Source organism: Electrophorus electricus, chromosome 7 (genome assembly GCF_041902795.1).
Source record: "Electrophorus electricus isolate QZ-2024a chromosome 7, ASM4190279v1, whole genome shotgun sequence".
Taxonomy (NCBI): Eukaryota; Metazoa; Chordata; class Actinopteri; order Gymnotiformes; family Gymnotidae; genus Electrophorus; species Electrophorus electricus.
This window is the reverse complement of record NC_137503.1, coordinates 29,855,956-29,972,500: the sequence shown is the minus strand read 5'-3', so window position 1 is coordinate 29,972,500 and position 116,545 is coordinate 29,855,956. Positions and strand designations below refer to the sequence as shown.

Below are 116,545 nucleotides of genomic sequence, written 5' to 3'. Positions count from 1 at the left end.
GCCAGCAAGGTGGAGGTGGGGTACTGCTATGGGATGGTATTATTAAAGATGAGTTAGTTGGATCCTTTCAGGTTGAAGATGGAATCAAAATCAACTCCCAAACCTACTGCCAGTTTTCAGAAGACACTTTCTTCAAGCAGTGGTACAGGAAAAAGTCTGCAACTTTCAAGAAAACCATGACTTTTATGCAGGACAATGCTCCATCTCATGCATCAAACTACTCCACTGCGTGGCTAGCCAGTGAAGGCCTTAAAGATGAAAGAATAATAGCATGGCCCCCTTCCTCACCTGACCTAAACTCTACTGAGAACTTGTGGGCCCTTCTTAAATGGGAGATGTACAGGTGAAGGAAAACAGTGCAGCTCTCTGAACAGTGTCTGGGAGGCTGTGGTTGCTGCTGCACAAAAACTTGATCATCAACAGATTAAGAAACTGACAGACTCCATGAATTGAAGACTTATGACTGTTATTGAAAAGAAGGGGGGCTATACTGGTCACTGATTTCTTTCTTTTTTTTTTTTTTTTTTGTCAGAAATGTTTATTTGTAAATTTTGAGTTGTTTGTTTATTATTCTCACTTTAACAGATGAAAATAAACAAGTGAGATAGGAAAATGTTTGTTTTTCAATTAGTTGCATAATAATTCTGCACACTAATAGTTGACCAATAATAATGCACACATAGATATTCTGCTAAGAAAGCCAAAACCTCACTTTTAAGTATATATATAAATATATGGGTTTGAGGTTTATTAACATTTTGGATTGATCGAGTGCACTGTAGTTGTAATAAAATGAATGCTCAAAAATACAACTTGAAAAATAATTGTGTACACAGTGTATGTCACTTCTGAATAAATTTTTTGGGTCTTCAGGAAAAAAGCTCACAGGACTCTGTAAAGGGTACAGGACTCTCAGCATGTAATAACTAGAAAGGTCCAGTGTAACTATAACGTACCATAGTTTAAATAAGCCCTGATGGGATATGCCAGACAAACAGACCTCCAGACATCAGTCAATAAAGGTAGCAGTGAAGTGTTTAAAGGTAACGCTCAACATTCACACAGGCCAAATGCTGATCGACTGTGAGTTGATATTCTCTAGCTTTTGCAGCTGTGGCTATAGCATGGCTCGGAGAGGATAAGAGCCCAGATAAATTAGCATTAAGCAGGTAAAAGTAAAAGTGCTGCTGTTCCTTGTGGAACAGGGCAAAGTAAACCCACAAGGTTATCATGCATCCTCTTAAATGGCTACTGTGAGGGCATTGAGATCACACTCTAACCCTGAGCAAATGCAGACCTTTCTTTAACTGGGAGCACTGAATGCAGTGACATGAGAATACCTATCTTCTCATGTGCTCTAAGTCCAGTGCCAGCTTGTCTGCTTTCTCTATTTATCTCAACAGTTGACCATATATTATGTTTTGGTTATGACTTGTTTCTGAAGGGTTTGACTAACACATAACACAGTATGAGGTAACATGAGTTAAGGGTAACATCACTATTTGGTGTTAGCTTTTCTGCATGGGTAATCTTTTATAAAAACCAATCACTTTTATTTAATTGAGCCAAGACAAAACATGAAAGGATAATCCTTCAGGTGCTACCCCTCACAAACTTCATCCAGAAGCAGAGAGAGAGTAGTGCAACACCAAAGCAGTACAAAAACTACATTGCTGGCAACCAAACTAGAGTCAGCAGTATTTCTTACGAACAGAGAATGCAGTCCCTCTGAGAGATTCCCTTAAAGAGACAACTTTTGTGTGGGGTCACTGTGTGTTTGCTTCACTACAAAGCATGTTAAACATGCATTCTTGTCACATAAATACACATTCATACACATATAAGTGCACCTTGGCTCTGCAGTTAGACTCACATGCTGTCTCCAGATGTGTTTTAATTTAAGTGTAACCTTAATCTTTGTGAGCCCCTGCGCCCCCAACTGGTTCTGCAATGGCGGTGCTGGGTCAGTAAGGCATAGTCAGCTGGTTAATCTACACCTAGGGAGGTGTTGATCATAATAGGAATGTCCAGCACACCTATTAAAGATTTTTATTACAGATCAGAGGACAAATGTCTCTTTGGGCTGATACCCATTCACATTTATACCACCCCTATCACCATTTCACCCCTTAGTGAAGTACTTTATCTGTAAATGTAATACACCTCTTAAACTTTGTACTTTACAACTTCACCCATGGAAACTAGCTGCTCCCTTACGTTGCTTTGAATGGCTCATGACAACGCTAATGTAACTTTATTCCACAGTTGTCTCCAGTCTCCCGAAGGTTATTGTTGCTTATTGTGAATACAGCCCAGTGAAGGAGACTGAGACTGTCCATTCTGTTCCAGAAAAGGTCTGCTCTAATATCCCTGAGTACAGTAATTACAACACAGCCTGCAGGCATTTATGGCTCAGTTTCTCTTCTCTCTACTGGCATGGGATTCTTTGCACATGTCCTTCTGTGCCTTTTTTCCTGTGCTCATCTCCCCCTGGACCCAGTCTCACTTTTAAGTAACAACACTTTATTGGCAGAAAGACAAAAAAGGAGACAGTCCATTGTACAATTGGCTGGGGTTGAGAAGTTTGCTTTTTTTTCACTTCAATAAAATCAGTATATGACCGGTGCTGATGCTTATAATCTGTCAGAAAGCTATTGTTTGTATGATAATGAAAATAATACTGAAACAGTAAATATTTCAAATGAGCAGCTAAGTTAATACCTTGTATGTACAGTGTAAACAAAACCCAAGAATAGAGCAACAACAAAATATAGTACAAAGCTTGGTTTGTTATTGTTGTTGTATAGTGGTTTAAAGATGCTGGGATCAATTTACAGACTACATTGTCTCTATGTAGTTAGTCAGAGATGTTGTCATGTGTCAATGGATTATGAGTCATTGTAATGCACTTAAGTGGGAGAAGCATGGTCATTAGAGTTAATCACACGGCTCTGTTTCGACCTTTGAACATAGATTAGGCTATACAACCTCTGAAAGAACCATTCTACTAGATCAATCAACCTAACAGCAAAGCAATGGGAGAAATACTAAAGCTTCTTCAGTCAGGCTTTTGTACCTGTGTAAGCTTGAGCTCACTGGGCTGCTCTGATTGTGCTTTTGGGAAGTTTGCACAGAGAAAATTAAGTCACATTGCTCTATGTAGTGTATATGCTTGCAAAAAATATTTAGTTGGGTATGAATTAGTATTATGATATTAGATATTACAATATTCAAGGTACAGAAAAGCTCCTGATGTGAGGCTATAATTTAAATAGACTCCTGTTATAATGGAGCAATGAGCTGTATCATTTATTTATACCAAGTCCCCTGTGGAGCCGAGAGCACACTGAGCAGTGCTTTGCACTCTCTCTCCCTTTCCTTTTTGCTCTAGTAAGATTCAGGCTTCATCCCCCTCTCCGTAATTCCCCAATCAAACCTCCTCTCTTCAGAAAGCCCATGAAGTGTCACTCCGCAGCACAGTGCAGATCGATGCAAGAGCCTCAGTGCAGCACATGGCCCTCGAGGCTAAGGATCCCCTGACCCAGCATCTCTGGAGCCTTCTGTCCCCCAGAGAACTTCTCCTGGTTGCTACTGGCTGATTTGCACTCCTGCAGTCCAGTGACCCTGGCCTCTGTGGACACAGCAGGGAGCCGCTCCAGAGGAAACAGGAGCAAAGGGGAAATCGAAGCACAGCAATTTTTCCCAGACAGCAGGCAAATGTGTATGTCAGGTTAGATAATAGGCTGCAACGTCCCAACGGATGCAAAGTCAAGAGAGTCAAATCACTCCCAGCTAAGATAGTGATCCTATTGATTCCCAGCTAAAGAGTGATCCCACATACTGGCTGATAAAATAGTGATCCCAGTCACTCCCAGCTAAGATAGTGATCCCATTGATTCCCAGCTAAAGAGTGATCCCACATACTGGCTGATAAAATAGTGATCCCAGTCACTCCCAGCTAAAGAGTGATTCCATGTACTCCCAGCTAAAAGAGTGACTCTATTCACCCCAGAAAAGAATGCTGGACTCTGTTTGAACAATGCCAGAATTGTATTACAGTACATTTAAAAATGTCTTTGGACACAGAGTCAAAGTCTTCAACTGTCCACTGACAGATGTGAGATTTGCTTGGAATAGTGAAAAACAGACCAAAACATGACACGCTTGCAGAGTACTGAAAACTGCATAATAAAGTAGGGAAGATAAGAACAAATCCACCAAAGACCCAATCACACTTTTACACAGTCTATCAGTGCAATGTGCCTATACTGTAGATACAAATTTGTCAGTTCCCTACTGTTTCTTCAAGTGTAGAAAGTACTTCTGTAATTGAAATTTGTAATTGTAATTGTAAAAACTTGGATCTGAATAATTATTGAGGGTAAACATGCCTGTCAAATACAGAAATGATCCTACTATAAAGCAAAAGACTTGAGAACTTATTTACACACCAAGTGTCACGCAATGCTCCCCTTGCCACTGGTCACGTGGTACAGCCCACCACGTGCAGTGGAATTCACGTTGTCTTGTTTATAACCTTCCTTGATAGCACACACCTGCACAGGGTTTAGTGTTGTGTGTCTGTATGGATTTAAATCCCTGTTGGTGTGTGCATCATTGTTGGTCATTGTTTATGTGTATTCATGTTCGTCGTTCATGTTATGTGTGAGTGCCATCGTTGTCTGCGTTGTAAGTCAATAAACATCCTGCTCTGCGCCCTGCAGCACTTGGGCTGTTACACCAAGCTACTTGAAATCATCAAACTGACCTTGCACAGATCTCTCTAGTTTACTCAAAGACACTCTCAGTCAAGAGGCATACTGGAACACTCATTGTGCATGTACATGGATTTATACAAAAATAATTTTTGTTAACATTTGACATTAAACCACCTCTGTTGGAGTATAATTATATAATTACTTACAATGTAAATATTGAGTAGCAGTGTATAATTACTCTATGCACACTGATGCAATGTTTTCTATTATATAAGGAAAGAGCATTGTTACATATCCTACTAGCTATATTACATTTTAATTAATGGCCCAAGTATACTGTAACAGTACTGCACTAATGTAAAATCTTATTGCTTTGTTCATTTTTTAGGTTTAACTGAATGCCTTTTGCAACAACAAGTGCTGAGATCAACAGAAGCACTAAAAGCTTAAAAAGTAACACCTGCAAAGAGTAAAAAACTGAGTAAAGAATATATGTGAGTAGGGGTCTATCACTGGGTTCAATGTGCATTATCTTAGGTTCTGCAATTTGTCCTACAGCATTAGACTTTATCTAGCCAATGCATGAAATTAGATTTTAATTTTCAGTTCATGAGCCAAAATATGGCTGTGTAAGGTAGGCAAAATATCACACATGCATGCTTTCCTAATCTAAAAATATGACCATATTGGCGGTAGGTATGAAACTTGACTATTTTTAATGTCTCTGTTTCAAATTTAGACTTGAGGGTTGATCTGCCCATCACTTATAACCAGTGTGCATGTCCTAGTTATACTACTATATACATGGGATCAGTAGACTCCCTGGTTCTTAATCCTCTGACAGTCAAATTCTACCACCCACTTGAAGTCGGGGAATATAATGATACATTGCATAATATGTGCCATCTACTTTCCACACCTGGCCTGAGATAAAATGGGAATTTTTTTTACTGCTGATGACAGCAACATTGTGGCCAGATAAGGTTTTAGTGTAGGTGTAAACCCCAAATTCCTTGGCAGGTAAGAACATATGATCATCAAATGTGAAGAATAGGAAGAACACTTGGGTAATTATGCAGCAAGAGGTGTGATTATGCTGTATTGTTATCTAAATGTTCTTATTTCTGTGTTCTAGAAAGGCTTTGTCTACCTGTAAGAACAGCACATGAGCGTTTATGCTTTTTTTAGATCTGTTTGATCCCAGGTCTGGTCCATCTGGAGCTACAGGATTCCGGCCTGACATGAAGGTGAGACAAAATGTCCTCCTGGAGGCTTAAGCCTACATCACATGGCCTAATCTAAATGCAGTGGTAGTGATGTTAACAAGCTCATCTGGAGAGGTGGAGCGAGGTCTGTAATTAGTCAAATATGCCCTGCTCCTCTCAGCAGATCAATCCCTGGACAAACAGGGACTGCATCACCGTACTGCACCAAATTAACAAGCCCCTTCTCCCTGTTATTTATGAACACCACCAAGTTATTGACTGAGAGGGGCAAACAGCAAAAGACATCACATGCGCTCCAAAGCAACTGCTTGGATAATAAAAATTCACTCTGACACATAAAATAAAGTATCATTCCACTCATTACTCCAATAACTTTTAGCTCTCCAGTTTTAAACAACCCATCCTTTTTTTCTACCTAACTCTTAAGCACAACTACAGTGTCCAATTATGGTAATCAGAAGTGTAGCTCATAGCCAATCACATCCCCTGTTGCTGGCCATTGGTCAGCCTGCAGGGCACTCTTGTAGGAAGCAGTAGAAACAGAGAGACAGTGGGGATGGCTTGATGGGCACTTTCAACACTACAGTTACGGTCCAGGCTGTAGCGGCGAGGCCCAATCAGTAGGAATACAGCTTAACTCGGTGGAATAGGAAAGGGAGGGAGGAGAATAGGATTGAGATGGGGGATGGTGCATAAAAAGTCGGTTCTGACTGAGGGAGGGTCACCCAGAGAGAACATAAAGGTAAATAAGAATGAAAAGGGATGAAAAGAATCTAAAGAAAGATGGAAGGTTAAAAAAAACAAAAAAACAAAAAAAAAACAGAACAACAGCAAGAATCTGCATAAGGACTTGCACAATGTTCCACCATGTGGATCAGTGATGTGAAATATACTTAACAAATTTCCAAGACTGTGGAGGGGGGAGGGGGTTTGAGTAACAGAACACATGTATTTTCAGGTAACGGCACCTGACACCATCTTACACCCACAGAAGCGATATCAGACAAACCATCTAGCCATGAATGGTTACTGACTGCACTAAAAAGATAGCTTGGCTTTTGAACTAATATATGCAGATGAGCATTCCCCAATATTAGCTATATTATTTGGCCAAGCTAATAGCATACAGCTAATAGCATAACTATTCCTGCATATAGCTTCCTTTATGGGGGGGGAGTGGTATCTTTTAAAGATATCAGCCAAAGCACTTTGTGAAACCAAAGAGAGATGAGCAGCTGCATGTGTTCTGTTGTTGACACGCTGAGGTTGTACTGGTATATGTGTCTGTAACGGGTTGTGATACCAGTATGTGATGTGCTTCTTCAAAACATGGACCTCTACTTCCTGTTAATTATAGGTTCATTGTAGCCAAGTGAATGTCTTCTCTTACAACCTCATCTCCAGAGAGAGGACTGAATCATAGCTAGAGGCAGGTTCTGTGAAAAGAACCTGTGGCAGAAGGCATTGACTGCACAGTAGTCAGCCTAAAAGACTATCCTAATGGCACCTAAACAACTCTTGGTCTTCACTGGCAGCTCTGGTGCTGTGGACCAGGGCAGGGATGTGTACAACAGTGGTTGGAGCAGAAAGGAAGTGGTCACTCAAAAGTAGCCCCTCAGAGAACCAGAGCACAGCTTTCCATATTCAAGACACGCCATCCTCCTGATTCACTGGCTAGCATTAAAATATAATTCAGTTCTGGTCTGCCATTGTGCTGTAAGGGAGTTCTGCCCCCCCCCCAAGGGACATGCTGGGTCCTGCCTGAGGGTCCTCCTATGGTTAATATGTTCCACACACCTTGACTATGCAGTGTGTGTGGTCACAGTAAGATGTGGACTTGGTTCTGTAATGTATGTGCATGGTTTATTAATTACCTTAAGAAGGGTCTCATTGAACCCAGTAGCACTTCTATTTAAACACAGGCACGTTTGCATGTGTACACACACTGAACCCTGCAGACCTCACACTTATGGAATAAAAAGCACTTTCAAGGAAAACAGACTCAGAGAAAAAGACAGATAGAGGGCAGAGAGCTATCATAGCCCTATTACAGAAAAGCAGGGCAGAGATTAGTGCAATGTCTTACCTTTGTGATGAATTCAACTCCAATTTTTCACCTCTTTTCAATCACAATGGTACCAGTCATTGACTTACAAATCCCCCATATAGTGTGCACAGATTTACGATTAACACAAATAGGTTCATCTTATGGCTCATCAATGATGAGTGGTTGGATTGACAGCCAATCCAAACACTTTACACTAAACCTGAAGTAAATCATGATCTGATCTTCCACATAAGAGCATGGTTCTACCTGATTAAGCATGTCAAATTATCATAATCTCCTGGCATACCTCCATTCAACTATTTCAATCAAATCACTCCTAACAATGTACACTGCCAAAGTTTAAACCAGCACAGGTTATATAAGGCTTTATTTCCAACTAAGGTTGGTCTAATTAATAAAAATTAATAAATAGAATAATAGGTTTTCTTATTTTCTTATTATGCATTACTTATTGAAAAAAGTAATAGCACTACTCATTGTTTCTCTTCAAAGTCACGCTAATAAACCTTAAACCTTTAACATAAAAAAACCAACCCGCAGAGATAACCAACAGTCCTTTCTGTACTCGAACTCCGTAGAACTAGCCAAACATAAAAATCATAGAAAAGGCATGTTTGTTTAGCCATGATTTTTAAAAAATGCTGGCTAATGCTCTGACAAATTGATTACAACTGTATTTAAAATAATACTTTGAATATTTGAATTTATATGAATAAAATTAATAATAATATAAATAATGTGAATAATATGAATTCAGCCTGGTCTAAGGCCTCTTCAACAACAAGAGTTGTTGGATCCTGCCCTACCTCACTCCAGCCACTACACTCTGCTTCTTCTGAAATCAGCACTCAACCAAAGCAGTGTTAGCCAGCCTGAGCCCAGCCTATCTGAAGGTAACCTTATCAGCCACCAGCTTTGCCCTGTTTTAGCCCTGTTTTAGCCCTGTTTCAGCCATGTGGGCTCCAATGAGTTCCCCACTCCCTCACTCAGCCAACCAGGTGTGAGCCCGCTGGAGCTGCTGTCTCTTACCATTCCAACCTAAACACTTCTTGCACAATTTAGTCATGGCCTGTTGGACAGTTATAGCCAGTGTGGCTTAAGGACTGTGCAGGGATCAGAAGGGCTGATGTTACAGAAAACCCTGAAGCCGAGGCAGAACTATTTCAAGGCCCTTAGACTGCTCAGACCCTCCAAGAAGATATACTGGGGAGCTGGAACTAGGATGCTGAGAGCTAGGATTGGTGTTACAGTGTGAGCTGTAAAAACTGCACATGCCTTTACACTTTATGGGACTTTGACTTTGCTGTACCATTGCGAATATTTACTGTTTTTGAAGAACCATTCACTCACCCATGAATTCTCTACTTTTACCAGTATTGTCTTCCTAAGTCTGGACAGAGCATAAAAGCAGTAAAACAAAGTACTGAAGAACACTTACAGCCCACCATCATCATGGCCACAGAGAAGATCTTCTCCCCATCCGTGGTAGGGGCGATGTTGCCGAAGCCGATGGTGGTGAGGCTGGTCATGGTGAAGTAGAGTGAGGAGATGTAGAGTGTGTCCTTGCTGGGACCCCCTTCCCATTGGCCTGAACCACTGGCATTGTACCGGTATGGTCTGCCGATGCTGGTAGCCAGCTGGTAGAGCCAGCTGTCTGTCTTGATGGTGTTGGTGGCTTCATCAATGACCTCGTAATCGCCGATGCTGTACCAGATGCAGGCCAGCCAATGAGCCACCAAGCCAAAGACACAGACGAGCAGGACGAGGACGGCAGCTCCATACTCCAAATAGTGGTCCAGTTTGCGAGCCACGCGGCCCAGACGTAGCAGGCGCACCACCTTCAGCGAGCTGAACAGGCTGCTGAGGCCCTGGTAAACAGAGAAACAGCCAGTATGGCGGATAAAGAGCTGCTGAGTCTCCTGACATAAAACACAAAAGTACACATCATAGAGTCTCTGTAAGATCGGAATGATACAATAATTTGCGAGAGACTATAAGATAAATGGCCCTTCATTCATATCCACACAGAATCTAAAACAGACTTCATATTGTGAGAAGCAGAATGGGTGTAGACTAGTGCATTTAAGAAGCTATCTTCTTGAGAGTGTTCTCCTATGAATAATTCTAGTTTGAGGAATGCTATAGCTCCACATGCCTATAGTCACTTTGATCTAACTGCTTTCATGTCAGAGAAGGAGAGGACAAGAAGCTATGGGTATCTGGAGTTGCTCTTGTCATCACAAATCGTCCCTTGCCAAATATGAGGAAATACAGATCTTCTGAAAAGGAGAACACAGCCAGTTGGTGGGTCAAACACATTCCTCATACAAGTGGTTTTAGAGGACTTGCCACGTACACCAACTTGCCTGTATACAGAATTTTCCATTAGGCACAAACGAAATTCACTGGTAGTCAAGACCTTTCACACAAGTTATGAACAGCTTTTCCCCTAAGAAAAAAACAATCCAAAGCAAAAAATAATTAATTTGAATATAAAAATGAACATTATATATGTTTGTGATTATATTCAGCATTCTGCCATGTCAATCTACATCTCAGTATTAGCCATCCATCTGATCGGCTAAGGCCTCAGAGGCTACAGTGAGACCATGCTCACAATGCCCACTGACTTTATAGATAGTGACAAATTAGCCTTTTTCAATTTTCTTACATCATGTAACTCTCAACACTGACAGTCACTGTCCAGGGACATCGTCTGTTAAAATGGCTAAAAGTGCAACTTCACCTGTCATGACAAATATTCTCTTGTGTGTCTTTCTTCCTGACCTCCTCCTATTTTAGTCACAACCACCTTGTTTGGAAAGCCTTTTTTTTTTTAATCTGATTTCATATGAAAGCATATTTTATTTATGAACGTTAAGGTACAGCATTAATAACTTGAGTAATGTTGCTCATTGCTTGGTTTTGCCAGCTCTTAATTCATCTAATGATGTGATACATTTTTGTTTACTGATCTTTGGAAACAAGTTTATTATATTATTATCTGTAAATACCAATTTTTTTCAGACAAATATGGTAGGGCACTTAGCCTTTAATGCATTTAAATATCCAGATTCATAATTCTATTTAATGTATGCTCTTGTACAAACAGCCATTTTAAGATTCATTAACAACAATTTGGTGAATCTGATGATCACAGTTGTACAAATTGATTTTATGACACTAAGAAATTTAAGAAAAGAATGTGAAAAGTGTTCTTGCAAGAGGACCATTGTGTAAGATACAGATATGATAGGATAGAAGTTACCAAAGTCTAAATATAAGCTCTAAAGCAACCATCGGAAATGTCTGGACCATTGTGAGTGAGGGTGGTGTGAGGGGAAAGATATTTTAGTGTTCCTGGCTTATGGTGAGAGAAAAACAGAATGCTCTTTTTCAGGTACACCCACACACTAGAACAATGGCTCCTCAAACAAAACAAAAACATCACTTTACAGCCTCTGCACCATGAAAACAGGTTTTTTTTTTTTTAAGATTCCGAACTCTTTAAACAAAACCCTGCAACAGTATTTTATTTACAGATCCCAAGACCCTGTTCTGTATTTATTGATGAAGTCAAAGCTTTGTTTAAGATGAAGGCAGAGGGCAGCTTTAAAAAAAAAAAAAAGTAGTTTTCCAAATTAATAAATGGAGGCTTCTAACTAATGAAATCCCTAAATTCCTCCAAACAGAACTGTATATGATCTCACTGATAAAATGGAATAGCAGAGTTCATGTACACACATTCAGTCTTTTCAGAGAAGCATATTTGAAGGCTCTACTCTACTGAAGGCTAATTTTTGCATCTTCAACAACATTAGCGAGTAGCAGACTGGCAGTCTAGAGCTGTGTATAAATACTGCAGCAATGTGCACCTCATATTGCTAATTTGCATGTCCTCAGCTTTTTTCTTCAGCCATCACATAATCATGAGGGTTATTTCTCAAACATGCTTTATATTCTTGAAAGGAGCAATTTCCCCAAGACACCAACACAGAAGAAGGGAAAGTAAAAATAGATGTGTTCGTAGTGCTCAGACACAATAACCCAAGGGGCTTTTTATGCTAGCACAGGATTGCCATTAACTCTGCAAGTCAGTCACTGTATGGCCAACAGAGACATGATGTGCCTCTCCAGCCTTGGCATCTTCTAATGGAAATCTTTTGCTAGTAATTTATCATTTAAGGGTCTAATTTGTATTTGTATTTGTATTTAGCAATCTAACTGGCATGTGAAAGATCTAGGGATCTAGGGATCTAGGGGAAACTCATACATGGGCTGGGTGGCAGTGTTGTTCAGAACAATTTAGAATGATGTGAGAAGTACAATTTGCTTCTAAATAATGTCTTACTCATTGTGCTAGTAAAATTCAGAAGTGTAGCGCACAGCATATGTGGGTATGCCTGCGTCAGACATGGCAAAGTTTATGCAGCAGACTGATTTATATTGACTCACATCTAAAATCGCTTTAGACAAACAAACACATGGGTGAAGAATTCAAAAGATCATTAGCATTAAACTACAACACCATTAGTGTCTATGCCCCACCACGCCCCACTCGGCAAACCAGAACAAGGGGTTGATGCCTCACGCTAATGATGAGTGTGTGTGGAGTGAGGACTCACACAGCAGGGAAGAGAAAGAATGGTGAGAAAACAAGAAAGAGGAAGAGCAAATTACCGGCAGCACTGAGTCTTCAGCACGCGTAGCATTCCGTGGGGAGCTGGCAGCGGCCGGCACGTGGCCGACTGCAGAAGACTCGGAGATGGGGTCCTGAAACAATGGAAACAATGGAAACAATGGAACGCACAGACAGGTTACTCGAATGAATGCGAGAAATGTCTCATGTGATGCAAAGCTTAATAGGCTCAGTAGTGCAACAGAACAAACCGGTGAACATGAAATAAGTTAAACAACGCAGGAAATGATTAAAAGATCACCAAAGTGACCAACAGCAGCTCAACACAGCAGCCTGAGGACAGATGTGGCTGTACAGATGAGAGAGGGATCTAGGGCACAATGATAGCATGCAGTTCCCTAGGGGTGTATCTGGCAGCTCCATGTCAAGAGGATGACAGACACCTGTGCTCTGGGCTACTGCCTCCGACATAAAATACACTTTAGCGCTTTAATGTGTTGACATGCTGTGTTCACATGTTCATGCCGTGACCTTAAGCAGCTATAGATGTCCTTCTGCCAAAGTCCAGGTGGTTTGGGAGCATGGAACTACTGAGACATGAGCATAGTGAGGCCTTGTCATAGCACATAGCATAACGGTAGATGACACCTGTCAGCATAAAAAGTGTGCTGATGAGGCAGGCAGCACACTGGGACTGAGAGGGAAAATGGAAGCTGCTGGAACGGAGTCTGACATTTTAACAGCAGGTGTGTTGGTGACACCTGGCCTCTGTCATTGGATTAAAACCATCACTGCAGAAAAATCATTCACACATGCATGAGTGTATGTGGAGCGAAACACACGCGCGAACCCACTCAGGCTCTCACATACGCACGCGCGCATACGTTCCTGATTTCACTTTTCATACACAAAAAAAAAAAATCCTATGAAGTCTTTATCGTCATCTCCACTTCTCCTCAGCCCTCTTTGTTTTCCCTAATGCGTCCAGTTCGTTTGGAAAACATTGCTCATTTTTCACCAGCTTCCAAAGGCCTTCCCCCCATACACTCTCTTCAATTATCTTAGCCTGGCCATGCTCTGGGCTTGATCTTCTCTCACAGAACCGGATTGGATTGAAAAGAAGGGTGTCCGGGGCAGAGATGTAACGCATGTACCATACATTACCCAAGGGCCTGAGCAGCATGCTTCATTCTAGCAACTTTTATATGCCTTTGAAAAGTAAAGGCTTTGCAATAGCTACATTTCTTTTACAACATATTAATTAAACATGTTACTTTGAAAGACAGAATAAGTTTTTAAATGCACCATAAGGCACATGTTAAATACAAATGAGCTGACAAGTTATTTCCCACAGCATAAAGTAACTCATAAAAAGAAATATGAAAGAAAATACGTAAAAAAAAATTCCATATTCATAATAGTACCTAGCTGACCAGAATTTCCATATGAAAGCAAGAGGCATGACAAATATATTTTTATCCCTGCATTTTGCTCACATGTATTTTGTGGTGAATAGGGAACAAAACACCAAGCTCTTAAACTGACTAATAAACTTAATGGCTGGAAAATTACAAAAAAATAAATATCATTCATCTCCACTCAAGAGATCAAAAACAGACGAGCGACTGTGCAATTATTTTTCTCTGGAGTATAATTCATGTTTCTCTGCTTCATTTACAGTCTGTGCCAAAAAAACCCCAAAAACATGTTAAATCTAGTGGGGAAAGCGTGGCAATGTTTAAATGCCCAGGAGACAGCCACTACCCCTCTTCCTTTCCCTCTTGCCTACAGGATACTGACAGCTACGTTAGATATGGATAATGATCACTGATAAGATGCAGTTAAATAATGAGGGTGAGGGATTTAAATGCATCATATTTGTATGGCCTTTTGCTGCACTTGTAGCCTAAGCCTGATAGTTCCTGAGCCAGGTTTAGCTAAGCACTGTCTTGGCCTGCCAGTGTCATAGTCTATGGTGCTTTAAGCAGATTGGTAAAGGCATGGAGGCAGATCCCCATATGCCACACTAGAGCTCTGTATTGACATTCTGGCTGCACTGCAATTTCAGGGGACTTTATTGCATTCGTCCTGTTGCCATGCTGTACATGCACTAGTAAAGGTACCGCCTTGATGGGAGAAGACGCCTGTTGCCTTGGCAACTGTAAAACCAATGCCGACTGGAAGGAAGGAAGCAAACTGTGGAGGCATTTCGTTACCTAAGTATACCGCTGCACACATTTACAGCCTCACAGAGGGAAGACTAATAATGAGAAATTAAAAGATGGCACACTTTCATTGGAAAACACGCAGGTAGTCGATACGGTTTGCAGCCGAGTGACCCACTGCACCAAGTGACCTGCTACACCAGGTGTCCCACTGCAGTCAAGTAACCTGCTGAAGTCAGATGACCTGCTGATGTCAGGTAACCTGCTGCACCAGGTGATCCACTGAAGTCAGGTGAAAGCTGCAGTCAGGTGACTCACAGCACCAGGTGACCAATGCATGGTTTGAGAACTGGCAGGAAAAATAATGAGCACGCTTAAAATCCGGGACAATGTCCCAGCATGCCCAGCGCTAATGAAAAAAAAAAAAAAACACTTCTTCTTGCTGCTTTCAGGCCATCACACTGCTTTCAAGCCAAGCCTGCCACTCTGCTGAAGGCCTGCTCTAGACCTGAGAAGTAAAAATGATTCTCAGGCCCATCACTAATGATACACTCTGCACTACTATTTTAAGTCACAAAAGTGGACGACAATAAAACTAACACCCAAACTACACAGGATTATGTTCCCTCTGTCTCCTCCCATTTTGCACACATGGCAACTTCTCGACATTGCATCGCAGAGCCAGCCATCACTTTGAGACCAGTGTGGAGGCCACTGCAGGCCTGTTCACTGATGAGGTAAGCCGGTCTGTACTGGCCAACAAATGCATGCCGTTAGGCTGTGAGATGCCTGTCCAAACGGCTGAGCAGGTCACTGGCGATGTGGAAGAGCATGGGAATAATCAAGAGAACATATGCATGGATTTTGGATTTGAGCCCGTGGAACAGAGGGAGTTTCAGATCCTCTGGCACATGTGGTTGACTGTAAGGTCATGTGTATTCACACTCAGTCTCCCATACAGAGACCCCTCATGTCTGACATGCATGTGCCACATAAAAATGCCCACACATGCATTTCTGTTCTCTTCAGCAAGAGAAGCAGCTCTATGCTAAGGACGTACTGTATAAATAGCTATCATCACAAGCATGATCCATACATGAATAATTAATAGCTTTCTAATGAAAGACAAAGGATCAATTTTTATGCAAGAGTTGAGTGAAGCAAAGATTTTTTTTTTATCTCCATAGGACATAATATCTTCAACATCTTGGCAGTAAGAGTCCAAAAAGATGCTCCTGGCAACCATTCTAGTCAACTAAATGCAAATTACTCAGAAAAGTGGCTTTTAGCAGAGTAATAATCAGAATGGGGTTTCTAATGTATCCTAGCAAAGCACTTTTACTGGAAAAGAGAGTGACCAAAATAGGCAGACCAGAGTAAGCTACAGTTCAGCATAATTCAGTAAAGACAGAAATATATGTTATTCACTGCAAAGATCTGCTTGACATTCTGAATCACTACCTGACACAAGTAAGATAATATAAGGTTTCTCTATACTAGACTTTGCCACTCTCTGACACCTTTTGACTTTGCCAATACATATTAATACTACAACAAATACCTCTTTAAGTTTTTAATACCATTGCTAGATTATTTAAAAAATTGTTGTGCATGAAGTGTTTTCAATTGTCTATTTGATACAAAACTCTTTAAAGTTTCTTTAAAGTTTCTACTGCATGTAAATATGTATATATGTATTACCTCATCCACATTCTCAAAGGCATTGATGATGTCGTAGGGCAGGCAGGAGAGGAGGTCTATGACAAACCAGGTCTTCAGGTAGTTCATACGTATGAGCTTGGGGTCTGATATGACCTCGCCTCCTGGGCCCACAAATGTGGTGTGGAAGTTGAGCACGATATCCACCAGGAAGATGACATCCACCACACTGTCCACCACCAGCCAGGCCAGGTTGTTCTGCTTGGTCTTGAAGGAGACATTGTAGGGCACCATGATGGCTGTGTAGAAGGTGAGGATGAGAATAACCCAGTCCCACGTGGTTTTGAATGTGCAGTAGTGCAGGATGATGTGTGGAGGGGTTTTAGGAGCCTCCTGCTTGTACTGTGGAAGGATGTCCGAACCCAGCTGCAGAGCCTAGGCAGTGGGAGAGAAAGAACCATAAGAAATGGTATGGATGTGTGTGCGTGTGTGTGTGCGTGTGTGTGTGTGTGTGTGTGTGTGTGTGTGTGTGTGTGTGTGTGTGTGTGTGTGTGTGTGTGTGTGTGTGTGTGTAAGAGGATTCAAGAGCTCACCTCTTTACCTGATCAGTGACATACTGAAATGCCTCCATTATCTAGCCGTGTTATGATGTTTGTGATGTTAAACCACAGAATATGAGGTCTGCTCTCAAATCATGACTTCTCTTTGTGGTATTATTTACTGTATGACAGTAAGCCTTTCACTTGGTGCTCTGGGTGTGCTGTGGGAAATAACACGCTAGCTGGATTGAGTCATAAGTGCTCTCTGTGGCACTCTACACCAGCAATTAGTTGGCAATGAAGTCAACCTTCTCCTGTCTGAGATTGGCAGCTACCTGAATGTGTGTGTGGAAAAGGCATAGACCTTTAAAGAGCATGACTCACTGATGATTTTGCTGGCTAACCTTTGTGGCGTCGATGTGTTTGTGTGAGTGAGATGGGGTGGGGGGGGGGTGGGGGTGGGGGATGGGGGTTGGGGGGTGTTGAGCGGGCAAAAGTGAAACTCACCTCAGCCAGTCTTGAGTGTTTATGGCTGACCTCATTCTTGTTGAGGGGTGCGAGCTGTTGCAGTGTACCGCGGCTGTTGGTGAGAGCTCTGGTGAGCCTCGCAAACTTGGTCCATCCTGCCACAGAGAAATATAGTGAAAAACACCTCAACAACTAGTAGAGCTCCACGTTTCATGTAATCCAGCCTTCCATTCACAGAGCCTCTGCCAAAAGACTTGCACCAAAATTCATTGCCATAATTCTCCTTTCTTTGTTTTTTTTTTTTTTTCTGGAGCTTCCCTGCTTCTGTCAGTGAAAGTTTAAGGAGGTTCTATAACTCTCTCTTACAATCCTCCCACCTTCTCCTTTACATTCCCATATCTCTTTCCTCTTGCATCTTCCTTGCTGAATAGCCATCTTTTTCACTCCTGTTCATGCTCCAGTTAACAAAATCTTTTATATGTTCTCTCCCAGTCTTCTCAAACAGTTTCAAAGAAACAACATGAGTTATGTGCCCATTTGCTGTCATTATCCCTACCATGTTCCTGTCTTCACTCTACAAAGTTAACCATCTCACCTCGTCGGCGTCTTTGAAATGAGAAAGACACCTGCAGCCACCGGGGTCAGTGAAGAGGCCTTAAGGCCTCTTTATGATTTCAGAATTAAAAGCACTGCAATACAGTGGCACATGAAGGGAAGGGGAGGAAGGGATGGGGGGGGGGGGTGTTAGTGGACCAAAGCCGACACCTCTTCATTAACCGCCGGTGAGAACTTACGTTTTGCTGAAGATTAATCAGAGCCAATTGGGTGAGGCCAAGTGGGTGGCATGCAGAAAATAACACCCACGCATCCGCTCCCTTTTTAACACCCACACAGCCAGAAAGCCAGCACTTCCTAATGGGCGGCATTCTGATAGATTGTGGCTACTGGCGCTGGAAGGGGGAGGATCAAAACCGCTCACGCGGCCGCCACCCCTCCACCCAGCGCTTCTTTTGTTCGAGAACAATTGCACTGGTCTAAGTTCGATCTGTTTAGAATCTGCAGAAGCGAAGATTTATAGCACCAAGCCTCTAAAAGCAGACTCAAGGAAAGTTAAAGAAAGAGAGGCAGGAAGCAAGATGCACTGCACTTCCAATTTGAGGCGCATCTCGTCCAAACTCTGCGGTGCAGGGGCAAGGCACTGTGGGTGTGAGCTGAGTGGGTCGCTTGTGGCCATTATGCTTTTTTGCATTTTGCTTCCTCAGCATGCAGGAGCTCTCCCAGCGCACAGCCCCGCCAGCTCCCACGTGCACCAGCTGGCGGGCTGGACTAAAATAGCACACCGGCTTGATGGAGCCCGTTCAAGGTTCAGGGGGAGCACGCAGCAATAAAGCACAGTCTTATGGGACAGAGAAGAGAACAGCTGTACCTCCACTGAGGACAGTAACAGTGCTGTGCAGGCCATTACAGCTGAGTAATCTGACTGAGATGAATCAGTGTGGCAGAATTATCACAAGAACTTCAAATATGAGACAACTGATGAAATGAACTAACTTAAGAGGAGGAGACATGTAAGTAATTAAGGGAAGGAAATTTAGAAGAGAGGAGACAGATCAGATGAGACCACTGATGAAAGAGAGAGCTGAAGGGAGGGAGAGAAAGAAAGAAACAATTGTCCAAGCTGGCTGTCAGCCTCAGATGGTGGCGTGACAGCACTGTGTGAGACCTTGGGCCAGAGAGGGCTCATGCAGGATGGGCTTCAGCTCTGGGGGCAGGACATTCCCCACAGAGCTCCCCCAGGCTGGCCTTAGCTCCAGGGGAATGGAGTCGGCCCACTTTGGCTTCCTGTTTTATGCAGCATCCTCAAGCCTGGCCTCCATCCACCTACTTGTCTGCCTAGAAAACTCACAACCGTTTTGGCAAGGCCAAGCTGGATAATGACCAAGTTAGACACAGCAGAGGATATGTAAAGAAAGAGCAAAAGAGCGAGATATGTGGTGGAGATGATACTGTCTAATGGCCAACCTTTTCCCTCTGCGTCTCTGATTCAGTTTCCCTCCACCTCACTCATTAAGTGGTAAAGTGAAGTCACACAGTATATGCTTGATAGATAAAATGAAGTTACAGTGCATATAACTTCTGCACAGGGACAGTGGGAGAAATCCCCAAGATTCAGTGGAATCCACCTTATTTCCTCATCATTCTTCCTGCTAGGCTATTTGGAGCTTGCATGTTTCTCAATAGCCAAGGTCAAATAGCACCACAATGGCAAGTCAAAGTGCTCCAGACAGTCAAAAACACACACATACATTATATTCATACAGTCACAGATATCAGATAATGTATAAAATGGGTAAGAAAAGCACACAGACCAATACATACACTCATGCACATTAAACGCCAGGCCAAGATTGTATGCACTGATGAGAAACCTTTCTTTTTGTTGAGAAACCTTGTGCATATTTTATGGTTTTCATGAAGGCTTACTAAAACATGGCAGTGCAAATGCACACACACACACACACACACACACACACACATACACAAAAATACAAATATACAGACACACAAACACGCACGCACACGCAAATTGCCACACACAACTACTTGTGCAATATCAGATGGATTGTGCAATAACTGCAAGTTTGTATGGGAGACTGTTGACTGTGCAGACTGTGGAGCTGTACACACACACACACACACACACACACACACACAGTATCTGCCCAGAGGTCTATGTGACCTGAGGCTGGTGAAGGGAACTACACAGTGACATGGAATAAAGCTCTAAAGCCCCACAATAAGCTCTAAAGTTCTACTGTACTAATTATAAGCCTGGCTCTGCCAGGCATAGAAACAGCATGTAACAGAAGCAGCATGCAAGAGCATGTAATCGAAGTAGTGAGGTATTTTGCACAACACGAGCACCTCTTTAATATAAAAGTACCAGTGAATATGCAGGCTAGCTTTTCCACCACAGAGCATCTATTACAGCACCTTAGTGAACTACCTGAGTCTTGATGACACTTTATATAGTGAAAAAAGGGCAAAGTGAAATCTTATTCACAAGGAGCTGCCTTTTAAGTGGCCTCCACATTGACCCTTTGTATGTTTAGCTCATAAGAGTCTCTTGACCTCAGGAGGGGGTGATCAGGCTCAATACAATGCCAAAAATGACATTTTACACGCTAATTTTGTTGGTTTTGTATTTACTCTATGTTTATTTTAGCTGATGTAGTTTTACTGGGGATTATTAAGAATGAGGCCTTAGTTTGGGTGGGTTGTTCCCTTAATAAGTAAAAGTGCAAGGAATGGTGAGAATTTCATCTTAAATTTGCCCTATGGCTTGAACAAAACAAGTGGCTGCTTGGTGTTCATCTGATGTGATATCATTAGGACAGTGAATTTCTTGCTTTGATCTCTCTATCCAAGGTCTCTCTCTCTATATATGATGATAACCAGTGTATAATTCAGCTTCTACTATGTTATGAAGAGGCTCTATGTCTTACATGTTCTAATATCCACCACTGAACTAAAAAGGTCATGTTCACCTTAGATTACTATTTCAGTGTGGACAAATTATTCTTGATTTGTAAATCACTTCACAGATCTGTTCACACTATGCTGTGCACTGAGCACATTTAAAGTGCTTGACTCCAAGCATTTAACTAAGATCTTGTTCAAATCTGTACAAACAGATTCACTGATGCCATAGAGGTATGGACCTGGACCTTCTCCAGGTTCGGTCGCTTAGGCACAAGCCCTAATCTAGAAAAGAGCTACTGGAATCATCTGGGGAAGATGCTTCAATCCTCATCCTCTTTAGCCTTGGCTGCATGTGTGGGAATGGTGGAGAGGCCATTTTGCCCAACTCCACTGGCTATACCTTGTACCTGCCTGTCTTTCTGTTACTCCAATAGACACAAGAACAGTGACAGCAGCTACCAGTCTACTTTTCAGATGCAAAATGTGGTTGTATATATATGCTTCAAACAAGTTGATAAAGAAAATAGCCACACACGCAACACACAGATAAACACACACACACACACACACCTACATAAACACACACAAACACAAAGAGGGAGAAAGTGAGATGTATGGACAGATACACTGAGGGAAAAAGGCAGAAAGAGAGAGAAAGAGGGAGTGACAGAGAATAGAAAAATATAGAGATCTGACACTGGCCATCAATCACACACAGAAGAGGAGTTGGAAAGCTTCAACTCCAGGGCTGCCAGCAGCGAGGGCACTCTCAAATGCAAAGTGACAGCTCAACTGTCTTGCGATTTGGCCCTGTGCTATTCTGCTACTACAGACTTCAGCTTGCAGCACACACAGATCAGCTCGGAAGCAACGGCTCTAATTGACCTTGTAATGGCCATTTCACATAGTCTCATTTTAAAGTGTCACTTTCTAATTATTAAGGCAGTTGTAGATTTGAATGGGAGTTGCAATGTATGCTCTGTGGAAAAAACAAATACTTTGTCAAGTTTACTGTCCTTATCTCAATGAATACTAAAGAATACTAGATAAAACTTTCACTAAAAATACAATATTCAAGTCAATATGTAATGTACTGTGGAAATGAATATGTTTTTTCACAGTCTACAGATGACACTGGGGTTACCAAGATGGTTTGACATATGACTAGGAAGTAGCCAGTGATATGAAACTCACAAATTCTTACTTAAGAGATTGATGTTTCTTCCTGACCATTACACAAGTATATTGCTTCTTGAGCCTTTAACCCCTGCAGGTTTAATCATAGATAATTCTGTCCTTTTTAACTCATCTGCAGCAGAGGAAGCTGAGGTGCAGTCTCACCTTTAGTGGTCTCATCTTCGATGGGCTGCTTGAAGACAGTTATGTCCTTGAATGTGCAGAGGAACAGAACCACTTTATCGTTCTCATTCCTGATGGGGGCCACCTGCATGTACAGCCACACAGGGCTCCCTGGCAGGACAGAGGAGCAGAGATGTGGAAAGCGAGGGATAAGATGGGCCCAAAGTTTGGGCCAGAGAGGGATGCATGGAGAGCAGAGAGATTGCCGGAGGGAAATGAGAAGAGAGGGAAGTTGGAGGAATAAAATGGGATCAAGGGTTGGATACAGACAATAAAGCCATGAGGAAGGGAGCAGGAAAGGGTGGGAAGAGAGAACTGGAACTTCACCAGCTGGTTCATTAGAACAGGAAATCTGCTGCATAGCTGCCTAATGGATCATTAAACCCAAGATTACTCACACAGGCCCATCTTAAAGAAGCGGTTTAGGACTATTGATTTTAAGTGCCTACACGCACAAAGTCTGGAATATAGACTTTAGGCCTTAGAGGCTACATTATGTAAGTTTGACCTACAATGTACCTTATTTTAAGGAGACTACAGTGCTCTGAGGTATAGCACCAATTACCAGCCAACAAAGAGAGATTATTCATGAAGTAAATCAGAAATAAATTATCCTAATAATTTAAGAATGACAGAAATCTATAGGTACACAGGAAAAGGTATATGAAATACTGGGCCAAAAACCTAAGAAATAAGGGTCTGTAAAAACTAATGTTAAGTATATGTATACTACAAATTATATTTTAAGATAACAAAGTCCCAAGAACCCCTTTCCTACAATTCAGTTTGTTTGCTGTATGCAGTGGTAGCTCAGTGGTTAAGGTACTTTACTTGTAATTAGAAGGTTGCTGGGTCAAACCCCACTACTACCAAGTTGCTACTATTGGGCCCCTGAGCAAGGCCCTTAACCCTCAAGTTGTACTCAGTTATAATTGTAAGTCACTTTGGATAAAAGTGTCAGACAAATGGAAATTGTGGGTATTGTGTTATGTCAGTATGTTCTGTTGCACATGTTCAGTGTTAACCTTGAACCCAGCACATCAGATCTTTCATTATATTGTTCACACTGTATTCAGTATCAATAAAATTAGGTCAAATCAGTTATAGTGTTACACTCATAATGTAGAAAGGTCTTCATGAAGCAGCTGAAGTGCAACTATCTGAAATGTTCCAGAAGCTTAAATGTTCATTAAAAAGATGTGAACACATTAGCAAGCCCTCTTAAGAGTGTCAGAAAAGCTTCTGGGCATTCTCCTCTTGATACAGGTCCAGATAAAAGCCTTACGCATGCAATGATTGCCTAAGACCCAGCCTGTGATACTCACTGTTCTTCTTATAGAGAAGCACTTCAAAGCAATTGGACTCATAGTTATCAAAGGTCTGTCTGACTTTTTCTATTGTCTTCTTGTCTGTCAGTTCGCCATACATGAAACTGCCGGGGTGGGAAGAAAAGAATGAGAGTGTAGAGGGATTGTGAAAGAGGAAAGAGGAAATATGGGCAGATGGGAAATGAGAGAGAGAGAGAGAGAGAGAGAGTGAGAGAGAGAGAGAGAGAGAGAGAGAGAGAGAGAGAGAGAGAGAGAGAGAGAGAGAGACAGTTGAGTGCACACACCTGTGTCGCATAAACATCCACTAAACAAGCTCCTTGTCTGTCAGTATCAATTAATTCTGTGTGTGTGTGTGTGTGTGTGTGTGTGTGTGTGTGCTGAGTGGTTGAGTGGGGTGAGTGATGATGTTGGCTGTCAGATCCTGCAGTTTCACCACTGGGTAAACACAGAGTCATCTTGACAGCTTAGAGAACTGATCTCACTCTTATTGCCTGTAATGCCACTTAACGCGCCTGTTCTCCAGACACAGATTAAATCCAGTCTTGGTCTAAATTACATGGTCAAAGCAGATTCTGAACTAAAACCCTTTTAAGTCCTAGAACCTAGAAAAAACAGAATACAATAAACAAATCAAAACAAATCAAACATGTTCACACAGATAGGCTACTTTAAAAACATGATAGTATCAAAATGCAAGCTCAATCATCAAATCATGCAGGTGATTGCAATGTAATGTTTGCCTATTTATCAAGTGTGTATATTACTTAATAAGTGCATAATTTTTAAAAAAGTAATGATGTCAGCATGCACTTGACCATGAATGGTCATGTGGGCTGGCCTCCAGTACCTGTCTGTAGGTGTCAGACCCATTTCAGTAATGTTCCTGAACATAGCTTACCTTTACTTATATGGTATACATTACTTACATTTATGGTATAAAAATTGTTCTTCCTCTATACTCATATAACAATCACTGAGTTTAAAGAGCCCATGAAGCATAACTATGAGATTAAAATGCTAATCTACATTCAAATCTACATTAATTTGAGGATATTTCACATCTATATTGAGTGAACCATAATAGAATTACAGCGCATTTTATACTTAGCCTTCCAATTTTGAGTTATAATATGAGATATAATATAAGATATAAGCAATTAACAATATCTTAAATACAGATGTTTAGTACTTGCTCAGTGACTGAAGTCTGTGACTCATAGATGTTACCAGACACCAGGCATACCAGTTAAAGGAACACTACAGCAAAAAAAAACAAAATTATAAAATTTCCTCTTTTCCCCAAAGATATTACATAGGCCAAGACATGTCTGGTGCTCCAGTGCTGCTTCTTTAGTTTTGTGCTGCACTAGGCCTTCAAGGCTAACAGAGCTAACATAGCAAATACAGCTAACATAGTTAGTAAAGGACGTCTATACCCACCAATGAGCAAAACTGCATGCTGAAATAATCACAAACTGCCTTCCAAACAATTCATTTTTATAGATAACAGTGTCCCATACAGTATGAGAAACTAAAGTTTGTACTAACTGAGGATTCTTCTGTGAGTAGACAGCACTTTGTACGTTGCTCTGGGTAACAGTGTCTGATAAATCCTATAGATTTAAATGTAAGTGTAAATCCACAGCAAATCTGGAGATTTTTGGCAACTCACTGTGGTTTATTGCATGTGTCAGATTATTTCAGCATGCAGTTTGTACAATACAATACAATACTGAGTGGTGGGTATGAGTTTTCCTTAGAACTTAGCTAAATTTGCATCCTAGCTTGAGTGCAATGCTAAAGAACCAAAATGTGGGCTCAACTACACTTTTGACAAAAGGAAAACTATGTCGATTTCATTTTTCTGCCAACTCTTTAAAGAACAGAGAAACTCCATAGTTGCTTATTCAAATCGAATGTGTACCTGAGTGCAGGACCAAAGCAAGCAAATGAAAGAAGCATCACTTCCATTTATTTGTAGACTGCTCTGCATATATGATCTGTTATAGAATCACAGAATGCTCTAAACCAAGTTCTGCAAGTCTCTGTCTGTCAGCATGATTATGGTCAGGCAGATAATCGGTTACAAGAAACGCCCACAAGGCTCATCAGAACCATTTAGTGCACTCTTGGGCACAAACCAAATCTCTCCAAACTCCTCTCTGTCACAGTTTGTGCTGGTTTCTGTTCTATCCATCATATTGGGTTAAGAACAGAAATACAAGCATAATGACTTCTTTGGGGGGGTGTAACTGGTGGGTGCCTTCACAGGATACAGTATCAAATCTTCGGGCCTTTTATGGCTATAGCTCACAAAGTCTCTGCCACCTCCGCCACTAAGAAAGGCTATCGTTTTCAGTGGGTGGTGTTTCCATTTCCACAAAGGTGACTGGCAGCTACTGGCCCTCCTGTGCAATAACCACATGCCTGGAGATGAGCATTAGGGAACAGGAGGGAATTTAGCACGGAAGTGGCCAGTCGGAATAAAATAGAACATGGTAGGCGAGTGAATGGCTCCAAACACCACAAGCCTGAAATGAGCTGGGTCAATTTAAAGGACAGAAAATTAGACCTGCTAATTAGTGGAGACACAGTAACACTGGTCATGTGGATGCAGTGCAACAGCCTGTGCAGATGCCTGTGAACACCCTGCTTCCATCTTATCTAAGGCAAACCCTGCATTGCACCTTTATTGATGCTGCAGGTTCACCAACAATTATGTCAACTAGATGAATTTTAAACTTCTGCATCCCTTATAATTGGTTTTTAAACTTAACACCAGCTTTAGCTTCAACAGGAATACAAAAAAAGCATGTATTTAACAGGCACTGAATTATTTACGAACAAGTCTTGATGACCAAACAAGTATTTGTTCTCATGTTGATACTTTGTCTAACTAGCTCTGTTTTTGGTTAATTGGCAAAGTGATAAGATGACAGAGAGTGAAGGAAGCCACTTACCTGCAGGTACTGCTCTTCTGCATGACCTCAGCCCTGTGGTAGCCAGACAACTTACAGAATCCGTCATTACTATAGACTATAGGCCATTCCACGATTTGGGCATTACCCAAGAGGAAACTGGTCTCTGCAGAAAAATGGAAGACGAATGTCTCTGTAAAACCATAAACATCAGCGAGCCACAACAGACACACTGGTTTGATAATGCACACGTGTTCACGGGCATGATCTGGAAAAAAAAAAATTTCAACAAAGACAGAAAAAAAAAACTTTCCAGTGTTTCAAAAATGATGCTGCAGACTGGATACCTGGCAAAGAAAGGTTGTTAGAATAAAAAAAAAACCTTCCCAAAACCTACCAAAAGAGCAATTACCCATAAGGAAAACAAAATCAAGCTGTGATCTGGTCTAAATCGTTCACTCATTTTTCTATAGTGTTTAAACTTCCAAACCCTACTGCCACCCACTGTTATGTGATGAAAATGTACTCAAATGTTCATTGCGAGGAAAAAAAGACTGCATGCATGCACACACACGCACGCGCACACACACACACACACACACACACACACACACACACACACACACACACACACACACACACACAATCTGTCAAACAAACAATGTGCTATTACTCTAAATCCTAAATTCAAGAGGTCTGAAAATGGACTTTTGAAGAAAACGCTTTCATTATGACCCACTTTAAAGAATGAGTTAACTCTTCAGATAAATAAACTCAATGTGAATTAATTCATGCACAAAGTGGACATAATTAATTGCAGTTTTGGTATGATGACTGAATTCTTCCAGTGGTAAAAGCAAGCAGCTATATACGTTTACAGAGTTTTAGAGGTGCCTTAAGAAAAGCTTAACTCAGCCCAGATACACAGCCTCCTCACACACTGACCATAGCAAACAATGAGGACATTGCAGTAGAAGAGACAAACAAGGGCACAGTTTCGGCTATATCTGCTTAAAAAACACAAATAGTCTCAATGCACCACGTCCACAGGTGCCTGTACACAGTGTTCAGGAGTCATCAGGAAAGAAAGGTGGAGACCGAAACTTATGTATTAAAGTGTAGATAAGATGAAAGAAAGGGTGGATGGTTAAATGACAAGAGCAATCTGGATACTTGACAGCCATTAGAGGAGGTGGCTACTTCTTTCCTTGGTCGAATAAACAGCTGAATATTTTCTCCATCCTCCTCCACCCTTCATCTCTTGAGGCCTCACTGGAGACAAGACAAGCTCAAAGGAGTAAAGTGCAGTGATGGGCCCTCAATGGACATGTGCAGGGGGCTCATTACAGAAATCTCCACACCCAAGCCTTACCCATCAGGGGCTAACAGGAAGGAGTCCTCCCCAATGATCCGGGTGACCCATATCCTGCAGAGCTATGTTCAATGCTTAGACAACTGTGAGACTTCCTGTCACCGATGATATACTTCTATCTCTGAAAGGACAGTCCATTCTGACTAATGAAGCCACTGCCAGGCGAAAAAAACAACCCAGCAAGGGCCAGGCCAGTGAAGCTGGAATGAGCAAAGCTGTTTCGAAAGCAGGAGTGGAGCCAGCTCATCACTGGAAAGGGTCCAGTCTATGGACCAAGTGCTGCTACATTGCTGAGTTCCGATAGTATTTTAGAAGCACAATAAAAGCAATGAAGTCCCATGTTATGAACCATTCAGGACTGGTAAAACCATTTTACCAGTGTCAAGAACTGCCTGAACACAGACAGTAGAGATGGATTTCACTGGATCCAAAAACTTCCAGCACAGCATTGTCTAATGCGTACATTTAATGTTCAGTTGCATGTCTTACACAGCTTCATAATTTATTGCTATTTACTTACAGAGCTACAATGCTTGGACTTACTGGTCTCACATGTGGCTAATAATCTCCGCCTGTGTCTGTATTTAATTATTCTGATCTTAATTCTCAAGATGCCAGGCTCTTCTCATGCCAGATGATGCCTATTTAAAAATGCCTTTGACATGTGCAGGGCTGGTTCCACACTCAGGGCCTACAGGCAAAGCTTTGTGCCTACTGATGAGATGCTGGCAGAAGCTTATCAGACCAGCGGTGAATGTAGAGAGGGATGAAAGACAACAGGCCCCGCCCACCATCTCCATGTGGGAAGTTGACAGGCACCTGCCAAGCCATTCTCTAGTTATCCCACTACATGCTGTTCACTTGAGAGACAGTTTGCACACAGTCACACACTCAAACACACACGCAAACATTCACCCACACACCTATACACAGACCAGTTGCCGACACTCAAACACACACAGAAAAAAGAAAACACAACATATGCCCACACACACACAGTTCAAAATGTCAAAAGGAAAGGTAGGACGCTAGGCAGTGTCCACTTGTTTGAGCAAATGTATCCCTGATCAAGGAGATGAATAAGGAAAGAAATCAGCTTTGATGACAGTATTAAAAAATTATCCAACTATTCACCAAAGGAGGCACCTAAGAACTGCTCCAGAAAAGACAAAGATGATGAAAAAAAAAAAAATCCAAATGCCAAATGTATGTGCTCCTCATTTTCTTTCTTCTTCCCCATCTGCAATTACACAGCCACGCTTTCTTTGTGTCAGCATTTGACTTGTTCAAGACGAGTGGTCTGTGTGACCGTGCGCATTAAAAAAAAGTCAATGCCAATCTCCTTCATTAAGACTTTGGCAGACAGAGGCAGAGAGGGCTGGTGAATCAGCTGTAATGACTTCAATTTTTCAATCATCTCTAGTGTGGCCTGCAATGGAAAACCCTAATATTTCTTTGGGAAAACTATCCCTTCTGTAACTGATCTCAAACCTTCAAACTGATCATATTCATAAGGTGATCCTGAGTTCAGTCAGTATTTTTAACCCAAACACTGGGTTTTTATAGTCCTACATTAATTTTAAATGGTAAATCAAATTATTTCCGTTATCAAATACCATTATTTCTAAAAACAAACCTAGGAGTTCAGATTACCAAGAATTTCCAGAGCAAATGCTAATCATTAACTAACATGTTACTCTGGTACTGTGTAAATTTTCCAGTCTTCTGATCTGATCAGCTCCACTTGCAGATATTTGAAATGTGACATTACAATATAATAATAGTACAGTGATGCGGGTGTTATTAAAATCACGTTGGCGAGATGTTTATCCTGCTTTATCAACAGCAATAGCTGCTACAGCAAAGGCCTGACCTTTAACCTGATGATCTGCCTCCTTCCACACAGTTATGGGCATGGCTAATTCTTTAGGCATGTGTGGTACAAACGGTGAAGAACTTTATAAACTGACTGGAAGATAGTCCGAAGCAAGCGCTCCTCCTGCCACTGGGACATTTCACCATAACACGCAGCAGGTTCTGTGAAAAGCACATCTTAACCAGTGACACTGCATCTGGTGTCCTATTCTCAGGGGAAAAGGGATGGCTGTTAGGGGGAACAAAATAAACCTGTAATTACAGGAAGTGCCATGTGTACACAATGTGTAGACGCACTGTCATTTTTACCCCCTCTCTGCCGCCGTTTACGGAACTGTATGCATGCATGGAGTTTGGAAGAAGTTTGGGAATGTATTCAAGAATAACAGGTGGTGGCAAAACAAGCCCTCTCCCACCGCGAGACAAAAAGGTGATGTGATGGCAAAAAGACCTCAAGTGGACTTTTGTTACCTTACAGCTGTGCAGCTCTTTTCTCTCAGAGTCACCAGAAACATGTTGCACGGTGGCCTCCACAAAGGAATAATGGAGACTGTTTTTAGTAAAGGCTAAATAAGAGGACATGCAAGCAAAGCCGTAATAACACCTACACTTGGGTGACAAAGCCACCACCATGCCAACATTTCTAACTCCAAAAGGGAATATGCTAGATGCAAGGCTCTGAGCTGTAAACAATATGGCATAAATAAGTACTTAATAACTTAATTTCAATTATATTTTAGAACACTGTGAATGTTTTGAAGGGTGTGAATGGGTTATAATTCATTAAATACAGCTCTGCCTCAAATGAAATGTACAAACATTTTTGAGTAGTGTGAAATTTGAGAAATGCAGTTTAAGATGCTAAAAAGCTCTTTGTGTAATAAGTCTTTTTAAAGACCAGTAAAAGTAGCTGTTGCCCAGAATGAACATTTCCTGGGTTTATTCCCTCCTAAAGCAACCAGCTCATCTGTCATGGAACGCTCCCCTCCAGCGAGGCACGTGGTTTGGCCAGCTACGTGCAGTGGGAGGACCCTCATTTGTGGCCACGCCTGCACACACCTGTACGTCGTTTGCCTATTTATGTGTGTATTTAAACCCACGTCAGGGAGTGCAGTGTCGTTGGTCATTGTTGACGTAGCATGTGGATGTAACGTGTTGATGGTTCATGGTAATGTTACAAGTTTTGGATATTGTTAACTGTGTTTGTTTACTGTCAACCGTTTCATGTTCGCATTGACGTTAGCGATGCTTGTAAGTGCCGTTATCGTTCCGTGTGTATCTGTAAATAAATGTACGTCCCAGTCGCTGGAGTCTGTGCGTCCTGCCCCTCGCCCTGCGGCACTCGGGCCATCTCGCGTTACATCCTCACATTACTTCTACAAATTCCTAGAAACACTAATTAACTGTTGCCAGTCCCACATCAAACCAGCCACAATAGAGACAAGTTTAAATTAGTTTAATTTTATGCTAACTAAATTAATAGTTGACTTTCACAACTGATTTTCACAGTGTCAACACCTCTATATAAGAGTGATATATTTTTAAAAAAGTAAATTCTATGACCAATAGACTTAAAATGAGTTTGGACCTAATTTAACTATTAATTCTTCAGTGGAAATCATGACATTACATGACACTGATTAATCCATGCCTGACACAACTAGTTTTTGAGATACAGTTTAAGCACATTACTGCAGTGTACATTTATACAGAATAATTAGTGCTGAATGAGGAATTCAATCGAAGAACAGACTTTAAAAAAACACACATGCAACTGTATTCTATAGCCCTTCTGTTGCCATGTACTATTTGCATTAGCCATGATAAAACTCTTCAAAAATGGTGAGTTCTGTCTGCTGCTGGATTAATATTTTTTGGTACTGACACGGTCATATAAAATCCCCTGCAATGCTGCTTTGCCTCATAAACCTGTAGCAGCAAAACACCTACAGCCGTGCCACTATCATGTCAGGGTCGTTGCTATGCTGAGAATGAGCTGCCAACCAAATACTATTCAATTAGCAGTGGTCCTGTGGTCAGAAACTGATCCGTGATGAATGGGGTGTCTGGTAAGCCAGGGGCAAGAGATATGGCACTGTGCCTGCAGTGTGCGTGCGTGTGTGTGTGTGTGTGTGTGTGTGTGTGTGTGTGTGTGCACGCACGCATGAGGAAGATACTGTGTAGTGGGCCAGGAGCAGCATCGGTCAAAGACCACCTGCTAAGAAGGAAATGTCATTTCCATGAGGTTTGTCTTTTTACAAGCCCTCATTGGAGAAGTTATGGAGCAACAGAGAAACAGAGAGTGGGTAAACCCACAAACAATGCTTATCACACTACCCACAACTATGCATGGCTAGGAAACTACTTTGCATAAGTGTTTTAGCTCTGAGTGAAAAACCTCTACTAAATGCTTGCAGCATTTGGGAAAATGAAGTATGTAGAGCTATCCCATAGAACTGAGTACAGAAACGTCAGTGGGGTAAGTCTACATGTTATGCACACAGATCACATGAAGCATTGGAAGGGTTTGGATGTGATAACTTAGTCAGTGTGTGTGTGAGAGAGAAGGAGAGAGAGAGAGAGAGAGAGAGAGAGAGAGAGAGAGAGAGAGAGAGAGAGAGAGAGAGAGAGAGAGAGAGAGAGAGAGAATAAACCAAAGGGTGAAAAGAACAACTGCTTTTATTGCTGAAAACAGAGTATGACATCTGCTGGTGAGAAGCTCTCCGGAAGCGCACACGAGCATAACCAAATTCGTTACAAAGTGGGAAACTCAAGCCCGACAGCATTACATTTCCGACTCTACCCTTCCACAGTTGCCAGTGCTCCCAAGAAATCGGTCATCTGCAGCACAAAAGCCAGCACAAAACGTTGGTTACGCAGGTTGTAACGCAGACTACTTTACCAGAATAAAATAATTCAGTTCACTTTTTAAAGGGGAGAGAGAGAGAGAGAGAGAGAGAGAGAGAGAGAGAGAGAGAGAGAGAGGTATATTTACATTATTTATGTTTGATGTACTGGAAATACCTGAAAACAGCTGTCTTCAACAGCTTTCTTCCATTTGAAATGAACAGTCGAACTGGTATCATTTTCTCGCATGTGTAATTATTATTATTGTTGTTGTTGTTGTTGTTGTTGTTATGTGAAATTATTTAAAAATGTTTTTCTTTGAAAGGGCCAAATGTAATGTAAATGGGATAAACCTGTGAAGCTCACCCAACGATAGGGAACCTATTAAAACGGGGTTGCAGGATAAGTATTGGCGATATCTTGTCAAAAAACACAAGTAGACTCTTTCATATTTCCACTGACAAAGGAGTGCTCTCTGCAAGGTATGGTGCGTAACGTGACAATAAAAATAATTTTGTTAACTTGTGACAGCGTGTTGGCTATGCAATTTTCAATAATGCGTGTTTGTACAACTGTAAGTTTAAATGCAGTGGACAAATCTTTAATACAAATATAAATAAACAACTTAAAAGCTGGACTAAACGCGCAGCCAATAAAAGGTATTAAATTATTCTTTAAGTGTGGCAACTTACGCCTTAAAGGTCAGCATTCTGGTAAGCATGTGCACGAATGCCAGCCAAAAAAGTTTGTCATTGCTTTCGGCTATACGTTATAAATACGAAAATGTTTAAGGTGAATATTATGAACAAAGAAAAAAACTTATCCTAATTCAGTCCCATAAAGTGGCTTTTGAAAACGACTCAACATTTGACAGAAACATTTTAAAAACCCACACGCGACTGTTTCAAACCTAATCAGGATTATGCACACCAAGAAAAAGAAGTCATAATGTTTTAAAGAAGCTTAGTATCAGAAGGAAACGTGGGACCTCTGATTAATGAGTTATCAAATGCATCTCTTTGTCAAACACGGAGATGTGGAGGGGAAAAAGGCGATGCGCTTACCACTTGAGCGTCGGACAATATTTTCCAAAAAAGTGTTCTGCGGTGCCACCAACCCTCTCCTTCCCCCGTGCATTCTGCGCTCGAGAAGCGTCGGTCAGACTCGCAGACTTCGCCGATCGTGAAAGTAAAACAAGCCGGATGGGTATCTATAGGTGGGATGGAGAAGAACATGGTAACGCTGCGCCTTGCCTGGCCAGTCGAGGTCCTCTGTACCACGGAGCTCTGGCAGCACCGCAAGCTCCGCGCTCCGCTGTACGAATGCGCTTGCGCACTCGCGCGCTGGACCGCTGAAAACCTACTGGCAATGGAATCGCCAACGCGTCGCGTGGTGCCATGGAGATGGCAGCGCGCAACAGATGGAACCTGTCGCACAAGACTTCGAGACATGGGAAACGTGACTGGTGCTGTACATCTGTCTATGATAAGCCTCTGTTGCAAAACATGGAACAGATGTTTCCTAAAAATAAACGTTTATTAGCCATAAAACTACCATTTATTGTTTATGCACAATATATGGACGAACTCGCAGGTATTTATTCAAGTTCCTTTATTTTAAAAAAATAATGTTTTTAACTCAGAATAAAATGTAAAAAGTTTTTGTATACGCATATTTAAAATTAATACCTACATACACACATACATGATTTACTGATGTAACTGTAAGTATGTGTACTGATTACTGTTATTTCATCAATGTCCATTACTCCACTTTAATGAGTCATAATGATCTTAGCCAGTTTGTCGGCGAAATGCGGGAAAGTCATCAGCCTATATTTGTCACGGGGCGCCCTCGCCCCCCAGTCAGGTGGTACGGCCTGTTGAGTGCAGGGGGGGGTTCACCTTATTTGTAACCACGCCCTTTGTAACTGTACGCACCTGCACGGGGTTTAATGTCTTGTGTTTGTTTTTTCTTTTTTGTCTATTTAGATCTCGGCGTTAGACTAGCGTTACAATATTTCTGCTCCAGTGCTTGTTAAAATTAGGCTATTTAGTGTGATCACAAGAGACCTGTCTGTAAACCAACAGGGGGCGAAAAAACTTTGGGGGCATTAAGACTGTTTTGCCCAAGAACCTACACGTAAACTGAGGAAGTCTATAATAAAACACGTGATAAATTAAGAAACTATGCAGGTCAAGTGGATAAATGAATGAAAACGAGAAAGATGAGTCATCGCTTCTCGGATTATTTTAAGATTGCACTGAAGATTTAGCTGGCCAACTCGAACTGTGGATCTTGAGTTACGTCGCCTCCTCTCTCCGGTCTGTAGCTGCCATGTTGCTGCCTAGATTCGCTTGTTGAGTATGCGGATAGAGCCCCCATTGTTCCCACCCCACTCCTGCCTAATATGGAATTCGCAAGGAAACCCATGATTTCCTGACACCAGCGGTGTGAAGCCGCGTAGAGCATAATGGTGAAGGCTGACAGAGGTAGTGTGGGAAGAAATTAAGGACCAAGACGCTTCCCAAAACATTTTCACTGTTGGGCAACGAGACTGTTCATGACGGGATGAAAGTTAACGGGCTGATTCAGAGTTTTTGTGAATCCGTAGCCCATGGCGCCGGATTGTTTTGGAACTACGAGCTAAGGGGTCTCCAACTTGACGGAATAGTGTTGTTTTATTACGAGGCGCGAGAAACCTGTCTAAGTGTTTGAATGTGTTTAAAGTAAGGCCAAGCAACCCTCGACATCTCAAAGAATCCCTAAGAAATCGGATAAAAGTTTTTCGTGTGTTTTGTACCGACTATCATGCCTGCGCGCAATTCCAGAAGAAGGCAAAAGGCAATGGCAATGGTTGAGCATGGAAGCAGTAGCTCCGAGCCTTTCGGTACTTCACACAAAAAGATGCTGAAATGTGTTGTGGTCGGCGATGGAGCGGTCGGAAAGACCTGTTTACTGATGAGTTACGCAAACGATGCTTTCCCTGAGGAATATGTACCAACAGTGTTCGATCACTACGCAGGTGGGCTAAATATTTTTGTCTTGCTATGATCACTCTGTTGATAAAGCAGAAATCGGGACAGGTTTCCTTGATGGTACTTTATTTTGCTAGATTGTCTCCACTTTTCGTGGTCGGTCTTGTGGTGGGTCTGTCCCCCCCCCCCCCCCCCCAGCCGCGGCGTGGTCCCAATAATAGCCGTCTAAATGAGGAGGTGTGTGTTACCGCAAGACCGGGGACTATGGCCTGACAGAAACTATAAAGAAAAAACCTTTAACGAACTGCTGCTTTGACCCTGTATATAACACTGTGCTAAGATATAGTACCAATAGTAATTTGTAGGGCCGCATAACTGACGCATCAAAAAGACCATCGATATACTGTGCAGTTTTAGCTGCTGATTTCATGTACTTTAAATCTCAAACGTATAATAGAAACGCAGTTAAATTCTGAGGTGAACATTGGTAAATAAGTGTGCTCATATACTATAATAATGTATATCAAGCATAAACTCTCACATACAAAAGCACAAGGCGCTGGTTTCCACTGAAGGGGAAATGCCCATCCGTGGGTGATATCACATGAATGTTCTGAGAATTCTCTGAGGGGTCAGTTCCTAATTACACAATCGAACTGAGGTCAGCTCTGACATCCTCTCTAAAGAAACACAACAAACATACAAGGAGCCTTTTAAAACACAATAGTATAAAACTCAGGAGAGTGGATTTATATGTTCGGTTGCCTATTCTTTGCAGCAACATATAAGTGACACACCAACCAGGAACGCCACAGTACTATAACATGATTAGGTCACATGCTCAGCTGATATCTAATTTTGCTTAGCTGTTGAAGCTAATCATATTTCTTTGGAGATTGGTAAAATACAGTTGCCTGGTGTGTGAAAGCTATTCAGTACTTCATGTTTTTTCTCTTTGTTGGTGGCTACACTGGGGAAAGTGACTACTTTTGAAAAAGTTCTGTTGGTGAAAAAGGTGTAGTGATTTGACTAGATTCCAGTTTTCAAAGTTTACTCTACAAAGCAGAACTTTGCCAAAACAAAATAAAGACTTCCCTCTATAATATCAGCCTCAAATAAATTAAGTTATTTCTTATTACCCATCCCAGTCACCTTGAGGCATTTGATTATAGGTGTGGTTTAGCAATTTGCCTTAGTGGTAGTAGTTTGAGTTAGCAAGCATGACAGCAGCCAACATCATTCATTTTTAATAATCTCAATTTATGCCAGGAACTGGGCAGCCTTTCACATCTAAAACCGGACTTAAATTGTTTTTGCAAAGCATTTTTATTTGTAATGTGCAATACTGATCCAGAAGGCTTTCCTTAGTGTAGAGTGGTAGAAGATAGGAAATGCAATAGTGCAGTACCTTTTGAAGTAAGTTGCAGTCATGCGCCCTGCTCAAGAAAATAGCATTGATGCTATTGATGCTAGAGCTCCCTCTCATGTGAGGTGATAACACCATATGTGTGTTTGTTATAACTGACAAGTATCTAATAAAATTGTTACATTTATTAAAAGAATTATGCTCCTTGGAATAGAACATTTCTGTTAGTAAGAACTGAACCACTTTGAATAAGAAAGGAGCTGTTTTGTGATAGAAATACATTAGATGAATAACTTATGTAATAATGCGAACAGAATTGAGCTTTAAGACTGACCTGTTTTTGTTGTTATCATTAATAATAACAGTGGTGGTGGACTGGCAAACACCAAAGATCTTGCCCATATCCTTATATTCAGTGCATGTAGTCCACAGAGCCTACTAGACAGTAGTAGTGTTTTTTATTTAATTGGAACTGGAAGCCAGGAGACCAACATGTTTGGAATCATTAAAGGTCCAGTTATGTTGCACAGTATTTCAAAAGTGACTTGGACATTCTGAAATATTGCACCCAATTGCCATGTCTATATCATGTCCAGGTAATTGGCCAATTTTCCTTCAACCATGGACTCTGAGAAATGTGGCAAGTATCAGATACAAAATAGCAAATGAGAATTAGAATTTGGCCAATACTGTGAACTTGTTGATACATTGTGGCTATTATTTCCTGTGGTAAAAGTGTATTAAATGAGACACAATTATTTGAATAAACAGTTAATGGTAACACAACGTATTTGTTTTTCCCAAAAAAAAGTTTTTTGCTTAAATTTAATTTGATGTTTGGTTTGAAACATGCATTCAGCCAGACAGATAAAATAAGTAATGATAAGCAGCTGATTCACCTAGTTCTCACTGGAATGTAAGTGCAGTAGAATAATATTTATGTAAGCAATTTCTTGTTTGTTTAGTTTTTTTAAGAGGCAGAACAGTGCACTGTAGGAGAGATTGTGATCATTGATTCTTCTGTATGGCTGTAGGGAGAGGGTGACATGGAAGTACTTAAGAATGGAGGCCCCATGAGGTTCTTTTAATTGGTTCCTCTATAGTGCACTGGCAAACAGATGTGACCTCACCACAAACATTTATCAACTCGGTTTAAAAAAAGTTATGGGTCCCTAAAACCTCATTGGTGGATAAGTACTAGAATCAAGATATATGAAACATGTCATGCAAGTTAGCTCATGCATTTTCTCATTGTTCTGATATGTCATACAATAGCAAAGCATGTGGTATGTGTGGATTTGCCATTGGTGAAGACAAGTATAAGCCTGTTTATGTGTACAACAAGTTACAGTCCTTACCGGGTACATTTACACAAACAGCGTTGGAGGAGCACAGCAGTATGCAAAAGGGACAGAGCTAGAGAGAGTGTGAGAGTTAAGAAAGAAGAGAAGAGAAGGAACACTCTTCCATCTCACGCAGCAAGACCAAGTGAAAACACGGGGCCAATCAGTCCTTCCCGTTTAGGTCTGGCCCTACAAGTCTCTCCACATGGAGAGGGTCTTGACCCAGCATCATAATAAAATGGGTGAATTGTCACACAGTGCCTTCATGTCTAGGCAAAAGAGCACAGAGCTTTCATTGTATGTTACTGAATGGCCCCCACTGTTTTACAACGGCTGTATTAGTGTTAAAATGAAAGATGATCAATTATTGTACTTGCAGTAGAACAGTAACAAGAAATGCAACAGGCAACATTCTTAAACATATGGTGTCTATGGCTCACATAAATCATATAAAATAGTCTAATTGTTGTCACTTTGCAAACACCAGTGAGTGCCATTTCAGGATTCACAGGGTAAACATGTGAGTAACTTCATATATAGTGGCTTGGCTTTTTTTTTGTTGTTGTTCAAGACTGTTCAGTTTTGCAGAGTCATTACCAGTACATAAACTTCTGTCACAGCACCCTTGGGTCTCTTCACTCATGTCACAAACTGCAGAAGATGTAGGCTTAAAGCTCCACCCATACCCGAGGCCGCAGTTTCCAGTCACATATCCCTTTGAATCAAAATTCCCTTGTCCAAAACAAACAGATCACAGATGAGTCATCGTCGCTCACGGTTCCCTTCAGACTCAAATCACATAATCTACCATTGATATTGCCTCATCGAGCGATGGGTCTCACCACAGGGCACCAGGGAGGTGAATATTAAAATTCTAATTAAAATATCCATCTTAGCTGAAGAGGTCCATTGCGATGCTGTCACGCGGGGTAAAAAAAAAAAAAAAACACAATTGTTTCAGTACTAAATATTATTCTTCAGACTGCAGCGTTGTTCTCTGAGGAGACGTTGCCCACATTTGTGGAGGTGAGGCTCTGACGTTTGTACAACATGAGAGCTATAAGCTTTCATGGAAGGTAGTTGGCTGCTGCCAGTGCTCAGTTTTACAGTACAGACAGGAGCCATGCAGAATGTCAGTTCACGAGGCTGCTTAGCCCTAATTCCTGCATATTGGACATTACAACCAAAAGTCAATGTATAAATCAAAGATCAGTATGAGGAAGTTATACCTGAGAGGTTTTCTTGCTACTCTTTATGAAATACAGTCAATCCTGGGCTGGGATGCACCTATAAAAGAGCTCCTGTTTGCAGTATGCTACAGGCCACTGTGAAGAATAGGTATGCTGACCTATGTATGGTGTTGAAATAAACAGTGTCTGCAGCATAACCCAGATTTATCGTATCCATAACGCATCTAAACAATTTTTGTTTAACACTGACTCAATGTTGTCATTTTGTTTGTGGTAACTGCTCTCATTGGGCAAATCCCAGCCAAGAACATCTAACAACGTGGTCTAAATTAGTGGAAGGAGTGCTGTAAACAGCACACCGGGTAACTGTAGTATATAGTAGATGAGCGTAATTCGCACAAATACAGCTGCCTCATTCATGAAGTGTGAGGTGGTGGGGTTCACTGTTTTAGCAGTTTTATTGTGCATATAAAATATCAATTGTGAATACATTTATACATGCAAGATGATGAAAGAGATGGCTCCAATATATTAGCAAGGAAGGGGGCGGGGGCAGGGTCTATATGTAAACAAAACCCTACACTGAGGTTATGTATAGCAACTCTGGGTGACGCGAGGATGAAATAGAATGCAAATCAGATTGGAGCCCACATCTAATCACTCCTCTAATCACACTGCTGTGTATCTACATGCAGTTTTAATATGCGTGGGTCATCCAACGAGCATGTGTACAGGAACAGCACTTCTACCTGGCACAGAGTTCACATCCATTTCTAATTCCGAAAACATCCCATACAGTTTACTGCTGCAGTCCCTTGTTCATATTCATAAAGAATGTTTAGTAAACAAAGGAATGCTGGGCCAATCAAGAACAGCCCCTTGTTAGCCTCTGAGCAGGGCTCCTAATACATGATTTGATTAATTTCCATAATTAGTAAAGTCTGGGCTCTCAGCTGACCTGGGTTCTGGCTGGTTTAATCAGTTGTAGTACCATACTGAGCAGGCACCTAAGTTAAGACAAAGCCCTAGTCCTGCTGCACTGTGCCAGGCCTCTGAAGATTCTGGTTTTATTATATGCAAAAGCAACCATATTAATTACATTTTTATAATATGCAAAAATCTGCAAATCGCATGCTCTGTAATTAGATACGCTGGTAAGGACAGGGTAGCGTATTAGGACTACATCAGGATAAAATTCAGAGGCAAAGTTTGTTCTTTCGCTGTGGAGAGCGTCTGGAACCCTAAGTGGCCCAGGCTATTACCTCAGAAATGGCTAAGAATGCCAAGTGTGATATCTGAGGAATAAACCTATTAACATTAGCATATTCTGATTCCATTCAACTATGTCATAGAAGTGATCAATTAGATGGGGTAAAATGTTTTATTTTCAGTACAGTTAGAAAGCGCAATAGCACAATAGTGCAAGTGGAGCTTATGTAGCACAAGTAGCACTTCTGTATTTTGCACTTCTAGGCATCAGCATTGATCCCTGTATTTCACCAGCATTCTAGTTCATTGGTATCTTGGACTCTAACCTACTGTACTGGCTAGGATATATTCTATGAGTAAATGACAAAGCACTTTTGTAAGTCGCCCTGGATAAGAGCATCTGCCAAATTCCATAAATATAAATGTAATTGTAAGTACAACAAATATTGTCCCTCCACCCATGTGTATTGCATGTCTACTGAATACCAGTGATGACTAAGTGGTGACTTTGTGGTCTGTCTATACAGCAGGAATGACTGGAATTCATAGCAGTATGTGGATGTTGCTGTAATCAATGGTCAGTATTTGAATTACACACATTGCACTGGTTAATACTGCACAGGGCTGTTGTTTTATCATTTCCACAGATTTGTTGCTGCACTTTGAGCTGGTCGGCCGAAGGAGCCATGGTGGTTATTTAAGCATACTCCTATTACACAGAGACACATTGTACAGTAAGGCTGAAGGAGTGAGGAGAGCCTGGAACCCTGGGGGTTTATCCACACCCCAAATCACATTGCACAACAGGGGTGTGCGGAGAAAGACGGGGGTGGGGAAACTGTAACGACATCCCATTTCTGTGTATTAGTGTATAGAGCAAAGACAGACTCTGGCTACAATGAGGAGAGGCAGCTGGCCGGCTGGAACAGCTGAGGGCCTAACACACGGCCAGCACCACTCCCTCCACCACAGGCCATGTCCTCGCACACATCCCCCACCCCCGCTAACGGCAATACTTTCTGTTTTTGCTCTCCTCCCACTGCGTAGGCCCCCTTGTTGACAGGTGAGGTGGGGAGGGGAGTGAGAGAATGGTTGAATGGGGGAAAACGCAGGAGGAAAAGACAGAGAGGGTGTTTGCTCATGCTCCTTATTTAGCCAGGCCCCAGGAGGAGAGGGCAGTGCTGCTCATAAAAGGACCTGGCAGGAACAGCTGATGTGCTGCAACAGACACTCTGGCTCATCCTTGGCTCCGAAGGGATGGTCTGCTGAGAAGCACATCCAATCCAAACACTGCCTCTTTCCCTGCTCGTCCCCTACACCTGCAGCCCTCCGGCCCCTTTCCAAGATGGCGAGAAGTGACCCAGGAGGCACCTCTCTGCTCCATCGCAGCTTTATAGCAGCTTCATCGCAGCATCAAATAGCATAGCATGCAGTCATTAAAGACCCAGCTCCTCTGAGTTTGCAGTATTTTCTACATTGCACAGGATGCTAAATTTAGCGGGCAGCTCAGTGGTTGCCCCAAGGAGTGTGAGGCATGATTGAACATTTGATTTAAATGTCCAAAGTGCTCTGCAGCCTTGCTGGGTGGAAAGGCACTCCTCGATTATATCTATAGTTTTTCAAAGCCAACACTATATGCTGGCGAGTGAAACAATAAAGCACAGCATAACGACAGGGTCTGTTGGTGTCTCATTTACTTGCTTCTCAGCAGTCTAGAGGAGATTCTCAGTGCTGGTTTATGCTCATCATAGAACAGGGAAAAACCATCCAGGCTGCACTCCTGCGTTTCCATTATGACCTCAAAGTTTCAAATATCCCATTGCGGTCACCACGTGCAGTAGCAGTCCAGGGAAAAGAGGAGAGGTCATTTTGTGCGCTGGCCACTATTGTACGTTGTTAAAAAGGCAGGAAAGTGCTTGGCTTACATACACTTGTTTATTTATTGGGATGACGACAAAAAAAAAAAAAAAAAATGTCATCAGCTTTTTCCTCTTAGCTGTGTCAACACAGCCGTCCTTTCCCTCTCATCACCCGCAACACAGGATGTAGGATGTGCATGAAAGCACACACACGCACAAACGTCTTCCTTGTCCCACATTCAAAACTAGCCACCCCCTGCTGTAAACAGCCGTTCAAACCAAGGTCCTTCCTCAGCCTCTGTCCTCCAGCTGATTAAAGTTAACATCAACAAGTGCAGACTTCAGATAGCCAAGATCACAGGAATATGTGGTGACCCTCAAGATGTTTTCATTTCAAGATGTTTTCATTTCAATCATCTATATGTTCTTGCCTTTTTTTTTGCAGTAAATATAACAGTATCTGGCAGACAGCACTTGTTGGGATTGTACGACACTGCTGGACAGGTATGTCACTGGAGCAATAAACAGTTCTGTCATACTAATCACATGTCGTTTATACATTTTTCCCACAGCTGGAATCTCTGTGCTTACACACGTTGATTCACTGAAAAGGTCTGCAGTGATTTCACACTTGAGCAAAGGGAAACACCCCCATGTCAGTGCTTTTGCTGTTAAACCTAAAACATTTTCATACAAAAAAACAAGACACAAACAAATTTACCTGTTTCTCTACCTCCCTCTGGTCTAGTGGCAATTATCAACTAACATCTACTGATTTAATGGTAATGTATAAAACTCTGTGACATAAATAAGCTGCTTTTGATGAGGGATGACTGGGATAAGGCACTTGGACAAGGTATCATTTAACCTAATCAATCTGGAAGGGAGGGAGCCATCAGTTACTGTTGACTGAGGCCACTTTGTGCTTGTTGGCTACACTCCATTCTATTTGTAGTACTTTTAGTATGCTATTGGCAGACAATTCAAGGGGTGACCCAATGCAACAATCATGGCTACTGGCTGACTTTGCCAGAAAGTACAAATTGATTGCTTGCTTGCAGTTATCCCAGTCAAGCTCGAATTGGAACCCTCATATTTTAACCATCTGCTATAGCTGCAAACTAGCTGTTCTAATAGCCTAGTCAGCTCTTTGCTCTGTTTACCAAAAGGTGAAGTCATGAGACCAGTTAGCATCTTTCTGAAGGAATGCTTCTGAACCTTAATCACCAAATTAAACTACAGTTATACTGAAGCATCTACAGTCACAATGAAGCAACTAGAGGAGCATTACACAATCAAACCAGTATCAGGATTTACAAAACTTTGTGATCCATTTCTATCTACAGAAGTGTGTAGTAATTGTTTTTCATGGGTCAGATATATGCAGTGAACAATGCAATCTGGGCCTTTTCCAATCCAAAACACTTACTAAGGGTCTTTAAATTGGAAACTCTTGTGTTTAGAGGGCACAGTAGGATGGAACAGCTGGATTATTCAGTGATACAAACCAAAGTATACACAGAGTAGAGCCACGGTTTAGGCAATGCATTACTCAGTGCAATACTCAGGCAGGCCGTTTCTGAAAACAGGGTGCAGTCAGTCAGGCTCTGGACTAGTGAAGGGTTGCTGTTGGTTTTAAACTGAGGCAGGCTGATTTATTCCCCATGCTGCGCTGCATAAATGAATGTCACGCACTTCACTAATCCATCTATAGCATGTTGGGGTCTGCTTTGATATTGATCACTTGCCAGAAGATTGATTACACCTGAATGGTGGAGCATCTGGCTTCTGACATTAGGTTGGCATTAGTTCAGAGTTCCTGTGCTGGCCCTCAGAAAAAAAAAAAAGACATAATGCAAAAAATATATATATTTTTTTTGTTTTAAATACAATTTTTATATATATATATAGTACTGTATAAAAGTCATAGGCACCCAAAAATATTGTGTTAAAAGCTTTTCATCAGGGCAGTTTTTGTTTAAATTAAAAATCACTAGTCAAAAGGGTACTGCTGTAGGTTGAATAGGCCTAAATGCCTGTCAAGATGCATTCCACTTTAAAAACACACACACACACGCACACACACAAAATCATGCTATGCTTTGTTTTATTCATTCTTATTTCCATAATGTTTTATTGTAGTAGTGTAATAGGTTATTTAGGTGTTATTTTGTGTTTAATGTGCGAATGAATATTTATTGCCCAGATAAATAGCTTTAAATCATTTCTTTCATGCCTAAGACTTTTGCTCAGTACTGTATGTATCCTGTCTACATTGCAATAGCTCAAAAACATTTCAGCTCTTCTAAATGTTCAGTCATTTTTATAGTTTTTAGATTGTAGGCCAAGGAAAACAAATCAATTTTAAGAGTTATATGTAAATTACTGTTTGATCATTATGATGTTACCCAAGATATCACATTACACATTTCAAATTCATTACACAACACACTTGCATTTCATCCTGCCTACAACTACTCCGGTTTTCCTTCGGAAGTCTTCTTCAACAGTAGATGTAGAGAACACAAGAACAGTGCTTGATGACCAAGAATAGCTCTTACTTCATTAGTTACATCAGTTATTTGCATCATCTTCTGCTATATACTCTGCTGTCTCATGACACAGGAAGACTACAACCAACTGCGGCCCCTCTCCTACCCCAACACAGATGTTTTTCTCATCTGCTTCTCTGTGGTGAATCCGGCCTCCTACCATAACGTCCAGGAAGAGTGGGTCCCAGAGCTCAAGTCCTGCATGCCTCATGTCCCATACATCCTGATAGGCACTCAGGTGAGTACTACAAATCTGGCAAATGCTGGAGAGGGACAACAACAGAAGCCCAAGTCAGAGAGTAAAGGATTTGTAAAGATATTGGGGAGGGAGCTTTTCTCTAGACTGACAATTGTTGTATGTCATTGAGACATGCAAGCAAACGCTGCATCTTGAGCTATCTTGAGCTTTAGAATATATCTGTTTATGACGAAGTCCTGTCTATGAAGTCAAGGAGGGAATCGTTCTTTTAGCTACCTTTATGGATAGAATCATTTATTGGTGGTCCTGTGACTTTGTTACTCTAAAATTCCTGCTTGTGGAATTGCTAGATATGCTACAGAATCGGTTTTGAGTTTCCCAATATGGAGCAGGAGAAAAGTACTATGTTATCCAAAAAATCTGCATGACTTTAGAGAATCAGCTTGGGTTTTACAGAAAAAAAAAATCTCTCTCAAATAATTTTAGAGACATAGAATTTAGAATGAGACATGTTTTATTGCCAGAGATGACAGAGCAGCTGATATGCTGCAACAGAGACTTAGTCGCAATGATGACTGCTCTCACTGTAGTGTGTGGTGCATCTTTATTTGGTGGGCAATTTCAGGTCATATTCTTATGTTAGGCTCTTCTTCTGTCTTGTACAGATTGACTTGCGAGATGATCCAAAGACCTTAGCCCGCCTGCTTCAAATGAAGGAGAAACCACTGACTTATGAGCAAGGCCTGAAGCTGGCCAGACTGGTAGGAAAATCTGTGTTATGGGATCTATTAGACATATTCTGAAAGTAACATACAGTTTAACATGTATTCGTCATCCTGTCTGTGTGTGTGTGTGTGTGTGTGTGTGTGTGTGTGTGTGTGTGTGTGTGTGTGTGTGTGTGTGTGTGTGTGTGTGTGTGTGTGTGTATGTGTGTGTATGTGTGTGTATGTGTGTGTATGTGTGTGTATGTGTGTGTATGTGTGTGTATGTGTGTGTATGTGTGTGTGTGTGTGTGTGTGTGTGTGTGTGTGTGTGTGTGTGTGTGTGTACAGATTGGGGCACAGTGCTACCTCGAATGTTCAGCGCTGACCCAGAAGGGACTAAAGACAGTATTTGATGAGGCCATCCTGACAATCTTCAGCCCCAAGAAAAAGAAGAGGGGCTGTGCACCATGTAGGAGCTGCTGCATTATTGTATGAGCACAGACAGAAGTCATGAGACACATCCTACTGTGAAGACCACACCTCCAGATCTCAGTCTACCTGACATGAGAGTGACACAAATCCAGGCCCGTTAAACACCTACCTTTGCTGCCTGTCCTGCCACTAGCCTGTATGGTGATCTGCCAAGAAAGTGACAAACACTGTACTTCAGGACTGCTTTTAGCTTCATACCAGTGCCATATAAATCATCATCATCTCCCCTCCAGGCTTGAGGACTTGTAGCACTTGAATGGTGATCTTGCATATTCTGTAAATTTCTTGGGCTCATGGGGAAAACAAACAACACCACACACATGCAGACTTTCATGTAAACAACAAGAAAAGTTGTTTCTTTCATGACAAACCTACTTGCGCACAAATCTGCTCTGCTTACACTTCATTTCTGAGATGCAGAAAGTGTGAAATAGGGTTTCCCTTCTGTTTTTAGGAAACCACCAGCAGTTGTCTCTTAGATGACTATCCTGAGCTTTTTGCAAGCTCAGTACAAGTGCCTTATTCACCCACCAATGCCCAGCACATTTTTATACTGCCGTTCATCTATTAGTTTTCATGCCAAAGACAGTTTGCTTTCCCATTTTACAAAAGGACATCCCAGTCCTGTGAATTGACACTGCCCAATCGCCAGTCCAACAAACCATCTTGTTTTCAACTGTGGGCTATTGAATTTTTGGCCCCATGCATTACAGACTTTCTCAGGGCCCACGAAAAATGTTGAAAATCCATTCCTCCGTAAAGGGTGGCTTCTTGCCGTCGCCTCAGATCAATATTGTGCTGTCTTTCCACACTCAATGCATTAGTGGTCTGAGATAGTTAATAAGGGAAATTCTCAGGAGGCTGGATATATCATCAATAAAGAATGAGAAGGTACAGATCTTGGAGAAGGAAAGACAGAGAGAATCAAAGGGGAACATTCTTAACACAATTTAGTGTTTAAGTGAGCCATTTAAAATGAGCAGTTTCAGTAATATAACCACAGGCTACAAAGGTGCATGCTCACAAATGTGAACTATGCATTCTGCAACACATGAAGACTCAAGCATGTCAAATTTGTTGCAGGATTATAAAGCAGTAAAAAATACTGTTTTTCACTGTGATGTTTTACAGCCCTTAATCCCATATTCTTCTGATAAAGAAGTGCACTAGTTATGTTTTCGTATGTGCCTAAATTCCCTGCAACCTATTGGTTGGAATTAAGAGAATATAAACTCTACTGAAATTAATTTTTACATTTTCAGTTGTGTAGCTTTATCCACCTTAACAAAAACCCAACAGCTTTTCTCTCCACAAAAGTCAATTTCAGACATTATCCATGTTTTTGATGGCAATGCTGGGCAAACCCTTAGGGCATGCAGCAGACGGTTTAAGAGTGTGTTTTTCAATAATTTACACTTCAGTGAAATCCTCGTTCAAAACAAAGCAAAACTCTACCAAAGGTTCCATTTATAACCTTTCAGTCTGCTCTTCAGTCTCTATGAGAAGCATTTATGCATTTTTTTTACTGTTCCCTTTGACCTCCTCATTTCATTCATGAATACCACACAAAGCTTTGCTCTCAATCCCTGTCTTTGTCCATAGACCTTAAACAGCCAAGAGCCTGACTCCAAATTTTGATGCATTTCCTCTCGTAAAATGTGATCTTGTGAATTTCATGAAATTTCAGTCTGTTCACTCACTTGGGTGAATTATGACAAATGCAACTGTGAATTTCAAGTTAAATTTCTTTTCAGTGCCCCATGCTAATTACAAATTCACAGTTTTCAAGGGACAGAATAGACAGTTAAGCTACTGCAATACGCCAATTATGTCAATCGAATCTTCTGTATACTGCCATAAGTTTAAGGTCTTAAATCAGCAAAGTAACATCTAATTCATTTTAACTGCCAATGCAATAACACAGAAGTTTCGGTACCTTCTCACATCCTTAAGTGTCTGAAATAAGCATGAACGAACACAAACTGATCTCCAAATTCTGAATGCATCCCTGGCCTGGTACTGAAATTCTTCCCATTTTAGCTCTTTGTCTGTTTGTAAATACACTGGTTGCCTTATAGTGTGACCTCAGGGACTTCCTCCAGAGCCCACAGGGTGCTAGTCACCTTCCACGCGACGGTAAGAAGGCTGGCCCGTGCCACAATGGGGAAGCGACAGCCGCAAATCTTGTGCCTTTGATGTAGCATACAATTTGTTTCTTCACTTGTCTTACGACACTGTGCCTTTGGTATTCCTATGCAACTGTAATCATACAAAGATGACCAGAGGTAGAATTGGCCATGCCAGCAGTAACTTGAACTCAGCGTGTAACTGTAAGTTGTTTTTTTTAATGTAATAATATCATTCTTTTTTACTCTATGTATTAGTTCGTACTCTTTGACCGCTTTCTTTGCCAACTATAGAATGGTTTGTATATAGATCTATTGTGATTAAAGCTTGCAAACAAACTTTATGCAGACCTTTTGAATTTAAAACCTTTATTAAGAGGTCTTCGAAATTACTTTTTGAAAAGGTTACTCCATGTCACGTTTTATTTAACATTTTTTATATTCGTTCTTTGCCTATTAACTATACTAATTTTAGCTAGCTAGGTAGCTAATTTTCACTCACTTGCGTAGTATTAATAACTGCTCAGCAATGTGCTTTTTTTCAATTGCCCACAAATAAACTATTTGTTTAAATTGTGTGGATATATAACCTGTGTCCTTTCACTGCAGTTAACTAGCTAGCAGGGATATCTAAATTAGTAAGATAGCTATCTACTGGGGGGGGGGGTAGTACTATCGCGTTTATTTTTCGCCTGTTACAGCTTGGACGTTGATATGCTCTCGAGTATCATCACTTTAACTATAACGTATCTTATGTATATAGTTAAACCTCAAAACACATTTTATTCGCCATCCGAGTAGTTGGAAATGGTTTTAGGATGTTTTGGTCAAATGCTGGAGGTTACAAACAGCACATTTTTGTGACATGCTATTGATGCAGCAACGTAACAAATATTAACTTTATGTTGATAACTGATAAAGAACAGGGCATACTTAGTATTATCGTACTGCTCCTTTCTTTACTAGCTAACGTGCGTAATGTTTTAGAGACGATCATTATGTTTTAAAATGATTACACTTTGAGAGGACAACGGTGCTATGAACGTACAGCTAATCAAGTTAAATTGCAAAAAACTGCTTTCACACAAAACTTGAAAACATGCTACAAAAAAAAACTCTGCTTTCATTCAACACTTAAAAATTTGCTCAAAACTCATATATGCTCACTAGCCATATTTATGCTCAATTCCACAACTCTCTCAAGATTTACATCCGCTGGCTGTAAAACGATTCAGCCAATGGATTAATGGTACTGTAAAGTACTGTAAGACGGTCCTGGGACCGAGGGCAAGGAATGCTGGGAACAACCATTCCTTCCTCCACAGTTTTGGGCCTTCTGACTCCATGACAACTTGCTGAAGCTGTAAAGATATATCGAGGACAAAGCAGGATAGCTAAAAGTAATATATTTCAAAGTATGACATAAATCAATTACTTTATTAATTACTTTTTTTTCTATAACATGGCAACAGTGTAGAACTCAACTCACATATTCACAATTTATGTTGTGAGCAAGAGTAGAGTTATGCTAACCCAAAAGTAACGTTTTTGTCATTTCTTTCTCTCGCTATTCTGAAAATGTTTGTGTACAAGTCTATATTTTAAAGCAACGTTTTCATGGTAACATACACAGGACAGTTCTTTCACATTAACACAAATATTTAAAAGTAGTTAATTAATTACTTTTTAATGAATTACACAAATTTTTATATGTAAATAATTATTTTGGCTCAACCCTCACAGTACCAGACAGAGATGCTTTATTTATTAGTGTATTTTTTAAATACAGCAATGTTTTAAAAATATTTTTCATTAAATGTCTAAGTGACCTATATGAAAGGTTTTCAGAGACTTTTCACCATGTATAGGCTAAGGGTTACATAGCCTAGTCATTTTATGGACTAGTCGACTAATACAGCCACTACTCACATACATAAATAAAATAGTAATAAACAACAGTTTCATAGATAGTGGAGTTCCAATCTAATTAGAGCACAAACTACAAGTGGAAACAATGTTTTTTAATCTGGTTCAGCTGTAGTCTCTTTACACAAACACACTTGCTCTGTCACAATAACTTATTAACCACCTACTACAAGGATCTACGGTAAGCTTTTTAAAATTTAAAAAAATATAGGTGCACACAAACATTTACAACTACCTACTTGACAAACATTTTTATTCCCAATGAAAACACTGGTTTATTCAGACTATAATGAAAAACCGAATCAATTAATTCACTAATACAGTAATTAATCAACATTCGTTTAGAGCACAAAAATGAGTCGAATATAATTTTAACACTGGGGTCCATGGTTACTGCGCACGTACACGTCATTTGAATAGGTAGTATACTTTTTGTAACATTTATTGTGTTTTTATATTATTTGAGCCTTATATCCAGTAGCGAACTATTATCCCTCGTTTTGACCAAGTTTTGAATAAAAGCAATGTGTTTTGAACAGGTTTTCAAGTTTAAGTGAAAGCAAATTGTTATAGCATATCAAGTTTATTAGCTGTACGCTCAGATCACCGTTGACCTCTCAATGTAATATTCCTTTTTTAAATATAATGATCAGATTTCAAACATTTTGGCATAAAATTAACACCATGTTTTTGCACGTCATCGCTTCCACTGCAGTTGAATACTGTCAGAAACTCTCCTAATTATTTTAAAGGAAAAGAGGAAAACTTGAAAACAGCAATTTTTCACTTTTATTTGCTACGTTGCGACAACGCAATATCTTTTTATTTCTTTCCATCTCTAAATACTCTACATGTACAGAAACGCATCACCTCCACAACATTTAGTATAGCGTAGAGCAGTAATGTGAAGTGAACTATGAAAAGTTTTGTTTTGTTCCTGGTTCCAGATGCTTGACGACCACCCATCCCCGCACAAAAAGACCATAGAAGGCACATCATTGGACGCGTCCTGAAGATTTATTTATTTTATTAATTTGTTTGGTACAAATTTGGTGAGAGCTTCCGCTCCTGTGGTTTAAATTCTTCACACTCTCTCTCTCTCATATATATATATATATATATATATATGTGTGTGTGTGTGTGTGTGTGTGTGTCTAATCGCCTCAGAACTAACACTGAAAAAAACCTGAACATGTTGCTATTATAGTATCTTCCATTTTCGTTCCACAGGAATTCTGATTAGCTTGCCATTCTTTAGTACTCCAATTTACTGTTGAAATTTACCATATCACATGTAAGCTCACTGCCCTCTGCTGGTGAAAGATGTATGACGAGCAAGTAAATACAACAAAAAGTGATATACACAAATGGCTGGAGTACAAGGATGCGTTTTCAGAATCAGTTATTAGCAGAGAATATAGGACTCCTTGTGCAGACTTCACCCCCATTCAGAAATCCTGTGAACACTGTGTTCATCCCCACAACCTTTACAGTGCACATAATTCAATTTGGAGCCCTCGACAGCCTATAAACAGCCCACAGCCCATCATTGGGTGCTTCAAAATCCTGTAAGGAAAAAAAAACATTTTTCTGAACCCAATTTGTACTCTGAATTATAATCCACACTGTTTCTGTAAGTGGTGAATTTACAGATAAAATTACAGATGAAGTTGGTCATCCCTAAAAATCCATTCAAACATCCCAGAAAAGCAAACACTCATACTAAACATGAGATTATGTTTGTAAATAAACAGTCAGTCATTTGTATAAATGTGACACCATGATGTAATAACTCATCATTTGAAAATACAGGTGGGAAAAAAAGCAGGTAACCATAAAAAAGACCATCTACACCAGCACGACCTTTAAAAAGTAACAAAAATGAAGCAATACGCAATTTTATCACAAAAGAGGTTTATTTAATATCTCTGTCCTTTTTAAAATAATTAGATTTATTCTATTCATCAAACCTTTTTCTTTCGAATTTTTAACATTGAACTTAGTTGGGCCATCATAAAACACACAATATGTATGTAAGCGAAGGAAGGAACAGGGGCCCATAGAGGGGGAAAATGCAAGACAGCCAGAGAGATTTTCAAAGCATCCTTACATGTAAAATCCACACCCATGGTATGGAACTGAAATAAAACAAAATAAAGAGAATATTGATTCCTGTGAATACAATAAAAGATCTAACTCCAAGTGCTTTAGTCCTAACCCACCGCATTGGCTGGCATTTCTGTTGAGGAGCAAGACTTATTGAATCAGTATTTTCCCCAAAAGGGCCTTGAAACTACCCCACATATGCAGGTTTGTGTTACAAACACTCCTTTAACGCCCTTACTTTTTTTTTTTAGCGCTACTGAATTATTTAAAGGGCATCCAACCATCCTGAACCACAAAGCTGACCGAAATGAAAAGCAGTAGACATCAGAGTGACCCATGGCTAAAAGTCCAGGATAAGAGTTTAAAACAAAATCACTTAACTTTTAAAAAACACTGAATAATTTCTAAACACTGTGACAAGAAAAGAACAGACTTCTTGATATGGAGTGAAAAACTCATGTCTGAGGCCATACTTAAACTGCAATGTCCTTCTTGGTAAACGCTGAATTGCCAGTCTGACATTCCCAAGAGGTCTCTGAAGCAGAGCTCTTACAGAGAGCAGGTTATTACCCTTTTCAAACATAAAAAAATACTTCAAGGATATAATGTCTTGGCAACTCTTGTAGCCTACTGCTGCCTATACTTTTATGAAGCAATTCCTGGTCAGTGGTACCAGTGCCAGACTGGCACATGTCCTTACAAACAAAAGAACCTGGGATGATCACATTTGTGGCAGCATGTAAAAAAAGTGATGTAGGCAATAAAAAGGAGCTTCTAAGGTTGAACTCATTGTCATTTTCATTGTTCTTGACTGCGTGAGGTTTGGGGACTCTTGTACAGTAGCCGCACATTTCTTGGACAGGAATACAAATGTTATGTGCAATCAAGTCTTTCCTTGAGGAGAAAAGGGGGGGGGGGGGGGACTGGGAGGACTCAGGGTGGAAGAGGGGCCCCACAAGACGGTATGATGTAATGAATGCAGACCCCCACTGCATTAGGAGGGATCTGTAGGACCATACTCTTTAGAAACAAGTTGAAATGAGACTCCTGTTCTCAGGCATAGGGTTGTCAAAATATATCCCTTCATCAGTTGATTAGCGCATTTTTTTCTGCCTTTTTTTTTTTTGTTAAACAACGAGAGTATATGAAGTCTTTTCTTCCCTAAGGTACACACCTCCTTTTCTCTCTGGTTTTTTTTCTCCTTTTTTATTGTCTGTTCTTTCAGAGTAGTATCATTGTAAAGGAAATAGAAGAAGGAATTTTTTTTTTTTACAGTGCTGTTGAAAAAAAAAATGGGATAAACAAAACGTAGGAGTGTACAGTAAAGTGTGTAGCACAAGAAGCATGGGAGGGGGGGTGGAGTCCCTGTGGTAGAAGGAGGTGACTGGGTGGAGCCAGACATAACGGTGGAGTCGTGTTAGGTGGGAATGATGCCGTCGCTGTTCTGGAGCCCCCGCCTCAGCTCTAGCTCTTCCAGCCTCTGCCACAGGTCCTCCCGCTCCTTTTCTTTCTTCTTTTCCCTGAGACAAAGCAAGACGTGGGGGGGGGGACGGGACAAAACCCTTAAAAGCACAGGCGATATTCCAATTCAGTTCTGATGAAATTTGAGATGTCAGGCGCCTTACCTCTGACGGTCCGATTTGTAGTTTGCGGCCAGTTCGTCAAACAGTGCACTGTTCATCTCCATAAATGCTTTAAGCACATTGTAGATTAAAGCGGATATCGATCTAAATGAATGAGACGAGAGAGGGCCAAAAGAGTTCAGTAAGTTTAAAAACAACAACAACAACAACAACAACAAGCCCTGAATCAAGGTACATGAGCATGCATGAAGATGTACAAGAAAGTAATCCACAAACATTCCAGTGCATTGCATTAACACAAACGACTCATTCAGACAGAAACCGCGCTATGGCCAGTGCGTACTTCCAGTGTCTGTGCACTCTACTTACGGGTTCCAGTGCTCCTTGGAGATCCTGTAAAGACTGGCAAACATGATAGGCAGGATGACGCTGGAGTTCTCCTCTATTAGACTCATAATGTACTCATTGTTCCAGTAGTAAAGAGCTCGTTCAGCCACCTGCCACACAGACACATCAACAGGACAACTATTCTTAACAGTGACATCATTACTCCAGTTTCAAACAAGGGGAGCAGAATGCCTGTGTGTATCATGAAAGGGTCTGGATGGACAGTGCTTTCTGGAGTTTCCATCTGTGAATATGTATTGCAGACCTGAAAGTGTGGACTAGACACGCATCTGGATATTTGCTTGAACAGTGGCTCCTGGATCTTGACGAACTGTGTGGGTTCAATCACATCCACGATCTCTTCCAGCTCCCCGAGGAACATAACCTACAGACCATCAAAAATGTTGGGGAAAAATCTAAATCAGCATTCAATATAAACATTGGCCAGTATGAGAGTTTCCAAAAACACTCAGAGTTCATCAAGTTTCACCAAATACAAATACACATCAATAATATTCTCAGTTCAGTACGCAAAGAACAGAACAACATTCATAGCATCTCATTTGCAAAGTCTCCATAAATACATACCTATTTATTTTAGATAGATCTTTAAAGCTCAACTAATTAATATTACAAAAAAAGAAGCAGCTTCAAATCAGCAAATTACAACATGAATAATTGAATACATGAATCAATTTTAAAAATGTAAATCACAAAAACATACCTCTTTCTGACTGCAGGTTTTTGGCCAGAACTTCAACAAGCCTCTTATCACCTGATAATTATCAATAATAGTGCAAATTAGAAAAAGGACAACAAAGAGCATTCAAAAGTAGAGTGGTAAGGCAGAGGTCACTTACAGGTTCTGTTAGCGTTGGGTCTTTCTCTAGGAATTGTACAATACAGTAGGCCAACTGGAAAAGTCAGAGATGAGGACAAGTCTGTGCACTGTCTTGATAACTATAGCAGAACTAAACTGCTGCATATCAGTTTCATCCCCACTGATGGAATCTGTTCAAGAACAGAGCCCAAACAAACTCTCTCCCAGAGAGAAATAACTTACAGTACTTTATTATATTGTCAGGCCAATTCATTCTCTCCATCCATCTTTCTAGTATGACCTCCAAATGTCACTCACATTACATAAAGTGAGCATAGTTAGAAATACAGCTTCAAGAGTCTAACTAAAGCTGACCTCACTAACAAGTATAAACATGCACACAGAAGCAAAACCCAAATGTAAAAGGAGCAAAGGGCAGGATTGTAGTCTGAAATACCTGAGCATGGAACAGGGACAGACTCCTGGCTGAGTGCAGAGGCAGTAACACCTTCACCAGGAACTGCTTGTGTTCAGCCTTCAGTGGAAGTGCAAAACCATTGATGATACTGTGGAAATGATGAAAGGCAGTGCAAATAAGTACCAAAATAAAGTAGCAAATATGAAGCATTTTGCACTAAACATATTAAACAAAAGGTTAGTCAGCCACATACCTTCCCAAAATCTCCAGCAGCTCAGCCACTCCATTGAAGTGCTCAGTTTCATATACAAACCTTTTCACAAGATAGGACACCACACCACAAGACAGGACAAGTTTGGAAATAAGGGTACAAAACAATGTCAGCAATGTAATTCTAAACACCATCTGATCTGGCTTTGAGCCCACCTTCTATTTACTAAAAGGAGGTCATTCTCCACTTTCTTACCCTAGAAAAATGTTGTTGATCTGTTTGCGGATAAATGCCCTGAGGCCCAGGAATTTGCCGTAAATTCTGTGCAGGACAGTCTTTAGGCAGTCTCTCTCACGAGGGTCCTCGCTGTCAAACAGCTCCAGAAGCTAAGAACAAACAGGATAAGAATAAGACACAGACACTGGGCCAGCAGGATGGTTTTCTTTAGCAAATAAGCATGCATCTGCATGTGGCCAACATACTTAAGCTCAGTGTCAACAAATACAATTACATAACTCACATTCAAATATATTATCCACTGCCTTTGTAGTTGTAATACTTATGCCATTTTTATACAACACCTGCTACAAATCACTGTTCCTATTCAACAGATAAATATCACATTTCACAAATAAAAACTAACAGCACAAATGTACCTGTAGTACAAATTTCTGGTCAATGTATTTTTTGGCAATGCTGGGCTGAAATTCCTGACTCTCCAGGAAGCGAATGAAGAACTCATAGACAAGCTGAAGAGAAAGATACAGATCAGTTAACTTCTCGCTGCTACAGATGACTCTATGGTAGTTTGACCCCAATAAAAAAAAATATTTAAAAAAAATCAAATCATAAAATGACAGAAGCATTGGTGAGCTGAGAGGTCATGTGATTGCTGGGTTCCGAGAAGTGTGTAAAAAGTGGTAGGGTGTTGGCCACTGTTAGCCCTTGCCTCATCACCTGTAAGTGTGGCCATGAGGCCTCCAACGTGGGCTCATCCTCCTCTGGGTCAAACTCATTACTGTCACTAGGTGGAAGAGTCCGGAATATGTTACAGGAGACCTGAAAGAGACATACAGAGAAAAAAAACCTTTAAAAAAAAAAAGAGAGGCGAGGACATGACAGTATGTCTCAACAACAGGCCGGCAAGTCTGATGCAACTGCCATATTAATGAGCGATAAGTGAAAGTCATTAAATCATGCATCCATCAACTATGACGAGCCTAAACAACCAGACTACAGCACTGACCATTTTGACGACCTCTGGATAGGTCTGTTCAGTCAGGTAGCCACGGCTGACTGTGACATAGTCCACCAGCTCATTGAGGGTGGAGCGCTTGTACTCCTTCATCTTGAGGTCTGAAAGTGTGTCCATGAAGTCAAACAGTGTGCAACACTGTTGCAGTTTCTTAAGGAACAGCTCCGGCTGCTCATGAGCAGAGACATCTGTAGGTACAGGGAGAGTGAAGGCAACAGAAAGAGTACCAAAGAAAAGACCACACACAAAGGCATAAGACACCGATGTATATAATGTCTGGTTCATTCCCTTGCGATTTGGACTTCGTTTTACAGTTTTCAGTCTAAAAAATGAAAAGCCTTAAATTATCCCCTGGCCTATTCAGCATAAGCTCATACTTCTACATGAAAGTAATTTCCTATGTTCACACACCAACAACAGACTTTCAAAATTGGGGTGGCAACTTTTGTTTTATACTGGAAAAAAATCAAAGACCCTTTGACAAAATTAGCAGGATTATGTGTCTGAAGAGTTTGCCTATGATCAGTAGAGACCAATTCTTAAACACTGAAAACAATATTACTGACACTTTAGCTGCACCAAATTAGCAATTATTTTGTTGTTTCTGCTTTACTATGTTTGAGAAAAGCAATGTTGACAGACTTTGCTGTGTGATAAAATTTTCAACAGCCCTGCTAACTGTTCAGTGCATCGCTGATGTCAGCAGATGGCAGGTGTTTGAACATGGTCTACCTTTCATCAGCGGAAGCTGCACCAGCTCAATGGGTTTGTCCTGAGATCTGAACTGAGACGAGCTCTGCGCACGCCTCTGCTTAGCTTTTCGGACCGACTTTCTGGAGAAGCCGTCCATCTTATCTACAGACGGGGGTGAGGTGGCTGCCGAAGACATAGTCCTGAAACAGACGCAGGAAGAAAGGGAGAGAGTGAAATTGAGTGCCATTATAAACATGTGCATGTCAAGCGATCAAAGACACTGATGCAAGATGACGTTCCCACTAGAAAAGCCTACTGTTCTAGCAAGCCGCTAATAGCCACCAACTCAAACAGTAAGTAAGAGGGTAGACTTAAAAGGGCCTGTGTTACAGATGCCAAAACATCACCCGTGGTTCTACGGTTTTTGTCAGAGTTGCAAAAACAGATACAGAGAGATACCTCTGTTGAAGGAACTATCAAACAATCACAGAAATTAAAGGAATGTATTCCACATAATGCATGTTCTACATAAAAGACAACTCAAATTTAGAACAAAAACCAGTGTTCAAAATATTGGTGTTTCATACACCAATAAATCTGGTAAGTCTATTGCAAAAATTCAGGTTAATACAATCATAAAACTCACTGATTCTTCCACAAGGAGCTAATTTGTATATTACATCTATTTTTCCCTGCTGAGAAAATAAAGCCCTTTAGTACACAAACACAAAAATATGTGCTCTCTTCTCATAGATAGGCCTGCAACTGTGCGAAAACGCCTTGACACCTCATGTGATGGCCACGTGCAAGGCAGTAACTTGTGCTACACATCTCTGTGAAACAACACCTACTGCAGGTTAAGAGCCAGATGGCAGTCATAGCCTGCTGGTCTTCATTCAGACTTATGTAAGAGCTCAGTGTGTACCCCTGAAGGCTGCTGGCCCAGAGGAGATTAGAGAGGTTCTGGACTAGCATGAAGTTATTGGACCTTAGCTCATTCCTCATGGCTGCAGGCACAGGCATAAGGGGAAAGAACTCTGTACTGCTACACACTACTGGCTATAACAGTGTGCTGATAGCATGCTTATAATACCAACACTGACTCTCACTCAAACTAAAAACTTGCCACAATATTCAGAAACTGGGTTAACATGCTCTAAGGCATCTGATAAACTTTACTGAACCTGAAAGGCCTAATGAAAGTTAACCGTCATCCATATTTTTATTTTCTTAAATACTTTCACAGGGTGTTGGCAAACAGAAAAGCCCACCAACAATTATTTAACACACAGGGCAAATGTTATGAATGTACAAACTAGTTTACAAGCAAAATGTCTCTGTAAAACATCTGTACTGCAGCTACAAAAGCATCTGAAATTTTGGTAGAATAGCTATGCTTATGCTCAGTGAACCAAACAGGAATAGCAAAAGGCCCAGCTGACCTCAAGAAAAGTGGCTAAATGGAAAACTTCAAGAAACAGCATATTAAAGCCTCTCTGTAAGACATTTACTGACGAAGAAACAGTGGTCCATCACTTAACATGAATGGTTTACTGAGTTCCTGTCAATGCCAATCGCATCACTGCTGACACAGCAAACCAGCCGTGTCCCATTATGTTTATCGGTTTACTTTTTTGAACTTTACCACAATGCATTTTCTGTCAAACACTGTAATCATAAAAACTCAAATTTTCTAGGCTATATTTTTTGATAGCACTTCATTCGCTGCACTGCATCCACAACCTGCTATTAGAGTGCAGGCCATGAAAATAAACACTTAAAAACTAAAAACAATTTACAGCGTCAAGGTCCAGATGATAAGGATATTTTTCACCGCAAGTAGGAATTCATGCTTCCAAATCCTTGAGAAACATAATTCAAACGATAAGCTTCCTCTAGAGGTGTTATAGCTCAAAATGTTCATGGTATGATAATCTAGTCTAAAATGATGGCGGTTTTCTTGTATCACAGTATTAACTGACAATTTAAAAACACATAAGCCTACAATTAAATAATTATAGATTATAGAAAGATTATAGAATAATTTACTACAAAACCTTTTTACAAAAGTCTTCTTGTATACATTTTGTTATTTTGTGCAATGTTTGGCCAAACAGTCAGTTTTTGATAAATTATGTCATGTCACATGACTGGCATCAAAGTGTCTCTACGCAAAACATTTAGTTTGAATGAACTTAAAAGAACCAAGCCTTTAAACTACTTACAGCACAATAACAGATTTTAATTATTTAGCGCTTTTCTGAGAAATCAAATATTTTTCAAAATTCTGCTTACATTGACAGCATTTATAACATTGGCATTATAAACTGAAACAAAGTGACTGTGAGGAAAAGTGCATGTTTGAGGGTTAAAAAAAAAATGTAGCTCAGCAAATGCAGTGCATTAAACAGCCATCATGTATGCCAGTGTAGCAGTGTAACTTGGATCACCAAAGGTTTCCCATGTAGTCTGTGTCCCTGTGTGGAACAACAGCGCACTACCGTACGACTAGGAGGAATCCACAGGGAGGTGGTCATGACCTTCTCACACCATGACTAATGTAGACACTGTAACAAGCCTAGTCTACTCTCTATTAAGCAATGACTCAAGCAGCCAAAAACAACTGTAGGTTCACTCTACAAAGTATTTGCCCATTTCAGGCACCGTTGCTGGGGATCCCTTTATTTTCCATAAGATGGAAAGTGAGGCATGCACTCTGATAAGGTCAGCAGAGTGAGAAGGTATTTCAATGGAACACTAAAACAAAATGACACAGAACCTGCGGTCATAGTGCAGTGCATTGGACCTCAGATTCAGAAAGATCTGTTACTAAAAGTATATGTTTAACCTTGACTATAAAAATTATATTAAACCCACTGGTTTGGAAACAGACTAAAATATATATATAGCTAAATTCATAATGGGAAGTGCTGTAATTTAAAAAAAAAAAAAAAAAAAAAAAAAAAAAAAAAAAAAAAAAAAAAAAATCACTACATTTCTCCAGCACCCTTCAAACTCCAGTTCCCCATTTATTCCTATGCAAGGTCTGATAAACCACTGTCATTGAGAATAAATTTCTATACAAAATGAGGGTTGTTGACAGTGAGTGACAGGCTGCTAAAACTAGTGCTGTCATAAATTCAGCCATAAACCTAGTGGACTTCGAGCGCAAGAACAACCCCACCTAGGGAAGTTTTATAACCAGCAATTATATACAAGGCAATTAGATCTAACTTATGGTTGGTTCTTAAAAATGATTAATTTAATACTAAACATTATATTCCTATATATTAGAACATTATTATAGTATTATAACATTAACTAATAGCACTTATCCAGGCATATATAAGAAATTAAATTTCTTCACATATCACAACATGAAACTACTTCGATGTAGGACAAGTAAGATCCAGATTAAGCCTACAACCAGACTAAAAAAAAAAGATGGTAAATCATTATAGGGAATGCAATTCAGTCCAATGATGGGCTTAATCCATGCCTGGGAAACTAGAGTACAGAGCCCTAGTTAGGATCAATGGTTTGACATTGAAGATCCATTTGTGAAAACATGAACAGTTCAAAATAGGGCCCAAATGTATAAAACTTAGACAAACATGGACATAAAATGACAGAACAGAGTAGGACACAGAGCCTTTCACATTATTTACACTTCACTTCCATGTTAAATTTTACAGAATCCTATTTTTTCATAATCATTTGTTGTAGCATTTATTTATAGAACTTATAAAGTTATAAAAAAAACTGGCAATCAAATTAAACTTGCTTGAACTACACCATTCTAAATATTTTTGGCATGACAGAATAGTCAAAGCCATGTACTACCCGTATTTAAGAAAATTAACATTCATTAATCCAGATCAACATTTAGTTAAACAGATTTTATTCAAGCACTATGTTTCTTGTGCTGTGCCAAAAATGCTGCCCTAAAGTAATAAATTAGGCTGGAGCCTGAAGCAGAAGGAAATCAAAGGATGTTACCAGGCTTAGGCTATATATCCTGTATAACAAAGCATATTTAATATGTAGTATGTAATATGTTTGCAAAGACAATGTTCTGTTTATCTACTAAAAATCTACTAAAAATGAGTCATTTAAGAAGTGAGCAAGATATCTATGTATATATCTAACAAAAACCCAGATGAGCATAATGAGAGTGCTGTCTTTTGCCCAAGAGCTCACCCATGAACCATCCATTCTACTTTTTAACAAAATGTTTAAACAAGAACACAGCCCTCCCTGGAATGCCAGCATTAACATACTATTTGACAAAGACTTGGGTTGTTGCTGTGCAGCACAACAGCTAGACCTGTAAATAATACATTTTGTTACATTGTCTGGACATATATGCTTTGGATTTAATCATTTTTACATTTTCAAGAAAGGTAAACAGGTAGGTTTTGTGACGATGCTACCACTGGCAGCAAGCATGCAAAACACAAACACAATCATACAAACAAACAACTACTTTAAAAATAAACAGTCATAGAGCTTTCTGACTAACACAACTGACTTATTTATCAAGTAAGTACTCCATTTCCCACAGTCCTGCAACTATTTTAATTTCCCATGGCTTGTCAAGTTTGACATTTATAACAGTCTAACCAGGATCTGAAAGCTCCTCTGAAGTTTAATATGAATATGATCTCATTAGGTCTTTGTGTAGTCTAATGCTGCCTGTTATAAATACAAATGCATTTCCTACAAAGGGAGGTCTGACAATCAACAAATGCTGCGCCAGGAAACAGGGGTCGATGAATATGCTTGAATAGTCTCAACAGTCCATGTAACACATGACCAACTGCAGAACAAAAACAGGTGTGGAGACTACATTCCCCAGGAGCCTGTAAGACAAGGCTTATAAAGAGGTCTACTGCTTTGCTGATACATTTAATAGTGGACACAAAGCCACGCACGCAAGTTTTTTTTTTTTTTAAAGGCCAGAAATAAAGACTAATCTGTAACATGTTATTTTCTACTGTGCACATCAGTTTTTGAAATTGGAAGCTGGTAAAAGGGTGCCTCAATATCTTCTCAGCATCAATGCTAACAGAACCTGCCAAATGTTAAATCTAAGTATACGAGTCTACAAACCCTCCCTACATGTGGATGTGGAGGGCTACACATAATCCTTGTCTACCAAAAATGACGATGCTGAAGATATTCACAGCTGAACTCTTAAAACTGTCCCATCTCCTTTTATGATATTGCACAATGTATATATATATTTGAATCTGACCTCTGTCCATAATGTCCTGTTTCTCTGGAAACCTTGTGTACTTCACTCAAATTCTGACATTCTGTCTCTCTTTCACACACACAAAAACAGCTCACACATTATATATATTTATATATTTGAGAGCGCGAGAGCAGTGAAGTACAAAAGGGTTCCAGACAAACGGGATGTTACAGACAGAGGTCCTTCATCAACAATTTTATAAAACCTACTACGAAAAAAAAGATTTAGAAAACCAATACTAGCCATTATCAAGTGGTATAACAATGTGTTAGTAACTGTAGGAGAATGATATTTGCTTTGTGATATTTATTACTTCCCAAGAGTAGTCAGGCGATGTTTTCCCTCTATTGATGCACACTTCAGATCTTTTGTACAACACAGCATCTGTGGCATATGCTGCTGTACTGAATCTCACTCTCTGACATTAGATAAGGGTGCCATTACATCCTATTTTGGGTGAAAGCGTGCATTAGGGCAGTGGCTCACAATGGTAGCCCTAGGGAGCCCAGAGCATGTTTGCTTTCCCTAACACAACTCACAGAAGTAAATTCAGCTCTCCAACACCTTAGGAGTCAGGTGTGTTGGAAAAAATAAGGAAAATGTAGAACCGAGACTGAAATTTACCGCTTTACACTCAGTGTAGAGAGATTTCTTAAATGAGGCCGGTCAGATTAAAGATGCAGCTAAGAGAACCTCCGTTACACTCCATTACGGAGATCCAGCTAGCGCTGCCTCTGTTAAATAGTTCGGTCGAATCATGCAAGAAAAAGAAAACAAAACGTGAACTCGAAAATTACGCTATGAATTTAAGCAGCTAGGTAGCTGACCATCAGATGAGTTCGGATAATTTACATGTGATTTCGCTAGTTAATTTTATCACCGCTTCTTACTGAAGTGCATACTGTGTGCAACTCGCTAGTCCTTGCGATTGACAATTGAGTGGGAGTTAGCTAGCTAGCGCCGTGTAGTTTAACTAACATCCCAATTAGCTACATAGCTAATGCACAAAACGCAAATCCTTAACAAGTTGTGTGAAAGATGTTCAAATGTAGATTTACCTCAACCGTTCGCTGTCCAATCCAGCTGGCTGGATACCAAAAAATGTGTAGGACAAGGGTGTAGCTAGCGTTACCGTTTACGTTAGCTAGCACGCTAAATCGTGAAGCTATCACACTAGCTAACCTTGCTATCTAACAAATATCTGGAGTTACTGGTCCTATCACAACAACTGTCTTCAAATGGGACAGATATCTGAATTTCTACAGAGCACAAAAGGTCCCAGATATTCTCGCTAGGCTAACTAGCTAGTTAGCTACCAGGTAAACCGATGGTGTGTCACCATAGCGAGCAGATTAGCCAGACCGACTCGCTTGTATCTTAATCTCAGAGCAAGCATATGTGAACGGGATAAACTGACCGGCTACATCCCCCGGTTCTTTGACGGTAAAGTCAGATTACACTTCTTATCTATTTTACACTCGCGGATTTCTGCGTAATATCTATCTGTTCTCATAAATAAACCTTTGCTAGTTGTACTGCCAAGTTTTTTTTTCCCTGTCTCAAAACAGAACACTACAGCTACCTAACTTGATGGAAAACTGCTTAGTGGATGAGTAGATAACGATTGGGTGCTTCGAACATTTTAAGAGCAACGGTTTGGCAAAATTTCTGTCAATCTATTTTTGACTGTGGGCACACCCAAAAAGTCAAACACCGATGACGTCTAACAGTGTCAGGATAGGTTGAGAGTTGCATGTCTGGGACGAAGCGAAGTGGAATGGAAATGCCCGCATGGCAAGGAATGTCACTTGTGCACGTGTCCTATCAGTGGTTATTGGAGCTCTAGTTTCAGGTTTGTAAACATTCATCGAGCTGTAGAAAATTATAGCAGTAAAATAGCATTAAACAATTGCTTCCCATTCTTGAAAAGGATTGGAGGGATTTAAAAAAAAAAAATCTCCGTTCAATTACTAAACTGGATCTTGATACACGTTACATAACATGCTTGACACTAACCACCGATATTTCGCTTCAGTCATGTCTTAAGTCGGTGTAATGTTTCACCGTTGATTTTCAGTTGTTATCGTGTTAATGATCAATATACTATGCAAACAATAAATTCAGAGTAAGTTGATTCAATTATGCCGCGGTTTATTTGCTTGTTTAAACCACTGAGTACAACGTAGTTGCGTTGAATGCCTCTGAGTCAGTCTACGTTTACAAATTCGTGGTATTTGGGTGAGATTCCTATGGACCTTCACCGAAGCGTAATATACGGTTTTTCAATTACTGGAATTAAATACTTATACTGATCTGTGTATTCTGTATTATGTATTCTGGTAGTGAAATTCACATCCGTGTATTAAAAAGTTATAAAACTACAGGAAGAAACAATAAAGGGTTGGATCAATAAATGCCTTTATACGCACCACCACTAGATGGCACTAGTGTTTATCACTGCACTCTCTGAGATATTAAATTTATTTATTTTAATGGTTCCTTCAGGTCCTCCTCAGAAATTTCTACTTACTGGTTTGGAGGTCGTAATTACGACATGGTATGCGTTCAAGTGCTTTTGGTCGGGGGAAAATGGACGCCATGAGAAAACTCATTTTTAAAAATATATTATTTCTGTGCACAAAATGTATACCAGCTTGAACTGCACGGATAACATGCAAAACTACTGCTAATGAGCTTAAAACTTTTACAGTATACGGCAGGCGCCATGACGTTCTGTTACAGAAACGCCTCCATGTCCAATCTGAGTTTCTCACTAGTAAATACGACGTGTGTCGTTCATGCGCGCTCATCTCTTAAATACGATATTTCCGGAACGATTAATGTTACATTTGTTTGCAGGCCGATCACAAGGCTACAGTCATTTTGTTTACTTTGTTCTGGAATCGGCAATCTGTATCCAAATTCTAATGTAAAGAATGCATGTCACCAAATTTTATTCCGGATCTCAGTGTAAGCGAAAACCTGCTATTGTTTGGTAATACATTTTTCCAAGCCTGTTTAATATGTAGAAGGAACAAAATTAATCACGTAAAAAGAATCAAACCCAGTGAAAAATCATGTAGGAAACAGGACGTGGAGACAAGATAAATACAATTTACACATATAGCGCTGAATAGTCATGAGATTATTCCTTACATAAACTGCAGTAAATTGATCATTGAATAACGCTCTAATTTTATCTACAAAAGAGCATGATTCGAGTACCTCCTTTGCTAAAGACAAAAAATTCTAAATACAAAAAAAGAAAAAAAAAAACGTTTGGTAATGGAAGCCTTTTCTGACTGCTGTTTTATTGTCATATTCTAAATAGTAGATTTACTATAAAGAGCACAAACACAAGCAAAGTAAAGTGAGGTTTTTAATTAGCATTGCTTCATAAACACCACAAGCTGAATGAATAGAATCAGAGATCAATTCACAAAAACAGAATGATACTTCTAATTCAAAATGGATTCGTTTTTCTCACCCACCACATTCTGCACATATGGGGGAGACAACATATTCTTGTTTGACACTGCCTTGACACTGCACTGTGCGAGGTTCTGCACAACACATTTATAAGGTGGGTGTACTATATCCAGACTAATGTATACACTTATGTGTTACATGACAAAATGATAAGAGAAATATATGACTTAGGAACTGGTTAAGACCTTAATCTTGCACCCACTTGGTGCAAGGATGTTTTTCCGATGTACTGGTCCACTCCTTGTCCATATCTGAGTCCTGTTTCCCAAAATCATTGCAGTGTTGGGATCATGAGATTGGGAGTGTTCAGTGTAATATGTGATCTACAATTTAAATATGATCTTTGTTTTGTTATGCTTTTGGAAAACCCAGCCCTGATCAGTCAAGCCAAGACACAGAAACAAGTTCAATCAGAGCCCCCAGATACTCGCCTGAGGTGAGTTGTGAATGAAAAAGCAGATAACACACAGATGGAATCTAACATTTGTGTGTGTGTGTGTGTGTTGGACTGGCTTATGATATCCAGTAACCAAATTAAAACTATGGACAGGAAGAAAATTAAATGGCGACAAGAGTCAGATACAGTATGGGGCGTGGGAGACCACTTTAAAACCATTAAAGAGAGCTGGTGCATATTTAACCATTTAGAGGACAGCTATTCGTGCAAATACTTTATCCAAGCAGTAAATGATTTAAATTTAGTCAGTGTGTCACATGAAGATACTACAGTGCAATAAAATATACACATCAAACCTACATTTTATCTATAATGTTCTTAATATATAAAAGAACCAAATCAAAAATAAACAAATTAATTGTACATTCAAATACTTATCATTTATAATACTTATAATTTTACATTTACATTGTGTCAATTTCATGAATTTATTTTATTTATGAAATAGCTTTCACTCATGACAGAGTTAAAGAACCTAGTCATGGCACTGGTTTTCAGACATAGATACACAATTGACCATAGGGGAAAAAGGTTAGCTTCTTTGCCTCACATGACTGGTCAGTACTTAGAACTCAGCTGTTAAATGGCTAGCCAGCCACTACAGACAGTTGTACAATTACTAATGAGACCGCACCCAGGAGTACACAGGTCACACACACAAATACAAGCTTTATTTTGGCCCTGTTTACATAGTCGTTAATGTATTCAGTGTACACTGCGCCTGTAGATTCATATAAGAAGGTTAAGATTTAATCTGTTACTTTAATCTATTACTTAGCTCTGTATGCTGCATAGAGCATGTGTAACAGCCAATTGTGTTGGATCAACCTGGGGGTCTTTTTTTGTTGTTGAGATTGAGATTGAGATAGATAGATTGAGATTGAGATATATATATATATATATATATATATATATATATATATATATATATATATATATATATATATATATAGAGAGAGAGAGAGAGAGAGAGAGAGAGAGAGAGAGAGAGAGAGAGAGAGAGAGAGAGAGAGAGAGAGAGAGAGAGAGAGAGAGAGAGAATTTCCATCCTTAACAGCAGTGCAAATTAAAAGCAGCATGTCTCTTAACCACCAAAGATCAGGTATGGCTTAGTTGTAGAAAAAGCTTATACTGATGCAATCCATCCAAAAGAACTGAACCTACAGAGAGGAATGAGTAAAGTTATATAGAAGTGGCATAAAGTATAATGATGATTATTAAAATTAAAAAAAAAAAAAAAAAAAAAAAAAAAAAAAAATCTCAAGTCCAGAAAGTCAGTGATCTAAATGGAGACTTACTGAGACCTGTACTGACCGTGATAACATAGAAAAACATTTAACAAGCTATTCATAGTCCATAAAGATTTCAAACACATACGTACACATAGACTGAGTATGCAAGGTGTCTTCCACATCTTAAAAGTATTTTACTCTAACACATTAATACTTCAGCACAAACAATGGCACTGGTCTAAGTGCCTGAACATATATCTTCCTCGACCAAGTCCAGATTCCTTTCCTCAGTGCAAATAGGTTTATAAATAGGTTTATTTCATTGAACCAAAAATCTTTAAATGCCCTCCTGGTCTACTTATGAAAGCAATGTATAATTCACAACATAAAAAGCTCTCTGTTGACACTGACTGCTTTAGCCTGTATTAAAAAACAATACATAATCAAGTATAGTGTTCATTGTTGTATCTTTGGAGCAACATATGATTCTATATCTGCCCTGGCAAAATGGGTGGCAGTCCATACGAAGTCATGTATGCGGCACTCAGTCCAACAGAAGGACCTCCTCCCCACGTTCCTATAGCACGCCATGCAAACTACTGGATGGCAATAACACTGCAGTCGAGGAAGCACTGCACCAACTCTTTTTGAAGAACCAACCAGTATATAGCCACACAGGTAGTCTGGAATACTAAATCATCACCTCCACTGCTCTGAGAGGAAAACAAAGATCAGGAAAGATTAGGAGATTATGTGAGTAGGGCCTGGAGGGAAAACCATAAACACTGGATTTGTACACTTGAGCTCACCATGGGAAGACAGAGCCAGCAATGTGCTTATGCTGGATATAATGGGAAAGGGGCCAATGTGTAAAAGAGAGAAAGAACACAATGGTGCAGGATGGGTGTAGGTATGGCCATTGAGAAGAAGGGGTGGAGATCAAGCAAACAGGATCCCCACACGGCAGGATCTGTACAAGCTGAATGCTGAGAACAGAGCAGGTCTGCAATGTTCAAAAACATTATGGCATTCAGTTTTGTCCTTTCACAGTTCATATCCGGGACATAGATTGCCTTATAGGTCAACTAATGGATTTGTACACACCTCATTTGAAAGTCAGGACGCCTTTGAAAGATATGGAGTGACCGTGCCATCTTATGCTGATGAAAGCCCATCAGTCTTGTTTTAGAGTAGTGCAAAACAGATGCCTGGCCTAATACTAATGTCATGTTTTTGGTAAAACCAACTCTCAAAATTTGGTAATTTTGAGAATAAATCAATTACTAAAAACAAACAACCAAGAAAAATGTAATGTAAAATAGAATACTAGAGTGCTAATAATTTATATAAATACATTAACATAATTGAAATGCTTTAGTGGTCTCTTATACGTCTGATACTATATTGGCAATTAGATTTTTCCAAAAATATTTTTAATCAAACTGGAAAAGTACAGTCCATATTTGGGTGTAGAGAGCATTGGCAGCGAGAAACAAAAAAAACTGACAGCGTTTTTACTGGCTAATCCAGAAGCTGATCAGTCTCTTCAGGACAGGTCCAGAAAATTGAACAGGAGGGGCACAAGGAAGACACAGCAGAAAGCCACCATTCCATAGACGAGGAAACGGTAGGTGAGCTCAACACAAGCGTTCTGTCGAGCTTTACGCACATCGTCAGCAGGTACACTGAACAAGCGGCATGCCAATGGGATTGCTAATGCCTTCATGACTGCCCGCACGGCCAGCAGCACGGCCACGCCCACCAGGAGGCGCAGGACCGAGCGTCCCAGCAGGGCTCCGCTGAGGGGCGGAGGCTTCAGCGGCAGGGACGACACAGGCAGGTCTGGCTGCAGCCCCAGCCAGTGGTTGAGACGGCCAGCCAGCGCACCCCCGGCACCGGTGGCCAGCGCCTGAGCCGTGTCCCCACGCGATGTACTCCAGGAGTCCAGAGAGAAGGCAATGAGGGCTAAGCCAATGTGTAGCAGGAGGATGATGAGAGGTGCGAAGCTACCAGATAGGTAGAAGGTGTCAATGTCTTCCAGTACAGGGTAGAAGGCGGCCAGGATCAACAAACTGTAGAGGAATCCTGTGATCACCTCCTGAAAAGTACAAGAGTCAGAAAAGAAGTGTAGAAATACGTTCACATGCATGCACTCACACCCATAGGAAAATGTGGGAAGACTAGCACCATTATTAAAATACATGAGACACATAAGTTGTTGAAGCTTTTGAAGATTTTTATCAGCTGAAACAAGGACAAACAAGATCAATGCAGGAGTACACTGACTCTATTAAGGACTGTAACACTATCCTTACCATGGCATTAATGCATTAATGTGATGACACACAAATTCAGACTGCTACAACCATGCTGACTACTACAGCTGTCTCCACTTAATTGAACTCGCTTGGCCAGTGGGCTGATTGAATAGATGTTATAGTGTTCCCACTATTAACTATTCACTATTTACAGGAAAATAGACCTGTGAGGCAAAAGGTGTCAGACAGCAGGGGAATGACATTCACATTAGGCCTGGCTGTTGGAAGCCCCATAGTCTGAGGCTGCTGTAGCTATGACAACAGTAAAGGGTTGTCACGCAATCATGCTCCAACCTAAAAACAGACCACCAATCACACGCCAAAGACATCTGGGCAAAGTCTGAGGGATTTGGCTTCACGTACACCGTTTGTATGTGTAAGAGACATTCTACAAATGCCAGAGAAGCCACATTTTACTCACATTCCTTTCTTCTCTTTGATTTCTTTCTTCTTTTCATTCTCATTATTCCCATCTTTCTGACAAAACAATAAGTCAGAGCCAAAAACCTGTGAAAGCACTGTGTGATGCGCAAGTGTTCTCACTAAATTAGATCTACTTAAAAGTCATTTAATTGCTTACTCCACCCTGGAGATGTCAACTGAACAACTACTGTGAGCAGCTGGTATTGTACCACTGCAAACTCCATAGGCTAAACCTTAAGAAACCAGACAGCGAGATCTATTACAAAGTACAGTTTTCTCTCAGGCAGTTACTAAGATTGTAGTGCCATACCAGTTAATGTGAATAACAGTTCTTTTATGAGCCTATGGCTCCCTGCTCTGAGCTGGGAACAAATGTGAAACATAAACATTGCTCCTAGCAGTTCCTGAGAGGTAATTATCTGCCTTTATAATAGCTTCCTGTTTTTGGCTTTCTCAAGGCAATCTGGTCTTCCTCTTTATGTGAGCTACATCTCTCCCTTTCCTGTATCATTGTTTTGTTGTTTTTGTTGCCTGTATTTTTTTAAACTATTATCCATCATCGCTATCCTCTTTTTTCCCAATGACTTCAAATAAAGCTGAGAGATTCAACATGTTTAGCACTGCTCCTCTGAGCTGTGTGCACCCCACCTGATCTTCTGTTCTGTCTGATCTGGCGTGATATGTGTTCAAGGTTGGTGGGAGATTATAGAATGACTTTCAACACCCAACAAAGTGGCCCACTATGTTCAAGCAAGCAATATATAGAAGGTTGGGGAAGGGGGTTAAAAGTGCAAGACAAAAGGGTAATCAACAAGAATCTGCTGACTAGGTGTGAACTCTGCTTCGACTACATGCATGAGCAGAAACAGTGAGCCCAGGAACACATGGACTGTTTCATGTAATATACAGAAAATTATGAAAAAGGGAGGTGTAACCAGATAAAGATGGGTGTGAACATGTCAGCTACAGATAATAAGCACAGCTGGAAGACAGCACTGAATGCTGATGCTTCACTCTCTCACACACAGCTCCTACAGCACTTCAGCAGAACCTGCATGGCTGGCGTTGCCATGGTGAGGTCAGAGATATGGATGACATGACCTTAAAATAATACAGGTTCAAACCACAGCAATCTAGCCACAAGACATCTTGGGTACTAAATTAGATAAAAGATGGCAACTATCTCCAAGGCTACATTCTAAATGAGGGTTCTTCTCAGTGGTACAGTCAGTGCATTAATGGACAAAAATGAAATCATGCAGACACTCCAACAACAAAACCACTGAGTAGACAAAGCGTGTCAATGCCATTACACATCGGTTACAGCATGGCACTGATGACTAAGAGCCAGCCTGCGTTCCGAGACCACTTCACAAGTTTACCAGGCAGTCAAGGTGCCGTTTACCACTGGATTCTCCCGACAGTACAGCAAGCTACCAACAGGATAGAGCCAACACAATAAACTAATAAAATTAGCATCCTGTGATTACTGAAGCAGACCACATGCCTGTGAGTCAGCTGTGATGACTCACTCATCAACGGTTTTAGCTCACGAACATGCACATCCACATTCACCCAGAAGGGTCTGACCCATGGAGGTGGATACAAGATAAGGCAGTTATGAGTCAGTGGGATTTCTATTTTTGCTGCTTCGCATTTAACTTGTATGATATCCTAAATGAATGACATTCTTCATTCTCCCTTGGTAAATACTAATGCATTAACTAGCTCGAGCATGCACTCATTTAGCCCCTGATTGCTGGAATAGCCCATGTTCTGACAAATGTAGTCTAATGCAACCAACATAACCTACTTACAAGCTAAGCTCTGAACAAATTCACCCTAAACAAATATGGAAAAAAAATATGGAACATTGGTCATGGGATCATTCTTGAATAGGGAAAGCCACGCATTTCTTTGCATACCCTTGTCCTAACCAGTGTGCAAACAATTTCCTTCATGCTTAATGTATGCAAATACTGCAACATTCAAATGTGAGCCACACTTATGTACACTTGTTACTTGAGAGTGCTGAATATTTTACTCACCAAGACGGAATGCATGCCCATGTATACCCTGCTTATGCAGACCAGGAAACTCCAACATATGGCCATGCTCAACCCAAACAGGAATGAGTACTGTGAGACAGAGACCCAGGGCAAAAGGTAGACGCTCATGTAAATATTGCGTATTAATATATAATAAGATATGGCACCATTTTTCCAACACTCAAGATAATCTAAATTTACTTAGGGATTAACATTCTGCACTGTTTACATTACTGTGACAATTGTATACAGGTAATGGACTACACAGCTGGAGTGCAATGTAAACACATTTCAAATGTAGGTCTACATTCACATGCAGCTTGGGATAAAAGCAATTTGCATTCTGTGAATCACATCAAAATTGTTTTCTGATTGTTTGACTAGGCCATACTGCTGATGTTAAATTAACTCAGTGGTAAATGTCATACATTTTAAGAGGAATCAAAAGCCAAGAAAGACCTTCACAAGGGTGTATGTCTGATATCATGATATAATGAAACGTCTCAGAACTAGGCTACATATCAAATTGCTTCCCCAAAAGACTGTTGTAAGGTGGTAAAGAATACACTCTAATGGTGAGGATGCTCTTGGGAATCAGGGCCCAGATTAGTATGAAAGAGAAGAGCTGAAAATAAGTCTGAAGCTAAAGGATGTCTAGTGCTTTCAGAAATACAGATCGGGAGCAGAATTCTCAGTAATGAAAATTTGGGAAAATGACACACTAAAGCACACCCAGATGTCTCACCATTACACCTGCAGATCTGCTGGACAATAGTTTACCTAATGGCTTCACAGGACAGGTCCTGTGGCCTGAGCTGATCATTTCACCCCTCTCAAAAGCCTGAGCATTTCACCATGCCCACTTCAGCCTCTGCATACATCAAGGACACAATGTGGGCCTAGCCTGGGTAGTAATGTCTCACTCTATGGCATTAGTAATTCACTGTTCTAATTTCATAAACATCTTAGTTTATACAGCCAAGAGACAACCAGTTAGGACAGAACAAAGTTGTGTTTGGCAAAAAATCATCACCATGGTGGCAGTCTGAGGCTTACCGGGCAGGCCGAAACTTGCTTGTGGGCCAAGCTTTCATTAATCCGCCCGCCCACACACACACACACACACACACACACACACACACACACACACACACACACACACACACACACACACACACACACACACACACACACACACACACACACACACACAGTATTAAAGCCTGCCTTGACTCACACAACCGTTAACGCTCATGTTTCTGATGTCCAGTATGCAGGACTACTGGAATCACCCTCTGAGTCTTTTATCCAAGAACTCATTGCTTTGCTACTGCATTGTATGCTACTGCAGGCCACCAAGCAATGTCATGTGGTATCTATAAAGTTCCTAGAAAGATGATCACGTAAAGGTTAAGTAATAATCGATTAGGAGAAAATGTTAAGGGCAACTGACATTGCATGTATGCACCCAAGAGAAGGACAAATTAGTATATTTTTGAAAGTCAGCAGGTCTTGAGCTAAGGTGTGGGGGCCCCGTGAGTGACACAGGCATTGACTGATACCTGATAATGGGTGGCACGAATCTGAGCGGCATCACTATCTGCTCCACCTGAAACAATGGCACGCAGCTTTGGCATCTTCTGTGTACCGAGCATGTTATACTGCAGGGTGAGTCACTGCTTTAGAGTGTAAGCTGTAACTAAAATTGTAATGCTTCCACAAAACTCTTACAATACCACATCAAGAAAAGGGCAATAAAAATGCAGCTGGCAGTGGAAACAAAGAAACAGGGTGAAAGTCACCTGGCTTCCTGTTATTCTTATACTACTGAAGACTTCAAAGACCCCTGTTCATATAATGCTGTTGGGGAAAAGACAGAAGTACAGTTACACGTTACAATTATTGGATGTGATCTACATCCTGGAATGTCACAGTGGCACTTTGGTGTAAGTCTAATAAAGAATTTCCTGCTGGAGTTGTTTAAATAGTACAACTATCTAGATATGAGGAACAATCTAGCACTAGATGTAGGCTATTTTGAATATATATGACATCAATAATGAACTGTGTAATGACTTAGGAGGTCAGCCACTATGGAAATGTCAAGCAGGTGAGCAACCATAGATCCAGGGCAAGGTATGTGCAAAAGTTTCCTTTTGATGAGCCCTGGTAAGCAGCTGTGGTTTTAGTGGACAAGATGCAAAATGTATTTTAATGCATGAGGGCATGAGAAACCATGGTTAGGTAACTGGCACTCCTGAGTCACAGCTGAAGCTAACTCAACAACCGACACTAGTTTGGTGTCTGTGGATTCAGATAGAATTATTTTAATCAGCACATTTCACTGGTTTTCAAATGTTCCTGTGATGCTAGGCATTAAAGGTAACTAGATTTTTATCTACATTACATTTCCTGCATAAAAATGCAGTCTCAATATTTCAGTATAAGTGCAGCATAAAACAAGACAGATACAATCAAAGTTGTTCAAGAATTTGAATGACATTAAGGGGTACAGCCTTGTAAACCAAGGCCAAAGACACCAAACCCGATGAAAGCATACCTCCCAACGGTTGAAAGTGAGCAGAAAAAGGCAGAAAGGGACAGAGGTTCCAGTCATGGCATGCACAGATGGCATGCTGTATTCAAAGTTGTAGAAGACCTCCACTTTGACCACAGGTGGTGAGGCAGGACGTGTCCATCCCACAAGGTCTTTAGTGGACTGTCCAAAAAACAGCACCCAGACCCACACCACTATAACCTGTCGACTAACATAGGCATCGACGTTCCACATTAGGAATGGGAAGAAAACAATGAAGAACAATTCATTGCCCAGTTCAGTCCCAACAGTGAAGAGGTAGAATAGGAACTTGTTCTCAATAATAAATTCCTGCCCAACATCACCAGTCAATGAGTTCTTACGAAGGGGCTTTACCCGACCTCTTGTATCTCCTTTCACGCCATCACGGCTACTAGTAAGCTCTTTTGGGGTGCTGTCAGTGAGTCCAAAGTTGCTTTTCGTTTTATCTGCATCGTCTCCCTCAGATTCATCAGTACCTGATGCCGGAGCTCCCCCATTGAACAAACCATGCAAGTTTTCTTTCTGTTCTACACTTCCACTTTTCCTAAGAAAAGAGCCCTTCATTTCCCCATCTTCTGCAACAGTGTTGTCACTCCGATACTGCCTCATACATGCAGCGTTAGGAGAGAACTCCCTTTCATTCTTCTCGGTCCCGGATGATTTTAGAGGAAACGTCCCTCTAACGCCGCAAAGTTGCTGAAATTTGGCGACAACGCAAGGGTCTTGCAAATATCTACAAAGGCAGACGAATCGTCTGATCCCAGCACTCGCCATTATAAGACCGAAATAGTGCTTAATAAGCAGAACCCTAGTCCCGTACGCTCATCAAGCGAGGGTGGTGCATCGGTCAGACAAGTAGCTAGCATGTTAGGCTAACGAATTCCGGCAGTCACGCTAACAATTTTTTTTTTTAAAGAAAATTATGCTCTTCACTCCATAATTCCACGGTTCAAACGTAACCGGTGTTCTTCGATTTTCAACAGGATGACGGTAAAAAAAAATATCGCATGCTTAAAAAACCTGTTTCATTTTAATACAGATACGACTACCGCAGCTAACTACCTGGCTCCTTGAGAGTTGAGCCTCTAAGGCTGGAGAGCGCGCTGTCACGAGCGCGCGCACTAGGGATGACATAGTGGGTCCCAGACGGTGACGTATAATAAAGAAGTTTGGTGTTACAATAAACAGTTCTGTCAGAGCGCTTGCACATCCTAAGACTTATTATACATCCCCGATGCGTAATGTATATCTATGGATGTACAGCCGTTATTATTATTTTTAAATAAACACCTATAGGGTGAACAGATTTATATTTCATCTTAGAAAGATGAATATAATCCCACTTTATTACACGGCTATTCATCATACCAAATAACTCGACATTAAATGATGGCTTTGAACTTATTTTATTTACAGGTAATAATCTTCTACTAAAAAGGTATTTTGCATCTAAATGTTGAATAGTTCCAGTCCAGTTCTCTCTCTCTCTCTCTCTCTCTCTCTCTCTCTCTCTCTCTCTCTCTCTCTCTCTCTGTGTGTGTGTGTGTGTGTGTGTGTGTGTGTGTGTGTGTGTGTGTGTGTGTGTGTGTGTGTGTGTGTGTATGTGGATACTAGATAACTAGAGCTAATGGGTCAGTTATGCGGTACTGATTAGACTCATTAAGTTCTGGGTACATAAAAACTGTAGGTCTATATAGGATTAGTTATTCCAACCCTAATACTCTACGTAGGTTATATACCCCAATACTCACTAGATGCTGGGTGTGAGTGGGGGGACAGAATCAAATATACTTTCTCCTTTTCTCTATCTTAGAAAAGTCCACTTTTGGGGTTAGAACCACACAGTCTTTAGCTTTGTGGTGCTTTTCTGCTTTTAATAGTTTGGGGTTGCCTCATGTGTTTATTTATTTATTTTTTTGTGATTATGTTTTGCAGACTGTTTTAAATAGATTTATGTAGAGGTATAAAAGGACTGCTGAAATGGAAATTCATGCATGTAGTAACAATAACTAAATGAGTTCTGCATCTGACAACACTGAGGCAGAGTTCAGCATATAACAACATTTTAAGGAACTGCCCAGGGCATTTGACAGCAGTGATTAAGGCCCTGTAGTGGTAGTGTTGTGGTTTCTTGTATTGCTTTTGTGTTGTGTGTAGAGTATATGTGTCATCGTGATATGTGTCATGTTGTGTTGCATACATAGAAGGTGAGCAGTGATCTTTAATCTAATCTACAAATGGCAGTTGCTGCTTGGTGGGCAGTGGTAGCTTAGTGGCTAAGGTACTTACCTTATAATCAGAAGGTTGCTGATTCAAGCCCCACTGCTGCCAGTCTTGGGGCCCCTAAACGGTGCTCTTAACCCTCAAGTCTGACTCAGCCATAATTGTAAGTTGCTTTTGATAAAAGTACCCTAAAATATAGATTTTCATTCCAAATAAGATAAGCAAAATGTTCTGAAGTCTATCACTGTCTATGGGAAACTCCTGTCAGATCAAATGATCTAATTTGTACTCTCACCTGGTTGCTGCTCACCTGACCACATAAAGTAAAAGGTTTTCAGATATCCAACTGTTAAACAGTAGACATTCTTTCAGGCTATGCAGGAAAATGTTTGACCACTTTAGGTTAGTTAAAATGGGCTCAAGTTGTCTTTTCATATCGGTATATGTTGAAAGAAACTCATGAAGAACTTTATCAGCAGGCCCCTTTTATGAAACATTTTCTTGATAGCTGCTCAGTTTACCTTGCTTTTCAATATCATTGTAATTCTCGAATATTTAAAAAGTGTAACCTAACCAGCACGGAATGAAGCAGACTATCAGCTGCATTTCCTACTCATCTTCCTTGCACAGTTAGACTATAAGGACAATTCACTGACCTCATTATAAGCAACAAAATTAATATGTTTGTCTGTAGGACTTAATTTGCATGAACCCATTTATTAGTTAGCTAGTATATGCTACTCATTCATATAACTATAATGATAATATAAATAAATATACTAATTAATCAGAGCCTTCAGCGCTTGTACATTCTGTGACAACTGAAGAAATTTAAATAGCAGCAGAAACTGCTGGTTCTGTTCTACACATCTGCAGTACAGACATCACGTCAACCATCTCAACTTGGTTTAGGTCTGTAACTCTGCCCCGCATAAACTACAATATATAGTGAGAAGTGCAGAGAAGACTATTGGCTCTCAGCTCCCTGCCCTTACATATGCTCATCAAGAGGAAAGAAGAGAGGGAAAATATTGACCCCTCACACCCAAACCTATACTTTTTTTATTGAAAACACAGTCAGAATATGTTTACAAGGCTTTTTTATGACAAACTGCTTACACAAAGTTATGTCCCTATGCATTTGACTGTTTTCAGCATAATTCCTGGATAAAATGAGCATTTCATGCGCCTTATACCTATACTCACAGCTTGCTGCATTACTCTAGGCTACTCTGCTGCATGAGCAAGTCTCTCCCACCTTCCTGTGGCTTTCCCTGGTACTCTCTCACATACACACATGAATGCACAACGCTTCACTTCTGACCCCTGGAACATGCCATCATTCACACCCTTCCCCTTAGCCAACCACCTCCACGAACAATTTTAGCATACAATAAACTAAAAAATGTTAATGATACAGTCCATTTTCCTCAGTGCATTGCATTATGCTCTTATACATGCACAACAAAAGCACTGATTTATCTGTATAGTATTTCCATTTTGGACTTTAAGAGTGGCCCCTCCATATATTGTAATACAGTTCTATTTATTATGTTGATAATGTTCTCATCAAGTAAAAAGAGTGCAATTTATTTAGGCACCAAACCATACACCAATTAGAAGTTGTATGTGACTTTAGTCTCATTTTGTAAATATGGCACAGCTGTTTACTGAACAACAAATTATGTTTAATTGAAAAGTAAAATAAAATTATTAATAATGGCACAAAACATACTATTGCTGTCCATAGACAATGGAGAGGACAGCAGACCAAAATATTAACGCTTCTGTTCAGCGCAAGTATAGAGAAAAGAAAATATTTTGCAAAAAGTATTTTACAAGCTAAATTTACTTTAAAACCAAGTACAAAGTTTGGATGATCAAGTAACCAAAAATGCAACAAACAATGAAAAATATTTCAGACAGAAAAAGAATATATCCACACACAATGTCAAATGAGGCAGATGGAGAGTTTACATACATTTTATTTAACATACATTTCCCAGATATACCAATGGGTTACACTAAATGAAAGAGCCCAGTTATTGCTTTAATAAAAAGGACACCGAATGCAAACTGCATGACCCTAAACCAAATAAAAATAGGACAAGATCTACAATTGCTCTTCTTGGACAATACTCGCCAACAGAATCCAATCTAAAAGTAAATTAAAAAAAAAAAAAAATCCTGACAGCAAACAAACTTGGGTGTTTCCATTTCACCACTTAAACCTGTTGTTTTGATAGCGTACCACTGAAAGAAAAAGAAAAGTGAACTGAAATCAATTTAATAAGGTCAAACAGCTACATTAGTTTAAGAAAGAAATGCAAATTTATTGTATTTTTGGCCATCTTCTATTCCAATTTTCCTTACATGCCGATTTGTCTTCCTCCATGGCGGTAAGGAGCCAGGTTTTTCTTCGTTCGTCTGACCCTTTCGGAGATGCTACACACACACACAAAATCTGTAAAATGAGAACCAGCCATGATTTAAGATACCAAGAATCTCATTATCTTTAGTGGGTCTTAACCTTTTTTGCCTAGGTTTTGCCATGTCCTAGCTCGGAGAGAGGGTGGCCTTCTTCCACGGGGGGTCCATTGTTCCTGCAGTTGGTCTGTTCCAGAGCCCGAGGTGTCCATCTCTACTTGCCTGTGTCGTCGAGATTTTGATGCCTATGAGCTCCCCCAATGATGAGAAGAAAAACCAAACAAAAGGAGCATTGTAAATGTTTAAAAATAGTTACATAGAAAGGTCAGATCAGTGGTTACTCAGGCTTTTGGATAATGACATCAAATGCCCAAGTTGCTTCCTGCTCAGGAGCAAAGAGCAGGTCCTAGGGTGGAGACTGCTGCCTTTTAACTGAACATACTTTTCTTCACAAAGCTCCATTTACCCCACTAAGAGAAAGAGACTAAACTAAGAAACCAGAACATAGCTGAGAACACAAACCTTCGACAGTTGGGTATATGACTTCGACTTTATAGAAGCAAGTGTGGCTGCTCTTCTGGAAGACTGGGAGAAATTTAAAGACAGACATTTAGATGTACTCCAATTCTTCACAGCTTCGGTAGTCCCTTTCCTTGGGACACAAGTGCCTTTCTGAAATGTAAAGGGCTTTAACTAGCCCGTGTGGCTGGACTCACCTCAAGCTGCTCAGTGTTTTTCTTGGCTTGCACATCAGTGCCTTTTTTCTTCGTTTTCTGTGTGAAATATGGTTACATAAGAGTCACAGACGTCACCACCACCACAAATGCTTGACACACAAGAAAAATGCTTCTGGTCTCCACCAGGATATACTCACTGTGTTTTTTTCCTGCCATTGCTGAAACTCAAGTGCGCACTTCTGAAGTTGGCCAGTCAAATTGAGTAGTGTCACACTTACGGATGAGGACATAGACAAACCCTTCTTAATCCGTTCATAATGGGCATGCACATTTGCAATTTCCTGCATGAGGAAACATTTACCCTTTTCATACAAAGCTGAACATGTTAAAATCACTACATTGACTAAAACAATTCGGTTATTCATGTCACAAAACAAATACAAAAAACCCACCCCACAATTGATTATATAAATTTTTTTTTTTTACAGAATTACAGAAGCATTAGACAAATTCCTTTTAAGACTATCCAATAGCTCATGGGAATGCTCTGAATTTATATGTTGCGATTGTGGTGACAATCTTTCATTTCATGAAATAAATGGTCATTTCCCCCCCCCCCCCCAAACTGCAGCTGGGATTCCACAAAAACAGATAAGTAAAGAAAGGAATAAAGGAATTCATCACAAGCATTTCAGGTGAGAAACTCACTTCAAGTACATTTATATTGACCAACTTTGGCACTCTAGATGGATGGTCCTGGAACTCCTCATTGATATTCTTGTTAAAAAAACGTCGCTTTGCGTCAAATGCAAGCTGGAGGTTGGAGAAGACACATCAAGTCTTGCCAGTTATCTGACAGTTTATGGGTCAAACCAGGTCCTGTCCCCCCCCTTCCATGTTATGCTGCAGACGTGAACAGGAGAGTTTTTGCACATCAAACAGAGGTGAACATATGAGATGAGGAAAGGACTATGAACCGGCTTGGGCATGGCGGTGTACAAGAAGGCTCTCTCAGAAACAAGCTTCTGATAGATGTAGACAACATCCAGGTGCTGACAGCTAAAAGCATCTGAGACAAACCTCTGGACATGCACCCAATCCTTCAGAGCAATCCAGACCTGCAAGCGGAATGAAAACAGGCATAAGCACACAAACAAACAAACAAACAAAGGAGTCTTGGAGTACAGACGCAGTGTCAGTTCAGGCACCTTTTCCTTAGGCCAGACGAGTTGTGTGTGGTAGAGACCGTAGAGCATGTACATTGCTCCAACCCTGATCTGAAAGCTGTACGGGGGCAAAAAGTAATTGTATACTGTGGCAAAGGCAAGTCGACTGAAGGCCCGCTTCTCATGACGCGTGGTATATCCACTACAGTGACAGAAAAGGAATGTGGGGGGGCACAAAACGCGCAATAATTAGTAAACAATTCATGTCACATGGGTAAACTTGGGCTTACTTTTAAGTGAACCTTAAAGAAGGAATATAGAAGTGAATCAATGTTCCAAGAATAGAACTCTTAGAAAGAAATACCTAAAATGTATACTGGATATTTGACACCTGTGTTAAATTAACACTGATGATTATAACGATGATGATGATGATTTTACTGTGCTAATAAATTACATTCGCATGAAACTGTTGGTCTGAATTTAAACTCGGTGATCGTCTCCATCCATCATGAAGCATAATCTCAATCTCACAAAAAAAGGCAATCCTAACAGGTCACAGTGGTATAGGCTAAAGTAAGGCCTTACTAAAACACGCTGGAGAAATCCATGGTTTTCCATATAGCGGCAAATTCTTCATATCGTACCGACATCGTTTGCTGGAAGCGGCCCAGCAATTCTTCACAGTCGGTTTTAAAGGGAATCCAAAAGAAGTCACTCGCATTCGCAGCTACTCGAAAGAAATTTACAGCGTCGGTACAACGGCTACAGGACGGTGCCAGAACGAAAGATACCTTCCATAACTCACCTATTGGCATCGTTGCATCAAAAGTTAACGATATCTATGCCAGCTACAAACTCGAACACCCGAGACTAGGAAGATTCACTTTTTCTACGTTAAAGCAACAGAGAATTACGCCGTAGAAGTAGGTAAATCAATAGTTGAATTGGCTTTGAAGGTAATAATAGAAATACGGCTCTGTTCTGAAGTTGAAATTATTTTTACCATTTCACTGAAACGTTTCAATGAAATTCTCAAGCTATCCCCCTAAATACGCTCTTTATAAACACCAACTTGCTACAACTCACTACTTTATCAGGTACACCAGCCTTACAGGTGCATTTTATAAGCGTATAATTAGTGTTTGCAGCTCTCCTGCTGCCGTGCAGTTTGCGAGTCACTCTACCCGCTTCATCTCTGGCGTTTCTGACCACATGACGACTGCTAATAGGATAACATTTAAGTGGGACGTTTCAACAAAACATCACCACCCCAAAACAAAAAACAAACCACCGACACGGGAGTGGCACGTTGCGGATGTCGAGGGGGTACAACGATATCAGGTACAAATGTTCTAGGGATTTGTATCTCATCACTCCGCGGTTAAGACTAGTCAGTCCTGTGGTCAGAATCAGTAGCACTGACGAAGGGGTTAACAGACCTTGTGGAAAGCAGCAGCTGGACTATTGTCTCTGTACTACAAAGGCAGGAATTTCTAAAGTGGGTTACAGCATCCATATAATTTAATTAAGCCAACTAATTGAGAAAATGCTTCAAAACAAGAGTCTGGTCCACAATTGTCCTTTATTATGCAATAAACAATAGGTTTAGTGTTAAGGAAATACAGGTGTTCAGACTGCAGAAATAAATGAACAGTAGATTACAATAGGACAACAACAAAAGAACATCATCCTACTGTAAAATAAGATAAAATGTCATATTTGCATGACATTGTCACCTTGTATAGACTTGACAATGATGGAAGAGCATGAAAACATATTACCTCTGTTTATGCCTAAGCATTCATGTCTCGTATGCCATTAAACATTAAAAAATTGAATAACTGATGCATCTGCTTGGCATGATCACTCTACAACACGCTTTATAAGCATAATATTAAAACCTATCTATCGGACAAGCATGAATTACTTCTAAGCATCTATTATGAAGATGCAAAGAGGGAAAAAAAAAGGACTACTAAAAATATAAAAATCTATCGCATAATTCAATTCTACATGTTTCAACCTCTTTGAGATAAAAACAATGACTTAGACATTTGCACTTTGCCAGAAATGTCAAAATCTCAATTCTTTTGAATTCCCTTATGCATGTTAAGGACTCTCAGTTACCTTTACAATTCATATGCACCATTCTAAAATAAACTGCTGATCTATGCGTCCACATCAATGAGAATGTGTATTCACTGTTAAGCCTGAATAAACACACACAATTCTTAAACTTAACCATTGAAAACAAACTTGATAGATGAGAAAAGCAACAACGAAAATAATATGGTTATTCTTTTTTGTTAAAAGTACATATTTGTAAAAATGGTTTTGTATATTGCATGAACTGCTGGTATTCTGCCTTAAGAAAATAGATCATTGTGCGACTTTAGCTACAATACACAATGCTTTGGGGGTTACACAAAAGCGGGAGGGGTTCTGAGGCAACAAAAGGGGTCCAGAGGGAGTCAGACAACTGAATATCTGTAGAGGGGAGTGTGCGTTTGCATTAAGGCTCTTAACCTGCTCTTGGTCACTCTGGAGACCACTACTACATTAAAGTTACACTCCTATGTCTCCACTGGAACAGAAAACTTACTTCCAATACTCCATCAGGATTTTGTGGAAGGGACATCCACCAAGAACTATGGAACATGAGGTCAGTTAGCAGACATTAAAAACAGAAAAAGTACAAAAAAAATATACATAATGAGCAATTGGGGAGATGAAAAGTAGATGGAAGCAGAGTTGTGGTTCTACTTTAGGTGAGTGGTAGGGTAAAGAGGAGCAGTGTCCAGTATTGCAAAGCAGAGCACAGCTCAATTAACTTGGTCCAGAGCACGCAGCAGTTCTTCCCCTTGCAGCAGTGGGTGACGGTCCTGAATAGGAGCGTTGACCTCACAGTCATAGCGTGTCAGCTGTGGCAATCCCCTGCTGCTCTCAAATGAACTGCACAGCAAACGACTGGCAACCTCTTCAGAGAAAACAAATGAAACCCAATAGCTTATTTTATGCAACTTCATAGGAACAGTGAAAAACATTAAAATTCCACTAATCTACTTATCACAGAACTGTGATTTTCAGTGGCAGCAGTAGGTGTGTTGCTTACTTACCAGATGGCAGTATAAGAATGGTCTTGTTCCCTCCAAGCAAACTTGAGCCTTTAACCTCCAGTACCTTGGCTCTCTTTCCTGGCTCTACCGCTTCATCCACAGACTGGAGCAAAGCACCCTGGAGGAAATACAGGACCAAGAGCAAATATGTGAATATTAGAGATGAATTCAAGTATTTAGACAAGTTTCTGGTATAAAGTACAAGTTCAACATTGCTTTATCTTTCCATTACAATTAAGGCTGAAATAAATCATTTTGGTCTAGCATCTTCCACATTATTTAATTCCCATTTTGCTCAAAGTTCTATCATTTCTCAATCATACATATATAGGCTCCAGTCTGGAACAATCCCAACAAACCCCAAAATGATCAGCTGCATATTACAGCACTCTAAAGGCCAATTGTGATTAACAAATAATCTATTGCGCAGTCCTAAATACAAGCTATCAATAAGCCCAAGTGACTTCTGACACAAATACAGATCTAAAGACTGACCAGCTCGACAGCTTGAGAGAGTGAGGTAACCTCTTCCAGTTTCCTCTTGCGCTGGACATTCTGGAGGGCTATAACCTTTGGAGAAAGCTCCACTCTGAAAAGCATGTTTAAACCAATCAATGAAACATAATTGTGTGCCTCAAACTGGTCTTAGTGTGGACCAAATTTGTATCCCACACTACAGACAGTGATAGAATATGCCAAAGGCTAGTGCCAGGAATAGCATTACCTGCTAGTTAGAGAGACGCCACCCTGAGGTGTGCGGGAGCGGGCTGGGGAAGCCTCACGGCTCCGGCTCCCGCTGAAGGGCGAGACGGGTGCACTTCGCACCTCCTGCAACATGTGCAGAGGTGAAGGGACATGTGAAGCAGACTCCTGCTTTAGTGAGCTGCAGGAGCTGGATGCTGGAGATAAAGGGGTGGGCAAGGGCTGGAACAGGGTGTTAATGTCTGACACAGCAGGGCTGGAAGTGAGCGAGTCCAGAGGTGAGGGGATGTGCAGCTGGAAATCATCATCCATTGGAATATATGGAGCAAGCATCTCCAGGTCGAGATCACCCATATCCTTAAAAGCAAAAGATGGTCAACTTTAGAGGATGCAGCATGAGTAGATAAAATGTGCTTAATCATTACATGTGACGTGCCTGTCTGTTAGTCTTACTTGGGTTCTGTATGTGGTCTTGGCCTCTGGATCGATTGCAAACAGTTTCTCAACCAAATCCAGTTTGAAATCAGAATGATCTGAATCCACCTGGAAACAGTAATCCATGGGGCTGTTGGGCTGAGAGAGAAATAGCAAGCTTGTCAGCATCTTAGAAAAAGTTATCAACACAAAATCACTGGTATCACATGTAATGACAGCATAACTAATGGTAATCACAGCATAAATAAGAACTGTATACTCTGTCCGTAAGCCTAGTAAATGGTATACATTAGAAGGGTTTACCTCTGAGGAGTTGGGCCCAGTGCTGGAACTAGGAGGAGTGTTGGCAGTGTCTGGGGTGCTGGAAGTAGAAGGAAAGGAAAAATCCTCTCCACCAGACTCTAGTTTGGTCAGAGCTGGAGGAGGATCGCTGGGAGCTAATGGAGACAGAGGCAAAGGAAGTTTTTCGCTGGTGGAGGGCAGCATGACATCATTGTAGAGGGGCACTTCTGTACATAGAGAGGAAAGCGTGGGTTAATTACCATGTACACATCCCAGACCCATTTAAAGGCATTTCATACTAGAAAACTTTAGAGTGAGTAATATTTTGTACTTGCCATACCACAAAAAAAAGCCTTGTTTAACCTGTGTGTCTAACACTACAATCCCCCTCAGTCATTCATTTAGTAATACATTTCTGTTAGGTTTTTGGGACTAAAATATCACAATCATAATTGTGACAAAGCAATCAAGGTAAAGGACTAGACAAAATCACTCAAGTACTTTAAGTCCAATACTTTTCCCCCATTGTTTTTTCTGCTTGGCTGGTACAAGTGCTAATGAAGGATCAGCTCTCTGATGTTTTTTGTAGAACTGTTCCCTTAAATGTGTGGTTCAAGTCAAATACTGCTGAGAGGTGCTGACCTGGGCAGGTGAAGTCCAGAGAGATGATGGTGTCTCCAGCCGCAGGGGCCAGCACAGTGAGAGCCTCGGGTTCCTCCTTCAGCTTCTCGTACAGGCTCTCGGCACTCCCCTCCAAGCACAGATCCCTTTTGAAAAGCTTTGTCACGTCCACATCTGCATCCATATCTACGTCAAGCTCAGAGTTTTCCTGCTTCTCCATCTTCAGCTCCTCGTTTTCAGCCGCCTCTGGCTCGATCTTTGTCTGCTGCAAGGAGAGGACCATATCTCCCTCCTCGATGTCACTGAAGGAACATCATCTGTGAGGTCCAATCACTACTATGCCACAAGGCATATTTTACATCAGTCACAAACACATCCTTATATACTGGGTATTTCACAGACGAATGGAGTCAGTACCATACCTGAGAACGTAGTTGACACACACAATGCACTGTGGCTGAGAATTCTTGGGATTGTAGATGACAGTAGCCTGGGTTTCAACCCACACATAGCCTCCCTTCTTAGCCAGCATTCGGTACTGGCTTGAGGTGGCTTGGCCCTTCGCAAACACTGACAAAGCACAAGGAACAATCAAGATACACATTCATATGTTCTAACATGACATGTTATTTCAGTAGGTTTTCCACATTTCTGGCAGTATAGTGCACAACTATTTTCTGGCAGGTGTCATAACTGCATGATAAGAAAATAGTATTTTTAAGGTACTATATGACTGACTTAAGGGCACCTACAATTGTGGTGTGTCTTGGTAAGATGGTCAGAGTCCAGGGCATGGTAATATTCGTACACAGATCTATTCATCAGGTCATTCGGCTCATGACCCATCAGCTCTGTGATTCTAAAAGTCATAAATTAGCATAAATTAGCATGCATCTCTCATAAACAGGCCCAAGAGTTACTTAATATTACGTGCATAGAGGCTTCCAAGATAGCACAAAGTGATGAGTAAATTTATACATTTATAACAGCCATTTAATCACTAGTTTATAGTAATTATTAAATATTTGGTAAGTCAAAATTGCAGTGAAGTACACAAGGACTCCAGAGAAATAGGACATTCTTCATCAGCTATGTAAGCAAAGTGCTTTAAAAAACCCTACTTCTCAACATGTGCAATATAACTGCTAATAATATCCAATCCACCAATCATTTACACCACTAGGTGGTGATAACACCATGCTGTAAAAGACTTTTACTCTTTCACTCACTCACTCACATGCATTACTTACGAGTATGCAAAGGATGAGCAGGCTGGTATTAAAAACTTTTCCTAGGTTTTTAGATTATACTGACTACATCCTTCAGAGTAACAATATATAATATAGGAAAATATAAAAACAGGAATAATATAGGAAAGCATAAAAATATCTTCAGAAAGTGTAAAGGAAAATCTGTAGTGAACATGGCTCTAGGGGGCAATGCCATAAAGGGCATTCAAAAAATGACAGAATTGTGACAATTAGACCAAGTTAAAATAAACTCTCTCCTTACCTCTCATCACAGTATGAAAACTTCATGTCCAGAGTATGGCGGCTAAGGAAGGTTTTGCTATCCAAAGGTACCTCGATGTTCGAGGGGTGGGGGATAGGCTCACAGATCAGCACCAGATAGGTGACCGGTGGTTCTTTGAAGCCAGCGTCTCCTGAACTTTCATCATGTTCCTGGACACGTACATGCCCCATGCAGTGAAGAACCTAAAATAGAGATTAAAGTAAAATGAAACCATACTAGAGAATCTATCTGGAAAAAACAACCCCCTTACAAATACCCCTCATGTTAAATGTATTAGTGATATGGTCTAAGTAAAACTGATGCATTCCTGATGGGTAGGAATATGAATACAAGTTGTGCTTGAAACATTTTTTTGGACAATTTAAGGGCTGACACTGGACTAAACATGCAAATCATAGAAGATGATACAATTCTGTTAGAAGAGGCAAATGAAGACAATAGGCTTTGTTTATTTTTATTATTATTACTACATATTCCCCCCTCTCCCAAGCACTTGACTAAAAATTTTGACATGTTCAAGCGACTGATCTTTCATGTTGCATAAGTAGCTAGGAAGCCAACCAACACAGTCCATTGGCTTGCTAAAACTGCTCATATTTGTCCTAAGAACCAAAAATGTATTTATTTTTCCACAGTTGGAAAAGAAGAACATAGGTGGTAATAATGATGATGATTATGATCATCATCATTAATATATTATGCATATTACATAATGCATATAACAATTCTTATCTGGTCACTAGGATATCCATCAAACAATGTGGACAAATATAAATAAGTCTACGCTGGGAAAAAAACAGACACAGGTGGGATGGAGATAAACATATAGGACAGAAATGAGCAAGATGACGCAGCACAGAGAACAATAAAACACAGAGATGGGAGGACCAGTCCAAACGATAATTAAGACCTCAACAGCTGTTTGAGCGTGCTACATCAAGGCAACATATACAAGGGGCAGCACTTAGATTCCAGATTGGTTGTGACCAAATGATATCTGATAAACACTCTCCTTACAGGACCAGAATCCACAATCAGACTTAGTCTGCAAATGACTTATAGCTTGACAAGATATTATAACATTATATCTTTTTAAAAATAGTACAATATATACAAAAAAAGTACAATATATACAATTATGTGTGCTTAGCAAAGTGTGCCGCAATTAGCAGTGAAATCGAGAGTTTACCTTCCATGTGGCAGACTTGATGTTGACAGTGCGTCCTCTGCTAGTGAGTGTGCACTTCATGCGCAAGAAGAAGCTGCGTTCTGTGTTATGCTCCTTGGTTTTCTTGGACCCTATAAGAAGACATACAGGGCCATTAGTTAAAATATACCCATGTTAAATATGAATAATTTCAGTCCTTTTATTGACTACAGTTTAGTTAGTATGTGCAACAAAGTGAGCGACTCACCTGTTCTGTGCACCAACATCTCCCTCACCTCTTCATGATCACAAGGATGTGCAAAGTCAAAAATGCTGTGACCAGTCAAATCAAACTAGGAGGTAAACAGACAGACAGAGACACAGAGAGATGTATTGAAAGCATGACACAGAATCTGAAGACAAAACAAATCTACAGGGATTTGGCATGTTACCTGTGTAAGGCCCATGCACTTGCAGACATTTTCGGAGAGATAGACCATATCTCCATCCTCTGACAGCACCATCAGGAAGCCCTCCAGGGCTTTTAGGTAGAAGCTATTGAGCTGGCTCTCCAGTTCTGACTCTTCTTCAGTCTCATCTAAACCACAAAATAATACAGCTCAGTCTACTAGGCTAGGACGCCAATTTTAGCATATACCATCATATATGCATTTGAGTCTGTAAGAATGCACATGGCAGTTCAGCTTCTGGAAGGACCACACTTGGCACTGAATCAGTCAATGCCAGTCATTCTGATTTTAGGTTATGACTATCATTTCAGATAATTCAGTAAAATATATTCAGCTAAGGTAAAATAAATATGGACATACACACTTGATCGATTAGAAACCTTACACCTATGCTCACTGGCTGTTTTATACCCATCTTAAGTCTGCATTTTAAAGATGTTCAATTACAGACTTCTGCCTGTCTATTGCCATGCAAATTTTGCCAGACACCAGCCACGAAATGTGCTTTTGACAATCTGTGGGATTATCTGTTCTTCACAACATGTACTATCAGCAGAACTAAGACAAATTATTTAAATATGCTCCACAAATTCCATCTGACTGTTTATTAAAGTGCTGTAGAACAAATCATCAGCACACCTTTATTTAAAAAAAAAAAAAAGTAACCAATAGTTCATTTACCAACAGCAATAGCTGTTTACAAATGTTATTCATTTAGGATCACATTCTGAAACTCTCAATGCTTTGTAAAAATAAATATTAGAACCTCTACCTTAAAATTTGACTATCCATGTGCCTATAAAAGAATCATTTCAGCATGTTACTGCATTTGTAAGGTTCTGCTTAACATTGGTGACATCAAGATGACTTACCAGAGCTCAGAAGCTTTCTCATTCGCAGATAGCTGATGGTGAGCCTCATGATAGAGGCTTTGTCCAGGTGGGAGCTGACATTGTGGGGCAGGGGCAGCTGGCGTGCTAGCTCATAAAACACTTCAGACTCTTTTCCTCTGCGACTTCGAGCTGCATCCCTGGACTTCTCCTTCCTGCGCTCCGAGCTCACCCTGGACAGACAAGGATGAGAGAGGCAAAGGGGGAAAAAATGTATTTGCTTCATTCTGCATGTAAAAGAAAGAAGAGACCTCCTAAGTGAGACAAACTTGGGACAGTATCAGATGCCATATGTGTTTCCTTGTGCTTAATTCTCTCATTTGCATAGAGCTTTTTGGCCAACATCAAAGGGAAAAAAACTCAGCAAAAGTGGAAGGGGGTGGAGACAGTGGTAATTCTGCAGAAAAGGAAGTGTTATAATTCTTGGTAATGGCAAAATGTTGGTTGGTGAGGTATGGCCACAGTCAAAAACCCAGTCAAAAACCCAGGCTAACAACAAAAATGTGGGAACATATCAAAACAACATTAAGGCGATGTGATATTGTATTACTTCATCTTTCTAAAGAAGAAGGGTGGGAGGATAATATAAAGAGGAAGTCAAAACCTTTTAAAATAGTTCTTCTCAATTTTCTTGAATCTTTAGCAAGGCACAACCAGGAATAAGCACCCAGAATCCAGTAAATTCATAGCAGTAAGGTCAAAAAGATTCTACTGAAGACGGAAGATGAATATGTTTACTTAAAAGTAGACATTGGGCCTAGCCAGAGACTGAACAGTCCACACTGTCATGCTTGGGTTGTCACTGCAAAAACAGATGTTCACACAGCGAGGTGCTTGTGCATCACAGGACTAAGGAGGTCATGTAGTCTTGCTAGCGCCATTTTACAGAAGATTAGCTGCAGGGTTCAATGTTAACTCTCCCCCCCCCCCCCCCCCCCAACCTGCCCAGTCGGGAACGTTCCCTGTCCTGAGCCGAATTTCCATAAACCTATGTTAAAATATTATTCACATATAAATAAGCATATGTAAGCTAACATATTTTAAACTATTTATTCTTAAAATAAATGTACATTTTCAATATACTTTATTTTCTTTTAGTTGTAAATAAGCAAACGTTTCATGAAAACGTTCACCTTAAATTACTTTCTATTTTAAATCTCATCTTTAACAATTAATGAACCAATTTTGTTTTAATGAATGGTTTCCCATTAATTTGAAGGTCTACCTCATGTGGATACGCTTTCTCTTTTAACTGTGTGATCTGCTGTTTTGACTAATTTGGTCAACTTGGAATCGGCTTCACCGTCATCCGTCGTATTCACATGGTCAGCAGTCAGGACATGCTAGCGGCGTTTTTTGCTGCTATACACTCAATGTGACAGATTTGTCATGACATACAAGTGACAAACACACATTCTAAAATTTGTAGTTCAGACAAGAGAGCCACTTTTTATCTGCCTTTGCAGAACATCTCGGGTACAGAAGGGTCAAACTCGACCCATGAAAACTTGGTTCTCCACGATTGAATGAAGCTGTGAACTTGCTTTGTTTTGTATTCACGTTTCACCATCATTTTCCCATGCACTTCCCTCTGACATCATTTGTCAACAGATAATATCACTGCTTTGTCTTGACTGGACCCAATTTTGGATGACAAGGGGTTAAACATTTAAGCGTACAAAGTTTTTCCTCAGTTATGCTGTACTGTTGATGCATTACACCCCCCAATCCAACACGAACGGGCCCAACCAGGCAAGTGGTTTTTCGTACTGCTGTCCAGACATCGCTTTTGCCGTGGGCATTCGAACAACTGTTGTTGTTGTTGAACCCTGAGCTGGCAGATTAACTAGTTTACACAATGTGATATTAAAATCACTTCAAGTAATCTGTGCCAAAGGGATTTCTCGACATGTGTTCTGGGTGAGACTTCAAATGCAACATTTTTTTTTTTAGATCTATGCGGTAGGCATTATAGTAAAAGGACTGGAGAAAGTTACATTGCACATGGTTGTATTTTGAAAAATGAACGAACATGTACTGCTAAGGAAACACCTTTTGTACACTGGGGAAGTAATAAACTGCTTTTTCTGAGAAATCTAGCTACTGTTTCCCAAAACCATGTCCGTTTTCACAAAACTGTTGAGGCCCACTGAGTAAAGGTTAGACAAAGCAGCAAAAGCTAAATTTAGTTTTACCTGGTTTGTACTTTTCATGGGTGTAAACCAAACAGTTTTACACTTCATATAGCCATGTAATTTTTTGTGATTAACAATCATTTAGCATCGCTACACCAGCTTTGTAAAAATAAATATTTAACAACTCTTCCATTCACAGATGTTTGGCATGGAAAGAACATGAGAAATGGGAAAAATATCATGGATATATTTAAGTAATTTGAATTTAATTAATTTTCTAATTTGTTTTTGCATTTAAGAAAATGTTCTTTAAACCCAGAATGTAATATGGTACTTAAATGCAGTAAACTGGTTTTAGTTTTGACAGATATAATTGTATGCAACTTAAGCAATAAAAATTTTATTTTTCTAAAAAGGAAACTAGCTAGTTGTCCATTTTAAAGACCCGCCTCTTTTGTATATTTACTCTTGCTCTTTTATAGGCAAAAGTATCAATTACTTGATTCATTGAAGTAAATCGGTAGAATTACTAAAATAATCTAGAACTATAGGCCTAGTTAAATGCTCTTTCATTATTATTATTTCTTTTTACAAACAAGGAATAAAATAGTGATAAGGAAAGAATCTGAGGAAATGGAGGTCAGTGAGATCAAGTCCAAACAAGCTCCATCAGAATTACAGTTGAGTAGTCAACCAAGTCGAGACCATTTTATAATCACTCTGTTATTAATCATAAAAAACAATAAATGCAAGTGTTTTAGCCTGTATTCTATAATGTTATAAGCAACAAGAATAATTTCTTCAAAACAACCATTAAATAAATAAAACAAAGACAAACGGAACATGAAGCTCATACCTGTTCAACCCGTTTTGGACACTGCCCTGCAAAGCGCTGCAGTTGACTTACTATTACATTATATCAATCACAACATTGCCAGGAAGACTTCAATGAACAGAAGAAAAAAATAAAAATAAAAAATCAGGACAGGAGAGAGATGTAGTATGACACTTAGTTGAGTGTTCTATAATGCAGATTAAATGTGAAGACAAATAATTAAACAATTAAACTAATTAAACAAATTTGCCAAATAACTGAAGGAATGGGAGTAGCAAAATACCTCCCCCCCAAAAAAATATGTTAAAAGGTATTTCACACAAAAGGTAAATGCAATTAATATCAAACAAGCCCTTTTTGACCACAAGCAGGACACGGAATGTCTAAACACTCAAATTTTACAGCTCTTGCTGATAGGCCGGTTGACTCATTGACCCCCAAAAGAACAGGAATTCTTCTTTCAACAAGTCCTCCCCATTCATATCCTAGGAACAACAAAGCCATACTTGCTTGCTGAAACAATGACACAGCAGGATGTCAACTGTGCACAAGAAAACGGAAGGAAAGTCTGCCAAGCAGCTGCCAGGAGAAAAAAAAAAAAACAGTTGATAAAAGATGGCTCATCAATTACAAAAGAGCTTAATTTCAGTACAATAATAAGGAAATTATTATAAATGTATATATGTTAGAAAGATAAATGTATATAAATTATTATTTTAAATTATTACAAAGAAGGAATTGTAAAAGAAAGATGAACAACATTTAAAAGGGCATTGTACAACAAATGGACTCATTCTTTAGGACATACAAGCCACACACAGAAGAAATGTACATTACTAAAAACTCTGAGAAACTGGCAGGCCCCTTTAAGAAGAGGATTTTGTAGTCTAATTCAGGGTTTCCCACCCAGTGGCGGTGCTGACCCCACGGGGCATATATGAACACTAAAGGGTTCAGGGGTAAATGAAGAAACATATAAAATCTAACTTCCCATATAGCTGCTTTGTTTAAAAACACTTAAAATCCATTGTTCATATATCATACAGAAATTATTCAACAAATAACGTCAAAGATGTGCATATCCAAAAGGGATGTGGACTAGAGTTGAGAAGTAGGCCAAAGGCATTCATTGGTCTAAACCTAACAAGCTAGATAAATAAAATGATTGCCATTTTCAGCTGTAGACTTTTAGATATTGCAATAAGCTATATAGAAAAAATGGGCTCAACTATGTGTATCCCTTGACTGCCTTATGACTGTTCATAATGTTGATACTTGACATTTTTATTTTTATGAAGAACTCATAAGCAGTTGGCATTGTAATTTATGTCAAAAATAAAAAATGAACTGACAAAGATTAGTACATAGTTACAGAAATCCCTTACAAAACAATGGCTAAACCACACAAAAAAACTGTGATTCCACAGAACACAGGTAATTTAAGCCTAGTACACTTATTGTGAACCATTCTCAGAACCTTTTCATTGGAAATGCTTCACTGTAAAGCTGCAGGCATCGTTTAGATATTCATAAATGTTGACCTTTCAAGATGATTAAATGTATACTACACTTATTACCCTTATATTACCATTCTCTTAGACATCCATAAATCATGATCTTTCAAGATGACCAACCTTATAGTACCAGAAGGTCATTCAAATTCTATTGTATATTGTTTGTGAACAACTTTAATGTATTGAGTTACAAATTTGGTGTTATAAGACCTCTGGAGGCACTGATGCTAAAACACAGAAACTTTGGTCTAAATGGTCTAAATTATGGTTTTATTTAGTTTAAGTAAATAAACCAAGTATAAATGTCAGTCACTTAAAATCTTACTTTTGCAAAATGTAGTGGAATTTGAAAGTGCCGTTATCAAAGGTATTAAAACTACCACCATTACTAGCAATAGAATTACATGAGACCATTAAGATTCAAGCACTATAGATGCCAGTTTTGGGGGGTTTTTTTTGCTGCTGATGACCTGATTTGATATTCTGGATTGGCATTAGCATTGCCACGGCCATTATTAAATGAAACGGGTATACACTATCATTATAAAACTGTTACAATGCAATTATTTAACTTCTAAAAACTCCACAATTAATCATTTTCACAAGCCTAAAAATGTTGGTGTCTGTCCATCTCCACCGGTTTTTCAGACTCTACTGTGCAGGCTGTTTTTCTTTTCTTCCAGGAACTGCGGGGGATTTTAGTGTGAATATGCAAGATGAGTGTGAGGAAACTGGCTCACCATTCAGCTCCAAACAATGAGTTATACAGTCTTTAAACTGAAGAAAAACAGCACTGTTATTGCATCAGCACACATATATGCTGTTACTCTGCACAGAGGAAAAACAAGAGATGGATTCCTGTCTAAATCCCATACAGATTAGCTGGCTCAAATGTTTAAATCATGTTTACCAATTTGCTCTGGTTGAGTGATTTTATGTAAATCTATGTCATCTCACTTTTAGCAAGCTCAACTGTTTTGACAGAAAGGAAGCACAAAATCTCACTCCATGAAATGTCATGCCACATGATTTTATGAAGTCTCTATTTTTCAGAACAGGGCTTGATGTCCATCTCTGGCCTTGTGTCCAACTACAGAATAGAAGTGAGACAAATGAGGGATTTTTAAGAGCAGGCAATGCAGGATAAACTCTGTGCCAATCACTTTCATAATGCCCACCTATGCATCTGTTCCATGCCCAAATAATGCCCACCTATGCATCTGTTCCATGCCCAAACAGATGTTAATTTATATTACAAGATTCTTCTCAGCTATTACTATGGTGTGTGGCAAAACACATGCCATACTAAATTTACTTCTACAGTCTCTGTCCAAAGAAAAATTACCTTAGGTAACTGTCCATATTCAAGTTAGCTTATCAAAAAACGCAAATTGAAAAAAGCCTATGATTTAACCTAAAATAAACACATATGTTTACAAAAACAAAATGGAAACATTTTTATACACATTTATGTATGCCTACTTTATGCATTGTACGCATTGTATAGAGTATAGTATAATGCGACAATCACTGGTGATTGGTAGCATACATTACCACCACATTTTATGTTCACAACAAAAAGCATTTAAGTAGAGTGGAATGATTCGTTAGAAGTTAAAAATACAGTGAAGAAAGTAGAGAAAGTCATATTAATGAGAGACTGAGGTGGTTTGTGAGCTTAACTGGATTTATGACAATTACATAAGTCAGTGAGACCACTGAGCGAATGACCTAACCTAAATATCCCCTTTAATCGCTCACAAAACATACCCAGACAAACAATCGTAAGTGTGACAAAAGGTCTTCACTGAAAGATCTTGCAAATGCTTGCAACAGACTTATGCAGGAAATCCCATTGACGTCAAAACCTAGGGTGAGTAAGACAGAAGGAGAAAAAGAGCAAAACAGTAGCCAAAATCTGATAAGAACCTGCTTAAACGTAGAACAAACTCATAATACTGGACCTTAGCAAATTTGCTAAAAGTCATCTCGGAAATTCATTCGCGTTCTCTACAGTGACAAATAGGTGTACACACACATTCTTGTGAGTGTACACAGGCAGACACCAATTCTTTGAAAATACAAGCTTGTCATTTGGAACCAAAAACATAACTCACTTTTAATGAACTTCCCTACTCAATTCTGAATAAACAGATATATATATTTGTTACCACATCTGTGTGGCTCTTAAGACCCAAGCAACTTCAAATAAGACTTTCATTTCAAGAGTATGCACTGAAAAACGCTAGGCAAACATATCCCCGCACCAGGGATATATGCCACGCTGACATAGCTGGCTAGCTACCTTGTCAAAGCACACGGTTAAAATGACGCTCAAACATTATCTGAAGTCCTAATAATAGCCGAAAATCATCTGTATACGCACTTATGCTAGTTAGCCATATAGTTAGCTGGCTAGCTATACTTAAAAAAACAGTTAGTTTGCTAGCTAGTTAACTAACGTTATCTATTCAGCATAGCTAGCTAGGTTATCTTGCTACACAGGTAAATAATACAACAGGCTTTCCCATTAAGATAGCTAGCAAACAATTAAAAAACCGGAAGGAACTTCTAATCATATAGTAATATAAATAGTCCATTTGCTCATGTTTTATATTTATTTCTTGTTTGAAAACTTGTTAGCAGATTGCTTTAGATGGATCTTACGCACAAAATGGCGACCCAGTGTTAGCTAGGTCATATTTGATCGCAGTAGTAGCCATCTAGCTCGCAGACAGTACGCGGTCGGCGCACATCAGCACCGTTGCACAAAAAATGGCTGAAAATTGCTCACTGTACCTTTTCTTTTCAGTGACAACTCCAGTATCCATTCCTGGGTGAAACCTCTCAGTGCGTAAGGTTTTCCCAAACCACCGCCGTAACAGAACAGTAGCTAGGACAGCTAGCTAGCTAACGTTAGTTCCCAGATCCGATAAAATGAAGGACGTGGCCAGCTGTCTTTACAAGATCACTTATAAATCGTACAAAATGTTGCAGTAAGGTATCGACAACACGTTCTTGTCCCTTTTTCCCCCGAATAGTCGAATTTGAGAGGTCGACCCTCTAGCTATATAAATGAAGGTCAAAACATTTGTAGTCCACCAGCAGGTTATAATCGGCACAAAGAGTTAACCGTGAGATCCCTTCTGTGTGGCTCGCTACAGCGTTCTAGACAGGCTTGTTCACAGCTACGGGAACGCGCAATCACATGTTTTTCTGGCGCGCGTGCGCGTACACACACACACACACACACACACACACACACACACACACACACACACACACACACACACACACACACACACACACACACACACACACACACACACACCGGATTCGGCGTATGAACGTCACCGCACAAAAAAAGCCCAACCCACACATAAATTGCTTAGGCTCTAACCAAGGGTAAAGATGAAAACCTGAAAGTTCAGAGCTATGATAATAATATATCCCCGTCACCATAATCTCTACGGTATTGTATGGCACCTGGAAACTAATCTAATATATTAGGTCAGGAATTATGATAACAAAAGCTTTCAAAAGACCCAGGTGTATCATATATATCATGTTTTGACAAACGTCACTGCTCCAGTACATACGTAATCCCATACCCAGTTTAATAAATCAGCTTGATTCCTGAACTTTATCACTGCTGTTCAGGCATGCATGCTGAACATATTTGCCAGGCTTCCCAAAACACTGTAAAACAGAGATAACCTTTAAATGGCAGAGAGAGCATTACATGAATACAGTCTCTCTCTCATATAAGATTATCTTAAAACTATGATCATTTTAGGAAATTGTGCTCTGTAAATTTGACTGTCCTGTCTTACAACATCAGCAAACATATCTAAACTTTTGATCTCCTCTGAAAACAGTGACTATTTGAATAACCACTACATAGCTAAAGAGGTTTGAATTTATTTAGATACTACAGCATTCAACAGCAGTAAGCAGAGGTATTCAGAGCTCCTTCAGCAGGAAACAAGTGCACAGAACTTAACAAGTGGTGGATAACAGATGTTATACACACAGGAGTTTGGAGTATCCTTTCAACTTGGAACTCCCTTGGTCCTTGCTGTTTTGAACCAAGGTATCTTCTAAAAATCACTCTTGCTTATATCAAGAATTGTTCTTTAGTTAAAAGTAAAATTCCATGACACCATTCTTATTTTGGGCTTCATACATTGTTTACATGTTTACATAGAAGTCATGTTTGTTCCTGTAGACATTTAATGCAGGTATTTTCACAAAAAGGAGGGAAAAGGTTCACTTACTTCCATCATTCCTATTGGTACTAGAGAAGAAAGCCTAGAAAGGGGACAGATGAAAAGATATGAAATATTCAATTATTTTTTAAACACAGTGGTGTTTGTTATTATAGTCCTTACAATGGCTGAAGCTACCTAGAGCATGGCAGCACCCTTAGTCCAGATCATAGTTAAAAGAATGTGTGGGCAGGTGTGAACTGTCATACTATTTGGATCAGCCTATTATGGGCTTTGAGGGTTTAAAAGGAGCATTAGGTTGACCTTTTTCCATTCTGTAAAGATTAGCTTTCTAATTACAAGATAGCTGCTGGGTGCATGAGTTAACTAAATGAATCACTGCTGTTAGTTTTCGTGATAGACATTAATGATAACTTGAAATCAATGATGGCAACTCCTAAAAATAACCATTAAAATTGTTATAATAGTCATGGATGCCAAGAACAAAGGATGTACTATTATATAACAATAAAAGGCAAACAGCCAAATACCTTAACATAATCAGTAATGTTTGTCAGAAAGGTCTCATAGATTAAAACAAATTGCAAGCCACTAGGAAAAAGATATAAGGAACCAGTGGGTCTTTAGTTTGCCGGGAAAATGGTTTTAGTGAGACATGGCATCTTGCCAGCTCTGTGCTTAATTTGGACACTGGCAGCAGTCTTTAGAGTTACTACAGGCAGTTGGCCAGACATCTTGTGTACTTATGGAATTCACCGCACCAGTGGAAAATACTGTAAAACAAACACTGGAATTGTGAAAACAGAGCAATAATGTTCCATTATAGCTACAAATAGTCAGTTGTGTATCTCCATGCTAAAGGAAGAGAGTGATGGTGAGTGATATTTATGGTTCCATTCAAGAAAGTGTATAAATTTCACCACTTCTGGAACATTAGAAGCACTGGCACCACTTCTGCAGCATTAGAATTGCCAAACAATCCCTGAAACCTTTGCATAATTCCAGTGAAGAACCTTTTGCACTTCAGAGTAACGCTGACTCAGTATGTCTATTTGATGACAGACATATTTGAACCAGATCGTGCTAGTTTTTGGCAGTCTAATGCCATATTGCTGGAAGGGAGAAATACACCAGTCCAGTAAATGCAAGTTGAGACATATCCTTCATGAGTCAAGTGCAATGTCTTGCCTAAATATTGACAGAATATTCAAGACCATGGTTTTCATTCTTTGCAAAAATATTTATCAACATTAATTGCCAACAAACCACTCTCTATTGCAAAGTAGCTTCATGCTTATTGTATCATTTTGAAATTACTTTAAAAAGCACATACATGCTTTATGAAAGTTCATACATGCTTTATGAAAGTACATACATGCTTTATTTACGCTGTTACCTGGCTATTTCAGGAGTGTTAGTCCGGATTAGAGTAAGTATACAGCAACATAAGCCTGGCCCTTTTCTTCCAAAGCCAGATGGTACACACAAATGTGTGGGAAAGTCCTTAGCAGGCAACTCCTCAGCTGTCTTCCCTGTCCCAGCTTGACAACGCATCATGCCTCAGAGACTAAACTGTGATGTAGGCCAGAGTTGCCCAACTTTGCTCCTGGAAATGTGCGGTTCCAACCCTAGTCTAACCCACCTGCTGCAAACTGTCAGGCTCTCAGGCAACACTGCGGGATTACAGTCAGATATTCCAGAGGGGACCTAAAGTCTTAAGAGTGGTAGATCCTGAGGAGCATGACTGGGTTTTGCTAGCATAGGTCAGTTTTCATAAATACAGATTTTATGACATACTTAGAATGATCAATTTACATAGTTTAGGCTAATATAAACCATCATGCAGACAATTAACACATCATTTCCATATCTGCAGTTACAAATATTTCTGTTGCAATATTAAATATTATTATTAAAGGTGTACTAAGCTTTAATGCAACACAAACTAACAGTTCATCCCTTAGATTCCTTAGCCAGAACATGAGTGAATTAGCCACAAATTGTAGACATCTAGTACAGAGACAATGAGCTCATTATTTCATCTTCATCTTAATCAGATCTTAGTAGCAAACCATTACTCATATAGTTGATGTAAGCAATTATTTACTAGCAGGGTACCTACATGCTTAATACTGACTTAAATGAAAATGTCAGCTACCTGAAATACACTGAAAAGGGTAATAATCAAATGACAAATATTCTGTGGAGCTGCACAGAACATCAAGCACAGAAGTCATTGCAAAGTAGTTTTTAACATAAAAAGCTTATCTTATCTGTTAATGTATCTGACAGAAAAACAGCCCTATGGCTTTTTTGAGCTATAAAGCAAATTATAGGAAATTATATGTGCCCCTAATGGTACTGATTTAGGACATTTTCATGAACAAGAACAAGCATGTAACAGATTTTATACACACACAGGCCGAAAAATATATGAAAATATCTGTTGCAATTTAAAGCAATTTAAATTGTAATAGTCATCAGTTAATTCTGGTAAACAACATCAGTGTTTTATTTTGAGGATAGTCAGCATTTCCAGACAGCAGCCCTGAAGTACACATGCACTGCACAGTTCAGCATTTTGGTTTCTGTAAATCACCTTAAGACAATCAACTCATCACCTAATTAGCAAGTCTTCTGTGTGTTTCAAACAAAACAAACAAATAAAATCCAATGTATTACTCATTAGTCCCTGCCCTGGGAAATCAAGGCACTGCACATTTATTAGGTTCGTTATGTCCCTAACACATCTGACTCAGGTCACAGAGAGACTGATCATTTGAATCATATGGCAAGCGTATTAAGTCCCAAGGACTTGGCTTAGAAACCACTGCAATAACCTCTACATTAAAGGAGTATTTCAGGACTCAGACTGAAAAACACTGACCTAAGCATTCTGCTAAAATTTGTCGGAAATCGGAACACTCTACTTCAGAGGACAGCTGTATGTCTGTGTGGCATAACTTGTGTCTGCAATTCATCCAAGGATTTGTGAGGGCACTGAAGATTGGGGGAATGTGTCTTATGCTAATTTGTGCATCTGTGACCTTAAATATCCACTGATAAATTGGTAACATCCAGTAGTTTCTCTCTTAGCTGTGCCTCAGCTCAGGAGCTGTGTAGGAAAAGTCACTGAAGTCATCTTGGTTGAGGGGGATAAGTGCATCTTCTATGGGGGTCAGTGTAGGCTCTTCCTGGGTGAAATCGGGGTCAAAATTGTTCACGTCCTCCGAAGATTTCTATGTGGCACAAGATGAAAAGGTCACAGGTTACACATGAAGCAGCAAGTTATTTCTGTGCAGCAAACTGCAAGCATGTTCTACTCTCAGTATCCACATTAAAGTTTAAACAGACCTCTTATTTGTAGCAACACACAACTGTAAAAATCAAGATAGCACTGCTGGTGATGAACTCCAGTAGGTGTGGTGTCAGTGGTTCTATAGGCTTATGCAGGCAGCCTTGGCTTACTATTCGTGGTTTGAATGGAGGTTCCAGTTCTCGTTTCCTCAGCTTATCCCAGTCCAAGCCCTTGAAGAACGGATGAGCAGTAATAGCCTTCTCCCCCCCATCCCTCTCTACACAGCCCAGTCGAGATGAAGGAATCTTGGCCAGGAACTTCAGGAGTAAAAAAAATAGGTATGGGATTCATGTTAAATTCATGTCACTTCATTTCATGTTTTAGGGCTAAACATTTTCTGCATTGCATTTTTAATATTGACAGACTTAAAAGAGACTATACTTCATAATCACAAGATTCTTGATATGGATTAAAGAGAAATGTTAGAATTATGTACTACCTATGTGTACATTGCATAGGGTTTGTGCACATGGAAACAGAAATTGTCAAAGGCTGAAGTATCTTGCTATAAGTGAAGTCAGTGGTATCATCTAACTTCCTTAAAAATCTTTTTTATTTTCCCTTCAGTTACAGTCAAATGGGTGGAAAGGTGGGTCAAAAAAGGTTGTGATGTTTAAGATCAGGAACAACATATTTTATTGCACTTCAGATAAAAACAAATATCTTTATAGGTACAGCTCCTTCACTAGTCCAAATGAAATAGCCGGGGGTAGGGGACAGGTTCACAAAGGAGTTAGGAATGTGCTGAATCAAACTGATTGAATTCACTGGGATAATGACTATTTATTGAGTTACCAAGGAGATTAATTTTCCTGTCAGCACATGCACTAACAAGTAATTATTAGCATTATAGGTGTTCAAAATGCAAGCCTGTCTTTAGAGGCACACCCTAGCAGTTAAATTGCTGTGTTCACATGGAATACAATCTCTGCTCCCTGAAATCTTTGAGAAAAACTCTGAATAATCTTCCTGCATGTATGTAACATGTGGATGGCAATTTATGCAGTGCCTCACCAGAAAAAAATAAAAACCAAAAAACAGTGCTAGGTTGGATACCATTAGCTATTTTTCCTGGCCAACACAAACTGTTCAGGAATATGAACAGAAGACACATTACACTGGAAAGTGAGTCTCTGAAGAGGAGGAGAGTGAAACCTAATCCATCCAAAGAGAACTGCCTACAGTCACATGGCCTGGGGGCTCAACCCCACAGACACAGATTTTAACTCTTGCTGGAGTATAATGGGATTGAATCACTACAAACCCAAATAAAATCCACCAATCAAAGCCCACACAAAGTAAGCATTCTTTGATCTAACAGTCTACCTTTATCTAGAAAACACCACATAATTGATGTACTGCACTGATTATTTTCTAGTAAAAAAAAAAACAAAAAAAAAAACTATTAACTTTGCTACCATGTGTTGTCTTGTCATGTACAAATGTTCCATTCCCTCCAATAACTCAATAGCGTGATATAGCGAGAAATTGCATGGGCTTGTCAAAACTTGTCAAAAGACTCAGATGTAAATTCAATTACAAAGTTGCACAGGTTACATACCCCTCCCAGCCTCCCAACCAGAGGCCGGAATGCTGACAAAGGTGACTGAGCAGGCTTATGTAATGAGCTGCAGAGGTCTGTGTCAGCCTAGGAGGCCTTTTGTAGTGCATAGTGGAAAGCATAACAGGAAACCAGCTATTCTTATTAACAAACAATTACGATGTAGTGAGTCATGCCTTTACCTCTGACCTAGATGTACTGGTAGTTTGCAAGGCAAAAGATTAGGCTTCAACAAACACACAGTTAGGTTTCAACAAACATCCACCGTGATACGTGAATTTGAATTCTCATCTTTCTATATTGTCTAACATGGCATCATGATTTTCATTTATTTTTGGGAAAGCAACAACAACCACAAACAATGCAAAAATGGCACAGTTATATAAAGATTTCCTTTTGGGAATTCAGCTGAATGGAGTTTAGGTAAGAGGTCAGCTCACCCCTCTGAGGACATCCTCTGCCTCGTCACTGAGCCAGGATGAGTAGATCACCTCATCCCTGAGGATGCACTCGAACAGCTCGTCCTCTGTCTCAGCCTCGAATGGAGCGTGGCCTGACAGCATTTCATACAGAAGCACACCCATGGCCCACCAGTCCACAGACGCGCCGTACGGCTCCTCCAGGATAATCTGAGGCAGGAGAGATGCAGAGGACACCAACCACCAGGTGTATTTGTTAGATACTATGCACGCACACAGTCATGTGTGCCATGGCAGGCTTTGTGAATGTGGTCACCTCTGGGGCGATGTAATCTGGTGTCCCACAGAAGGTGTTAGTCTGTGCTCCATCAAGAACACCTTCTTTGCACATGCCAAAGTCAGCCAGTTTACAGTGGCCGTCCTTGTCCAACAGTACATTGTCCAGCTTCAGGTCCCTATACCAGCAAATAAACAAAGACAGTTTTATTCAGTCATGGGTGTGTCTCTTATTTTTCTACTCATACTGCAAATACATGCATGCATACTACTACATCTAAAGTTTTATAATGTCACTGAAATTAAAAGATACCTGGAGATAAGGATTAGTCTCAGTGGTGGCTGGCTCAGAGAACAAGAAACTAACAACTGGAGACCTAGTTCCATGAGCTAAATGCCAAAAGATATGAGAGGCTATAAGACAGCATGTTGTGAAAATCTGACAAAGCATGTACACACAAAAGAATACTGAGCAATAAAGAAAAGAGCAAAGGTGTGTTAAGCAGAACCCACTGATAATTTTGAATGATTTTTGACTGGTTTTGACTGGAATCATTTAAAATCAGGATTTGGGAGAGACACAGCTGCTCGACTGGAAAAGTAAAGGAAAGCCACAAGCATTTGGGCACAGCCAAAGACATGCTGTTGCTCATGCTCACAGCGGCGGAGCTGGCATGGCACATTCACCAGCCTGGGCATTAACCACAGACCAGAGAGTCAGGCACGGACATGGGTGCATTATAAAAAACAGTAGGCCATTTCTAGTTACTGTGTGCCCAACTGACAGACAAGTGAAAAACCAGGGCACTAATATAAATCTCCCAAAACCCTTCTAAAGAGGTGCTCTGCTATAGTGCACACTTTGAGTATGCAGGGGAACATTGCAGGATTTCACTTATGGTTCTAACAACAGCAGAGTAGAAACAGAGATCAATACATCCTTCCCTTCAAAGAAATACATCACTTAAAATAATTACATTGCTAATAATAAGTGGTAATGGGAGTGAGTTATCATTATATAAATGAGATGATGTCATCTGGCTTTCACAAAATTTCACTGATTGCTAGCTACATTTTGGGGTTTTTTTAGTCCAAAAGGAGCGGAGGCCGGTAAAAGGACAATAAAATAATTATCAGATTTCTTCCCCTCCTCAAATTTGATCACAGACAGATTAGCACTGGATTATATAGTCTCTGATCGTAATGTAAGATCATGGGTCAGCAAGATGAAACAGTAGGGCTTGGTTGGCTCACAGGTTTTCGGCATGTCAACAAAAATAATTCCCATTTGCATTGGGCAAAACTGCAAAATGTTTCTAGAACCAAAGAAAATCCATGCATGCTTGTGTGACCAAAGGACTGCACTTCTTCCTTCTGGGATAAACAGTGTGATTCCATTCCACAGTCCACTGAGAGCGGACACACACAAAATGCTCTCGCTGGGTATATTCACTTGAATGCATTCCAAATCACAGTTCTTTTATATAAATTTAGCCCTTCCATCAGAAATCGCATTTGGAAGTGTGTTATTGCAATTACAGATTGCTTTAAAGGTCAATAAAACTGGCCATTACCATGGCAGTCCAGTCCTAAACATCAGGGAATGTTCTGAAACATCCCAGCAACAGCCCTACAATCTTCTAAAGGCAAGGGCTGGGGTTCTGCATGGGTTTAGGTTGTCTAGGCTTGCTGATGGATGAATAAAGGTTGAGCCACGAAGTTTAAGAGCTTGTGCAGGCAGGAGCAAGTCCCGGAAAGAGCCATGAAGTATAGTTTAGCTTTCAGATGGGAGTGGAGAGTTTTTCTGTAAGGGCTGACAAATTAGACAGGGGCATGCACAAACACACACACAGGTGCAAAAGCAGTGGGTGCCAGTAAATAGTGAATAACTTGTGACAAAGTGCAGAACTAAAACGTGTGTGCTTGCCTGAGTGGCAAGGAAATAACAGCAAAAAACAACAATAAGCTTGCTGCCTCATTAATAAAACCACATTAGGAAATATACAAACAAGCATACAAATAAAATAGAAGAGACTTAGAAACAGGGCAAGAAGTAAATAGATTCCACAAGCTTCCTGACTTGCCAAATGTTGGAAAACAATGAGTAATTGGTGCACCTGTGTGACTGGGAACCTTTGACTCTACCTGTATATGATGCCTCTAGAATGGAGGAACATGAGTGCAGAGGTGATCTCAGCAGCATAGAACCGAGCCCGAGCTTCCTCGAACCTCCGAGACTTCTGGATGTGAAACATGAGGTCACCGCCATTTACAAATTCCATGACAAAGAATAATCGGTCCTGGGAAAGACATCAAGGCAGGAACATGTAATGCAATTTGCCTTTCTAGAATACTGCATTATCTAAAAACCACAATAAACACACATGTCATAAAAGCAGTTAACAGTTAAAAACATAACACCACAAATATACTAGCTATATTCGCAATTTTTATTTAAGGAACAATGTATAATAACTCAGTCCTCCCTCGCTGTCATTGTGTGTTCAAGTTGTATACAGTTAATAAAACCCTGCATTATATAATGCCCTCTGAAAAAAAAAAAAAAAAAATTGACCATACTGCTGGGTGCTGCTGCTTCAGGCAGCTGAAACCTTCTTGTAGGTGCCCCACACTTTTTGACGACACAGTGGACATGAAAATCTGCATGAGACTCAGGGCCACAGTTATCTGTTTTCTTAGTTATTCCCTCACCCTTTCTCAGATAGCCAACAAGCCTGTGTGGTCTCTGGTACGCAGAGTGTGGTGCCGTTCACCAGTGAGGTACATTGTGAAGTGCAGCAAAAATGTGTGTTCGGTGAGAACGTGCTGCCATCTGCTGTTTGAATTCCATATTTTTGTGGTGAATTCACTTGCACTCAGAGCATGCCAAAATTCCAATCCCCTTGGGTCCTGAGAAAATCTCAAGTTTATTTTCTGTGACCAAGCATTAATGAAGAGGAAGAAAGAACTAGCCTCAATGTAGATGAGAGAAACCATTTTTCATAGCTAACACTTACTAACAATTTACTGTGGTTTGAGGAAAATATTATTTTCTGGGGCTATTAAGTTACTAAAAAGACAGCAGAATTGTCTTGGTACATAAAGTCTCTGTTCCATGTTTGTGATATGGGACAGTTAAGTTGAATTGTTTTTTGACAATACTGAGACTGAAACGACAACATAAGTTTGCATTTGAGTATGCATGTATGAATGTGTTTTTTCGGAGAAGGTCGTAGTTTGATCTCCAAGTACCCACAGTTGTCTGGAAACAGCAGTAGAGGTGGGTGAGGTATGGATGGCAGTGGGCCAGTGACAACACTCTCTTCTCTGTCATGGTGGACTCCACATCGTCATCCTGCAGTATGACATCCTTCTTCAGTATCTTCATTGCAAACACCTCACCACCTTTCATGCGCGCCAGCATGACCTGGGCAAACGTACACACAAACATGCACACATATACAGTGTTAGGGTACATGGGTGCTATCTGGTCACTGTTATTAATTTGAGATCAATAATGCCTGAATCATAGAGGAATTGTTACAATATATTGCAATATAGTGAAAATAATCAAAAATAAATATTTTGAACTGTTTGTCTAAAATGAAGAGTGCTTATAGCTTATAGTATATATTTTGTAGGGCTGCGTGCATTTACAGTGTGTGCTGTCTGTGCATTTACAAGTGTAACGTTTGTCGGTATCACCTTTCCAAAGCTGCCCTTCCCCAGCAGCTGGAGGAAGGTGAAGTCCTGCAGACCCATCCTCACGCACTCATGCACAGTCGCCTCCTGCTGACATTCCTTCTTATAACTGCAGCTCGGAGACTTCACAGGAGTCACATTTATCTGTGGCACAGGTGCACACACACACAAACCCATGACCTTACTCGACTCGCTGCGGAGGAGTGGCTTCACCAAACTTTGGGTTCTAACAGTGATCCTTCACCCTGGCTCCTTTGCTGGAGTACCTGGGAGTTCTTCTTGATGAGTCGGCCGGCCTCCAGCCCCATCTCAGCCAGTTTGCCGGCCAGCTCTGCACTGTTCACGCCACAGTTGGGTGGCACATTCGCTTGACAGCGAATGTGCACATTCATCTTACAGCCTGAACACACATTACAGACACAGATTACAGATTACATACACAGCAAGCGCATCAATACATAAACTGGATTCTAGAAGATAGCATAGCTATCTGGTTTGAAAACTAGTAGATGATGTACATATGACATGTCTGACAGGGAGGCAGAATGCTAAAGAGTAAGGGAAAGTGTAAGAGAGAGTGAAGGGAGAATTGGCTTTGTAGACCATTACCCTTGCACTGGACACCCTGTTTGACCAGCCCATAGAGGAGAGATCCACAGTGGTTACAGTATGTCGGCACCTTGTAGTTGCGTACACTAAACCGGTGAGGTAGGTTGATACCAAAGCCTTGGCCTGTGCCCTATGGGAAAGAGAGGACTCATATTTGAACCATGTCCACTATACTTATGTTTAACAAATTATTGTGACATGTAACAGTAAAATTAGACAGATAGGCTGTGAACTGTCACACTTGTGCTTTATCATGTTCACAAAATGAAATACAGTTGCAAGCTCAGAAAAATGAGACAAACATACTTCGCATGCTGCTTTTTTCATCTGTCGACATTCACTCACAACCAGATGGTGACATTTCTTATGGACCACACAGGCACACACTGAGAAACAAACAAAGAAGAAACAACATTTTAAAATAGAAAATCAGACCATAATGACTGTATTTGTGTGACCTTAAAATATTATTTCAAATGTCAGTCAATGGATGACATTTGAAATAGTATTTTATTTCAATGACATCTTACTACTTTCAGACTGTTTCCTTATTTCAACAAACAGGAAAGAAAGAAAAATACTGAACATGCTTACCTTGACATTGGTAACCCTGTTTTCCGAATACCCCCCTGAAGAGAGATGACAGATAGACCTTCTGAATTTCCAACATTTACCACCACCTTCTAAATCATCATACTGGGTGTGGGGGATGTAGGCTTTATACTGGGTCAAAGCGAGTGTCACGGAACGCGCGCCTCCCGCGAGTCACGTGGTTTGGCCCACCACGTGCAGTGTGAGGGCTATTTGTAACCACACCCGCACCTTGTTCGTCTCAAAGTATATAAACCCGTGTTAAAGTGTGCAGGGTGTTGGTTATTGTTGGCGTAATGTCTGAATGTATCATGTTTGTTTAACGTCAATCGTTTCATGTTCACGTGTATCGTTTGTAATATGTGAGTGCCGCTGTCGTTTATGTTAATAAATATTCGTCCCAGTCGGTGGAATCTGTGCGTCCGGCCCCTCGCCACACGTTACACCGAGTCAGTTCAAATACACATGATGGCGTGACGTGAAATGGTAGGGAAGCATTTTCACTGTCAACTCATTTACAAATGATCACATTATTACTATTAATGACATTATTATTAAATGGTTTCTATAGAATTTTAATGACTAATAAGATTTGTTTCAGTTCAACTAAACAAGTTATCCAAAACTTAAAGAAGTTAAGCAGAAGTTGACTCAATAGCTGACTAAAAAGCTGAATCAAGAATTGACTCAAGAGCTTGTTCATGCATTTCAGTTCGTCCTGGGAAACGGGCTTGGCTTAAAATGCAATCCAGCATTTTCTTCTCCCAGTTTCCCGCACTATTAGTCACAACCATTAGAAAGGAAGTAGAAAGGAACTGTTCACTGCTGGTTACATGATCTTTACAGACTGGCACCATGCAAGGGTAACACTGGGAATCGAACTCTGCTCCTTGAAATATAACCCAACCTGGAGAAACACGGCCTACTACAGCAGCTTTAAAAATTATATGATATAGACCGACACAGTCTAATTTTATATTTATGTGTACGTGTGTTTGTGTGTGAATGCCTCAGTATTCCCATCACCAGATGAAGTTTTTGCAGTGGCAGCAAAATGTCGGCTGTCGTAGGTAGGTGGCCATGAACTTGTGTCCGTTGACTTGGTGCACCTTCCTCCGTAAAGCTCTCTGTCTCTTCCTGGTTAACTTCTTATGAGGCTTATGGCAATTAATAGTGGCTTCGTCTGAAATCAATGACACGATTGTAAAGGGAAAATATTTCTGTCTTTTATTTAGCGATGGAAAGTGTAATGGCACATACATCATGAAGGCAATAGGATAAGAAAGGAAAAGCAAATAAAGCAACACTGAATTACCATCGGTGAAGGAGCCAGTGAGAGAGATGAAGATGTAAACACGACCCTCTGGTTCCAGATTAACCTGGTGGAAGTACCAAAAACAGTACACGAAAACTCATTACCACATGTGCTGTAGTGTTTGTAGAGTCTGAAGAAAAGCAGGGCAATGTCTCTGGCAGTCTTTTGGATTTTACTGCATATTAAAAATATATATATAATAATTATATAATATATATATATATATATATATATATATATATATATATATATATATATATATATATATATATATATATATATATATATATATATATATATATATATATATATATATATATATATATATATGCATAGGATTCAAATAATTTTATTGCAGTGTAAATTGTTTTGACAGCTAATGAACACTTGAACACTTTTAAATGATTCCTGAGGCCAAAGCTCAATTTCATGCAAGTCCTGTAGTTCCTAATTGGGTTAGTATGGTTTAAGATCTCAGTTGCAGAAAACATTTTTTTTTTCCCTGTAATATTCACATATGACAACAATAGACAAGTCTGATTCATTAAGTAACTATTAATATATGTAACAATACATAACATGATAAAGAACATGTTTTATTAAGACTAAATATATGACCTGTTGCTATAACCACAAGGGCAACAATATTTTTTAATGAGTGGGATATCATTTGTATGATAATTTGCACTACCATACAAAGGGAAACATGTACTTCTTGTGTACTGCCTTTTGTTTAAGTGCTTTTTGTCAAATTGAAACTGTTGAGTAATTATAATGTATTGTTCTCTTTTCTTGATTTTATGCTTTTATATAGTCCATGAAGCAACCTTGAGTGCCATTAAGGCACTAATGAATCAAACTGATGATTTTGATGATGATAATGATGATGATTCTTTATGATCCAGATAATGTTTTCAGCACCATCCATGGCTCGGTTCTGGAATTGTTGGTAAAAAGCTCATGTCTGTCGTAAGGCTCTGAGTCAGAGACATGTAGCCAATTTCGGTCTAGTCCTCTGAGTCAGAGACGGAGGCAGGTGATCTCAGTCTAGTCCTATGAGTCAGACACAGAGGCAGGTAGTCTCGGTCTAGTCCTCTGAGTCAGAGACGGAGGCAGGTGATCTCAGTCTAGTCCTATGAGTCAGACACAGAGGCAGGTAGTCTCGGTCTAGACCTCCGTCTCAGCCACTCCACCTCAGGCACCTCCGTTTCCCTTTCGACCTGCCTGCCACTCTGTACCAGCAGTAACACCAGTGGATTTCCAGCAATACAAGAATAAGGTGGGAACCAAACAGACCAGTTCTGCAGGTCCTTCACCTGCTGCATATGTTAAATACACCAGATACATATGCATGAAGACGTGTTAAGGAATGCTCCATAACATAGCAAGCAGGCACAGTGTTATGTTAGCACAGTGTCATCCAAGCAGACAGTGTTAATCCTAAAGTGCACAAAAGCTAAACAGGACCTGAGACATCCTAGAATGCAAGTAAGACCAACATCTCAATTTTTAAAGGAGATCAAAAAGTTAAAGAGGTAAGTGCTCATACTCATTCACATTACTATGTTCAGCAGTGATAATTTTGGGACATATTCATCTAAAAGCAATCCTGCAAATAATCTAAAAGCAGTGTGATTCCAGTCACATGGTGCATTTAATTCTGCTTTTAATCCACCTGCTGGGGCTCTGGATTGAAAACCATGTGGTTGTGTGAGTTAAGGATGAGATATGGGTGAAAAAGGAATCCAGTTCTACAGCATGCCACTACTAAAGATTATAGAGTGAGCAATCTCTGATGGCAATGAAAGCAAACATAACACATCGATCTGCATATAGTGGAACAGCCCATGTACAGTATGTCACAACAAAATCCTTTGTAATAACAGTACCATGCCAACGTTTCAGTTTTCATTAACTCAATAAAATGGAATGAATTTGACCACACTGCTAATAATTCTTGATCCTGACTGCACCTCAGCTGCAGCTACTGCCTACAGCCAGGTCACTATTAAATAAGACTCAAGAAACACAATACCGTAGAAAAGGGAAAAGTGGATTTGTGCTTCACAAATTAAGTTATTTAGTCCACTTGTGAACATGGGAAAATCAAGCCAAAGTAAGCCAATCTTACTGCTGCTGAAACAGTTTCCATGACGCAGAGTGGGTTGCAGTCTGTGGTTTTGTGCAAGGCCTAGCTAATGCAAAAACAGCATGTAAAGACCCTCACAAAGGAAGCAGATACTGAGGTCTAAAAGAGGTTGCCATATACTAAATAGATATAAATAAATAGCAATTTATTAAGGCTTTGCATCTACCCTGGCATAGTTACACAGCAGTTTTCATGTTTAAGATTTTTGAGCACCTGTCCAGCATGAAAGACATAAAGAGGACATTGGGATAGGTTGGTTTTCCAGGTTCTAGGTTGTTTGGGAATTGCTGTTCTTCTGTTTTTCCCATAGGCCTATGTAACAAACACTGGAAAGCCTATTACTGCACACACTAATGCTTAGCTTTTCGGCCAAAATAATTTGAAATGTTTCATTTGGTACTGTGCCCATAACCTCTGTGGCAGCAAAAATACTTTTCCATTTGAGTAAATGGAAGTTATTTTGCCTTAGCTTACAGTGTTGACTTGCTCAAATAATTCTAAAAGCACTAAAAATATATAAAGTTGAACCTACCTTTAACAAACTGATTTATTATGAAGGCCATAATTATGAATTATTCTAAAAAGAACCAATCCTCACCCATCCATCAAATGTCTGTCTTGTATTTGATGATGATAACAAATCCTCGAGTTGAATCGTGCAGTTCGCCACGAAGTCATCATATCCAATTGGAGTGTCGTGAAAAACGGCAAGTTCCAGCACCTTGGCTTCAGATACGTATGGACAGAATTCATCGTTAAAGGTCGGCCGGTTAGTCTTCGCTTTAGTGGTGGTCTGTCCAACTTTAAAGTTGTCTATTTTCACCACTATATAAGGATCCAGCTGGTGTGTTTTCTTGAGAAATGTGTGCCGCGTGGAGAAAGTTGTTGGTTTTAAGTCCGCTGCCTCCCTGATACGCAGTCTCACGTACCCGCTGAATTTCATATTTCCACCTCCCGATACTTTGAAACAGCAATGGCCGTATCGCGGAAACCCTGTTGCAGGCGATGCTGTACTGGTTGTCAGATACGCTTAGTGTGATTCAAATATGAAACAACACAAGGAGGAACGAATCGCACGCGAGAAGCCTTCGCTCATGTCCTACTTGACAAGACGTAACCGTGTATACTTTGGCTAAAACAACGTTCAAGTTACAGAATAAAAATAAACGTATCTTAATTCAAATGAATGCGCTTCTTGAAAAGTCAGGTTAAGCTATAGTTCCATTACAGCTGGAAAAGGAAACTGTCAAGTAGATAAAGAGAAACTTCTGAGCTGCCATCAGAGATACTTGTCCGGTAGGGAATTCCAGCGATCCTACGTCCCGATTTAAGAATTTCTTTGTGCGTCTTTTCATCGAGTAGTTTCCTCAAATACAACAGGATAGGCCATTCGATTGCTGTCTACTCCAATATCTTTAGTAGAAAGCACGCAAGCAATGTGAAAGTAACCAATATATGCCATGCATGCCTGACGACTATTCATTACCTTTATAATAACTATCGTGCATGCATGAACAATGGTTTGATTATTATTGTAATATATTATAGATAACACACATATATACATATGTTATATTTACTTACAGTTTTAAATAACTTCATTTAGAAGTTTAGTAAAAAAAAACAAAAACATTACACTATTTCTTAGAAAATGATGCTATACATAATCCCCCCAACAGAGGGAGGCATTTCAATAATAACAGAACTTTTGGTATCTACAAAATACAAAAGCAACAGTAGTTTACTTTGATAAGAAATCTGTTTCCTTTGGGAAATGTGAATTTTGAATTTGAATCGTAATAAAGAGAATTAAAGAAAGAATGAAATGCCTTCAAAGTGAACCCCCCCCCCCAAAAAAAAATACTAAAATAAAAATGTGGTTTATCTATGTTGCTCTGTCTATGTATGTTCAAGTTTATCTTTAGACTGTACCTGAAGTTGTTGGGTTTTTTTTTTTTTTTTTTTTTTTTTTACCTCATTAGTGTAAAGAGTTTTGGAGAAGGGAGCAAAACCCTAAATGTGTGTTTCTGTAAAAATGTATTGCCTCATACCAGAATTGTAGTCACTTCGAAAAACTGGTCATGCCAAGAACCCAAGTTCTTAAAACATTAGATTTTCCAGCCCTATGAATGCAGTCCATAATGTTAGCCTATTTGACAAACAGCACACCAGGGTGGACTTACATCTAAACTAAGTAGATCATGAACTAATTCACCAGCAGTTTATTTGTTTGGCTTCCTTTTAAACTCAGACCCAGCAGAACTGGCTGTTCTTGAT

At 40.0% G+C, this 116,545-nt stretch overlaps 7 protein-coding genes across 15 annotated transcripts in view; 1 reads left to right on the top strand and 6 right to left on the bottom strand.

The window, feature by feature from the left end:
• Positions 1-33,991, bottom strand: part of kcnh5a (potassium voltage-gated channel, subfamily H (eag-related), member 5a) — a 63,838-nt gene extending 29,847 nt beyond the window's left edge. The window contains exons 1-8 of one of the 5 annotated variants that reach the window (XM_027002962.3): positions 33,729-33,991; positions 26,613-26,736; positions 23,650-23,756; positions 22,307-22,435; positions 17,522-17,637; positions 16,518-16,910; positions 12,693-12,785; positions 9,451-9,880 (exon numbers count right to left, since the gene is read on the bottom strand). In XM_027002962.3, the coding sequence (XP_026858763.2) occupies positions 9,451-9,880; positions 12,693-12,785; positions 16,518-16,910; positions 17,522-17,637; positions 22,307-22,435; positions 23,650-23,756; positions 26,613-26,736; positions 33,729-33,801 (1,465 nt within the window). In that variant the 5' untranslated portion in view covers positions 33,802-33,991. Of the gene's footprint in view, positions 1-9,450; positions 9,881-12,692; positions 12,786-16,517; positions 16,911-17,521; positions 17,638-22,306; positions 23,757-23,936; positions 26,737-33,728 lie in introns of those variants that run through there. The other 4 variants (XM_081717675.1, XM_081717676.1, XM_081717673.1 and 1 more) reach the window with 4 other exon arrangements.
• A 1,041-nt stretch (positions 33,992-35,032) lies between these two features.
• On the top strand, positions 35,033-49,260 carry rhoj (ras homolog family member J). Its single transcript, XM_027002957.3, has 5 exons — positions 35,033-35,689; positions 43,055-43,113; positions 45,235-45,399; positions 46,026-46,121; positions 46,413-49,260. The coding sequence occupies exons 1-5, from the start codon at positions 35,476-35,478 to the stop codon at positions 46,557-46,559; spliced, it is 681 nt and encodes a 226-aa protein (XP_026858758.1). The 5' UTR covers positions 35,033-35,475; the 3' UTR covers positions 46,560-49,260.
• A 3,245-nt stretch (positions 49,261-52,505) lies between these two features.
• On the bottom strand, positions 52,506-64,924 carry ppp2r5ea (protein phosphatase 2, regulatory subunit B', epsilon isoform a). The gene is made up of 14 exons (XM_027002974.3): positions 64,397-64,924; positions 58,121-58,281; positions 57,380-57,576; positions 57,091-57,192; positions 56,790-56,882; positions 56,389-56,519; positions 56,176-56,235; positions 55,962-56,070; positions 55,545-55,598; positions 55,409-55,459; positions 54,950-55,069; positions 54,667-54,794; positions 54,340-54,441; positions 52,506-54,234 (listed from the first exon to the last, which is right to left on the bottom strand). The coding sequence occupies exons 2-14, from the start codon at positions 58,275-58,277 to the stop codon at positions 54,132-54,134; spliced, it is 1,407 nt and encodes a 468-aa protein (XP_026858775.2). The 5' UTR covers positions 58,278-58,281; positions 64,397-64,924; the 3' UTR covers positions 52,506-54,131.
• A 3,557-nt stretch (positions 64,925-68,481) lies between these two features.
• On the bottom strand, positions 68,482-76,959 carry sgpp1a (sphingosine-1-phosphate phosphatase 1a). 2 transcript variants are annotated; one of them, XM_027003008.3, is made up of 3 exons: positions 75,866-76,959; positions 73,306-73,395; positions 68,482-70,614 (listed from the first exon to the last, which is right to left on the bottom strand). In XM_027003008.3, exons 1-3 carry the CDS (start codon positions 76,655-76,657, stop codon positions 70,063-70,065), a joined length of 1,434 nt encoding a protein of 477 aa, XP_026858809.2. In that variant the 5' UTR covers positions 76,658-76,959; the 3' UTR covers positions 68,482-70,062. The 2 variants fall into 2 exon arrangements, with proteins under 2 accessions (XP_026858809.2, XP_081574373.1); XM_081718247.1 differs by lacking the exon at positions 73,306-73,395.
• Positions 76,960-80,075: 3,116 nt separating this feature from the next.
• On the bottom strand, positions 80,076-83,029 carry snapc1a (small nuclear RNA activating complex, polypeptide 1a). The gene is made up of 9 exons (XM_081717609.1): positions 83,024-83,029; positions 82,419-82,610; positions 82,188-82,328; positions 81,919-82,023; positions 81,408-81,551; positions 81,250-81,306; positions 81,056-81,118; positions 80,637-80,778; positions 80,076-80,551 (listed from the first exon to the last, which is right to left on the bottom strand). Exons 1-9 carry the CDS (start codon positions 83,027-83,029, stop codon positions 80,439-80,441), a joined length of 963 nt encoding a protein of 320 aa, XP_081573735.1. The 3' UTR covers positions 80,076-80,438.
• Positions 83,030-83,942: 913 nt separating this feature from the next.
• On the bottom strand, positions 83,943-99,260 carry hif1ab (hypoxia inducible factor 1 subunit alpha b). Of its 4 annotated transcripts, none has more exons than XM_081718296.1 (16): positions 98,859-99,256; positions 97,065-97,149; positions 91,558-91,748; positions 90,668-90,813; positions 90,484-90,568; positions 90,258-90,367; positions 89,048-89,250; positions 88,288-88,394; positions 87,958-88,105; positions 87,557-87,837; positions 86,936-87,141; positions 86,651-86,770; positions 86,220-86,554; positions 85,991-86,084; positions 85,496-85,613; positions 83,943-85,356 (listed from the first exon to the last, which is right to left on the bottom strand). In XM_081718296.1, the coding sequence occupies exons 2-16, from the start codon at positions 97,067-97,069 to the stop codon at positions 85,202-85,204; spliced, it is 2,304 nt and encodes a 767-aa protein (XP_081574422.1). In that variant the 5' UTR covers positions 97,070-97,149; positions 98,859-99,256; the 3' UTR covers positions 83,943-85,201. The 4 variants fall into 4 exon arrangements, with proteins under 4 accessions (XP_081574422.1, XP_081574424.1, XP_081574423.1 ...); XM_081718298.1 differs by lacking the exon at positions 97,065-97,149 and adding an exon at positions 94,567-95,124; XM_081718297.1 differs by lacking the exon at positions 97,065-97,149 and having other exon boundaries at positions 86,936-87,069; positions 98,859-99,260.
• Positions 99,261-102,772: 3,512 nt separating this feature from the next.
• prkchb (protein kinase C, eta, b) lies at positions 102,773-115,673 on the bottom strand. Its single transcript, XM_027003002.3, has 14 exons — positions 114,867-115,673; positions 112,120-112,183; positions 111,831-111,987; positions 110,808-110,842; positions 110,520-110,599; positions 110,214-110,343; positions 109,871-110,004; positions 109,608-109,748; positions 109,159-109,329; positions 108,048-108,202; positions 105,943-106,081; positions 105,648-105,836; positions 103,757-103,903; positions 102,773-103,527 (listed from the first exon to the last, which is right to left on the bottom strand). Exons 1-14 carry the CDS (start codon positions 115,209-115,211, stop codon positions 103,381-103,383), a joined length of 2,034 nt encoding a protein of 677 aa, XP_026858803.2. The 5' UTR covers positions 115,212-115,673; the 3' UTR covers positions 102,773-103,380.
• Between the last annotated feature and the right edge of the window lie 872 nt (positions 115,674-116,545).

Bases quoted from the DNA above. Each gene is read 5' to 3' on its own strand.
- rhoj (XM_027002957.3), top strand. From the start codon at position 35,476: ATGCCTGCGCGCAATTCCAGAAGAAGGCAAAAGGCAATGGCAATGGTT. The intron at 43,114-45,234 runs GTATGTCACTGG...CTCATGACACAG, and splicing joins TGTACGACACTGCTGGACAG to GAAGACTACAACCAACTGCG. The intron at 46,122-46,412 runs GTAGGAAAATCT...GTGTGTGTACAG, and splicing joins GCCTGAAGCTGGCCAGACTG to ATTGGGGCACAGTGCTACCT.
- ppp2r5ea (XM_027002974.3), bottom strand. From the start codon at position 58,277: ATGTCTTCGGCAGCCACCTCACCCCCGTCTGTAGATAAGATGGACGGC. The intron at 57,577-58,120 runs GTAGACCATGTT...CTGTACCTACAG, and splicing joins GCAGCTTCCGCTGATGAAAG to ATGTCTCTGCTCATGAGCAG. The intron at 56,071-56,175 runs GTATGTGGCTGA...TCATTTCCACAG, and splicing joins CTGCTGGAGATTTTGGGAAG to TATCATCAATGGTTTTGCAC.
- sgpp1a (XM_027003008.3), bottom strand. From the start codon at position 76,657: ATGGCGAGTGCTGGGATCAGACGATTCGTCTGCCTTTGTAGATATTTG. The intron at 73,396-75,865 runs GTATGCTTTCAT...TCTGTCTCACAG, and splicing joins TCACTTTCAACCGTTGGGAG to TACTCATTCCTGTTTGGGTT. The intron at 70,615-73,305 runs GTGAGTAAAATA...TGTACTTTTCAG, and splicing joins TGGGCATGCATTCCGTCTTG to GAGGTGATCACAGGATTCCT.
- snapc1a (XM_081717609.1), bottom strand. The intron at 80,779-81,055 runs GTTTGTGTTCTC...GGGAGCTCATAG, and splicing joins CATATACCCAACTGTCGAAG to GCATCAAAATCTCGACGACA. The intron at 80,552-80,636 runs GTTAAGACCCAC...GTGTGTGTGTAG, and splicing joins GCAAAACCTAGGCAAAAAAG to CATCTCCGAAAGGGTCAGAC.
- hif1ab (XM_027002938.3), bottom strand. From the start codon at position 98,890: ATGGATACTGGAGTTGTCACTGAAAAGAAAAG. The intron at 87,838-87,957 runs GTATGGTACTGA...ATGTTCCTTCAG, and splicing joins TGTGTCAACTACGTTCTCAG to TGACATCGAGGAGGGAGATA. The intron at 86,085-86,219 runs GTAATGCTATTC...CATGCTTTTCAG, and splicing joins GGCGTCTCTCTAACTAGCAG to AGTGGAGCTTTCTCCAAAGG.
- prkchb (XM_027003002.3), bottom strand. From the start codon at position 115,211: ATGAAATTCAGCGGGTACGTGAGACTGCGTATCAGGGAGGCAGCGGAC. The intron at 110,843-111,830 runs GTGATGGGAATA...ATCTCTCTTCAG, and splicing joins CACTGCAAAAACTTCATCTG to GGGGGTATTCGGAAAACAGG. The intron at 109,749-109,870 runs GTACTCCAGCAA...CCTGTGCCACAG, and splicing joins TCATCAAGAAGAACTCCCAG to ATAAATGTGACTCCTGTGAA.